This window comes from Trachurus japonicus, chromosome 7 (assembly GCF_045865225.1).
Source record: "Trachurus japonicus isolate A0001 chromosome 7, Traja_1.0".
Taxonomy (NCBI): domain Eukaryota; kingdom Metazoa; phylum Chordata; class Actinopteri; order Carangiformes; family Carangidae; genus Trachurus; species Trachurus japonicus.
Window position 1 is genome coordinate 2,569,128 of NC_140913.1, and position 144,179 is coordinate 2,713,306.

General features: G+C 42.1%; 2 protein-coding genes across 7 annotated transcripts; one reads left to right on the forward strand and one right to left on the reverse strand.

Annotated features, from left to right (window-relative positions):
- Window positions 1-3,208: 3,208 nt before the first annotated feature.
- On the reverse strand, window positions 3,209-28,576 carry ptpn18 (protein tyrosine phosphatase non-receptor type 18). The gene is made up of 16 exons (XM_085780790.1): window positions 28,376-28,576; window positions 18,899-19,007; window positions 16,984-17,060; window positions 16,706-16,801; window positions 16,438-16,476; window positions 16,094-16,162; window positions 15,947-16,009; window positions 14,754-14,896; window positions 14,283-14,349; window positions 13,070-13,144; window positions 9,603-9,695; window positions 8,055-8,101; window positions 5,035-5,151; window positions 4,697-4,899; window positions 4,393-4,485; window positions 3,209-3,518 (listed from the first exon to the last, which is right to left on the reverse strand). Exons 1-16 carry the CDS (start codon window positions 28,445-28,447, stop codon window positions 3,445-3,447), a joined length of 1,437 nt encoding a protein of 478 aa, XP_085636916.1. The 5' UTR covers window positions 28,448-28,576; the 3' UTR covers window positions 3,209-3,444.
- Window positions 28,577-29,500: 924 nt separating this feature from the next.
- Window positions 29,501-101,532, forward strand: gripap1 (GRIP1 associated protein 1). Of its 6 annotated transcripts, none has more exons than XM_085780792.1 (30): window positions 29,563-29,748; window positions 35,222-35,288; window positions 39,086-39,147; window positions 40,002-40,028; window positions 40,301-40,408; window positions 40,494-40,656; window positions 42,300-42,466; window positions 43,060-43,099; window positions 46,860-47,026; window positions 53,788-53,835; window positions 54,189-54,220; window positions 54,404-54,451; window positions 56,952-57,051; window positions 57,200-57,277; window positions 58,613-58,705; window positions 58,893-58,934; window positions 61,479-61,613; window positions 62,985-63,080; window positions 63,202-63,312; window positions 63,439-63,540; window positions 63,733-63,846; window positions 67,412-67,489; window positions 74,452-74,547; window positions 79,694-79,750; window positions 79,963-80,062; window positions 83,319-83,449; window positions 86,654-86,770; window positions 88,435-88,528; window positions 95,580-95,752; window positions 98,986-101,532. In XM_085780792.1, the coding sequence occupies exons 1-30, from the start codon at window positions 29,701-29,703 to the stop codon at window positions 99,064-99,066; spliced, it is 2,775 nt and encodes a 924-aa protein (XP_085636918.1). In that variant the 5' UTR covers window positions 29,563-29,700; the 3' UTR covers window positions 99,067-101,532. The 6 variants fall into 6 exon arrangements, with proteins under 6 accessions (XP_085636923.1, XP_085636918.1, XP_085636920.1 ...); XM_085780794.1 differs by having other exon boundaries at window positions 46,956-47,026; XM_085780793.1 differs by lacking the exon at window positions 58,893-58,934.
- Window positions 101,533-144,179: the final 42,647 nt, after the last annotated feature.

The window sequence follows — 144,179 nt, forward strand, 5'->3', positions numbered from 1 at the left end:
CTGTTAGAAGTCTCACATATGTATCATTCAACTCTCAGGACTGTAATACTGTCAGCATCCAGTTAGCTTAGCTTAGCATAAACACTGGGGACAGGGGGAAACAGTTAGCCTGGCTCTGTCCAAAGAAAACAGCATCCACCAGATCCAGCTGTGGAGTAAAAAACAATCCATCCATCCATCCATCCATCCATCCATCCATCCATCCAACCATCCATCCATAGTAGAAGTATACTAGTAGGCTAGTAGTAGTAGCAGCAGTAGCAGTAGTTATTACCTACCTATTATTATGTTACACACACAAACACATATTTAAACCTTAACTGTGCAGATGTTTTAACATTAGTCTGTTATTGACCAAGTTTAGAGTTTCCCCTGCAAATTCATTCATTTGTTAAATTAAACAAAATAACTGATCCACATCCTTTTCCTCAGCCTCCCTGATCAATGTTTGTGTTGTGAGTTTGTTATGTGAGGTAAACTCAACTATTGTTATGCTATGAGCGCACCGATTTACCGGCTGAAGCGCAAGAGTAGCCTACCCCTCCCTTTGGATATCGTTATGCTACATTCACTCTGCGTTTTTATATTATTGTTGCTCTGTTGTTATAATTTCTGGGTAGATGACCTGAGAACAAAGGCAGGAACCTCACACATGCAGACACACACACTGTCCAGTCAGAGATTTAATTGAAACCATTTCCGTTTCTTCCTGTTAAAGTGTGTTAACGTGTGCATTTGTAAAGTCCTACAGCCTATATGTACTTTTGCAGTGGAACTGCAGTTAGATTTGCACCATGAGATCAATAAGATTAATCTGATTGTAAGGAATATTCCATTATGTTGTTTCTGGATATTGTTCAGATTTGAATGGATTGATGGCTTGAGACTGTCAATAAATTATACTGCAACCGTCCTCTTTTAGAAATGTAAATAAAGCCAGAGCAGGTGAGGGAGCAGGTACGCCTGATAAACAGAGTCTAGATGCTGCACAAGTCTCTCCATTCATATTTCCACAGATGTTAAATGCTTCTTTATCACACGGAATCATGTGAAATATTATAAAACTTTCAACAAAATGAACTTAATTATGTTCCCTGGAGCTTCATTCTATTCACCGAGCCATTCAGCGGTTATTAAAGAGAAATGCCAGAATGAAGTACTGGTGATGAGGATAATTACAGCTTGACAGAGGCGGAACAACTCAACCTGTGAGTCAACTACTGGACACAGGAAAGAAAAGTCATTTTATAAAAGGCCACTTTGCAAAACAAATGGGCTAGATGTATGTGGCTCTTAAAACTAGACTTTGACACAAGACCAGGTCCACATCGTGAAAGACGGAGGGACGCGCTGTCACGTTGAATGAAGTCTTCACCTGTGCATCCTGCAGCAAGGTGACAAAGGGAAGTTGTTACTGAAATGAGCATCATATTCAAAGCTACTGATGGTCATCTGGGCTTTTATATGATGCAAACTGAAGCCTCATCTTCATCTGAACCTCAGAGCTCAGAGTCTGACTGTGGAGTCGTGATGACATCACCTCACTGCCAGATTGCACACACACACATACAGGCACACACATACACACAGACCAATTCCTCACATGAAAAAACATGAATCCGTCCTTTAATTTCCACTATCCCTCTCTCTCTCTCTCTCTCTCTCTCTCTCTCTCTGTGGATGCCTGTGGTCTCTCCTCCACTGACAGAGCCAACACCCATGACCTGTGTGCGCGTTGGTAACTCTTGGCAAGAAGTGGTGTGTGCTTTGTGCAAAGTAGCAAAACACACACACACACACACACACACATGTTCAGTTGGCAGTGCGAGAGTAGCACTTAGTGGTTTTTTGAGAATCAAAATTAGTGATGGACACGTGTGTGTGTGTGTGTGTGTGTGTGTGTGTGTGTGTGTGTGTGTGTGTGTGTGTGTGCTGAATCACCACTATCTTTCGTAACCTGATTCAGATCTGATGATGTCACATTCTCTCTCTCTCTGTCTCTCCCTTTCTCTCTCTTTCACACACACACACACACACACACACACACACACACACACACACACACACTGTCCAGTCATGCCAGAGATTTAATTGAAACCACCTTCTTCCTCTCTGACAGTATGTGTGTGTGGTTTTTTTTCTTCTCTTTTTACAGTTGGTTTGGGTCAGTGTGTGTGTGTGTGTGTGTGTGTGTGTGTGTGTGTGTGTGTGTGTGTGTATGTGTGTGTGTGTATTAGAGAGCTCTTGTCTTTCTGTCCTCTTGTCTGTGAAATGAAACTGTAACTTCATCATCTCACACACACTGTCACACCATGTCTCTAGCTGGTTTCCATGCTGCTCTGCTGCCCCCTGCTGCTCACATCTGACCCTGCCTTTTGTCATGCAGCTACTGTGGCTTCAAAGACGGGCTTCTGACAAACACAGGGAAGATTATCAAATGGAAAATAACTTCACTTGACCTGAGTACAGATGATCTAATCCGACAGAAAGCCAGAAAGCCAGAAAGTGATGCTGCTTTTAATCTGAATCACCACTGCAGAGAATTCACTGGAGACTCTGTGACCAGAGCTGGAAATAAAGAAGGAAGTCATTTGTTCTATATGTCTCTTTATCCTAGTCATGTGATCATATCCTTTACATTTAATCAAGCTAAATTTAACTTTATGATATGCTATGATAGGATGTATCTGCAGATATCAGTGTTTCTTCTCTTATCATATGAATACATTATTCACAGTTCTGATGATGTTTAACTAGTTGGCCTACTTCACATGAATGGCATTATAACTGGACAGTGAATCTTATGTGTCAAACTTATCCCACAACATTACACTGAAGTTGACCTTTTACATTGTGGATATAAGATTTTATCACATTTTACCCTCATACACAATTGATAATCATGATTAATTAGTGATTTTGTGAGCTATGGCCATGAACATGTTTAGTGATGTGACAGAAGTAGTAAAATTCTCTCTCAGTGTTCCTGATATGCCACATTCACAGAAATGTGAGATCACCATGACCCTAAATTTGACCTCTGGGCACTAAAATCTGTTCAGTTCATCATAAATTCCAGTGAATGTTTGTGCCAAATTTGAAAGTTTGCCAAAGCTAGATCAATGCATTACTGGGATATCATGAGACCAAGGTATATGGACAGACAACCTGAAAACAATACTAGTATGTAAATAAAACTTCACTCACCCATCTTTAAGGCCATTTATAAAGTACAAACAATTGCATGTGAAGGCTAGAATAAACAGGCAGGACTTTAGATCACAGTGACAGTCAGTTGTTTCCAAAATAAAATCACATCAAATCACACACAATAAGTCTCAGAGTCCAGGTCATTTCAGGTCAACTGAAATTCATTCCTCTCTTGTTCACATTAATGAACTGATGGAGTCTAATGTAAACCAATGGAAATGCAGTTGAACCGGTTCATCTCTCCAGTCGGCTCCACTCAGCAGGAGGATCTCTGGGTCCTCTGGGCTTCTGGACCCGACAGTTAAAGCCTGAAAAATACACACAAACCATTTAGTATGCAAATACCACAATGGATTAAACACAGAGTCACAGGAACAGCCTAGCTTAGCACAAAGACTGGAAGCAGAGGGAAACTGCTAGCCTAGCTCCATCATAGCAGTCCTTCCTGTAGTCAGGAAGACTGAGGGGACAGGTGAGGACAATCTGTACAGGTGAGGACTGAGGGGACATGAATTATTTATTAAATTAAGGGCCTTCAAATTTATGGACTTAGTGGACTATAAAATAGCATTGATAATGTACAAAGTGTATAACAACTTGTTACCTTGTAAAATTGTGAACATGTTTAAAAAAAGGGAATGTAGATATGAGCTCCGAGGGAAACGTATGATTGAAAAAACCAAGTCCACTAAAATACTAAAGGCTAAAATAAAAGATCAATGTATTTCTGTAAGGGGTGTAAATATATGGAATGCACTTGATGACGAATTGAAGATGTGCCAGTCAATTCATGAATTCAAACGTTTGTTTAAGAATAAGGTATTTGAAAAATATGAGAGATGCGGTTGATGTAGCTGACACTATTATGGAATTATGTTTGGGATTTTGTGCAAAACGATATGATTTTCTGTTTGATGTTTTGAATGATGTGATCTGAATAAGCTGATCATGTAAGAAGGGTAGGCGAAAATAAGCGATAGCTTCAGCCAATGCCTTTTCGGTTTGGCTCTTTTCTAGTTGAACTGATGTTTTCTGTTGGACTTTTAACATTGAATGACCTGACCGAAATTCATTCATTCATTCATTCATTCATTCATTCACAGGTGAGGACAGTCTGTACAGGTCAGGACTGAGGTAAGGACAGTATGGTGAAGGTGACAGCAGGTGTACAGGTGTACTGACCGATGCCTCCAGGTGAGCAGAAGTTGGACATGTCTGTGACTGAAGTGGAGAATTCCTCATAATCATCATCATCTATTTGTGAAGGTCCTTTAGCTGGAAGAGACAAAAGTCAGTTGACTCATCTACATCTCATTTCTTTTTTCATTCTTATGCACACACACACACACACACACACACACACACACACACACACACACACACACACACACACACACACACACACACCTCCAACCTCTATCCACCTGTCATACCCATCCACCTTCCCTTCCCTTATTTATGTGACAGTCTTTCCTCTCCTTGTTACCTTTCACTAGCTGATATTCCCCATTGTGTGGTGCCGATAGCCCCTCCCCCGGCTTCTGATTGGCTGATGTTGCTATATCATAGATGGCCGTGCTAGAGCCTAGCATGCTTTGTGGTTTAGCTCGGGGTTTGACGGAGCTGTAGACAGGAGCCGCTGATGCTCCTTCGGACTCGTTGTCATAGTGGTGGGAGGGGGGCAGGCTCCTAATGGCAGGGAGACAGTTCACTGTGAGACTGGCTTCAAATTCGTGCTCACACATTCAGAGGTAAAACAACAACAACAACAACAAAAAACACTAGATGACCTAAAATGGATGCAACTTAAAGGTGTGTCTTTACCTGCTGGTTCTGGGCGGGGCTACAATGGAATGGGTGGGGCTTGTTGCAGGTGGGTGGGGCTGTTTGGGCTTGTTGACCACAGCATAAGTGTCATTCATGTCAATCACCTTTGATGTTCTGTAAACAGTCAGAGAGACAGATAGGAATAAATGTTAGCTGTAACCATAATCTGATGGTCCTATCTTCACCTTCTGAAATTGCCAGTATAATTAGCCAATATGATTAACTAAGGATAAGTTTCAATGGGTAAGGTCAAATATCAGCAAGACATTTTCAAGGCATAAGAAAATGACAATCGCTCTGATGACTGTCGTACACCAGCACAACCTTACAAACTGCTAACCAGAGCTAACTAACTCCTTTATCAAATCCCAGCTCTTCATACTGCTGTTTCCAGAACAACCAGTTCATTCTTGCTAACACATACCGTTAGCATCTGAGATCAGATCAAACCCAGCTATTTCCTGATACTTCCAGGGTTTATGCTAACATAGGCTATCCACATCCTGACTCCAGCTCTATTTGTAAAAATCTTAAATTATTGCTTTAAAATATTAAACCTTAATTTAATTTTGATATCAAACACAAATATCAACATTATCAGTTCACTATACCTATAAAAGAAACTGTAGACCCTGCTATTGTAAAGTAGTTGTGGTCTGAAGACACAGTGTGTCAGTGTCTGTGGTCTAATAATATGAACTCTACAATAGGTGTTCCCCAGGGTTCTGTGTTGGGCCCCCCTCTCTTAAGTCTCTATCAATGACCTTTAACAGCATGGAGTCGTGTCATGAGTAAAGATACAAATGTATGCTGATGACACTGTTCTAAACACACAGCACAAATACTGCAGAACTAGCAGCAAATAGGCAATCCACTGCCATGGAGAGGATCATGGAGTGGCTTGACCAGTCATGTCTGAGCCTCAACATAAGTTAAATGAAAGTCATGTTTTTCTCCACAGTTACTAAACAGCCATAGCTGATACTAAGAAAAGATTGAAATTGTGAGTGAATTCAAATCAGTGTCATCTTATACTTAGCTACATAAATGTGGACTTTAATATATTATTATTATAATTATATAATAGGCCTATAATAATTATATAGTAATATTATAATTATAATAATATATATTAATTGTATAAGGCACATGTCAAAAAAGGACAAAAAATATCAAATACAAACTGCTGAATTTCAGAAATTGCCTTTCCGTGGATGCTGCCAAAACATACATGCACATCATGATCCTCTGCCACATATCATACCGTATTACACGCTGGAGGCAAACTGGGGAAATTCAACCTCCACAGTCTTTGTAAAAACAAACTCTAAGAGTTCTGGGGGGAAAAAAATCAATGCAACATCATCACTATCGGATACTGGAAAAACACCATCTTCTGAGTTTTGAAAACTTTAGGTTATTCTCAAAATTGTGCCTAGTCTAGGCTTATACGATTTTAAATGGTTTTGCCCCACCCCACGACAAGACTGTATTACTGTAATTTCCGCTCAGTAGAATCAATAAAATTCAAAAGAATATCATCAGCAAGAGACTGTTCCATACCCTGTTTTTTTAATGCGTTCTGCCAAGGGACTGCAGATGCAAATGAGCTCTGAGCTAAGTCTGGCACAACATATGCTCAATATTGTAAATTGACCCTCTACAAAAATAAAAATAAATAAATGAATCATGATGCACCATGCACAATCTTTACATAAAAAGTCTGACAGTAACCGTAACCAGTAACCAGTCAGTCAGAGTCTGTGGTGGAGCTTGTTTCTCTTTAACCTGCAGCTTCATTGGATTATAAGTGAAACACACAAGGCATTTAGACCATGTGCCAGAGACAACAGGACCCTAATGAAAACACATGTTTCTCTGCCGCCTGCCTGCGTGTGTGTGTGTGTGTGTCTTCTGACCAACACCTCAGAGATAACTTGGTCGAGCCAAAGACTAATGACTGAGAGAGACTCAAACTGTCCTCCAGACTGTTACATCTGACCAGATGTGACACAGCTCCTATTCACTGCCACACTGGTTGACATGGAAACCAATTGGGAGCAGGAGGAATTCAGTGAACACTACACAGCCAGTTGGTTTTACACTTAGCATTAGTTATTACCTCTAATGGACTGAGCAGCCGCGTTACATGGTGTACTGTGACACTGAGTCTGTGCCCACTGTGTACAGTCTTAGTATGGGGTTGAACTACAGCTACCATGATGCATTTCAACATACAGAGAGAGATGTGCTGAGGATAGTGTGAAACGTTCACACCCCACCGCCTTCACATATTTACATCTCAGCAGGAAGTCTCTTGACTTTCAGCTTCCTGTTTGGCTATTTGAGTTTAGTCGTCGTGGTTACACCGGCAGTAACCACATTTGGTCTAACCAAATAGGCGGATGATTATTGATTATCTGATTTGTTTTTCATTTTATTTTTTTGTTTATTTCTTCCCTTCCTATTTTCTCTTTTGTCATTTTTTTCATCCTTCCTCCTTCGTTTCTCACCTCCTCCTCCTTTCTCTCAATCTTTGTTATTTATACTATTCCTTTTACCCCCACGTCTTCTCACCTCAGCCTCTTTCTAAATTTTCTCTCTCTTGTTTCCTTTCTTCTCCTGCTTTACCACCTTCTTTCTCACTGTTCTATCACTTCTTTCTCAATTTTCTTAAATGTCTCTTCTCTCTTATTTATCCTCTTCTCCGAACCCTCTGTTCCTCTTCTCCTCCTCTGCCCTCAGTCTGCTCCTTTGCCATGGTAACATGGCAACATATGGGAATGGAGGGATGGAGGAATTGGTAGGGTGTTAGTTTAACACCTTGGGGTGAGACATGGGGGGAGGGACCGACGGACAGACGATAGATAGATAGATAGATAGATAGATAGATAGATAGATAGATAGATAGATAGATAGATAGATAGATAGATAGATAGATAGATAGATAGATAGATAGATAGATAGATAGATAGATAGATAGATAGATAGATATCTAGATAGATAGATAGATGTACCTCTTGGACCTGGAAACAGATGCTGTCGCAGTTTTGTTGTTTGGTTTCTGCAGCGGGAGAACAAACAGAGCAGCAAGTCTGTAATGTGGTTTCACAATGAATAAATATTTTAAATTAGTTCATCCATCTGTCTTATCCATAACATTTAGGCCTATATTATATATAGCCTATAGTCACTGTTGTATTGGGCAAGTCAACACAGAGACAGGTTAAGAAATAGTATGAGACAATGTTGGTTTTATGGATATAGATGCTTGTAGTCTGTCTCCTCTGTTGTTTAGATTTGTGAGGTAAGTAACCCATCACCTATTAGCTAGTTCATGTCAGATGTGGTTCCTGGTGGCTTAGTCTAAACCACAACTTCACTGAGACAATACCACTGTCACAGCCTGGTTTACATTTCAGTAGGCCTTTCCTCTCTCTGTCAATGGCTTCTTCCTTTTTTGGGTAAAGCCCTGTGTAATGGTGATTCAGCGAGAAAACAACATCAAGAATAAATGAAGTGTTTAACAGCTGTGACTACTAGAGGATTTATTTTTTGACATTGACTCATTCATAAAGTAATAAAGATAAAATCTTCTATAAAGTCATGGTAATAACCTGTTTAGTAATAGATCTGGCTTTTTATGTCCTGCAGAGGACAAGTGGCCAAACACAGCAACTGAAGTTAGCATGTTAACCGGTTAGCTCTGGTCCAGTCAGACCGCGTCTACTCACAGTTTGAAGACGTAGAACACATATTATGGAGACACAACAAAGACCTGGGCAGTGGTTAATGCCAACGCTGGCTATGTAACAACACCAAAACTTACAAATAGCTCCTTTAAAGTGATAAAAATGTCAGAGGGGGAGGTTTTTTCACAACCTGGCAACACAGCAATGGCTCTGATCTATGAGTGATCTATGAATTATAAGTGAATCATCATGTATGATTAATTCATTTAATAATCTATATCAATTCATCACAGCTGGTTTAACCCAAATAAAGTGTGTTGAATTACTTTCAACACATCTACAATTAAGTTAACGAAATAGTAAAAATGTAATTTCATTGTTTCCCTTTTTGATTGCGTAACCTGTGAATGAATCCTCTTGTTAAAGACATGTCTAAACAAAGATAGAGAAAAACAGCAGTTGTTCACGCTGGGTGTGGACGGATAGATACAAAAAGGATTCACCACAGTGACAATTAACATACTCTAAAGATCCCTGGCTGAGTGTCTGCAGGTGAATCTGATGTTTCTCATGGCGCTGCTCATTCCGTGGACCTACCTGTCAGTGGGTGTCCTCCATTAGTTTGGTTTGGTTTGGTAGATTTGTTCCTGTTAAACTCTCATCAGCAGACTGCTGTCTCTGTCTGTGTGAACACTGCTGACAAACTGCAGGCAGCAGTGGATTTACATACAGGAAGTCAGATTTACCCAACACTTCCTCTTACTGCAGCTGTGCTCTGTCTACTTCCTCTTCCACTGATCCATCCCGCATATGTTGTTTGTGTGAGCGCTCAGCTGCAGCGACGTTGAACGTCACTCTGTCGGTGGGATTTACCTGAGGCAGGTTACTGTAGAGCTGCCGACTCTTCGGCTGCAGGGCTCGTTCAAACATACAGGCGACGGCTGTGAAGATGAACTGATACTGTTCCTGTGGAGGAGACAACAAAGAGATCAATATCTGTGTGTTGTTCTCACGCTCTGCTCACCCAGTCTGTTCTGATGTTGATTTGACTTTGGACACAGATGTGTCATCATAGTTGAAAGTTCTGTATTACTCCACAACTCCTGATTCAGGGACTTGAGTATTTTATTATTGCGTATTGTGCCTCCTGCATTGAATCCGTTTATAAAAATGGTATCAACATCTACTCGGAGTGCAACTAGAGGAGACTGTGTTGTCCCGTTTAGAAAAAGTTCTTTTAGCCAGTCTGCATTTTCTATTAGGGCTGCTCGTGAATGGAACTCTATTCCAACTCACATTAGAAATATTTCAAATTATGCCTCCTTTAAACACTTTTTTTTTCTGTCAGTGTATTAATTGTCTAGTATTGTTGCTTTTTGTGCATGGCTTCTAATGTGTTTAATGTGTATGATGTTATTGTGTCTTGTGTACATTTTTTTTTTTTCTGTTGATGTTGGTGTTGCTATTAATGTTGCTTCTGTTTTGTCTGTAGCGGCTGCTGTTAGGTGGACAAGTTGTGACCTGCACATTCACCACACTATGAGATAATAATGGAACGTTACGAAACTGAGCCGTTTTCGAGGTAAATGCAGAGACTGCTGCTGAAAAACTGTCCCTGAAGGCAACACGCATCAGTGGTTTTACATGAATTTACCTCTAAAACAACTCTGTCTGGTAACCTTGTGTTATTATCTCATAGCGTGGTGAATGTGCAGGTCACAATTTGTCCACGACAGCTTTTTGGAGTTTTTGGATTGTGTATTTGATGAGTTTGGTGAGCGAAAGCCAGGAAATATCATGCACCATGCAGAGCTCACGTCAATGAGTTTGATGAGGGAAACCAAGAAATTCCATGAGCCTCCGTAGCGTAGCTCTGAGCAGCTCACGGCTCTGCTCCGCCGTTCTAAAAACAGCTTGCACCAACAATTAAAGGTAACAAACCTACTGCTATGACTATAGCGATTATGGCAATGGGACAATTTGCCAAAATGTTGAACTATCCCTTTAAACATAATATATGTGTGTTACATAGTAATTTAGGAAAAGAAGACAATCGAGGCAAAGTCAAATCTAATATCTGTGTGGATGCGGTGTTGTGTTGTATGTGGGGGAGGGGCACGGTGGTGCAGTGGTTAGCACTGTCCCCTCACAGCGAGGTGGATGTCCTCCCTGTTCTCTCGGGGTTCTCCAGCTTGGGTGGATGTTCTCCTCTCTGTGCTCACATATCGTCATGTGCTCTGTGTGCCTTCTCCTTTTGAGTGTAGTTTGGTTTTCCTCTAATCTCCTGCCCTGTTGTGTTTAGTGTTGCCTGTGTGTCTCACACCTGTGCTCTGTTTTGTAATTAACCCCCTGTCTATTTAGTCCGTGTGTTCCCTCCTGTGTTGTTAGTTCATCTTGTCGGTGTGTTTTTCTGTCGTGTTCCAATCCTTCTGAGTTCTTGATTTTGTTTTTCATCCTTTTTTTTGGGGGGGGGGGGGGGGGGGGTTTCTGTGTAGTTTCTGATTTATCTTGAACTTTTGACTGGAAACCCAGACAGCTGAGGTAAAGGAGCTGAGCCGAAAGGCAAAGCTCTTGATTTACCAGCCAATCTACGTTCCTACCCTCACCTATGGTCATGGACTTTGGGTCATGGCCAAAAGAACAAGCAGCTGAAATGGGTTTCCTCTGCAGGGTGGCAGGGTGCTCTCTTAGGGGTAGGGCGAGGAGCTCTGTCACCTAGGAAGACCACATATCGGATACCTCCTGGATGCCTCCCTGGGGAAGTGTTCCTGGCATGCCCCACCGGGAGGAGGCTCCCGTGAAGACCCAGGAGTGACTATGTCGTTCAGCTGGCCTGGGAACACCTTGGAATTCCCCCAGAAGAGCTGGAGAGAGTGTCCAAGGAGAGGGAATTCAGGGGATCTCTGCTGAGACTGAAGCGGAGGAAGAGGATGGATGGACCCTTTATGTTCCTTCATGTGACTTAAAGGGATAGTTCACCCAAAATTGAAATTTCACTCATTATCTACTCACCCTCATGTGGACTAAGGGCTGGGAGAAGTTTCAGAGTCCTCTGTGGCTTCTCTGAGTTACAGGGGGTCTCGGCGTAGCAGTGCATGTCCATATAACGGTTGCAAATGGATACCAACTGTATCCGTAACAAAAAGACACACCAAAAAACATCCAAATACCTCCATGCTGCTCGTATGTAATGTCCGTCTTGTATTGAAGCCCCAAAATGCGAAATTGTCCCGAAAAAAATTAAATAAGTTTATATTTCAAGCTTGTTTGTAGCGGAGGCTCCTCTTCCTGGTTCGTCAAATTTGGACGAACCAGGGTCTGTCCTCTTCCCAGTTCGTCCAAATTTGACAAACCGGGAAGAGGAGCTCCGAGAAGCTTCCACTACAAAACAAGCTTGAAATATAGACTTATTTAATTTTTTTCGGGACAATTCCGCATTTCGGGGCTTCAATACAAGACAAACATTACATACGAGCAGCATGGAGGTATTTGGATGTTTTTTGGTGTGTCTTTTTGTTACCAAGACAGTTGGTATCCATTTGCAACCGTTATATGGACATGCACTGCTACGCTGAGACCCCCTGTAACTCAGAGAAGCCACGGAGGACTCTGAAACTTCTCCCAGCCGTTAGTCCACATGAGGGTGAGTAGATAATGAGTGAAATTTCAATTTTGGGTGAACTATCCCTTTAATGTAGACTGTTGGAGACCTTTTTGCTTTTTGCCTTTTTTTTGCCAATAAATGTCTTTGTTCTCACCTGTGGTCGTGTCAGCAAGTAGGGCGTGTTCACAAAGGACAAGGTCTCATCGACAGGCTTATTCTGAGCTGCTGCTAAAATACTGATTTCATCACTACAGCGTCCCCAACACATGAGATGAAGACAAAGACTTCAGATGGGTTTACTGCAAAATGATCACTAATGGAAAACGTTAGAAGAGCACAGTGTCTGAAGCTGGTGACGTGAGGAAAGTGCTTAGTCTGCAACACTGCAGATGTAAACTGTTTGTACCAAATCATTTTGAAAGCGCTACCGCCATGGGGAAACTCCCTCAGCCAAGCAAAGCAAACCCGATGGTGTAACTCAATCACTCAGCTCTGGCTGGTCCCACTGTCGCTGTCCAGCCAAATACATTCACAGCAGCTGACGGCGTCTAAATCTAATTTAGTTTATTATGATTATGAGACGGTGAACTCCTGACCTCTATAAAAGAATCATGACCTCCAGACTGATGGACACACACACAAGGACCCAGTGTGCAGTGTGTTTTCGGGTGTGTTTGTGGTGCTTTTGATGCGTGATTTTGGGTCAGGACTGATCACAAAGGGAGAAACCACCTACTTTAGTTTGCACTGCAGAGGGTCTCTGCCTCCTCAGCTCCAGGACCACCTCCTTGATGCTGAAGTCTGTGAGTTTCTACAGACAGAACAACACAGACACACTGAGAACTGCCCAATGAACAAGAATTCAATTCAGTTCAAAGAGAGGATTTCATCTTTTAAACGCACAATCAATAACACTGAAACGCATGTGTGCAATATGATCATTAAGGGGAGACACTGCAGGTGAATAGGGTAAAAATTTTAAATATCACCATGAAATTTCCCAAGTTTATCACTTACATTAAGACAAATATTTTTTGTATTACAAGTTTTGTCAAATTTTATGTTTAAATGTGTAAATGAGGCAATATCTGATGAAATATGCGCTAATTTGCATACATTTCCAGAACCAAAATCTGAAAAATGAATAAAGTCACTTTCAAAATTCTTGTTTTATTTTATTGACATATTAGAGTCAGAAGTTTTTACAGAGGGAATTTTTTTTTTTTTTTAATTTCGCCATGTTTTTAGGAATAAAATGTTGTATAAATCAGGCTGTGAATGATATATCAACAATCCCCTCTGTAAAAACCTTCAGAATATAGACAGGAATAAAACTGGAAGGTTTGGTGTCTGTAAGTGCTGCTGAAGTGGAGATTTTGCACCCAGAGTCTGAGGAAAAACTCATTTTGAGAAAACGGCCTTTAAAGACTTGTACTGTAAAATTCCATAGATTGTTAATGTGAATCATACTTTTCCGATTGGTTGTGGATACGGAGGAAATGACAATTTTTGGAGCCTACATCATTGTTCAGGAGAGAGAGAGCTTTACAATGATACCTGACATGACATGGGTCACAATATGTCACGGTAGCTGTTAACTTTTGGTGAATTTAGGAGAAATTTACTGACAAAAGAGACAAAATGAAGTAAAATAACCACCTTAATGTGGATTTTCTACCATTTTGTTTGACTTTTCTGAGAGAATACATGTTAAGGAAGAAAAATAGCCAAAAATCTCAAAATTGATCAGTGCATGAAAAAACAGTGTTTTTGCCTGGGGTGTCTCGCCTAACAATCAGTAAAAATGAGGATTATTAGGATCAATACATGTGGATCCTGATGGGTGGTGCTGGTGGAGGACTACTGCTGGAACTTCCACTGTGAGTGTGGAAGAAGAACTGATTGAAGTGTTTCTCTACATGGTCACGTGTTGTGTTATCATTTGTTACCTCGGTAACCAGCAGGTCATGGATGTAGTCAATAGCACAGATGACTCCTGTCCTCCCACAGCCTGCACTGAAATACATGCACACACACACACACACACACACACATATGAACAGATGCAGCCTGCATGTTAACTGCGCCATCATTAGCAGGTGTTACCTGCTACATATTCACAGCCTCCTGCTTTCTGGCTGTGGGCGTGTGTGTGTGTGTGTGTGTGTGTGTGTGATAATCTGCCATATGTGTGATACAGCCTGTTGCATGTTAATGACCATCTGACCTGCGATCTGTACCACTGGCAAAAGCAAGTTTCAGTAATGATGTGGAATTAGCAGCCGTTTAGAGGCGGGTGGACTTTGTGTGTGTGTGTGTGTGTGTGTGTGTGTGTGTGTGTGTGTGTGTGTGTGTGTGTGTGTGTGTGTGTGTATTTTTCTGTGAGCATTTTTTGTGCATGTGCGTGTCTGTGTATGTACCTGCAGTGTATCAGCAGAGGCGAGGTGTGTGTTCTCTGGCTGTCCCTGACTTTCTCCAGCAGGTCCACGACTCCTGCAGCCTCGTAGGGAACATCATGATCCGGCCATGACAGGAACTGATAGTGAATCAGTGAACGGCTGTCCTGGAGGAGGAGGAGGAGGAGGAGGAAGAAGAGGAAGAGGAGGACGGGGTTTATTCTTTAAGTTCTGGGCTTGACACAGTAACTACAGAAACACCCCAACATGCTGTAGAAAGGCTTTAATTATCATTTTCATCTACCTGCTGACTAGTTTCTCTTTGCTAAAAAGTCTGTTTAAATGCTAATCTACAAGTGTAGTTTACAGTTCAGATGCACAAGAGCTTTTTCACTTTACAAGTAGAAAACTGATTCAACAATACCAGTTTGAAAGTTGCAAAAGTTTGGAAGATATTCACAAATGCTTTTCATGTATTTGTAGGCCTAGAATGAAGCAGAACTAACACTGAGATACATCTACCTCCATAGGACTTCCCTTCCTCACATCATGTTATCAGATAGTAGCCTACTCCCAAAGAACACACAGGGTCACCTGACTCTGATTCAGCTGAGCCCATGGCTTACAGCATGGCTAACTGACAGCTAGCAGCCACACCTGCAATTATCCATAACTTATCAAACTAAAATGTAAGGTGACTTATATAAGTATGGTGTTTTATATTAAGTTACATTTGGTGATCTGTCAAATGGAGAACCTCATAGCTTCTTCTTGAGAGTTTATGAATATGCTATAGGCTTAAATGTGGCCGTTGCAGAATGAGCCCCAGCCCGGCTTCACACCGCCCAGGGCTAATGTGCTGCAGCAGTGAGCGACAGTGAAGCAGCCACCTCACAGCTACTGGGAAACAGAGATCTTCCAGTGTTTTCAGGTTCGACATTCAGATCGCACCGTTGCAACATTTTTGCATTCAGAGCTAGCCTCTGATCACAACAACTTGTTGGGTTGGTGTTATCTTTCAGCCCCAAGGATTGATGCTTTGCTATAATCATCTGCTTTTTCATGTAAAATCTTACTCTGATAAGTAACTAGAAAAACACAAACGAATTAGTAGTCTATAAAGTAAAGTAGTGGCCTAAATCTATCATATCATATCATATCATATCATATCATATCATATCATATCATATCATATCATATCATATCATATCATATACCTGTTGGTGTGTGACAGTCAGAGTTCTGACCACTACGTCTTCATTGAGATTTGACTCCCCCTGCTGGAAACAAACAGCAACATCACATTTAAAAAAGTATTTTTTATAATTTATGATCATTTGCATATTTCTGCTGTTTGTCCTCACACAGTCAATGGTGAATGGTCCAAATGAAGCAGACTGATCAACTGGAGCCCAGTAACACTCACACTTCTTCTGCAGAGGACAAAATGTCACCACGTTTCATGTTAATAGGGAAAGGAAGACACACAACACACTGAGATGTATCAATGGAATACAAGCCTGAAATATTTCTATCTCCAATTTGAGCCATTTGAAATAGGAACTGTAGTCTGAGTATGGAAGCCCATTTATGCCAGGATTCTTTAAAGTTAACATTTCATAGCTTTTTCTTTTCGGGCAAAATAAATGAATCAACAGTAAAGAACAACATTTTTGTTTTCTCATGGTTTTGTTTTGTTTTGTTTTACCTTTCCCATCTCTATCTCTCTGCAGGCCATGACTATCACCTGAAACACACAAGCACACACACACAGAGGACAGGCATTAGTCAGAGCCCCATTGAGTGGAAATTGTAGATCTGATTTGATGATGATGAAGATGAACATTATTGATTTTATTTCAGTCCTACTAATTAAGCTAATTAGAGTCGCTGTATTGATTTGTGTATACGTAAGACTCAGACTAATTCCTGGACATGAACTGGACAATAGCGCCCCATCTTGTGTGTTGAGTGACCTTGACATCATGCTGCCAGATCATCCTCCAGAAGTCGATGACGGTGGAGCTCAGAGGACCCTGACAGGCGATGTACTTGTTGTCTGCTGCCACCCCCTGCAGGACAAACACCAGCATTACCCACCACATAGAACATACGCATGTGTATGTTGTAGTGTTGTTCTTCTATTATTTGCCCTGACATTATTTTTCTCAACATTGTCGAAGTTGTTGTTCATTTTCTTGTTGGTCCTCATTAGATGATGACATGGAGAAGAGGGAGAAGGAGCTGCTGTTACCTTGATGAAGCTGGCGTTGATGTAATCAGAGTCAGAGTCTGAGGTCAGTGGACACAGCACCACCCGAGACTGGTCATCTACACACACACACACACACACACACACACACACACACACACACACACAAAATCATTCCTCGCATTAGCAGCCACGGAAACATCCCTGATAACATGCTGTGAGAACATAATGTGTCATTAAATGTAATTAAATACACTGTACTTTCCCGGATATAGTTATGTTTTTCTGGAAAAGAGGTTCGAACAAGGCTGTAATTTCTATAGGACTATACATGGGGGGGGGGGCATCCCCCCCAATATTCAGATATGCTCAAAATATCCCCCCCAATATATAGCTGGCTGATTAAAAAAATTAAAATTTAAAAATTTAAAAGTATCCCATGTGTTGGCGAATTTACCGTACTTTCCGGACTATAGAGAATGTGAAGCTGACGTCACGCCTGGCGTTGTGGGACGTCGGTCGGCGCCATCTTTGGAGGAACGCAAACGTAAACAGAGTGGGGAAAACGGAGGAAAACGAGCAAGAAGTAAAAGAGAAAGAAAAAGAGATGAGGAAGATGGACAAAAATAAAAAAAAAGAAATGGAGAAGGGGAAGGGAAACAAAGGAGGAACGTATCGTGATAAACTCAAATTTAACGAGAAACAAAGGTACACAGAAAAACTACAACTTATTAACGGTGTCGATCCCTACGTTTTGCTGTTAAGGGACTGGATTCAAGACCCAGATTTACTCCCTCCACTGACTGATCCAGACATCGTGAACTATCTCGTTTTTGGTATTAGTGCATATACTACTGTGGTATTTTTTTACGCAGCAGTACTGTCCCACCATGATTACTTTTAAGCAACTTTGGGGAACTTTTTTTAGGGGGACGAGCAAGTGTTTACATCCGCGATCCTCCAAAGATGGCGCCCAACGTCCCACGGCGTGACGTAACTTCACATTCTCTATAGAGCACACCTGTAAGCCGCACCAGCTAAATTTTAAAAGTAAAGACATATATAGGGCACACTTGAATATAAGCAGCAGGTTTTCATGTTGTAACATGAGATATTTACACAGCAAGACAGTACACGGAAGATGTGTGGAACTGTGCAAGTCCGCTCGCTTTTCAGCTGTTTAGGTTAAGCTCCTCTCGCCCATGTGCATTTAAGCCAGCGAAAAATCAATAAATGGAGCGGTGGATAACGTTAGGCTACATAGGATGTTATGGCGTGTGTGTTTGTGCACTGCAAAAACTCAAATACCTTACCAAGAATATTTGTCTTATTTCTAAAAAATAAGACTCATCACATAAAAAGTAGCTTGTTTTTGACAGTTTTTACTTCTTTCAAGCATATTTTCACCTGAAATAAGTAGAAAAAAATGATAGTGGAGCAAGTTTTTCTTCCTTATTACAAGCACAAAAAACTGGCTTTCACTGGCCGATTTTTCTACTTATTTCAAGTGAAAATTTGTTTGAAACAAGTGAAAATGATCTGAAAACAAGTTAATTCTTAGGTGATGAGTCTTATTTTAAGTTGAAAGAGATTAGTTTGGACTAGAAATTAACATTTTGACAAGAAATAAGACAAATATTCTTGGAAAGATTTTGAGTTTTTGCAGTGTGTAGTCTTAACCGTCATAAACCAAAGATTGCGGGTTATGGAACGCGTTTGTGTCACGGTGCAGCAGAGACGAGAGCTGGGACACTGGGGCAGGTGAAAAAAGTAGCGGCTTATAGTCCGGAAAGTACGATACAGTGTATATGGAAAGAGAGAAATTTGGTCCTCCCCAATGTTGACTCCATGGTTATGGCCTTGGGTTTGAAAAAGTGCAGGTTGTTTTATGTCAGAAGAGACACACGGGGGACAGAGGGAGGGGAGTGAGGACACAGGGAAGGCAGCATGGTCCTACATGGCAGGATGTCTTTGTATCTGTTCTTCTTGATGTTTTCCTTCAGCGCTCCGGCCTCAGTGGACAAACCCAGGTCTTTCTTCATTGACAGAGTCTGTGAACGCACCACCTGTCATACACATAGAGAGGTTTTAGGACAGATTCAGGTCAGGACATATATCACATTCATTGAAGTAATGGGCATAGTGGGACCAACTAAAGACCCCGCCCGTGCACTACTAGCGAGGCCTCTCTTCCCTTCTTTTTCTTTTTATTGGTGAAGTGATAGACAAGGTGACTTGAGGGACAGAAACGTTATAAGCACATATAACCACATAGACAAACATAAAAACAATTGACATAAGTACAGACAACAACAGGAAAAGACATGCCACGTTGATACATGAATGTAGTGTTAGGTGTATGTGTGTGTGTGTGTGTGTGTGTGTGTGTGTGTGTGTGTGTGTGTGTGTGTGTGTGTGTGTGTGTGTGTGTGTGCGTGGATGAGAGGTAAGTGGAGTGCTATTACTTGTATACAATATGGTATAGAATATGGTAATAGTGACAGTAATAATAATAAAGAAAATAAAATAAACAAATAATGATAATATTAGGGATAATGAATAGATAATAAGAGAAAGGAGCAATACATGTAATAATGAAATAAGACTTTGAAAATAAAGGGACAAAAAAAAAAAAAAAAATTTGTAAAAGAGATGCATGTAATCATTTTCCTTTGTGTAGAATAATTTTCATGATAGTGATAAGTTGCAATGAGAGGTGAGGTCAGGCCTCTCTTCCCTTCTCGTGGCCAGGGCATCAGGTGGATGTTGATGGTGATGACTTCAAGCAACCGTGTCATTTAAAAACTATTTAAATGCCTGGTGACACATTAACCAGAACAGCCACCACAGGTACAGGTGTCAGCTTCACACAGGTGAGTTAATAGTGAAAGAGCTACTCAGTCTTCTAATGGCATCAGGGAGTGTGTAATCAAGATAACGATGGAGGAACTGATCAAAAGCAAACAGTGAAACCAGGTCATATTGTGTAAGTCCATAAAAGGTTTTGGAGATCAGGTTCAATGTTGAGGTTGTTAAGGTTCTTAACCAGATGGGATGGAGATGTTCTTTGCTGAAGTATTCCTACCCCTTGAACTTTTCCACATTTTGTCACATTACAGCCCCAAACTTAAATGTATTTTATTGGGATTGGGAAAGTAGCGCATAAGTCAAGTCAAGTCAGCGTTTATTTGTATAGCACATTTAAAATGACAGCAGTCAACCAAAGTGCTGCACATAGGAAGGGTAGACAGTTAAATAAAACAATAATAATAAATAATAAGTCCATGTACATGGAGCTGTCAGTAGCCAGAATGCACAACGCAAAGCAAGCCACTATTACCTCCTGGACTTCTTCAATAGGAAAAATTAAGAACCTTTTGTGCCCCCAAACTGATGTCTAGAGCCTTGTATGTTTGTGTGTTTTCCCTTGTACTGATGTGTCCTTGCTGCCTTGGGTGGGGTGGGGTCTTTTCCTTTTTCTTTTTTTTTCTCTTGTCTTGTGTTTGTTTTTGTATTTATTTATTTTTATTTATATACATATATAATTTCCTTTTTTTGCCTTGTTGTTGTTGAGCCCTCTCTGCTCTTGTCTTGTTTTTATGTTTTCTGATGGAAACCAATAAAAAGTTATTAAAAAAATAATAATAATAATAATAATAAATTAGTGCAGCAGCAGCAATAATAGGTTGGTACAACATCAATATAGTAAGTAATAAAATAGACGTAAAAACAAACAGTGCAGGTAATCATGGAACAATTAAAAAGTTAAAAAGTTAAAAGGGAGAGTTAATAGGCCAGGTGGAAGAGGTGGGTTTTTAGGGAGGATTTAAGTCTCCAGGGACTGGGAGGACCGAATGTGGAGGGGGAGACTATTCCAGAGCCTGGGGCCGGCCGCTGCAAAGGCTCAGTCACCACCAGACTTGAGTCTGGTTTTTGGCACCACCAGAAGTAGCTGGTCAGATGACCTTAAGGTTCTGGTTGGGGTGTGGCGCAGCAGGAGCTCAGAGAGATACAGTGGGGCCAGACCGGATAAGAATAATTGTGAAGTGAAAGGAAAATTATACATGGTGTTCAAGATGGGGTTTTTTTTTTTTTTTTTTTACAAATAAGAAACCGAAACATGGGGCACCAATTGGCGCAGGAGGTTAAGCAGGTGCCCCATGCGTTGAGGCTAAAGTCCTCGCTGCTGGTGACCCCAGTTCGAAACCTGCATCGGGCAGCCCTTTCCTGCATGTCATTCCCCCGCTCTGTCCCCCCATTTCCTGTCTCTCTCAACTGTACTATCTAATAAAGGCATGAAAAAGAAAAAAAAGCCTCATAGCCTTATAATTATTCTTTTATGTATATAACAAGGGTCATGCTTTAGAGAGTGTCACCATCTTGCGCCGCCATGTTTGGCCCATTGCCATAATCCCTATAGTCATAGCAGTAGGTTCGTTACCTTTAATTGTCGGTGCAAGCTATTTTTAGTATGGCGGAGCAGAGCCGTGAGCTGCTCAGAGCTACGCTACAGGGGCTAATGGGATTTCTTGGTTTCCCTCATCAAACTCATCAAATACACAATCCAACAACTCCAAAACGCTGTCGTGGACAAGTTGTGAGCTGCACATTCACCATGCTATGAGATAATAACGGAACGTTACCAGACAGAGTTGTTTTAGAGGGAAATTCATGCAAAACCGCTGATGCGCCTTGCGTTCAGGGACAGTTTTTCAGCAAGCAGACTCTGTATTTACCCTGTACAGTACCGGTTCACCCAATACGCACACTACGCAAGTTGCGTAGGGCCCCGCAAAATAGCAGAGGCCCCGTTAAAAAACAAACAAACAAACAAAAAAAACTGACGACGTGACTGCCCGTCGCGCACGTGTAGCCTACCGGATTCCTAGCAAGACAGCGTTTAGCACGCCACGATGAAGCGGAGTTATCCCTCGGGGAGTTAGGGGGAAGAAACAGCTGACAATGACCTGCAGGAACAGCAGTCAGGTAACTCTCCTCTCCGGGTGGGAGGGAGGGAGGGAGGGACTAGTCCGTGTTTGACCTGCATTAACAGGGCGGTGGGCCCTGGGTGAACCCCGGTCTCCGTGTGCGTCTTGCTGGCTTCTATAACTTTAGTTGTAGTGTAGTTACATCTACATACAAAATGGAAAGCAATGGATAAATATTGACTAAGATTGAATTTTGTTTGCTTGGATAGCCTACATGCAAATATAGATGCAGAATCAAACAAAACTTGTGAAATATTATGACAATGGTGCTAAAAATAATAATTATTATATAATAAATAATAATTACATAATTACCTACATTTGAAGTGAAAGTAAAACAAGTGCAGCCAATTTGATGGAGCTGAATTAATGGTCGCTTTATCTAGAGATTTATTTAATGGTGAGTTTTTTCAAACATTAACATGTTGATGATTGTTACATTTAGTTTGATTTGATTTGTTCCGAATTTATTCTTAGTTAGACCAACACTGCAATACGTTTAAAGGGGGGATGCGTGGAAACACTGGGTGTCAGGTGCGACTGTTGAAAATTTTTGGGGTTCAGTTAGGAGGGCCCCTTAGCAGAATTTTGCCTAGGGCCCCATGGAGGTCTGAACCGGCTCTGACCCTGTATTTACCTCAAAAACGGCTCCGTTTGGTAACGTTCCATTATTATCTCATAGCGTGGTGAATGTCACAACTTGTCCACAAAAGCGTTTTGGATTGATTTGATGAGTTTGATGAGGGAAACCGAGAAATCCCAGTAGCCTCCATAGCATAGCCCTGAGCAGCCTGCTGCTCCGCTCCGCCGTTCTAAAAATAGCTTACGCCGACAATTAAAGGTAACGAACCTACTGCTATGACTATAGCGATTATGGCAATGGGCCAATTTGCCAAAATGTTGAACTATCCCTTTAAAGAATTGTACTTTTACGATTGGTTGCGGATACGGAATAAATGACCAATTTTTAGATTGAACAGGCAGTGTGTCACAGTAGCATGTTAACTTTCGGTGAATTTAGGAGAAATCTACTGATGAAAGAGACAAAATGAAGTGAAATAACCACCGTAATGTGGATTTTCTACAATTTCTTCGGCGGAAACGCTGCTGTTTACTCAGTAGACCATAGGCCTTTCTAATGCCTTATGTGGGTCATCATGACGTTGATGATAGCACCCTGAAAATGATGTGATGTGCTGCTTCCTCTGACTCTTTATTTTTATCCAGCGCCGCAGCAGCGAGCAACGGCGGCTTCCTGTGGAGACGAACCTGCACCACAACCTGGTGTGACCGGGAACCAGGTTTCATTCTGGACAGCTGAACTCCAGAGCTCAGAAACAGCTAAATTCACATCCTCATTTTCACACAGTTCACACTGCTTTTGTCTTGTCTGTTTACACACACAAACGGTGGTTTTGACAGCATGTGTGTGTATGTCCTGCTTCCTGTTTTAGCTCGTTGCTGGCAGAAGCTTGTGGTCAGTGGCAGTCAAAATGCTCTGTTTGCTGTGTAGACGCTTTGTCTTCTTTATGCCTGACTTCATTTATTTATCAATATGTTTTTCTGCTGAACTCATGTCCACCTTAGTGCCACAGTCTTTGATGTCCTTTCCAGGTGCAGTCAGTTATTTTAAAGGTCCATAACTGTAAAAGGGTAGATGTCCTATGTATTATCACAGCTCTAGGTGTTATATTCATACTGTGAAAGTATCAAAGCCTCAGTCCACAGGCTTCCTCTAACTTTGTGATGTCATGTTACAATATGCTGCCTTCATGTGCTATGGTACAGATGGTATTTTCCACTTGTGACCTGGTATTTGTGTTCATGTGCTTTTGTTGTTGTACAGAGAAAATAAAGATGGTGGACACACAGATTCAGACTTGTTACATGGGTAAAACAATTTTTAAATATTAATATTCATGGAGATTTAACTGTTTTCTAAAGGCTTGCCTTGCTTACCATTAACAAATCTTGCGTTGCTCGCCGCCATGTTGAAAAGGTCAAGGGTTATTTTCATCTCTGCAGCTCGGGCATCAAAAAATTCTATGAGTTGCCCAGTGGAAAATACCACATGAGAGGGTGTTCATGTGCACTTTTCACGTCGTCTTTTGGTATTTACCATAATTACCATAGCACATATTTCCAGTGGTGATTAATCCATATTCAGTGCTGTAGTGTGTTTAGGGCAGCAGGATGACGTGTAACATGGAGTCTAAATAGATGACAGTGTGTGTTGATGGTGACGGAGGAGTGTAAACAGTGAGGAGTCGACTCTTTCGAAGGAGATAAAATCAACACTTTGACTGAAAGCTGAGGCGAGTCTGAGGCTCAGCAGCTCGGTCTCAGCTCCATGTTTCAGTCTCAATACTTTGACTGGATGAGTCATTTCAGGAACAACAACAACAACAAGGAAGCTGCTGAGCTCTGTTGAGTTAATAATGAACCAACCTGGGAGAGAATGAGGAAGCAGGATTATTGACTAACCTCCACTATACGACACAGGAACACAAAGGAGGCCTTCAGTTCAGACCCACCTTAAAACACACACTCACACACACTGTCTGATATAAAGCAGTCTCATACAGTATAGTCAGTATTTAATACTGCCATCACAGACGTACAAAAAACATGTATCTTTTGAACAAAGCACCTGTTGTGTTATTGACAGTAACTGGATCTATCAGGTTGTTACAGCACCTGAAATGTGACAGTTTGTAGGAAATAGGAAATGATAATTATGTAATGTGGGACAACGTGTGCACACTGACAGAGAACAGACTTCAGAACAGCAGCTGGGGAGAGGTGATGAACATGTGGTATAAAATAAAACAGGGGAGAAGAGTTACTGGTGAGAGGTAGAAAGACAGTGCGGGTTGTGCCGGAAGTTTTAAAAATGAATACAGATATCTGCGTCTGAACCTCGGCCAATCAGCTGGCCTGATCAACACCACTGAATGTAAACTGTTAAAATATACAAACCACGTTTAGCTCTGCATGTGTGCATTATTTATTCCTGTGGCTGTTGTATGACCCAATAACCCTTGCCTCCCTGCTCCAGTGTGCACAGATCACATCTCGGAAATCTGATTCCAGATCGGGTTAGCGTACCACTCATTAAAAAGCCTGATTGTGGGTCAGTTCTAGTTCTCAGGTTCTCAGGTTTTGAAAAGCCGTGTCTTAACAGCAGCGGTGTAGGTTTGAGAGTGGCCCGGGACGTTCGCTGGTGCATGTCATGAAAAGCTGAAATGTAATTTCAAAAAAAGGAAGCTGCTGTCCACTCACTGACTTTCAACCACTTTCAAACTCAGTCACACAGTTTACGGCCACAAACAACACGTAGACAGGGCTTCCTCTGTGTGTGTGTGTGTATGTGTAATGTGTTTGACCATGCAATTTATTTCTACCTGTTTCTATTAAGCCACAAATGTCTATTCAGAACCTCTAGTTATTTAAGTCTGAACCAACAGGACAAGAAAGCAGCCACTGTGTATGACAGTTTGCTGCACTTTCTTTTCTTTTCTTTTTTTTTTTTTTTTAGATCTGTTACAGTAAATTGCTTAAAAAAGAAACATAGACAGAACACACACCAGATTTAAACCCAGTGATGCTTCGTTCAGTCTAATTTAAAAAAAAAAAAAATAGCTCGCATGAACATGTACTGCTCTAACTCAGAGATCAGAGAAACTGTTCAGCTGAAAGACTCAACGGATCATTTATCCCCAGGGCAAAGGCTACACAATTTACTAGTGTAAGGTTGTTGTATGTATTTTATGCACTTTGTTTTTATACACTTCTTAGCACCTTTTTATCCATTAGTATTAGCAAGCATTTTTAGATATATTTTTTAAAGGTGCTGTTTGTCTGCTTGTTGGTTTATTCATTTATTCTGTCCATTTATTGTGTTGGCTGGCACAAAGAATTTCCTTCGGAAGTAATATGGTTTATTCAATTCAATTCAATTCAATTCAATTCAATTCAATTCAATTCAATTCAATTCAATTCAATTCAATTCAATTCAATTCAATTCAATTCAATTCAATTTTAATTAAATCATTCTGGAACAGACAGTGCAATATAAAACACATTTCATTCTCCACTTATGCTCGCGTAATGGTAGTGGATGGGTGTGAACAGTAATAACATTTTACTTTGCTTAAAATTTGCACTCCACCACAAGATGGAAAATCTATTATAATAATCCTGTTAAACAATCCAGGAAATAGTTGTATCAGGTCTCAGTGAGAGGAGCAGCAGTTCTAAATAACTGTATTTTATGTGGGTGTCCCACAAGGATTTGTCATCGGTCCTTTTCTGTTTACTGCTGTGTCTGGGGGTGAATCAGAGAGCAAATAGTGTCACAGTGTGAAACAGTGAGCATACAGTGAGCTTCACACATTTACACTGACGGTCACAGATAAAAACAAAAAGAAAGCGACAGCTATACAAAAGGGGACACCAGTGCTGAGAAGCTCAGTTTTACACTATGACAGTGTGAAATTTAATGTTTGCTGCAGCTCGCACCCACGCATAGTACACACACACACACACACACACACACACACACACACACACACACACACACACACACACACACACACACTGTGTTGCTGAAAAATGTGTCTAAAACAAGAATTCTTTCCTGTTTCATTCATTCAGTCATTTATTTTACCAGAGGTTCTCTCAATTTTTGCAAACATTAACTGAATAAATTTTTTTAGCTGTAGAAAAGCTCTGGAATATCCAGCATTTGATTTCAGACAGACAGAAAATGGTGTATGATCATGAAAGTTGCATCTCCTGTGCTCTGAAATGGGACATAGACTTGTGGATAACCAGAGTACTGGATATCAATACAGAAGAGGAGGGGTCCGAGGATGGAGTCTTGGGGAACACCACAGGGCTGCAAAGCTGGAGGAAACTGACACACATCTCCAGGCAGTTTAATAATAAAAAAAAAAAAGCATCAGCTGTGTCAAAAGCTGCTGAGTTAAAGTCTAAAGTCTTTTGTGCAATAAGCTGGAAGTAAAAATTTGTCGGTAAATATTATGGGTTTTAGTTCTGTGATATCAGTGTTCAAATCTATTCATCTAATAAGATTTTATGATTGTTTATAAAATAAGCAGGCTAAACAGACGTTCTCCAAACCTTTAAATAAAAATGGTAACTTTAAGTGAGTCAAATCAAGAGGATGCATTGTTGCACTCCTTTCCATCTACTCACCTCTGACAGCCAACTGAAACCCCAACAGTGCGACCTTTTACTTGAGTAGCACCTTATTACATTGTATGTTGTTGTTGTTTGTGTTTCTTATTCCATCTTAGCACAACTCCAACAAATAACCCTGCCCTGGTTCTTGCATTGCTGCACCCCCATTTCATCTATCCATCCCTAACAGTTTTTTATTGCGCACTAGCACTTCTTGCATTGTTGCATCTTCATCCATTTTATCCATCCATAAATAGTCTTTTTTTTGTTTTTTTTCTTTTTTATAGTAGCGTCATGTTAATTGTCTCTATTTGTAGTTTTTTTGTCAGTTGGTTTCTGTTGGATACATGTGTGTTTTTCCTGTTTTATGAATTATGTTGTTATGTCCTTGTGTTTATTTTAATGGCTTTTAACACCTTGCCAGGAGGACTATAGTCGGACACTAGCCGTTGCGCTAACACTGGCACTTTTACATTTTATTATGTCCATTAATGTGCATTGTCCTCCTTAAATAAAAAAAAAAAAAAAGGATGCACTGTGATGAAGGCTTGTCCGTGCAGAATAAGATTATTGGGGAGGCAGAGGGGCCAGGTGCTTAAGAAATGCTCACAGATAAAAGGACAGGCTTTAGTTTGTTGGGGACAAGGAAGATTCATTATAAAATTTGTGGATTGAAAAGGAAAAAGTATAAAGTATTACCATTCTGGGTGGCGTGGTGTCTCTCTTACAGACAAGTCTTGTTTCACTTTGCATGTTTTCACCCTGATGTCATTCATGTAGGTCACTTTATCAGATTAAAGCTGCGGCTCATGTAAATCGTTACACCGGTCAAACCACAGGCACAAACACCACCAGCGGTTCTCCAGGAAAATAAATGATATCTTCTCAACATGTGTGTTTGGCCGAAGATCCAAAAGAGAGAAGCTATACAACAGCACAGAAGTGTGTGTGAGTGTCCTTTAACCCTGACTTGTATAAACCAATTTTAAAACTAAGGTAGAACAGCTTAAATGATTTCTAATGAGATGTGTTTGCTTTGTTAAATGTTTCTTATCATGTTGGTGTCTCAGAATTGCTCTGCAACCTTGTGAACAAGTCACACTAAAAAAAACAACATTAACCACAACCTGCAAACTTATGTTAAGTGGGGCTAAATTTAAAACTCTGAGACATCCTCACCAGAACACTGTAGAACTCAGAGAGAGAGAGAGAGAGAGAGAGGTATGGAAATAGACACTCACACTGTACTCCTGGTTCAGAGTGGCAGGATCCAGTGACTTCAGGGTGGACAGCACCGAGGGCAGCAGCTCCATGTCGCCTCAGTTCTCGTCCAACAAGCAACACCTGAGCCAACCTCCTCTGACTCTGTCTGTCAGAGCTGTGGCTGCCGTCGGACCAGCCTAGAATGAAATTGAAATAAGTCTCTCTCTCTCTCTCTCTCTCTCAATTCAATTTTTTCAATTTCACAAGCTTTATTGGCATGACTGTCATTACAATATCTCTCTCTCTCTCTCTCTCGTAGTTCTCTCTTTACCTCTGCCTGTGTGTTTCAGTTCTGTCTCTATATTTAACTTGTGCTAGTTAATAATTGAACAGGAGGTAATTATGCTCCTCACTCTCTATTTCTCTTTCTGAATATGGGAGAACGAGGAAGACGTACTTTGAAAGGCATTATGAAAAAAGTTCAGTGATGGCAACTTGATGACGTCATTGATTTGTAATGTGCAAGTGAGAGCCAGAGTGGTACGTGTTTCCTTCCTGAGAGCACAACATGTGTGAATGATGAGTTTAATTTATGAAACAAATTTTGCTGAGGTGGCAATCTTTTCTAACTTTATGACATCTTTAAGCAACCAAGAAACAGATTTAGGAGATTGCCATGAAAGCAAATCAAAGATGTTAATGGTGCTTGTTCTGCGGAAAAGGATTACGGCCACTAATGATAAATAAAAAAGTGAGTTCTGACTTTTATCTCAAAATTCTGAGTTTAGAGTCAGAAGTCTGAGTATAAAGTCAGAATAACGAGATTAAAGTCAGAATTCTGAGTTTAAAGCCAGAATTATGAGGGAAAAAAAGTCTGAATTCTGACATTGATCTCAGAATTCTCACTTTAAATTCAGAATTCTGAGAAAAAGAAAAGTCAGAAATCAGTTTTTTCCCCCCACAGTGGCACTAATCGTCTTTCGCAGGATTCATACTCATATTTAGAGAAAAATCTAGGCTACCTGTCTCTGCTGCAATGATACAAATTATTTCTAGATGATGATGTTTTCACTGATTAATGTTCTACTTTATTGAAGCCAGGCTGGAAAATGATATTTAACTCTCTGCACTTCTTCCACCACCATTGTCTATGGAGTGGACCCACCCGGAGGTTGACAGTCCTCCCGGACTGCCTGCCACCACAACACTGTGTTAGTTCACCCCCTCCTCCCCGGTCCTCGGAAACAGCGTCAGAGTGAGAGCTCTGTCCCGTCTCCACCTCTATGCTGCTCTCCTCTCTGTTAGCTGCTCTGTCTCCCCCCGCTAGCTTAGCCTGCTAGCTAGCAAAGCATCCCAGGTAAACATGGCTCTGTCGCAGGCTCTGTCAGAGGAGGAGTTCCATCGGATGCAGGTGAGCAAAAATAAAACACGACGGCGACGGTTTGAGGTCGGTGGGCTCCCGCACAGGTAGCTGTCACAGCCGGGGAACACCTGTCAGGGGCGTTAGCTCGACGATGCTAACAGTTAGTCGTTAAAGGGGTGGAAGTAGTTGACAGCGTCCTGCATTAGCCCGGGGTGGGAGGGAGGGAGGGGGGGCTCACGGGTTTAATGTAATAATGTCAGGGAGGTGTTGGTTGGTTTGAGCTGGCATCTTTTCTGATGGACAATAAACGAGACAAGAGGCAGCGCTCTGTGGCTGTGCACTGCAGTTAGCTCGCTGTCTGCAGAGATAGCTTAGCTTAGCTTAGCTTAGCCTCCTCCTCCGGAAGGACCAAAAGAAACCAGAGAGAGGGAGCCTGGAGTTAGCTTCCTGCTGCTAACACTGCTCTCTCCGTCCGTCGGTTATAGCTGACATGTACTTCGCAGCCACGGGACACTCGCCCTGATGAGAGTCACGGGGTGTGAGGCGGTGTGTGTTTACCAGTGGGCTCAGTGCCGGTGTTGTGGCCCTACTGGTTCCTAATTTAACTGGTTACGGTGCTGAACAGCTGCAGATGTTTTGCGCTCCCTCAGCAGATTCGTCACAAATTCACAAACATACACAACATATTACCAGCGAGTTTCAAGCCACAATTCACATCTACCGCGGCGAATATGCTGCTGTGAGTGAGCACTAACAGTTACGTACCAGCCACATGGAAAAAAAAAATAAAGTGGAGAAAAAATAATCTTCACATATTTGCGTGGGTCGGGACTCGATCTCGCTTCAGCAAAACCAATTACACCACTAACCACCTGTCTACCTCTGTGAGCCACTCAAGCTCACAGGTGCCAGCCGCTTCACTGCATATCAGTCAATTACGTCACTACAGGTAACGTTTTGACTCGAGCTGATCTGAAACAACTGGTTACCATCGGTTTGCCTTTGAAATACACGGACAATGCCTCAGTGTTTATTGTTCTCTTTCCTCCAGTCTAATCGACATATTCAGCGCTACACTTCTCTCCGCCCAACACTACACACTATGACAAAGCCTGTCGTGTTGAGAAAGTGATGAACTAGCTCGGAAATACTGTCAAAATACGCTGAACAATATGTAAACAAACGCGAAACACTTGAGCCACTGCATGTGTACATGGTTGAAAAGTACGACTTGCATTTAATCACATTACTGTATTGCGAATGTTTTGTGTACTTACATTTCTTTACACTTCTCTACAGATCTTATTAAACGCAAAGCGTATTTATTGGCGTGTATTAAAAGAAATGTCCATTTAAAGTCGCCGTGGTTCGAGGAAGAGAGGTGAAGTTAGCTCTGAGTCTAGCTGTTTCTGGCTGCGGTGAATATGATGCGTTCAAGGGACCAGGGCAGCGTCGGACGTGAGTCGATTGTTTGAAATGTGTTTATAGAATGGTCTGATGCTTTAGATTTCGTGTGCCGACATATTTTATCATTGCCCTTTGTAAAGGTATACATTTTAATTAAAACTAGTTTGACATTCACAGAAAAAACTGACGAACTAAACAGTTTTGGGTCCATGGCGATCTAAATGGCCGACGTCCGACGCTGCCCTGTTCCCTTGAACGCATCATCAGGCAGATCGAAACAGGTAGACTCAGGTAACATCTCTTCCGCGAACCACGGCGACTTGAAGTGAACATTTCTTTTAATGCACGCCAATAAATACGTTGTGCGTTTTATAAGATCTGTAGAGAAGTGTAAAGAAATGTAAGTACACAAAACATTCGCAATACAGTAATGCGATTAAATGCAAGTCGTACTTTTCAACCATGTACACATGCAGTGGCTCAAGTGTTTCGCTTTTGTTTACATATTGTTCAGCGTATTTTGACAGTATTTCCGAGCTAGTTCATCATTTTCTCAACACGACAGGCTTTGTCATAGTGTGTAGTGTTGGGCGGAGAGAAGTGTAGCGCTGAATATGTCGATTAGACTGGAGGAAAGAGAACAATAAACACTGAGGCATTGTCCGTGTATTTCAAAGGCAAACCGATGGTAACAAGTTGTTTCAGATCAGCTCGAGTCAAAACGTTACCTGTAGTGACGTAATTGACTGATATCCAGTGAAGCGGCTGACACCTGTGAGCTTGAGTGGCTCACAGAGGTAGGCAGGTGATTAGTGGTGTAATTGGTTTTGCTGAAGCGAGATCGAGTCCCGCTCCACGCAAATATGTGAAGATTATTTTTTCTCCACTTTATTTTTTTTTTTCCATGTGGCTGGTACGTAACTGTTAGTGCTCACTCACAGCAGCATATTCGCCGCGGTAGATGTGAATTGTGGCTTGAAACTCGCTGGTAATATGTTGTGTATGTTTGTGAATTTGTGACGAATCTGCTGAGGGAGCGCAAAACATCTGCAGCTGTTCAGCACCGTAACCAGTTAAATTAGGAACCAGTAGGGCCACAACACCGTAACGTCACAGCAACAGTCACGTAAATAAACAAGTTGACATCCAGGGAGGGAGCAGAAGAGCAATAGGAGTCTGTTTACTGCTGTCGCACCGACACCTGTTAGCATGCTGACTGCAGACAGGGCTGCTGTTTGGGGGTCAGTCAGCACACCTGGATGCAACCACCAGTCCTGCAGCAGAGCCCATGCAGCCTCAGCAGCCAGGCTGTGGTGTCTGACAGCCAGGTGAGCCAGCTCTGTGGCCACCATGGAGGCTGCAGGCTGTGGTGTCTGACAGCCAGGTGAGCCAGCTCTGTGGCCACCATGGAGGCTGCAGGCTGTGCTGCACATCAACTTAGACTACTGCATATTTACTGAGTAATGCAGCGTCTGATTCCTTTATAGTTCAGGCCGTATCCTTCCATGCAGTGGTGGACAGTAACGGAGTAAATTTACTTGAGTATTTGTACTTTAAGCCTTAAGTATTAGATTTCTCTACTTATTACTCTTACTTGAATACATTTCCAAGACAAAAGATTTTTTACTTTTACTCGTGTTGATTTCTAGGAAGGCTGAAAAGTACTCGTTACTTCTTTCTTTTTTTTTTCTAAAATCCTATTGGACACAAGCTGTGTTTGTCAAAGAAGGAAACCCTAACCCCTAAAAGCAGCACATCAGTGCAGCTGCTTTCAAAGAGTTAATTCTCAGAAACAAGAGTTAAAAGGTCCTTATATTCATTAAAAAAAAAAAAAAAAGTAATTAATTGATGTGAAAAATAAGAAATTTACTCTTATTCTTACTTTTACTTAAAGTACATTTAAAATCATGTACTTTTGGATACTTAAGTACCTTTAAAAGCAAGTACTTTTTTACTCTTCCTCGAGTAACATGTCGACTGAGCTACTTTTACTTGTAACAGAGTAAATTTTGACCAGTAGTATTTGTACTCTTACTCAAGTACTGGGGTCGAATACTCTGTCCATCTCTGCTTCCGTGTATGATGTTATTAAACCAATGCCAATACGTGATTGTGCCACAGACACACACACATCTCAAGTTCTCCTTAGTGTTTGTGTGTTAGCGCTGCTCAATTAGCGTAGTAATAGAATCAAAATTGTTCTATCTAAATAGCAGGATGGTGTCACATTGTTGTGCACCATAAGCACCGTGGTGCTGCAGAGACATCCTGGTTTGCAAAAAAAAGAATTAACATCACTGTCAATTTTTTAGTAAAATCAAAATACAAAAATGACCATTCCAACTGAAATAACAAATATATGTTTTGTTTTTTTTAATAATCATGGTGTCTGCTCATTAGTTTCCCTGATGTTAGGCAGCTGTCACATCTCTAGGTTGATTCATTTGGTCCAGACTGAAGGACAGAAGACAGTCATGTCAGTCAGCGGGGTAACTCACTGCCTGGACTGTTTTTTTTTCATCTTGCATCTCCAGTGTCATAAGAACTAATTATTTCTTAGTATAATTAAGTTGCAAACGCTCTGCCTGTATGAATAGTGACTGAGAAACAAAGATGTCTGGTGCTCTAACATTCCACACTTGTCAGTCAGTGCTGTAGTGAACACAGCGTAACCCTGCACCATTGTGCTAACATGCACGTCTTGTTGTGACCACTGTTACCAAGTTATGTACATACATATGTTTACACCTTCTCTGTCAGATCACTTATCAGATGAAGGTCTGGTTTCACAATGACAGACTTTGACTGTGGCTTAGATAAAATGAAGACTGGACTGATTCTACCGACCAGCGTGAAATATCTTTGAGAAACCCTTTTGAGCTGACCCCATTCAGAGTGAACTAACCAGCCAGACACACACACAGGCCAGGTTTATTCTAACCAGAGGTTTGTAAAGAGACTCAAAATTCACTGAACAAAACAGTTGATGAGATTCACCATCAGCGTTCAGTAAAATCAGCATATTTCTCCAGTTTTTGAATTCTCACGTGACGCAAAATGTCGAGTATAGAGTCTGGTTGGAGTACAGTAACTGGATTTTGGCTTTTTTTTTTTTTTTTTTTTGAAAGAGACTAATAAAAGAAAACCTTGAATAGTGGCTCAAACAACTAGAGTGTAATCTGTCAGGTTTTATTGTAGCAGCCAGGTGTATTTTATTTAACTGGAGGAACCCACTTAGAGGCTTCTATCTGGCAGCATCTCACACGGAATATTTGGTGTTGTTTATTAGTAGGGCTGGGGCGATATGCTTTTCTCCCAATTCGATTCTTCTACGATTTTTTGGATGGCGATTCGATTTAAATTGCGATTCTACGATATTGCCGATTCTCTCGATTTTTAGTCTGCATTTTTAACATTTATCTGCACACAAATACTGTAGGAGCCTATAAATTAACATACTCCATTATAAAGTGAATTTAAACCCTTTTCAAAACCTGTACTCTCTGTATGTAAAAAAGGCTAACAAATGCACATTGCACAATATTTAAAAAAAATTCCCAAAACATTTTTTTCAAAAAAAAAAAAATCGATTTTTGAAAAAAAAAAAAATCGATTTAAAAATCGTCAAAAAAGATATCGCGATATTTATGTGAATCGATTTTTTCTCCCAGCCCTATTTATTTTTATTTTTTTAAATTTTGCTAGCACATTTATTTTATCATCTGTTATCATTTACAATGTCTTAATTATGAAACAAATAAAAAAAAAACAGGAAAAATTAAGGATCATATTTTGATAAGCTTTATTGTAGCTGACGCAGATTGATAAGAATATGTGGGATCAGCCCTGAGGCTCAGGATGGTACTGTCATCTCATCTCATCTCTTCTCATCTCTGTTGAACAGTTTGTATGTTTTCATCTATCCCCCTTTGAAGTGTGGTGAAACACACTGAGCTGTAATTTAAAGTTTAAATGCTTCAGCAGCTGAATGAGGAGTCTTCACTCCTCATCTGAAGTTAGTGGTTCAGGTTAAAGAGCAGAGGGAAATCAAGGTAATTACATGTGATAAATTTGATACAAGGTGATAATGTGAAGTGTGTGTGTGTGTGTGCAGGCTCAGCTGTTGGAGCTGCGGACTCAGAACTATCAGCTGTCTGATGATCTTAGGAAGAACACAGCAGGTAAAACATCTCTGTGCTTTACATGTTTACTTTTTTTTTAGCAGCTCCTCTGTTGTTTATTTTCTATTGAATCAATCAATCAATTATTTGGTTTATTTCAGTGAAAAGTAAAAAGAAACATCCCAGTTGCTCACTAGGTGGATCTCATGTCATTTGGGCTCAATCTTTGCTCCGTGTCATCCCTATTTTCTGACAGATTGTGTTTACTTTTTCATTTGTTTGGAGCCCTCTATCTTTTTGTGCAGCCGATCTGATCCGATTCAAGATTCAAGGTTGCCTTTATTGTCACTGTTTAATAACAGAAAATATACAATGAAATGATGTGTGCTCCTGCGAGGTGAGAGAGAGGAACGTCATCACAAAAGCCCAGATTCCAAAGTGAAACCCTCACAATGTTACAAATCAATTCAGATCAAAAAGATGAGACGGAGCTGAAGCAACAAGGAAACGTTTACTTTTATTTTTGTTTTTCCTCATTGACCGCAGCTTTACTGTAAAGATCACAATGTTAATATCTGTCATCTCTCAACTAACTTCTGTTACCCTGAACCACAAAGCACACTTTACACTACAGGAACAGAAAGTGAGGACATTACAACATTCCACTGTAAGAAGAGGAAAGAAACATGTTGCTGTGCAGCAGGTCCAGGCCATGACTAATTATGAGTCAAGATATGGAGAAATACTGTGAAACTACATGTTGAACTGATTCAGATCACAGGAGTTATATGGAGTTATGGGACATACAAACATTAATATATAAATGAAAGAAAAAGCATTAGGAAAGCATTTTTCTTATTTATATATCTCTCCTTATATTTTCACATTTTCACAGTTAATTGGTTCTTTATTTATGTTTTTTTTTTTTTTACTAACTATTATTTTTCATGGTTTTGCTGTGACTCCATAAGGCTGTGTGCATTCCGAGGTCATGAGTTTTATTCATGTGTGTAAGTCCCATGTGAAGAAACATTTGTAGGTTGAAGCTGTTGAGAAAGTTTCATCCAAGCAGTTGTAAAACTCTGTAACACACCGACTTGACCAAGGCTGCTGTTGTAATAACCTGTGACACTGTGGCAGCTGCGTCTGTGTTTAAAGCAGAAGTAAGCGGAATGTTTGTGTGAATATAAGTCTTAAATAGTTATATCTTTTGACAGCAATCACTTCTATAGAGTGTTTGGTCTGAAACACGGGTCTGTCAGTCACTCTGCTCTGCTGTAAGCCGAGGAGAAAACTTTCTTTGTATCCTACAACCTTTATCCAATGAGGAGAGAGAACGGCATAAAGGGGCGGTCCTCTCTGTGTGTGCAGCCAAGGGATGCGCGTGAATGTGGTGACGTAGGGACGAGGGCGGGGACTGCTAACTCCATCTACTGACAGGAAGTTAGCCAAAACGACCGGATCGCTTACTTCTGCTTTAACTGAGATAGATAGATAGATAGATAGATAGATAGATAGATAGATAGATAGATAGATATGAATTGAAGTCTAATCCATCAGAGCTGAAGGTAGGAAACAGATGGATACAGATCGGCCTGTCAGTGTCCTGTCTGGTCCTAACTGCAGTTTGTCCACTTGCTTTCATTCATCAGGAAATAAAAACTGGTTTCAGCACACAGACGAGTGTCAGGTAGAGTTCAGTCTTCACTTAAAGTAATGCAACACCCACGGAGGGTTTCATTTATTGTGCCAGTCCTGAGTTGTGTTAATTGCCACATGCAATTTCAGCCCGGTGTTATCATATTATGATGTTATCGTGTTTTGATTTAAAATCTCAGTTTCAATCCCAAATTGATGAATGTGATGTTTGCATAAACGTAACATACATAGGACTGGGAGTAAAAGGAGTAGAAGGGCCTTGGCTGCAGCTGACAGATGGTTTGGTTTTGGAAGGTTCTGACTTATTATTATTATTTTATTTATTTTTTTTAAATATATTTTTTGCCATTTTTTGCCTTTTTTATTAAAAAGTATTTAAAGTCACACATACCATTGTAATCTCACCTCTGTATACCCATGTAAATATAAAAACATCATCACCTGTTTGGTGTTTGTGACACAATCAGAACTTAGTGGTTTAAGATGATGATATGAACTTTTTGTCCTAATTAGCTGTGTTTACAGAGGGCCAAATATTCCAATTAGAATCGGTTTAGATGTCCAAACCAAATAAAAATGCTCCATAACAGCTCAATCAGAATAAACATGCGGAAACTGAATGTTTCATTTGGTTTCACAGCAGTAGGATATTCCTTCTCCCAAACCAATCAATAGTAAAATGATATCATGTAAAGGTGCGTTCACACCATGTCATAAATATTATGTCAATGTCATAAGCGTTTATGACTGCTGTCATTAAGTGTCATTCGGTTTTGTAATGACAACTTGACATTGTTTGGGATGTCTTTATTATGACAACTTGACATTAATCAAAGTGGCATGACCAGAAATGGTCTTTGTCATGACAACTTGACATTAAATTTGTTTGGGATGTCTTGATTATGACAACTTGACATTAATCAAAGTGACATTATCAGAAAAAGGGCTTTGTCATGACAACGACATTAATTAAATATTTTCTGTTTAGTTGACATAATGATTATTAATTAGATGTGCAAGGTTACAGAACAAATCTTTAATAATTAATAATCATTATGTCAACTAAACAGAAAATATTTCTTTAATGGCAAGTTGTCATGACAAAGCCCTTTTCTGGTCATGTCACTTTGATTAATGTCAAGTTGTCATAATCAAGACAACCCAAACAATGTCAAGTTGTCATTGCAAAACCGAATGGCACTTAATGACAGCAGTCATAAACGCTTATGACATTGACATAATATTTATGACATGGTCATAACAGTGTCATGACACTGTTATGAGAGTGTCATGACACTGTTATGACGATGCTTCAAGTAAAGTGTTTGTTCACATTAAGCGGTGAAACGGAATGCTGTCTGGTTACGTTCTCCGTATTGATGTAAATGCATAGTGACTTCAATTGCAAATATGGCGGCTTCCAAGTACAGCATGCAGATGTGGTCTCCTGTACTCCTTCTCTTTTTAAGTGCCTTGACGTGTCAAAACAATGACAACTGCTGTGCTGATCACACAATAGATCTCCATCTTTGATCAGTCATGTGATGTTTTGATTAATCCTGGCATGTCACAAGCCTGTAAAACATCTGTTCTGAGAAATTAGGTGATCAATTCCGCATTGGAAGCGATCACATCACATGTAAACAGTTTACATGAAATCTTCATTCAGAATTATGAGAATCAGAATGACATGTGAGCCTGGCTACTGTTGATACATTCTATTACAGTATGAGACTGAATAGAACAAATAGATCAATTTATTCCATTGTAATATTTAGTTTATCATGTTAAATAGTTTATATGGATGCCGGTATCTCATATTATTCAATCAAAGACAGACAGTGATTACTGGAACTAGAAGCATTAATCAATATGAAGGCATTATAAATAAAAGTATGGATAGTCTTTGTTATGAACTGAAACTTATATAATGCACTGGGTAAGAGGCAGAGGACATACTGACAGTAAGTCAATAACACTCCTGTTAACAGCCTCCAGTTCACAACGGCTGCATGTAATTATTAATGAAGGAAATAATTCATGTGTTGGTTTCAGGTACGATTCAAACACCTCGTCGGTTCAGGTCGAGCTGTTTGAAACCTTCATCCAGAGAAATGAGTTTTTACAAGCTGTTAATGGATACTGTTAAAAAAAAAGAGGTATTTGTCCAGTTCTGATCATGTTGGTTTGTTTTTCAGAGTTGAACGCCGTCCGTCAGAAGAATGTGGTTCTGGAAAGAGATTTTATCAAAGCACAGAAGGTAACGACCATTCAGTTATTATTAATTAAATTAATAGTTTGGGTTAGTTATATTAATAGTTATATGGTATTTAAATTAAAGGGATAGTTCAACATTTTGGCAAACTGGCCCATTGCCACAATCGCTATAGTCATAGCAGTAGGTTCGTTACCTTTAATTGTCGGTGTAAGCAATTTTTAGAACGGCGGAGCGGAGCAGCAGGCTGCTCAGAGCTATGCTATGGAGGCTAAGGGAATTTCTTGGTTTTCCTCATCAAACTCATCAAATACACAACCCAACAACTCCAAAAGGCTGTCGTGGACAAGTTGTGAGCTGCACAATCACCACGCTATGAGATAATAATGGAACGTTACGAGACGGAGCTGTTTTAGAGGTAAATTCATGCAAAACCGCTGATGCGCGTTGCGTTCAGGGACAGTTTTTCAGCAAGCAGACTCTGTATTTACCCTGTATTTACCTCGAAAACGGCTCCGTTTCATAACGTTCCATTATTATCTCATAGCGTGGTGATTGTGCAGGTCACAACTTGTCCATGAAAGCGTTTTGGAGTTTTGGGATTGTGTATTTGATGAGTTTGATGAGGGAAACCAAGAAATTCCTTTAGCCTCCATAGCGTAGCTCTGAGCAGCCTGATGCCCCGCTCCTCCGTTCTAAAAACAGCTTACACCGACAAATAAAGGTAACGAACCTACTGCTATGACTATATCGATTATGGCAATGGGCCAATTTGCCAAAATGTTGAACTATCCCTTTAATAACAGTGTGAAAAAAGCGAATTACCATTTAATTTTAATGAAATTTCATATCGATCATTTTCATCTGTTGTTTATTTTTCATTGTTTTTTCTCCCTTAGGCGCTGAATAAGAGCAAGAAAGCTCAGGTGAGTCTTCCTCATCTGGTTGCTATGGGTACCTCAGGTTTGCACTGATCAGTGGCTCCCTCTACTGTTCACATGTGTCTATTTCTGACATTTTACTTTAGTTTCTATTTAAATAGATTTTTATAATTCCTTGTTGTGAATCAGTATGAGAAAACTCTTATATTTGGTATGCTATAGAAATGTTATATCTCCCATGTTTATTGAGTTATACATGGAAAGCAAATGTAGAATAAATCTGACTTGATCCCCACTCACACGTCAATTTCCTGTAGGAGGTGGATGCGCTGCTGAGTGAGAATGAGATGCTTCAGGGGAAACTCCACAGTCAGGAGGAAGACTTCAGGCTACAGAACAGCACTTTGATGACTGAGCTCTCCAAGGTGTGTCTGTGTTTGCGTCTCATCCACCGCACTGTGTCAATAATGTGCCATGTCTTTGGTGTTTATACTGTCTTGGTTTTTCTAGCTGTGTACACAGATTGAACAGCTGGAGAAGGAGAACAAGGGCCTGAAGGAGGAGGGAGGAGCCTCTGCACCTGTTCCCCCGCCCAACCCCGCCTCCAGTCCTGTTGATGGAGAACTGCTCCGCCTCCAAGCTGAAAACACCGCCCTCCAGAAGAAATTGAAAGGTGTGTGTGTGTGTTTGTGTGTATTGATGTGACATTGGTAATTTACAGGATTTGTTTAACTCTTTCGCGACCACACTAATTGCTCAGCAGATCCGCTCCGGACCGCATGTTTTTGGCTATTTGTTTACCTTTTTTCTCACGTCGAAGCGAACTCTGTACATCACCTAGAAACAAACGGTTTTCACGTGGTTGAAGAGTGACTTTCCAACGTGCTCCTCACAAAACGACATGTTTTTCCGCCCTTTCGTCCGTGAGTAGGAAGGAGAAGAAGAGAGCTCGGTTTCTCCAAAAACACTGCACAGTGCCCGCTCCGCTGCACGGTGAAAACAGCTGTGATAACGTGCTTTCAGGTCCGAATCTCCAAACCAGAAATGTTTCTAACAGCACCGGAAAAAGTCGTTAGATTTGTCGCTAGTCGCCTTAGACAAAAAAAAAGTTGCCAAGAGGGTTTGGAAAGTCGCTAGATTCGCAAAGTTGGCAGCACAGTGTAGTGACAGACGTACAGCACGCTACACTTTGTCCCCAGAGCAGCATTCAAGGAGACCGATTACTCAAACAAAACCAAGATCACACAGTTTATAAAAACCATTATGTTTTGATTATAGTTTAAAACAGTTTTACATATCAGAGGACTACCATATTCACACACAGGGTACCTGAGAGTGTCTATTATCATAATCTGTAAAAAAAAAAAAAACGGTTTTGACGAGTTAACCCGTCAGTGGTCCTGAACGTTCGGCAGGCTGTGACGAGTTAACTCGTCAATGGTTGAGAAAAGTTAAAGCAGATATCAGTGGCAGGGCCGTTTCGGCTAATGCTGTGTTCAAGGCAGGCTTTTGAAACCGTAAATTACAGCTTCAAGTCACAACTACGACTTGGTAGCGTTCCAGGTAACCCGTAGCTCGTGTTTTTACCGTCCTGTTGTCTGTGAAAGTTCCCTATAACGGCCACTCGTAACTTCCGACCCGTGAACTCGTACCAGATCGAACTGGTATGACTTCACAGGAAGGAAAAACACAAAGTACGAGTTTCCTTGAACGCACCATGAGTTAGCAGCCCCCGCCCTTGTCAGGCATCAATTGGTCCTCGTGCTACGTCACCACATTCACGCGCATCCCTTGGCTGCACACACAGCCCTTCATGCCGTTCTCTCCCCTCATTGGATAACACTTGTATCCCACAAGGAAAATTTTCTCCTCGGGTTACAGCAGAGCAGAGTGACGGAGAGACTCGTGTTTAGGCTGAAATACTTCATGTAAGTGATTGCTGACGGAAAATAGGACTATTTAGGACTTATATTAACAAAAACATTCCACTGATATCTGCTTTAAGGGGCTCAATAATCTTTCTTTTTTTCTGTTCTTATTGAGGTTTTCATAATAATAACAGACATGTCAAATCATTTTAAAAGCACATTTTTAATGCACCAAATCTGCTTAATATCTAATCCAGTTTCCTTTATGAAAAATTATATAGTTTAATACTTACTCAAATACTTGCTTAAATCTGTCTAAAATGCAAACTCTATACGAAAACAAAATGGCAAACAAAAGAGGACCTACTGAAGAACCCTGAGGCACACCACCACACACAGCTGTGTTATGTCGACCTGTGTATCATACTGAGGTGTGATTCCCCTCCAGCTCTCCAGGAGCGCTTCGATAAAGAGCTTCAGAGGCAGGCAGTCACCCAGGGCAACCAGAGTGCTACCACAGAGACCGATGGGTCAGCCAGTGCCAATGGACTTTCTGATGTCACAGGGAGAGGGGAGGATCCATTGGCAGAGGGAACCAATGAGAGACTGGAACAGGTGATTAACATTGGTTTTCTTTTTGCAACACAGTCTTACTTTGTGTTGCTATGATAACACACTGGCACAGCAGCTGTAGTACTGTTGCAGAGAAAATTCAATTTACTTCGTTGTATTAAAGGGATAGTTCACCCAAAATTCAAATTTCACTCATTATCTACTCACCCTCATGTCGACTAAGAGCTGTGAGAATTTTCAGAGTCCTTCGTTCCTTCTCTGAGTTACGGGGGGGTCCGCGCAGCAGTATTTGTCCATATAATGGTTGTCAATGGATACCAACTTTCTTCGTCCAAAAAGACACACCAAAAAACATCCAAATGAGGGTGAGTAGATAATGAGTGAAATTTGAATTTTGGGTGAACTATCCCTTTAATACATTATTTTGTATCATTATTATGACTTACATTTACATTTCTTACAGTTACATTTCTCAAATTTCCACCATAGAGGTGTTTGGTAAATATGATCATAACTTACAGTCATTCTGGATCTATGGAGTGTGACAAATGCCAGATTCTTTCTTTTCATAATTTGTATCAATGAGTATATGTTAAATATGTCATTCCATTTTATCCCTTCTGTGTTGTTTACAGAGAGAGACGCAGCTGGAACAGACAGAGAAGCAGCTACATGGTGAGTTTCTACTTCTCACTGATTCTTACTCAGACAGAATTTCCCAAAAAGGAGATCTCCTGTTTTTTCATGTGATATTCACTAACTCTCTGGTCTAATGGAAGTTAAAAAAATGAACTGATAAATAATAAATACAGATAAGAATACATATAATGGTTCAGCACAATGTAAAATAACTATACTATAATAAATGGATATATTAATTTATGTTCTTTTCTGGTATTCTTATCTACTCAATGACTTTTGAAATGTAATTAATTTGCAGACCAGTAAACCATCTGAATGTCTCATGATAAGCAACAGGAGTTTTCACAATAAGCTTTGCTTCCTGCTGATCGGACTTTATTCTCTTCACTCTACACAAACTGTTCAGATTTTATTTTGAAGGAAAACTCGTCATGTTGTTGATTTCATGAGATTGTATTCATCATTGTTGAAATCATTCATCCAAATGAATGATTGAGCCATGAAGTCAGTTTTTATCGTTGTTGTTTGGCTCTGGGAAAAATCTAGATGATGTCACCCGTAAAGGATCAGTCTGGTGGTGTTCTATATTCTTCATGTTTAGACTCAACCAACAGTGTGTTAGTACGTCTCTCAACACTGCCCTCTGTCTGTGGCCCCCAGCTCCAGGCTCAGTGGTTCCTACTGAAGTAAACTGCAGTAATGAAGGAACAAGTGGCTCTCTATTGTTTATAGTAATGACAAAGCTCTATGGCTCACAAGAGACACACACACTCTCACACACTTAACACTGGGCTGTGGATCTGGGCATATGATTGGTTTATCTGAAGGAAAATATAAAACATCACCAGACTTTAGCTTTAACATTAACATGAACACTGCACTGGAGTGTTGTATCATGTCCCTCAGTGAACAGACTTTATTCACTTCATCTGCTCAATAACAACATCACCACATCCTTAAAGGACCAAACTGGTTTGTTAGAAAATCAACCTGCACAGTTGAAACCTGATGCTTAAAGATAACCTCATAAATGGAGGTTTAATCAATATTTCTTCTCCAAATGATTTTATTCAGCACAGGCACCTAGAAACCAACCAGTTCTAATGAGCTGAAATTATTTGTTGATACATTTATGAAATCATTAATCTTATTAGGATTAGGAATATTTACTATTGCCTCAGTTTTTACACTTCAGTTTTACACTGAACTCAGCATATTTGGGTATTTGACTGTTTATTAACTTAGCCATCAGACTTATGTTTTGTGTTTTAAACAGATAGTTAATTATTCATTACAAGAACATTAATGTTAGGCTGAATGTCAGAAAATAATAGAAGCAAACTGAGCCAATTCAAATTTACAAAAAACTTGCTAATTGTAAACAAAATCAATTCAGGAAAAAATCACAATAAAATCAGCAATTGAAGCGTTCACTCAGAAAATGAACCTGACACATTTTACTCCTGATTTGTCTGTTTACACAACAAATCACACCTAATAAAATCAACTTTTGCATAGCAATTTACAGATTTACATCCTTTATTTCAAAAACAACTTTTGTTATCGCAGTCAAATAACTTAAGTCTCACTTTAGAGAGCTGGTTAAACATTGACTGTGCTGGATTATCTCTCTGGCTTTTAAGTACCATGTCTATGCAGGTTGACTGTCACAGAGAGGATGTAACAGCAATGAATTGATCTAAAATCTGTTGAATGTTTGGGAGACTTTGTCCCTGATCACAGAGTGACGCATGTAAACACACCAGTTTGGCTCTTTATGGTGCCTCTTACCGTAAATTCTCAAATACTACCCCATCAACTTCCCCTTTAATCTGCTACAGTCCGGGTAATCCCACCTGTCCTAAATGTTTAATCGAACACCTTCTGGTCCTGTTGGCCCAAGTGTTGGGCCAACAGGACAACCAAGTGTGTTTTTTATTTGAGAATTTACGGTCAACCTGCAGCCTGTACTTTACTGAAGCGTAGAGCAGCTAGCTGGCTCAGGGCAGACACACACTACAAACTGACCGAGTGAACAACAGCAACTGATAACAACTATAAACAAAACAAAAAACAAAGACACATTTGAAGTTGTAAAGAAAAATCGGGACTTTCACCCCATGACATTTGAGTTTATAGGCCCTGAAGTCAGGATTATCTGGCAGAGCTGCAGAGACTAATGTACACCTGTTAACCTGACTCTGAGGATGAATCTTCATCCTAATCTTCATATTAATCCATGACTGATGGTGGAGTTAGCACAGCTTTCCTTCAGGTTTGTTATAACGTACTACCTCTGGACCTCTGACCTCTAATGCAATTACTGCCAGTGTCACTGATCAACATTCTGACATCTATCTTGTGTTAAAGGGATAGTTAAACATTTTGGAAAATTCACCTATTGCCATAATCCCTATAGTCATGAGTAGGTTTAAGTATCAGTGCATGTTGTTTTTAGATCTGCGGGGCAGAGACGTGAGCTGCTCAGCGAACACAATGGAGGTGAATGGTACAGGTCCCCTGTCCCTCAGAACTCATCAAATACACAATCCAACAACTCCAAAAAGCTCTGGTGGACAAGCTGTGACCTGCACATTCACCACACTGTGAAATAATCATGTATGATTATGTAACATTAGGACACACGCAAAATTATTCGCTCTGCAAGTCAGCCCGGAAACCATGGACCCAATTTTCCCTCAACGAGGGAGCCAATCACAGAACAGGGGAGGGGGCAGCAAGACGATGACGACACACCGAAGCGACTTTGTTAATAGCTTGTCGATCCAACATGGCGGCAGACGCTTTACCTTTCGATGCAGCGTTAGAAAGTGTTTTAAGTTTAGACCGACCGCAAGTTTATTTTGAAAAAAGAGCAACATTTAGCGTTTTTTTTCCTCATCGGATTTCTGTCGCTCTACACACGTCATCGGGTATGATTGATACGATTGGCTAAGCTACGGACAGACGCATTTGATAGACATTCATAGCGCCCAATAAACAGCTCTGGGCTTTCGTAAACCACGCCTCAAATACGAAAAAATTAACGGGTGGTTCCCAGACCGAATCTCAATCTACATTGAGATGAGGTCTGGTGTTAGCCAGGCTAAAGGGACAGAGGACCTGTACCGTTCGCCTCCAACCATTGTGTTTGTTGTTTTTGTTGTGTTTGTGTGACCATTGTGAGCAGCTTGCGTCTCTGCCCCGCTGATCTCAAAACAACATGCACTGATAATGAACCTACGGCTATGACTTTAGGGATTATGGCAATAGGCGAATTTGCCAAAATGTCGAACTATCCCTTTAAGCTGCAGGTAAATGACAGGCAGAGGTATCTACTGGATTTGTAGAATTGAATATTTATCACACTAACAGGCCCAGTGCCCGTCTCCCTCATAAACACTCAGACTTGAAGTGAAGTAAGTGGCTGAGTGGGGAACAGGACAGCACTTTGTTACATATCACCACCCTTTTATTGGCTCCCTTCACTTCCTGTTTGTAAACAAAACGGTGATTATGTATCAAATTTATCATCCTGTCATCATAGGAAGGCAAGAACGTATGAGAGCTCCCATAAACGTGTCAGTGAACACACCGTGATAAAGCAGTGCACGGTGATGTCTCGCAGGTGTGATTGACTTTGCAGCTCAGCCAGAAAAGCCCCGACTCAGATCAGACCCCTCCCCCCCTCCCCTGGAGATAAGCTTTCAGGCGTCGCGTTAGGAGTGAGGAGCTGGTGTAGTGTGTGTCTGGCCTAACAGACTGCCCCTGCTGTGTGCGGCGCCCCCTTTAGGCCTGTCAGAGAAGAGCGTAGAGAAGATTGTAGCTAAGCAGGCAGCGCTAGGCTGGTCGGCTGCTCTCTGTCCAATAACTCACTGCTTTGGACCAGAGCTGGAGATGGCACTGAACACCGAGCAGGAGGAGAAGAGGCTGCTGAGGGAGCAGGTCCACAACCTCGAGGTACAGCACACAAACACACACACACACAGACACAACCTGACACACACTGAGCAGGAGAACGTGTCCCTGCAAATGAGGACAGCTAGATAACTACATGCTGCAGCAGCGTGGCCTCCCCACACCGCTTCACACCATCATAACTCAGTCCCAGATCTTCCACAAACTGCTACATGGGCCGCTGTTATCCTGATTACCCCTGATGCTGTCAGAAGATCAGAGACTGAGTTCTTACACTTATTTAACACATAAAAAAAGAGGACTGGATTAACTTTGAGAGCACTTAAACAGACGTGAGGGTCCTCTCCGTGCTGACCTCCAGTGGTTTAACTTGTCACCTGGCTGCTCAGAGGTACAGGTGAACTGGTGAACAGTGATGTCACTGTTGGGTGTGGTTACAGGTACAACTACAAGGCATTGTTGTCACTTGCACATGATTTAAGAAACTTTTTTTGTTGATTATACAATTAAAGGTACAGTATGTAAGAAATCTAAAGCAAGTGGCTGTAAAATCCTCCTAATATGTCACAGAGACTCAGGAATAATGTTCATATAACATGATGAACTCACCAACAACAATAGTACAGCCAGAGTATTCGCATTAAAAATCTTTTTTTGCAGACTGCAAATCATGTTTATGTTTTGAATTTACGTGTTTACATGTTGCGCCACCTAGCGCTCTCTCCCAGTCACGGTGGCGTCAGTGGCATTTCAGCCTCCGGTCTGGTCCACTGAGCTGCCGCTACGACTGGGAGAAAAAACGAGATCACTGTGTTTTGAATTTGACTGCAGTAACCGTTTTTGGCCACATTCTTACATATTGTACCTTAAAAAAAAAAAATCATTTCCACATTTATGTTTAAAATGTCAATTTGAAGGGTTTCTGCATGATTATCATACAATTGACAGACATCGTTGATATTGGCAGTGGTATCGGTTAACAAAGTGTGTTTATTAATGGCAGTGGCAAGGCCACCCTCCTCACTGGACTTGTAAGTTTAAAATAAAAACATGAACATATGAACCTGTGTATTACTTGAATAGCTTAAAAGACAATTCCAGGCAAATTCAACTCGGAGGTGTATTTTCCTAACATTTTAGGTCTAAAAGAAGGAATCAGTTTTCAGTTTAATTGCTCCTGTTTTGCGGTAGTTGTGTCTGTCCCCGAATCGCCATGGCAGCGATGAATGGGAGCGGATGCAAGTTCCGCTGCTTAGGCTGTTTACATCCCTCAAAGCCGCAATTTTTTTCCACAGACAGCGTCAGATGGCGACTCAAACATGCACCCAGAAGTTTATTTACTTCAAGCAAGCCGACATGTTTGTAAAACTAGATCTAATTCAAGTTTGGTGTGTTCAGGTGCAGTGGGAAAGCTGCTGTTTGTGTCATAAACACAGGAATATCAACTCTTGACTTGCTTCAAGTAAAAATAACTTCTCGGTGCATGTTTGAGTAGCCACCTGACGCTGTCTGTGGAAAAAATGTACACTTCAAGCAAGTCAAGAGTTGATATTCCTGTGTTTATGACACAAACGGTAGCTCCCACTGCACCTGAACACACCGAGCACGGCAACTTGGGTCTCGCGCGAGACTCCGCAAGACTTTGAATTAGATCTAGTTTTACAAACATGTCGGCTTGCTTGAAGTAAATAAACTTCTCGGTGCATGTTTAAGTAGCCATCTGACGCTGTCTGTGGAAAAACATTGTGGCTTTGAGGGATGTAAACAGCCTAAGCAGCGGAACTTGCATCCGCTCCCATTCATTGCTGCCATGGCGATGCGGGAACAGACACAACTACCGCACAACAGGAGCAACTAAACTGAAAATCTTCAGATTCCTTCTTTTAGACCTAAAATGTTAGGAAAATACACCCCCAAGTTGAATTTGCCCGGAATTGTCCTTTAATATTCAATGCACAATAAAAAGGCAGGTTTAGACATGGCACTAGGCCCAGTTTAATATAAAACACAATTTTATACAATACACTATTTCCTCAAATAGTAACCCGGGCCTTTATTTACGCAACTGCCCAGGATACCCAGCCCCTTATTGGAGGCAAGCTTTTAGTTGAGAGAGGCCTTTATTTCGGCCCAATTCCAATCCGACCCCTCACGGACTCACTGACTTAGAGGCGCGTTCACGGGAAGTCCGTGAGTGTGTGAGGGCTGTTCCATTGTCAGATCATCAAGTCAGTGAGTCAGTGAATGAGCCCTTACTGCCCCCTTACCGTAAGTCAGCACCGATGCGTTGTGAAGTCAAACACATGAGATGCCGTCGGAACGCAAGTGTTAAAAAAAAAAAAAGTAAATTAACACATGTAGTCAGAGAGAGCTCCGCTGTCTCTTTATTGTTAATGGACAGGAGCCAAAAAAAAAGAAAGAAAGAAAAACAAAAAAGAAGTTTACTGTCAGTATTAACGTGCAGTTTGTGATTATTGATGATGACTTGATCAGATCTGATCTAGGAATATTTTGTTTTGAGTCCGTCCCCCACACACACCTTGTGTGTATTGAAAGTACAGTAAATTATCGGTCCAAGGGCGGAGTTAAAAACATTTGTTGTCAAGGTAACGTGTCGTGAGAGTGGGTAAGTGCTGTTCCATTCATGTTTACAGCATCTGGACCCTCACAGACTCTCACACTCTGTCACTTAGAGCTGACGTCACTTTAGTCAGTGAGGGTTCAGGGCCTGAGTCTTCAGGGGGCGGATTGGAATTGGGCCTTCTAATTCCCTTTTTCCCTTTTTTAATTTTCCCTTTTTCCTTTCCTGTGTTTGGGGCCAGCCTTTATTTGTGTGTGTTAACATTACAATGCCCCTGGCCATTAGATGAGATCCCACTGTTAATGGAATAATGGCTATTCATTGAGGAAAGACGATATATACAGTAGTTGGGATCGCTGCTCCATCTCTCCATCAGTGTGGGGGTCCTTGGCCTTAAACACGTTGAAGATCCCTGCTGTATTATATTGGTAGCTGTTTGAGTAATGTCAGAGGAGCATGTGACCCATGAAGATGAGGAAGCAGTAACAAAACAGTGAAACCATGTGACTGGAGTGTTGTGATGACTTTTATCAGTGCTCATCACTGTGCAACAGAAGTCATTTCCATTGTGTGAACTGTTCCATGGATGTTTAGGACAAGTGTGAACATTTTCACCCATTATTCCAGGGCCCAGTTGCTCAAAAGGTTTAATCTGGATCAAAATAATCCAGATTTTAAAATCCCATTTTTCTATCCAGGATCATTTAATCTGTCTTAATTTTATCCCAGTTGTTCAAAGCAAAGTTGGATTGGATCAGTCTGATCCAGATCCAAACTTTTCAAGATTACCAAATCAAATCCAGATAATGAGTGCTCTAGATGTGACTGTGTCACACTGAAGGCTGAGAACAGGTAGAACAGCAGCATGGACTCACTCAGAGTGAGTTTATTTTAAAATGGGGTGTATGTATTGATTTCTGTGCTCTTTGTTGTTTCCTCAATGTATTTTAAACAGCCAGACCCCATATACAGTATATAATAATTTTAAAAAAAGAAGCAAATATACAGTACAGATTAGTCAAATACATTGTGAATATAGAAGTCAGACTTCACATTTCAAAATTCTAATTTTATTTACTTATCCAGTAGTTGGGGAAAAGCTAACTTTAATTACTCATCACTGTTATGGTTTAAAAATCAGGTGCAAAATATAAATCAATATATGTATATACTACTTTATAAATATTGTTTGAATATAATTTAAATGACATTTTGTTCCTGAAATCCACCTTGAATCCACCAAACTGCTGGGATCAGAATAATCCAAATTTTTTGGATCAAAGTTTTGCTGATTCTACTAAAAAGTTTTTGAGTTTGATCCAGATTAAAACCAAGATTGGATTATGTGATCTAATCTGATCTCAGAATCTGTTTTCAACAAGATTCAAGATTTGATCCAATCCATTATCCAAAATCTGATCAGATTACCTTTTGAACAACTGGACCTGGTTCACACAGTAAAAATACCTTGCAGAACTCTAGGGGACGCTCAGTCTTTCTTTGAGCATGTTGCTCGACCCCCACACACACACCGAACACGCCTGAAACATGACAATGATTTATTGATGGGGCTCTTTGTGGCTGAAATTTTTATTGGAGCTAATGGATCAAGTTCTCCTGCCGGGAGGAGCGAGTGCCGAGTGTGTTTTCATTGTTTTATAGATGTGTCCTTTTGTTCAGCAGCTGTTTGTCCAGATAATAACAAACACAGAATAAGTCCGTCCAGCTCTCCAGATGGAACATTTGACTTGTATCTAAGGTTAAAAAAAAGAAAGAAGCACATCACTCGTCTCATCGCTCTTCTCACTTCCAGTTGTTAAACCGCAACATCTGTACATCAGCGCTGTTGTTACCGTCCCCACCGGCCTCAAAGTCCGGGAAGTCAAAATGGTGGCAGACGAAGTGGCCACATGTTGTGCGTGAGAGAGGGAACTAATTAATTCATGACAAGAACATGAAGGGCAGCTGGCGAGCAGCGGTGAAATGTCAGCATGTACCCGGCCGACAGGAGCCCGCCTCTCTCTAACTGTGTCATCTCGTCCACAGTGTTCCCTCAGTAGCAGCTGGCCACTGCAAACACACCACGCTGTTGTTTTATTATACAGTGCTTTTTAAATGCCCCCAAACACTTCACTGGAAACAAACAAGACTTGAAGATAATTACAGTTTCTCTGTCAGGCAACATTAAACACAGAGTAGAAAACAGTTTTTATTATTAATTCAGTTTTTGTGTGTGTGTTTTTTTTTTTTTTTTTACTTCAGTTTCTTTTAAAGCCACAACAGATCTGACTGAGCTCCAGTTTCCACTCTGACTGTGAACATGATGATGCACAGTGTTTTGTTACAACACTTTTCTGTCCCAGCTCAAGTCCTTGGGCAAGACAAGTGTCCCAGCATGCATTTCACATCAGCAATAACTGAGAAGATGGCAGATTTATAAATATTAAAGGAGACATATTCTGCCTCTTTTCCACAAATTAAAATAGTTCCCAGGTGTCTTAAAGACATGTCTGTGACATGCTTTGGTCAAAAAGGATCAAACATCACAGCTCTTTTCATCCTCTCTAAACAGCCCTGTTCAGAACGGCTGGTTTCAGTGTCTGTCCCTTTAAATGCAAATGAACCACTGCTTGCCCTGCCCCTTCTACTGGTACCAGGTAGGGGTGGTATTATGCAAATTTAAAAACTAGTTACATCATTGTCAGATAACCTAGGGAACAGCTCGTAAAACCACATGGATTTCAACCTAAGGAGCCTGAAAATTACAGATTTGTTTGTCAATTCTCACATTTTGGAGGCTGGAAGGCAAGACAAACACCTAAATATATGTTAAAGAGCCTTTAAAAAGTGATATTTCTGGACGCTGTTTAGCTCACTGGGTAGAGCTGTCGCCCCATGTTGAGGCTAGTCCTCACTGCAGGCGGCCCCGGTTCAAATCCTGCATCGGGCAGCCCTTTCCTGCATGTCATTCCCCCCTCTCTGCCTCCCCATTTCCTGTCTCTCTCTCAACTGTGCTATTGATTAAAGGCAATAAAAAGCCCCAAAAATATACTTAAAGATCCCATATTATACTCTTTTTAATCAATTTCACACAGCTGTCAGACGTCCAGCTACACTGTATTCAAATGTATTGCCCCAAACTGATCTGTGGTCCTGAATGTCCGCTGTCTAAAAGTCGCTCAAATGAGCTCTATTGAGAACAGGCTGTTCCAGTGCCTGCACCTTTAAATGCTAATGAGCTCCGTCTGTCAACGCCTGTCTTGCCTGTTACACGCCCCTCTCAGGGAGAGGATGTGGCTAACGGTAGCATGCGCTAATGTTTACGGGTGGATGTATCGCTATGGCCAGAGCGATTGACAGAGTGGCGACAGCTTTTGATGTCGCCACCAGCGTGGTCACGTGGTGACCACATGATATCAATCGCTCTGGGCCGGCCTACTCCCATCGTTACATCACCACAGGAGCCTGTATAAGTGCCGTTTTACCAGTGGGTGGGCTGCAGAGTCGATGCAGGACCTGTTTGCTTTCCTCATAGGCTCAAGGAGGACCAGCTATGTAGAGACCAGAAAAAACATGTTTTTCATAATATGGGACCTTTAAAAAAAAAAAGTGATATTTTCACAGTATGTCCCCTTTAATACTTTCCTTCTTCTCATTGGTTCACCACTTTTATTGTCTTGTCTTTATTATGTGGAGGTTTTTATGGTTCAACAATAGAGCAGCTCTCCTTATACATAGATGAATATTTCCAACATGTAAAGACTATCATCAGATGATAGTGAAGTGACCACACTGCTTCCTACTGTTCTGGGGAACGTGAACTGCTTCTCTTCTGTAGCTCCACATGAAATGTACAGTGAGGGACCCCATTAATCATTCAGCACAACAGCTCTGACATTCCTTCTACATACACAGAGCTCCCATTCATCTGCTTTAGTGACACTGTTGGAAATGTGTTAATTGTGTTAAATATTTATTCTTGTTAAATGTGGCGTTCGGGGGTCAGAATATTTCATTTCATATTTCATTTCATAACCTTTATTTAAACTCGGAGATATATTGAGGAGCAACCTCATTTAGAATATGAGGAACAACACAATCACCAACTATGACTGCAGCGCAATAACATGTAACCAAATGACTATCTGAGTGACATCACTACTGGAGAGTGAGTGTGTGTGTCTCTGTGTTGTTCACCTGACTCTCTCTTGTCTGCCTGCAGGCCTCCAAACAGGCTGAAATCACCAAATTGCAGGAAGAGATTACAAAGGTAAAGCCCAAAAAGGAGATGTCAGTGATTGATTGATTGATTAAAGGGATAGTTCAGCTTTTTTGAAGTGGGGTTGTATGAGCTACAAATGCCCATTAAGTACACTAGATGCAGGAGAAAGGTCAGCCAGCTGATGCATTGTAATTTTTTTTTTTACTTTAGATCGTACTCTTGAACTGGTGTATTATTTTGAGACAGGACTTCTTCAAAAACAGCTGAACTATCCCTTTAATCTGCTGATCCACTGAGATAGTTACATAAATGCATTTGTAGCTTCAAACATATTTAATGAGTTTATGGAATATGGACAGCAGCTTTGAATTGTGACTTGTGTCTGTCCGACTCTCCTCCAGCTGTCTGACAAGTTAAAGAAGAAGCAGGAGAGGTGAGAGCCTTCCATCTGATGCAGCTCAGCTCCTCCAGAGGCTGGAACAGTCTGAAGAACAGGGAGACTTTACTGTTTGACAGTGAACACCAGTCACAGTGTTTATTTAAAGCAGAACTGTTTGTATCTGAAGTTTAAACACAGACTGATGGATGATCAGTTTCTGTTTGTGTCTTGCTGCAGTTTTCAGCGTCTGCAGGGAGAGAAGGAGGCTCTGTACAACGACAGCAGGTCAGACATGCACCTTTTACTACTACTACTGCTGCTGCTGCTGCCGCTGCTGAAACAGTAGCAATTTAACATAGATACACAAGAGCGACCACATGTCCACATGTGTCTCTTAAGCCGCGAAAGTTCCAGGAACCTTTAGTTAGGTCCTAAGACAATACCCAGGGGGCAAAATCCCAGTTTTTTGGAAAACAGACACGGAGCGTTGTAAAAGGTTTGACAGCAGAAATGATATCTAGGAACTTCAAGGATTAAAACCTGGGTGGACAACCCGGTCAACTAGCTGCTGGAAAGCTACAGGGGCCAAAACCCCTTTCTTGGGTCATTTTGCTGGCGAAATGATGTAAATGCAAATATTTAGGTACTACAATGGCACAAATAGTCATACAACTATAAAATTTGGCAGAGAGTATCTTGACACATAGGGGGAGGCATGAAAAAAAGATTCTGGGGTTTGTTGCAACTCGATCTTAAGATATCACCCTCAACATCCCAAAAAAGACCAAAAAAAGTACTGTTCGCCTGACAAATTCTCATGAAAATTATTATTTTTCAGTACTTTATGGAGAATATCTATGCTTAACATGTATATAGAAATGTTCCTTAATTCATAAGCTTCCATTTGAGTCCAAGATAGCCTTTCTATCTCAAAAGTCTTCTCTATCTATCTGTTCACTTTGGGGAGATCAGAAATAGAATGTTTTCTGATCATGCCAGTTAACATGTAACTTTTCACAATAGGTGTTGCATTGTTTGGAGACAGCCTGCGGCTTTCCAGTAGCTAGTAGAAAGGCTATCTTGGACTCAAATGGAAGCTTATGAATTAAGGAGAAATTTTCTATATACATGTTAAGCATAGATATTCTCCATAAAGTGCTGATAAATAATAATTTTGATGAGAATTTGTCAGGCGAACAGTACTTTTTTTGGTCTTTTTTGGGATGTTGAGGGTGACATCTTAAAATCGAGTTGCAACAAACCCCAGAATCTTTTTTTCATGCTTCCCCCTATGTGTCAAGATACTCTCTGCCAAATTTTATAGTTGTATGACTATTTATGCCATTGTAGTACCTAAATATTTGCATTTACATCATTTCGCCAGCAAAATGACCCAAGAAAGGGGTTTTGGGCCCTGTAGCTTTCCAGCAGCTAGTTGACCGGGTTGTCCACCCAGGTTTTAATCCTTGAAGTTCCTAGATATCATTTCTGCTGTCAAACCTTTTACAACGCTCCGTGTCCGTTTTGCCCCCTGGGTACAACTTGATATTTGCTTTGGATACATGTTAATGTCAAATCAGGAGTTTCTGTGACTTCAGCACCATGGACAGCGCAGTGTCAATACACAGCATAGTTAGCTAGTTATTCATAGACCAGTGTACGAGTAAAGTTTTTATTTTTTGAAAAAAAAATGTATTTGAAACATTTACACACAAACACCAACCCAACAAATACTGAGGAGATGTATAATATACTATACAGTTACACTTGCTTCACGTTATTTTAAAGTTCTGATTTTGTTCTGGACTAGATCTTTGTAAATAACAATCAGTATTCTTATACTTGTACAACATATTTCCCATAGTCCATTTCTCACCTTCTCTCCATTTACCTTGACCTGCGTTCAACATTAGCAAAATTACTTCACAAGTGAGTAAAACAAAAACAAATACAATGTTGTAATAATAATAATAATTAAAAGAAAGAAAGAAAGAAAACAGAAAAAAGGGGGGGGTGACTAGAGTTCTGGCATTGCCTGCATTAATAATGAGCATCTTTTAACAAACAAGACCTTTTTCAGCTGTAGTCTTGCTGTGATTTTCTCCATGATGAACACATGTTTTACCCTGTTTCTCCACTGCGTTATGCTGGGGGGCTGTGCCTTTAACCAGGAAGCTGTTATAGTCTTTTTTGCTATCAGAAGGATTCTCAGCAAAGATTTTGAAGTTTTATCGATCATACTGTCAGGAATTCTACCCAGAATGTAAAGTGCTGGTTCCAAAGAGAAATGAATACCCAGAATCTGTTTAATCTCCTTTTAAACATTATTCCAGAAACCCTGTATTTTTTGGGTAACGTCTTCGAGTAAAGTTTATTTTAAAATGAAGTACATTTGAAAGTCATCTAAATTAGCAGTTGTTTTCAATCTTGTATCCCTTAGGAGACATTTGTTTTGGACATAAGAGAATGTCACATGTTCACATATACTATACTATATAAAATAATTATTTTATTTTATTTTATATTGAACCAACAATCTCAAAGTGCTACAGAAATAGAAATAAGAAATTAAAAGAGAGCATAAAAAAACAGCACTACTCATTAATACTCCTTCTACTGTAGCTATTCCTGTTATTATGTTCCAACAGCTTGTATAGCTAACACTCTGTTGATGTTGTTTCACTCTACTGTAGGTCACAATGTGTGTTGACAGTACAGTGTTTTTGTTCGTATGCTACAGCAGGTGTGAGACTGTTGTTGTTTGTTTGTGTGTGTGTGTCTGTAGGACAAAGATTGATGAGATCAACCAGAGGAAAGAGGAGGAGCTGAAGGCCATGAACCTCCGCAACCAGAAACTACAGTCAGACCTAATGACAGCCAATCAGGTCAGACCTCAGGAACACACATCTTTACTTACCTAGCGTGCCAACTTAAAAGAAAAAGATCTTTTTTTTTCTGTACCAGGGTGTTTCGGCCCTGATCTGAATCTGTTGTTAACTGCTGTGAGACTGAGTGACCTGTGTTTGTGTTCAGCTGACAGCAGAGCTGAGAGAGCAGCTGCAGAGCAAGGAGAAAGAGCACGAACTGGCTCTGCACACTCTGAAAGACCAGGTACAACACACACTCTTAACTGACCAATGCTCACTTACACTGGCGTTTTGCTGCAAGAGCCTGTGAGCCTCGACTCGGAGCAGGGAGGAGGTTTTTGTGATCTCAGGTTCAGCACGAGTGTAGTGTAGCTCCATACTGATCAGGATGTTGTTGTATTTTTTTCGGTATTTGATTTCTGATTTTTTCAGGAACAAGAACAAAATTCCATTTACATACTGACTAGACAAAATCAAAACAAGGAGAAACTCAATATCCACAAGGTGGCAAAGTAAAATAGAAAAATAAATAAATAATAATAAAAAATAAATAAATAAACAAACAAATAAATTAAAACAAGAATAATAATAGTAATAAATGAATAAATAAAAATCCATTATGCAATAATCAAAGATACAAAGAGAGACAAAGGGTAACATCACTACTCATAGGCTATGCCTAGCCAAACTCGAATACATTAGTCAAAATTAGTCAATCTGGTGTGCTGGCAGATTTCCCATATAAATTAAAAATGTTTGCCATATTTTGTGAAAAGTCTTACTTCTTTTCTGCATCCAATAAGTTACTTTCTCTAGAGGACATTTTAATTGGAAGAGGGGCGTCTGATTTCCACTTTATTGCAATACATTTCTTAGCAATTGTCAAAAGGATTTCTGTTAGTTTCTTTGCATAATTTGTCTCAAGATTGGAATCAGTAAAGTTCTCTGATCAGGATGTTTGAACAAGCGCAAAGTAAAAGGGCAGGAAATAAAAGGAGATGAGGAGACAAGGGAAAAGCGGGAGGGAGCGAAGACTGTTGGGAGGAATGAGGAACTAACACCGACGACCGGAGGAACTCCTACTTTGTTTTGCCTCTTTACTGTGACGGCGTTTCGCTGCCAGAGTGAATTGATCTTGAAAAATTGATTCCTATTCACCGAGAACTGTTTTCGGGAGGTAAAACTAATGACTCGTGTGGAGAGAGGGAGGCAGAGCTCAATGATACACATTGATTTTTCTTACCCAGCCCTTTCATATGACAGAAAAAACAAATATGTTTTCCAATATCACTCTGGCAGCGGGCTAGCCTGCTGTTTGTTTCTCTGGATACCGGCCGAGCTGTATGTCTGATCTGCTCTGTTCTCTTATCCTCCTCTTTGTCTTCTTATTCCTACCTTTATGTTTGTGTTGTTTCGGGTGTCTCTCTGTTTATGTTTATGTCCTGCTTCTCTTGTTTTGGTCGTTTCTTTTTCATTCTTTGCCATTCTTGCTTACCTTTTGTTTTTGTTTTTCCTTGTTTGCGGTCCTTTCTCTTGGTTCTGTCTGCTGCGCCCTGCCTGTGGCTCGCTGGCACCGCAGGTAGCCAATCAGAGCGCGGTCAGTCAGGAGCAGGTCGACAACATCCTGCAAGAGAACGATGCACTGAGGACAAACCTAGCAGCTCTAGAACAGGTAACAAACCTGGACATCATCATCAACAAGGTCACCTTCCAAATGGACTAACCTAGCTGCTAGCTGGAGAAGCTAACATAGACCCAACACAGTCTCTGAGGGACTAACCTAGGGCCTTTAGAACAGGTAACATGTGTAGTAACAAGTGAACACCTTACTGAGTATGGAACTATAACCCATCTCACAGGAGAACAGTGCTCTGAGGACTAATCTGTGCGCTCTTGAACAGGTAATTATATCTCGGGTTAAAGTAGAACACCTAGGTAGAGCCTCACCTTTAGATCGATGGTCTGAACCTATAAAACGTCCATTGTTAGGACCCTTTACCAAGTACTTGCTGTTGATTGTTTCTGAAGATAACCTTCTAGAGAACACCATACTCTGATCAGGTCCTTAAAGGAAGCTTGGGTCATTAGAGATTGAGTTTATATAGAAGTAGACCCAACTAGAGCCCAGTTTATGTTCTAAGTAAACCAAGACATCTGCTGACTTAAAGGGGCAACGAGGAGTTTCTCTGCCGGTCAAAGAATTTCACAGTGCGCGCAGAGGCTCATAAATGTAGTGTGAAAAGGCTTCGCTTTTCCAAAACTCCTGGTTGTCCCTTTAACTGTCTGACTCAAACACATCCACTGTCATCTGCTCTCACCTACTGTCACCTACTGTCACTGTCAGTCATCTACTGTCATCTACTGTCACCTACTGTCACTGTCGGTCATCTACTGTCATCTACTGTCACTATTTATCATCCACTGTCATCTACTGTCACCTACTGTCACTATTTATCATCTACTGTCACTATTTATCATCTACTGTCACTATTTATCATCTACTGTCACTATTTATCATCTACTGTCACCTACTGTCACTATTTATCATCTACTGTCACTATTTATCATCTACTGTCATCTACTGTCACTATTTATCATCTACTGTCACCTACTGTCACTATTTATCATCTACTGTCACTATTTATCATCTACTGTCACTATTTATCATCTACTGTCACTATTTATCACCTACTGTCACTATTTATCATCTACTGTCATCTACTGTCACTATTTATCATCTACTGTCACTATTTATCATCTACTGTCACTATTTATCATCCACTGTCATCTACTGTCACTATTTATCATCTACTATTTATCATCTACTGTCACTATTTATCATCCATTGTCATCTACTGTCACTATTTATCATCTACTGTCATCTACTGTCACTATTTATCATCTACTGTCATCTACTGTCACCTACTGTCACTGTCGGTCATCTACTGTCATCTACTGTCACTATTTATCATCCACTGTCATCTACTGTCACCTACTGTCACTATTTATCATCTACTGTCACTATTTATCATCTACTGTCACTATTTATCATCTACTGTCACTATTTATCATCTACTGTCACTATTTATCATCTACTGTCACCTACTGTCACTATTTATCATCTACTGTCACTATTTATCATCTACTGTCATCTACTGTCACTATTTATCATCTACTGTCACTATTTATCATCTACTGTCACTATTTATCATCTACTGTCACTATTTATCACCTACTGTCACTATTTATCATCTACTGTCACTATTTATCATCTACTGTCACTATTTATCATCCACTGTCATCTACTGTCACTATTTATCATCTACTATTTATCATCTACTGTCACTATTTATCATCTACTGTCATCTACTGTCACTATTTATCATCTACTGTCACTATTTATCATCTACTGTCATCTACTGTCACCTACTGTCACTGTCGGTCATCTACTGTCACTATTTATCACCTACTGTCACTATTTATCATCTACTGTCACTATTTATCACCTACTGTCACTATTTATCATCTACTGTCATCTACTGTCACTATTTATCATCTACTGTCATCTACTGTCACTATTTGTCATCTACTGTCACTATTTATCATCTACTGTCACCTACTGTCACTATTTATCATCTACTGTCACTATTTGTCATCTACTGTCATCTACTGTCACTATTCGTCACCTACTTTCACTGTCGGTCATCTACTGTCACCTACTGTCACTATCCATCATCTACGGTCACCTAACTGTCATCTAGGGGTTGCACAGACTAGCCGACTAGTCGATTAGTCGACTTTACTGCTGCACAATGACGTTTTGAGCATGACGTTGGCTAGTTGCTGATCATGTGATTTTGGCAGTACAAGAGGGGAGCCGCTTGAAACAACAGCTGAGTGCACTGAATTAAAAAAAACTCATATTGGCAGCTTTACGTCACGCACAATAACAACAACCAACCAACCAGGATCGAAAAACAAAAACTGAGTGAAACTGTGACTGAGCAGGACTGTGTGTCATTTTCCTCCCTAATTGTTTAATGAACAGTAGCACTTCTAGGAGTGTATTTTACCAAGAACAAGTGGTTTACAGCTTGTTGTTTATACCTGCTGCTCTGCGCATGAGCTGTCTGTCAGTGAATACAGATTACTGCAAAGCATTTCCTTCCTCCTGTGACTTTATTTATGACAGGAAAAATATGAATGACGTCATCAGTGACTAGTCGACGTCGACTCAACTTCCGTAACTTTAGAGTCGACTTTAAAAAATCTGAAGTCATGCAACGCCTACCCACTGTCACCGACTTTCACTTACTGTCACTATCCGTCATCTACCGTCACCTACTGTCATCTACTGCTGCTTCTGTCACCATCCCTCACTTTCTGTCCCCTACAGTCATCCTCTGTCACTTGATGTAAATAAAGTTGTTGAATCTGCTGTTCAGATCCAGACGGTGAAGACGCAGGAGATGAATCTGTTGAGAGAGCAGCAGGAAGCGCTGACGGCTGAGCTGCAGCAGAGACGAGCCGAACAGGAGAGTCTGTTAGCTCAGAGGGACGACCTGGACTCTCAGCTGCAGGTAACACACTCGCAGGAAATCTGACTGAGCTGCTTTGAAACCAACAACGGATCACATTTATTCCTATATTTTAAAGGGATAGTTCAACATTTTGGCAAATTGGCCCATTGCCATAATGGCTATAGTCATAGCAGTAGGTTCGTTACCTTTATTTGTCGGTGTAAGCTATTTTTAGAACGGCAGAGCGGAGCAGCAAGCTGCTCAGAGCTACGCTATGGAGGCTAAAGGAATTTCTTGGTTTCCCTCATCAAACTCATCAAATACACAATCCAACAACTCCAAAACGCTTTCGTGGACAAGTTGTGACCTGCACATTCACCACGCTATGAGATAATAATGGAACGTTACGAAACGGAGCCGTTTTCGAGGTAAATACAGGGCAAATACAGAGTCTGCTTGCTGAAAAACTGTCCCTGAACGCAACGCGCATCAGCGGTTTTACATGAATTTACCTCTAAAACAGCTCCGTCTCGTAAGGTTCCATTATTATCTCATAGCGTGGTGAATGTGCAGCTCACAACTTGTCCACGGCAGCCATTAGGAGTTGTTGGGTTGTGTATTTGATGAGTTTGATGAGGAAAACCAAGAAACTCCCTTAGCCTCCATAGCATAGCCCTGAGCAGCCTGCTGCTCCGCTCCACCGTTCTAAAAAGAGCTTACACCGACAATTAAAGGTAACGAACCTACTGCTAGGACTATAGCGATTATGGCAATGGGCCAATTTGCCAAAATGTTGAACTATCCCTTTAACTTTACAACCAGTGGATCTGTATGGACTGTAATAACTTAGAACCCTAACCCCCCTTCATTAACACCATGAGCCTTAAAAATGCATGGTACTCAACAGTAAGATACTCACACAACAGCAGAAGATACAAACATGATCAAAACTGCAACCCTGACACTTTTACAAATAACAACACGAGTAGAATAAAATAATTCTAGACCCCAGACTGATCCCTCCCTTGTTGTATTTTGAGTTTCAAATGCTCCAGGTCCTGATCCAGTTTAAGATCCACATGATCCTGACCAGAGAGATCTATCTGTCCTCATGAGGATTCACTGTAGGGCCCTTACTACAGGAGCTTCTGTGGAGCCTGGTTACTGAAGCTTTTGTGAATGAATTTTGTAACGCCACATTTAATCAAAAGGTTCAAAACTTGACATATTAGATTTTTTTTTTTTTTTTTAAACTTGGCTGTGTTTAGCAACTTTCTGTCAGGAATTTAAATTCCTCCATTATTCTTCATCAGAAGAGGAGCAGCTGTTTGTGCAGAAGTACATAAACAGTTTAAATGAGTCTAAATGTTTAAACGAGTCATGTGACATTCAAATGTAATCTCTTCACTCTGTCTGCTCCCTCTCTGTCAGGAGTCGAGTTTTGCAAACAGGAAGCTGTTGGAGCAGTTAACAGAGGAAGGACAAGAGAAAGAGAGAGTGCTGAGAGAGCTGGACGAGGCTAAGAAGGTACACACACAAACACACGGAGGAGAAAACACTATACAAATTCTTGTTTGTGTGACACATGCCATCACAGATACACAAACACATCCAGACATTCTGTGCCTGTGTGTGAATGAATGAGCAGACTGCAGAGAAGAGGAAGGCCATGCTGGACGACATGGCCATGCAGCTGAACCAGGAGAAGTCCGACCACAAGGAGGCGCTGTCGGACCTCAAACTGCAGCACGAGAAGGAGGTGAGCCTTGAACTTCACTCTGACCGCCGGGGCTCATGTTTTTACATAGAATGCAAAGCAACCACACCATGTTTTGTGAATGAAATCTGAACGACTCAGCTGCTGTTTCTCCTCTTCTCCCTTCAGGTTCTCGGGGTGAGGGCTCGGTACGAGAAGGAGCTCAGAGGACTCCATGAAGACAAGAACCGCTCTGAGGAGGAGATCCGACAGCAGCTAAGAGATGAGAAGGTAAAGAGGGAGCTGGAGGAAAAAAGAAAAAAGATGGAGGAAATAGGAAATGGGAGAGGAGGCTGAGGTGATCAGTAAAGGAGAGGAACAAAAAGAGGAGAAGGAGAATAAGGGAGGAAGGTAGAAATCCTGATCCTCATATCTTATCCCATCCCTAATCTGGAGTGTGATTATCTTCTGTGTGTGTTTCAGGCCCGAGCTAAAGAGCTGGAGGGTCTCCAGCCGAAGGTGGAGGAGCTGCAGGCTCAGGTCCAGTCCATGGAGGGAACCAAAGGCTGGTTCGAGAGACGACTCAAGGAGGCTGAGGTGAGTCTGACATTGAACTGGTTGCCTAGTTACCTGCTTCCAGCTGCAGGTTGGACGTTTTCTGATGTCTTTTAGTGGGAACATCCCCCCAGAACGCGTCTTAATTTGGAGACTTGCAGCCAGAACAGGGATTTAACCCTCTGATGTTCTAACCAATCAGAGGAGACCACGCTCCTAGTCTACTACTCCTCTCACCGGTGTTAGTCACAGGAAGACTTGAGTCTGACTGACTGCATGGCTCCTGAGCCCCTTATCAGCTGAGGCAGTGAACACAGGGGATGCAGCTGAGGGGCTGGGCGGAGCATCTCATGCTAATGCTGATGATTCACACTACAGTATTTGAATATTTCACCTGTAACGAGGTTGGTTTAGATCCTTTACTCAAAAGTTTTCACACATCCCAACTTCTCCAGTTTATATGGGAATTTCAGCAGCTCAGCTTAGCTGGTAAAGTGAGCACAAAGAGGTAAACTGGCTGAGGTAAAAAGAAACAGGTGAACTGATTTGACGTTCTGTTTTGATACAGAACGTTTAGTCAGACAGCAGGTTCGAATCCCGCGTCGGGCAGCCCTTTCCTGCATGTCATACCCCCTCTCTCTGCCTCCCCCTTTCCTGTCCATCTCTACTGTGTACTATCAAATAAAGGCAAAAAGCTCAAAAATATATATATATATAAAAAAAAGTACTCACATTCTGTAACCTAAGTAGAAGTACAGATACTTGTGTAAAAAATACTACTGATACTGATACTACTGAATAGTACTGATTCAACTCCTTTATTCAATTGATTATTGCCATCAATGGTACACGGAGATGTCCGGGCAAGTGAGAACGGAGGCTCTCTGCTTTCCACCTGGCGTCTCATGGCTGAAAACCTGCTGCTCCGCAACACAAATGCGCTCCATAACTCGCAGTCTTTTTTTTTTATATATATATTTTTTTTTTTTTTTTGTGGCTTTTTTGCCTTTATTTGATAGCACACAGTGAGATAGACAGGAAAGGGGGAGGCAGAGAGAGGGGGAATGACATGCAGGAAAGGTCTGCGTTGAGGACTGTAGCCTCCACATGGGGCGGCCGCCTTAACCACTGCACCACGCACTGCCCCAACTCGCAGTCTTTTGTTTATGACAGTTAAGACTACACAGATACACGTTTTAACATCGTATATGTTAGGGGTGTCACGATTCTCCAAATCCTCGATTCGATTTGATTTTCGATTTTAGGGTCACGATTCGATTCGATTCTCGATTTTTTTTCTTTTTCTTACAGCACAGACGCCTATGCTATTTTCAGACTAGTCTAGTCTACGATCATTGGTTTTATTCATCAAATTTTGTACAGTAAATCTTATTTCAAAAGATGGGATACATATAAGTGATGCAATTTCCATAATGTATCACATTAGGCACTAATGGTCACATTTAAATAATTTCTTTACAATATAAAGGTAACATGCCCCCAAAAATCATGATCCAGGGGCCAAAATTGCCCCCAAGGTTTTGAAACAAATATATTTATATCTGTACATTATCATAATTTTATTTTCATTAATTTACCGTCGTGTCTCATTATTCTCCTGATGTCGGCTTAATGTAATGTAAACGAGATTGCGCTGATACGCGAGAGTCATGTGACAGCGGGGCAGAGCTGCAGCTGCTGTGCTGCCATGGACCTGATGATCAGGTCCTGATCAGACTGGCGGTGGCCCACAGTCAATCAGTCCCAGATCCTCCACCGTCACCAGATCCCCCCAAAGCCCCCGCAAATAATACATCGACAAAAAGTGGCAAGTTGCACCTTTTCGTCGGCTTATTATTTGCGGGTTGTTTTTTTTTAATCGTATAACGTCACTGCAACATGGGCTCTCAGTGCTTGTGGGTGTTGTGTAGTTAGAGCTCGATTTAACCTCCTTTGATTTAACCTCCTTTGAAAAAAAAAAAAAAAAAAAAAAGTAGTTAGAGCTGTGTCTCCCTCCTGTTTCCCAGGTAGGAGGGACAATAGCCCACCAGGGCTGGGTGATAAAACGCTATAAATTGTGAAATAACATTTCTTCGATAGAAATATGAGACGTGGTCGATAGTTTTCATTCATCCATGTTTTGGCAAATAGCCAATGATATTGAGAGTTGCGCCGTGCCGAACCAATCATGTGGCTGGAATAGAGCCAGGCAACATGTGCATTTGTTTGGGTTGCTGCAGACGTGCACATCAGCTGACACCGCCGGTAAAAAATAGGAGAGAGAGAGAGAGAGAGAATGAGTGAGTTTGACTTCGATGCTCGAGATCGTGACGTAATTTCGATCGATTTCGATAAAAAATCGAAATCGTGACACCCCTAGTATATGTTATATAACGTCATCCACCGCTCCATGTATTGATTTCTCGCCGGCTTCGTTGTAAACAAATGCACATGGCCAGGAGGAGGGTTACCAAAACAGAGAAAACGCGACCGGACTTGCATAGTTCTTTTTTAATAAACAAAGTGTTTTCACACAGGCAGCATTCTTTTACTCAAATGAAGTACAGATACCTGAAAAATCTGGTTAAAAGTTATAGCTACAACTTTTTCATCAAAAGGATTAATTTTTCAAAAATAATGCATCCACAGAATGTCTAGAGGGGTGCAGAATAAAAGTATTAATTTTACTGAATTTAAAAAAAAAATAGTATAGAAATAATTGTTTAATCAATTTTGGCGGGTCCGAAATATGTCAATATTTACATCTGGTTACATTGGCAATGTCGGCATGGAATGATCTCTGTGGCAACAGCATTAGAACGTTGATGTCATGTGTCTACTGCTGTAACTGGCAACCAGTAAAACAGAAGGTTGGAGCGAGAGCAGGCAGTGTGAGTTATACACCTACTGGCCAGGAGGAATTAAACTTGTAGCTATCACCTTTAAGTACAGTACCTCTGCCTTCAAGTCATCAAAAACGATTCTATGTGAAAACTCCGGCTGAAATGGAGATTCCCTGTTTGTGTGTCGACAGGAGGAAACAGAGTTTCAGGCTTCACAGCATGTATGCCACCTGTGGCCGTCTTGGCCAGGTCACTCTTGGAAAAGAGGTTTTTAAACCTCAATGAGTTTTTTACCTGGTTAAATAAAGGATATTGATTACTAACAAACAGGAATCTCTTGTGTCATTCATTTTTTGTTGTGTTTTTTCCAGGATTCTGATTGGCTACCATGGCTTTATACTTCTCCTTACACTGCCACCGTTAGCTTTGCCTGGCTCGTAGTTGCTCTTAACACCGTATTCACACGGGTTTGTGTAAATGAAGAATTTTTTGAAAACAATTGGTGTGAACAATGTTATTTTTGAAAACAAAGAGGGGGAAATATCTGTTTTTGTAAATACCTGGCTCTGTGTAAACGTGGCCTAGGTGTGATATTTCATAGATTTTTCTAAATCTTGTGTCTACTCTGTGGGAGACGTGCAGTTTTCTGCATCCTCATGTTTCTTGTGTATGTTTTACCAGCAGCTTTGTTTGATCACTTGTGTTCAACACTGTCGTTGTCTGACTGAACACCTGTGTGTCCGTGTGTCTTTGTGTGTGAACAGGAGAACATAGAGAAGAACTCTCTGGAACATCAGGAGGAGATCAAGCAGCTGCAGAAAGAACACACAGTCCAGCTGGAGGTACGCACACACACACACACAATGCACACACCCTCACACAAAACACATGGCTTTTCAGAACAAGATGTTTCAGGAAGCGTCTTTGTAAAAAATGAATATTTGTGTGTGTGTAGGTGTTTGTTTATACACGCAGTCTGTGTAGGTGCGTTTGTGTGTGTGTGTGTGTGTTGATTCTGGTCCAACTCTAATTGAATGTGTGTTTCTAATTAAAGCCTGGTTGTCTCCATGGTAACACAGAGAGGTTAAATCGTGTTAACAGCAGATCAGAGTGGAGGAGGCTCATGTTAAACTGACAGTCTGTTACAGAGACTCTGAACAAACACAATCTGTCAGGACGGAGCTCCGCTCACTCTCACAGCCGTCACTCCTTTGTGTCGGCGTTTGAGGAGGCTCGCTGTAACAACCAGCTGACACTCACTTTATGAGGCTCAAACAATTACTGTAATTTTTAGAAATTGGGTCACATTTCCACCAGATTGGCTTCTCGCCGCGACGGGTGAAGACACCTCTTCAATCACACAAACCATCAACAGCGAGATTGTCGGATGATTGGATGGAATCGCGCGGCCACATTTTGACCTCCGTCCAGAACAAGTGTGAATCCGAACCAATCAGACGCCTCCTTCAGTGCATGGGAATGAAAATTAAATGGGCTGTCGAGGAAAAAAAGTTCAAACTGAAGAGAATTTTAAGGAGTTCAGTCTGGAGTCCTTATCCTATCGCTTATCACAGAGTATTCTAACCGGCGAATGAGGCACGACCTGCAGTGCATCATGGGATGTATCTGTGCTGATGTCATAAATCCTTCCAGCCAATCAGATTAGCAGACTGACTGGCCCTCCTGCGGCTCCTCTGAAACCCTTAAGGGAGAAACAGTTTTCTCAGAGACTGACTTCACTGATTACTCTGTTTCTCTCTCTGTGTGTGTGTGTGTGTGTGTGTGTGTGTGTTATCTGTTGGATAACAGCCTTGTACTAAGAGCAGGTTGAGGAAACTTAATAGGAAAAGTTAATTAATGATGAAGGAAGTCTAATTAGCAGCAGGTCTGGTGCGCGGCAGGTGCTCCGCGTGGCACAGGTTTGGATTTCCGCCGTCACGTATCGTTTCATGTCTGGCTGGCTGAACACTGACGCCGTGTTAAATCTCAAACAGCAAACTGTTAGAAAGCATCCAGGCGAACACAGGTACACAGGCGCCCAGATAAATAATCCGCTGGTTTAATGGGCGACAAACACAGAACATGTTCCACCTTGGAGGGTTTAGAGCTACTCAGGGGTTTGGAGTCGTGAAACAACTGCCACTGTTAGAACTGAATCACATGCATCTTCAGAAACGCAGTTTGTCACTTATATTTCTGTAAAAACCCTGATTTCTTCAGTTGCATTTCAGATGGTTAATTATATAATTTTTTGGGCTTTTATTTTGCCTTTATTTTGGTAGGACAGTGTGAGAGACAGGAAAAAAAAGGGAGAGAAACGGTGAGGACATGCAGCAAAGAGAGAGAGTTGGGTTTGGACCCAGGCTTCTGTGATTAGGACATTCTCTACTTGGGCTACCAGAGTACCCAATCATTGATTATTATTATTATTATTATTATTATTATTATTATTATTATTATTATTATTATTATTATTATTATTATTATGATCAGAAAATTAGTTAGGCCGTATGGAGAGTTTTGATTTAAAAGAAAAAAAACATGTTCTTGCACGAAAATAGAAAATATAATTTATATAATTAAAAACATGATATCAGATCTGATTGCAGCTCAGTTAATTTACACATTATCTAGATCTCAATTCGTCCACGTGCAGGATTTTATTTCCAGGAACTGAAATTCTTTTCAAAGCCAAAATATGTCACAACCTAAATAACCATAAATGTAACTTGTGATGCAACAGAGACTCAAGACACTTAATTCTAATTTCTTTCAAATGTGCATACATAGGCTGAGACGAAAGTACCATTTCTCAACCAGCTTCTTGCAGTGCAATAGCAATAATAATAAATAGATAAAGCCAAGTTAAAAACTGGTAAATAAAAAGGCAATAATTCAGACAAAAGTCATAACAAACATCAGCAGCAGTTTGGTTTGGGTGGGAATGACACCTGAACCTACAGATCCTATTCTCCTGTGTCTTTGGTGTGAACAAACAAAAATCACATCATCTTCATATGTCAATATACTAGTGCTGTCAGTCGATTAAAATATTTAATCGCGATTAATCTCATGAATGTCATAGTTAACTCGTGATTAATCGCAAATTAATCGCACATTTTTATCTATTCAAAATGCCCCTTGAATTATCATTTTAATACTCTTATCAACATGGAAAAGTGGATAGGCTTGCTTTGTTCAAATGTTTTTTAATGAAAACAGCAATGTGTAGTGTTATATTTCTCACTAACATTCTCACTTTGAGCAGCCATTCACATTTGAAACAAAATCTATCAATAGTGTGTGTGTGTGTGTTCATTTCTCTCGCTCTCTGTTTAGATAAATAAACACAAATACTGTAAGCTACAAACGTACACACATTGGCCTCTCGTATTTGCCAATCTCTGTGTTTTATTTTGAAAATTGACGCCGTTAAAATTGATTTGCGTTAACGCGTTCATAACGCAATATTTTTGACAGCACTACAATATGCATATAAATTTAGAAATAACTCATTCCTCTGTAGTCGTGAATCACACTGCTATCACAATATGATCGGCTGATAACACGTGAAGTCACAGACGTGTGTTGCGTGATCGTAGCAGAGCAGCTACAGCTTCCTTTAAAGAGAGCGACCATGTGAAGTTCAGACAGTTTTTTTCTGTTTTAAATACTGTTTGATTTTCTTACATCAGCATGTCTCTAAAAGAGATGATTTGAGAAATGACTGGGTCATAAAGAAAACCATATCTGACTCCACAGAAACAAAGCAGGTCCAGCTGAAAGATGAAAATGGACCATAAAATATTCAAGTTGTTAAAAGAGGTGCAGTGACACTGTAACCTCAGACTGTGCTGTTTAAATGATGAGCAGTTACAGTCACGTTGTCTCCACAGACCTGCTCATCACACCCAGGCCGCCATTAGTCTAATGCAGAGTGATGCTGCATCAATCAGCTGCCGATGGGAGAAAATAGACAAACAGGTGGATGGTGTGTGCACATCCATCCTACAGGTGGAAGACAGAAACCAGACTCAACACAGGGGGAGACATCTCCACAAAATTAAAAAAGTTGCTAAAAGTTTAAAGGACCAGTGTGTAATAATTAACAAGGTTAATTGGCAAAATCTGAATATACTAGACCATGAATATTTTAGTATGTATGTATACTCGCTATAAAATAAAATTGGTTTGGTTTTTGTAGCCTTATAATTCTTCTTTTATATGTAGTACATATAACAAGGGTCTTGCTTTAGAGAGTGTCGCCATCTTGCGGCGCCATGTTTGTACGGCAGCCCGAATGGAAAATCCAGCCAGTCAGAGCCAGCGCATTTCACAACGGGAGGCGTGAGTGCAAGCGGGCGAGTGAGCGCTGCAATGTAGAATCTGAACGCTGGATGTCACGGTTTTCCCCCCATTTTACACACTGGTCCTTTAAAGGGGGAACTATGCAAGATTTTTTTTTTTACCTTGATTAAACAGCTTTGGAGTAATTGTGATGGTTAAATAAATGACTTGTAACTTGTTCCAGGGAGAATGGAGGCTCTCTGCCAACCTTGTAAGATCAGAGCCTCCGACCCGGTGTCCCAGCTCTCCTCTGGTCAGAAACATGGGCCAAACACGCCCCATAATCCAGTGGTTCTCAACCTTTTTGAGTCGCGATCCCCAGTTTAACATGCACTGCTGTCCGCGACCGCGACCCCCCCCCCCCCAACACACAAACACACACACACGCCAGTGTGAACGCATGATGGATAAAGCGCAGCGCTGTCCGTGGTGTTTTAGTTTTTTTCTGCCTTTTTAGTTCTTGATCCCTGCGCTGAAAACATCAATTGGCTTATCAATTGAGCTGCTGTAGTTTTGTCTCCATGGCCAATGTTTCGGCCTGGATGTTTTCATCAGGGCAAAAGAACAAAACAAAGTGACAGAATTTAAATAGATGCAGGTGGCGAGTTATGCGGTGTCCACACACCCGGGCTGGTTTATGTGACATGCGGGGACCTGTCGGCGCAGGAGGGAGTGGAGCGCGGATGCAAGCCAATCTCCTTCAACCATGCACGGAAAAGGGGAATGATAAGAAAAGTTTTTCTAATTTATTAAGAAACAATGCCCAGGTCAGCAATGCATGCCAAGAAACATGTCGTTCATTTGTCCCCTCCAGTCACATTACCAACACAGCTGGACACACACAACTCAACTGACATGTAAATGCAAATTAAGTGTTTCAATAGCACTTTTATGATACACGTTTATATCGATAACGTCTGAAAAACCACCTCATGAGAGCGTAAAAATGTTTTGAGACTTTTTTTCAAAGTTAAGGTGTCTCCATTACCTGTTTTTACCAGAATCTCACGTGCACAGACCAGAACCATACCGCTTGATACAATGAATTTTGGACAAACAATGAAGCGAAAAAACAACTAAAACAACTCTCTGTAACGACCTTTACTGTAATAATGTTTAAGTAGCCTAATGATTAAGTTTAAGTTCTGCGATTTCAGACTGTCTCAGAGATATACACACGGTAAAACTTATACGATATATAACGTTATCCATCGCTCCACTGATTGCCTTCTTGCCGGCTTTGTTGAAAACAAATGCACAAGGCCGGGAGGGGGGGGGCTAGCTGTGAGTTGTAATATGCACTCTGAAACTGTAGGGGGAGCTCCTTAGAGAAAATAGCGACTAAAACAGCGAAAAAGCGACCGGACTTTCATAGTTCCTGACGGTTCTTAGTTACAGATCAAACATTCCAGGTTCTGTTGATGGAGATGTGAATAGAAAATAACCTGTGAGGTTATAATGACAATAACCAGTGCAAATAAATGACGGAGCTAAAAACTTTGAACAACGAACAAAGTCAGGACTTCAGCGGGGGAAAAAAAAAAAAATCATTTTTAATTGATTGGCCATCCATCTCTTTTCTGCTGCTCATCAACATCCAGCTCACATTCATTTAATGACTTTTATCATCAGGGCTTATTCTTCTGTGCTGCTCAAAAGCACTGACATAATGTGATATATTGATCAGAGATAATTCGTCTGAACTGCTTTTCCATTACACTTTCACACTTTGACCGTTAAGGTGACAGATCACATGATAAATCTCCCTCTATCAGCTGTAAAAGAAAAACACTAAATGAATGTGGTGAGTCTGCAGAAACCCTGCCACATTATCTGGTTAATCCTCCACTATTCACCTGAACACATCTGTGTGTGTGTGTGTGTGTGTGTGTGTGTGTGTGTGTGTGTGTGTGTGTGTGTGTGTGTGTGTGTGTGTGTGTGTGTGTGTGTGTGTGTGTGTGTGTGTGTGTGTGTGTGTGTGTGTGTGTGTGTGTGTGTGTGTGTGTGTGTGTGTGTGTGTGTTACAGTTTTTCTCCATTGGTTTGGCTCATTTTTCGAAACAGAAATTACATTCTGAAAACAACATGGACAAACCTCCAAACCACTTGGCAAATGTTCACAACAGAATTGTATTTCTCATTCATTTCATCAAATTGCAAATGTCTTTGTACATCTTTGCATATGATTAAGTACAGGTAGCTGCAGTTGGCACAGTTTCCAAGTGAATAGATCTTGTTGATCTAAACGGATTGTTGATTCTCAGTCTCATGGTTGTTCTCTCTAAAACATGTCAGCCTCATTTCATTCTATAAGTCATCACATGCACAATAGTCTGTTAATTAGCCAAGAACAAAATAATATGAATAACATATATTTATTTACAGCACTGTAGGCTACTTATAATTTTCCTTGTTTTTGTTTATGTGTTTATATTACAGGATATTATTCTGTATACATTTTATTTTTACTGTGATGAATGGAAGTTATGAATAAAAATGGCTACCTTTCCTTGACAGTATGAATGCAATGTGTGATGTCAAACCTTATAGGCTACTCTTACCCTAAAATCCAGATTTTTTTTTTTTATTTACTTATTTATTATATATTATTTATATAGAGGAGGACATGAGGGATAATTCAATGCTCCTCTGCCATAGTAACAAAACATCTAAACAGTTTCACTTGCAGTGCTCACACAACGCCAAAGGGACGATGCATTTTGGGGGCACTGACCATTTGTATGAGAAGGAAATTTAGTTTTGACACATGAGTGAACTGTTTTGAGAGAGAGATGCGCTTTTGCAAGTGATCTATGGTGTTGTGCTGAACTGTAACACTGTTTTGCCAAATGATCTTAGAGTTTTGAGAACATAATTTCTGTTTCGAAAAAAGAGCCAAACCAATGGAGAAAAATCTTCACTCGGCTTCTCTTTTACTGTTTCTGTTTCTCCTCGTTTCGCAGTGTAATAAAATCTGAATGGCTCAGAAATGAACACAAAAGCTAATTTCTGCTTGATGAGGTGTGTGTGTGTGTGTGTGTGTGTGTGTTGGTTGGTGATTAAGATGTGTGACATTACAGGGAATTAAGAGACACGGTTGTTTTCCGTCAGAATGACATGTTTTCCGTGTGTGTCAGGTGGGCGGCGGCCGCAGCCTGCGGGTGCCTTAATGTAGATTTTAGTCAAATTAATTAGCAGCAGAGGATTAGAGGAGAATTAAAAGCAGTTTTTTTGTGACTTAATCCCCAGTCAAAAGGATTAAAAACTGCGGGGGCATCGCTGGAGGTGGAGATGTCGCTCCTTTTAAATCTTTGTTTTACTTTGTTTGACCAGGAGAGCGGAGCGACTGATGGAGGAGGAGATGGCTCCCTCTACTCCGTCACGTCTTTACAGCTGTTAGAATTTGGGCTCCAGATGTGTGAACACATGTGTCATTGTGCCGTGTCCCTGTCCTGCAGGAGAAGCAGTCGGAGATGGAGGGGTTGAAACAGCAGCTGGTGGAGGTGGAGAAACAGAGGGAAGAGCACGGCAACACCATCGGAAAACTCCAACAGGTAACAGCTGATTGGTCGTCTCAGCATCACATGAGAGGTGGTGAATGGACGTGCACTGGGCTTGGAGGAGGGGATGGTCTTCAAGCTTCTTCTGTCTGAAGAGTCAAACCAACACTGTTTAAAGGGATACGCCAACATTTTTTTTTAATGTCTTGCCTCACTCCCGAGTCCATGACAAGCAGATAGACACCATCCTTTCCACTGTGCGTGCAGTAACAAGGGAGATAGAGCCGTATCGCCCGTAATTAGCTTAGCTCAAACACTGGAAGTGTATAGGTAGTGTTAGCCTGCCTTCTACCCCAGCCGAAATCAGCAGTCAGAAGCTGATTTCATTTTAGTTCTAAACTCTGTAAATATAAAAACAACATTTTTAAAAAAAACATGTTTAGGTGAGAAAGTAGCCGTTTAGATCAGCAGTGTGTCGTTAATTTGTCTAAATACCAGCTGTTTACAATTTTGTTCGGACGAATTCGGTGCTACTCAAGTTAGCCGTTGTGACCAACGCACTTCCGGTTACTTTCACAAAATAAAACACCCATTGCCCTTTACATACAGAAAACCATGACGATAGAATTTGTGCTTTTATTTTGAAATAGGAAGCTAGAGTGTGGAAACTGATGTTCGAACTTGTGCGCAACGACACAAATCAAAGTCCAAAACAGACGTCTGCCGCGGCGCCGCCGCTACAGCCTGTTGTCCTGGTCTACCGTGACTGGACCACTGTCCTCCACTGGTCTCTGCCTCCTCCTGCACTATATTGTTTACGTTGTGTGTGAAATTTGGTGCGCGCATTTGTAAAAAAAAAAAAAAAAAACAATAAGAGAAAAAAAAATAGAAGCGCAGCCACTGTGGTCTATAGCAGCTGCAATATGACCACTATGGCAGTCTGAGAAATAAATGATCAGAAATCAACTGTGTTTCATTTTAAAGCTTCAGAAACCATCAAACACACATAACACATTTGATTGACAGAGGAGGTCCTGGATCCAATCGGTGAGGTGCATCTGTGTATATAATGATGTAATAAAAAAAAAAAAAAAACATTAGAAAATTTGAATAAAATTTGAATATTTAACATAAGAAGCATTAGAAATTTGAATATGATTTGAGGGGAGGATTGACAGCCCTAGTGCGCACCACAACTGTTTCCCCCCAGAAAACAACAACCTGTGGCACAGCTCTGTAGGGTTGTCAAAAGTATTGATGCAAATGATTTTCATTTCATAATCAGTTGTGTTACATTTTATATGACTTTTTTTTTTAAGTATATTTTTGGGCTTTTTTACCTTTAATAGATCATGTAGATAGTATAGAGAGAGAGAGACAGGAGGCAGAGAGTGGGGGATCGACGTGCAGCAAAGAGCCACCTTAGTCGGGATTTGATACAGGGCAGCGAGGACTATAGCCTCTGCATTTGGGGTACCTGCTCCACCAACTGAGCTTAACCACGCCCCTTTATGACCACTTTTGGAGAACCATCAACACGTATGAGTGAGGGGGGACTCATGATCTGACAAAAAGGCTCAGGGGGTACACGAGACCAAAAAGGTTGGAAACCACTACACTAACCACTAAAACAAAACAACAAAAACCTACATTAAAGGGACAACGAGGAGTTTTGGTAAAGCGAAGCGTTTTCACACTACATTTATGAGCCTCCGCGCACTGTGAAATTCTTTGACCGGCGCAAGACAGACTCATGTTTTCATTCATCAAGAATTAAAGTCAGAGGTTGGAAGACGATCACATACCGTCGTAGTTCCGACCATAAACGGCGATTCGGCGGCGTTATTCTCATGACTCGCCACGAAACCGAAAGTAAGGAAACGCTGGTCGGCTCGCCCAGCATTTCCACCACCACTAATAATAACAAAATAACGATAGAGACAAAACGATATATTTATCGAAAATTGGCCCATTAACAAGTGTGGGTAGCGGAGATTCATCCACATTAACATGAGACTTTTTTATAACCAAATAGAAACTCCTCGTTGTCCCTTTAAACTTTATAGTACATATAAATCACCATCCTAAAACAGAAACATGACACATTCCAGTGTACAGTCAGTAACAAGATCTTCATGGCCACTGATCATCAACTGGCCGAATCCGGTCCACCAAACCTCAAAAAGAAAATATCTTGTGGTCCCTGCTATTAAAGTATCTGAATGAACAACAGAGATTGAAATTACTTTATCAGAAACAGCTCATCATGAGTAGCTTGAGATTCCACAAAAAAATCTCTGATGAAGTTGATTATTTCCACTGTTTTGTCCACAACCTCATGTTGAAGCCAGTGATTAGCACGACACCCAGTCAGACTATCTCTATCACTCCTGGTGGCGGACTGTGGTGTAGGTGATAGGAACCTGACTGACAAAGGCTACAGAAATCAGTTTTATTTCATTTTATTTGAAAAATTCCAACCCTTGGACTAATATAGTTGGTGACCCCTGTTCCAGACCATGAAGATCAGATGAAAATCCTTCTTACCCTGTCCAGTGTGTGTGTGTGTGTGTGTGTGTGTGTGTGTGACTGCTGCGTGCATGGTATCTTAGAAATATGATATTCCAAAGTGTTTCTTTATTTGCTTTTTAAATATTGATTTGTGTGTCAATGTTGTCACTGGCAGTGGTAAATGTTCCATGCTGTCACTGATCTGTATTCTCCTGTCTCTTCAGAGAGTAGGTGTTTGGCTTAGGAGGTGGAAAGCGTCCCTCTGCTGCCGCTCTAGTGCCATATGTATATGAGTCATGATGGCTTTTAACTGATTGTACTGATATGATGAGTTTTGGATTGTAAAACCTTCCACACTGAAGACAAGTGCAGCATTAATAGAGCAGGGTGCCTGCTGTTGGTGATGGTATGGTGCTGTATGGTATGGTACTGTGTGGCCTTGTTCTCAACCAGCTGGAGTTTGCTTCAGTCTTTTTTAGTGGCAGTCGCCCATACCATTTGGCAGTAGTCCAGCTGTGAGAGAACAATATTGTTTCGTAGTCTACTATTTTAGTCAATTTTGATGCAAGGTATTTTCTGCATCGCCTTACCACTGCCAATGCCTTACCCATGTGGATTAATCCACTGCTAAAAATAGTTCCCAGAAGAATCACCATACCCTCCTCATTTTTCGATAGAATCTACAGTGATCAGCTTTTTGAAGAAGTCACTGAGACGACAGATTCGCAGGAAGCAGTGAAACCACTCATTTCCTGATTCCTACTGAAATACACAACACCAGACGTATAGTGTTAACATGCATCTTCAGTGATCCAATCACAAGCACTCAGCTCCAAGTACATCACTTCACACCTGCTTTAAAATGCATCTCTACATGTGTCTGTAGTGAGCACTTGTGATCCGATCTCAGCTGTTGTCAATGTGTGTGTGTGTGTGTGTGTGTGTGAGAGGGAGGGGGAGAGAGGGAGAGCAGGGCTTGGATGGGTTGAGTGAATCATCTCTTATAATGAAGTAAGCTAAGGTTTTATCCATGTGAATTATATGGGTTCATGATGATGCTGGGACAAATCACACTGTCACAGAGGACGTGAGGTTCAGGACATACTGTGTTTATGGAGGACCAGAGGTGTCCCAAGACATGTAATAAAACCATAGACTGTAAAAAGAATGGACGTAGCATCCGTGACGTCACCCATTGGTTTTGGAGAGTCGTTTTTGTGACTCAAATATGGCGGCCTGAACAGCGCCATGTTGGATTGGCCGGCCGAGAGCCCGCCCACTGGCCTCGAAGCAGCCTGTCTCCGGACCGCTCCGGACTTGTCACTCAACGTTTCCGCGCCCTAATTGGCCAGAATTTTAACCTAATAACAGTAAAATGGTAGAGTTAAAAAAAAAATTCCCCCCCCTCAGAGTGTGTGCGGGGGTAGAAACTATCAATTGAGACCAAAAAACGTTCTGACACCAGGCTTTGATCATGTTTATTGAGGATGTAAAGTCGGTGATTTTAACATGGGGGTCTATGGAGAATGCTGCTTTCTGACACCAGCCCCCAGAGGAAGCCGAGGGGATTGCAGTTTTTGAACGTGGAAGTGAGCTTCACTTCTCAGACCGACAACTGCCCCCCTTGAATAAAACATTTCCTTAATTTCACCTTTTAATTTTAATAGGCATTAAAGATGGACATGTAAAAATAAATAATGAACTATCTATCCATCTATAAATACAATAAGTAAGAAATGAGATTTAAACATGAATAGCAAAAATGGTATACATTTTTTAATAAATGAAACGATACATACCGGTATATTCATTAATTTATAATAATTTTAAATAAAAAAATATCTGAAGAGGCATTAAAAAGCAGTTTTTTTTTGTTTTTTTTATTTGCTAATCAATTAGCTTAATGATTTAGCTTCTACTTTAGCCTTCCTTCGATACTACTGGTAAAACCAGGCTAACCCATCCCAACTGGCCACAGTATGTAACCAGCTGTCTATCCATAGACCATATAATGGCCAGTATATGCCATATTTATGTATTGTATGTAATTAAAATGTAGGATAATATATTAAAACATGACAAAGCAAAAACAAAAAAACAACAACAAACAACACAAAAACACTTAAAAAATAAAAGATAAAGACATTTAACCCTAAAAATAAGGTGAACACCGGCCAACAGTGTCAGAGTGCTAACATGATAAAGCCTGCTGCTGTCTGCACGTGTGTTCTCAGAAAATACTTGAACGCTGACACTGAGCTGGCAATTGTTAAGGTCCTATGGCACGGTCCAGTGTCATGTGAGTGGACAGCAAATTTCAACCTGCTCAGTTTCAGAGAGCTGTGTAACTGGTGAGGTACTGAGACTTAAAATAAGGTTCCTCACCACAGCAAAAGAACCAACTGTAGTTTTATATTACCACTCTAATGTATTTTATTTATCATCAAGCACACTGCACCGTCTGCTTTAAAAAGAAGCTTAATAAATAAACGTATTTGTATTTAAAGATATGGACCTCCACAGCAACAGGATCTGTAAAGTACACAGCTAAAATATGCAAAACCACTGGTCCTTGGTGATCCTTTAGAAAGCTGCATCAGCATCAAGGCAAAAATCATTTTTACAGTTGTGGAGTTGTTGTTGTTTTATTTGACTGTCTCTGACCTCCATCAATCTGCTCTGGGTGCAGGAGATAAAGGACACTGTGGACGGACAGAGGATCCTGGAGAAGAAGGGAAGCGCGGCGGTGAGTTCACTGTCAACGCGTTCACTGTATGTGTGACTGATGTCTGCAGCGATGGACAGACAGATGAGCAGGATGCACAGAGAGAGGAATTTAAATAGAGATGAGAGGGAGGGAATATATTTTCCAGAGTAATTTAAGAGCAGCAGTGCATGGAAAATAATAATTAGAAAGTAAATCCCTGACCGTGTGTGTGTGTGTGTGTGTGTGTGCAGCTAAAGGACTTGAAGCGGCAGCTGCAGCTGGAGAGGAAGAGAGCGGACAAACTGCAGGAGAGACTCCAGGAGATCCTGACCAACAGCAAGACCAGGACAGGTACACACACACACACACACACACCTGAGACCACACCATGAGTTTAATAAATGAGTTTAAAGGACCAGTGTGTTGGATTGAGGAGGCCTGTTGGCAGAAATGGACTCAAATATTCATAAGTATGATCTTAATAGTCTTTTCATTAAAGTGGAATGAGCACTTCATATCTACACTGGGGGTACGTCCTCTTCCACTGAGCTGCCATGTTTCTGCGGAAGTCTAGAGCGGACAAACCAAACACTGGCTCTAGAAAGGACACTTGAGTTTTAACGCCACCAGAAGGCCCCTCCCCTCTCCCACTGGGACAGGGGGAGGGGAGGGGAGGAGTATTAAAGGGATAGTTCACCCAAAATTGAAATTTCACTCATTATCTACTCACCCTCATGTCGACTAAGGGCTGGGAGAAGTTTCAGAGTCCTCCGTGGCTTCTCTGAGTTACAGGGGGTCTCGGTGTAGCAGTGCATGTCCATATAACAGTTGCAAATGAATACCAACTGTCTTCATAACAAAAAGACACACCAAAAAACATCCAAATACCTCCATGCTGCTCAATGTCCGTCTTGTATTGAAGCCCCGAAATGCGAAATTGCCCTGAAAAAAATGAAATAAGTCTATATTTCAAGCTTGTTTTGTAGCGGAAGCTTCTTGAAGCTCCTCTTCCCGGTTCGTCCAATTTGGACGAACCGGCTTCAATACAAGACGGACATTACATACGAGCAGCATGGAGGTATTTGGATTTTTCTTTCTTTCTTTCTTTCTTTCTTTCTTTCTTTCTTTCTTTCTTTCTTTCTTTCTTTCTTTCTTTCTTTCTTTCTTTCTTTTCTTTTCTTTTCTTACTTAAAATACTGTATGTATGTTACACGTAGACTCATGACACCATTCATTTACAATATCGTAATTGCAGTCTCAAATTGCAATATTGTCCACTATAGTCGCCATGGCACATTTTTATCAAATTGTGCAGCACTAGTTTGGAGGCAGCTGTTATTACATAAACACATGTAGATCAGTGATTATTTTAGGAGGGAAATATTTGGATTTTGTTTGACTTCTCAAAATGATGGCTCAGGACATGAGAGGCTGCTGATCGGGTGAGAGCTTTCAGTCCTTCTGGTCATCCTTCTACCACCTCTGACGTCTCTCTAGAGTTTGACAGAGAGGATAAACTGGATGGAAACACAAACTCCAAACCCCAACCCCCTGATCCCATCAGAGACAAAACAGTCATGTTGTTCTCAGTTCTGAAACAGAACCTGTTACACTGGCGTCTTTTAAATGGACGATGCTGTTCTTTAAATGCTCCAGTAAGCAGAGGTGTGTGTGTGTGTGTGTTTGTTTGTGTGTGTCCCCTAAGTGGCTGCGATGTGATTGGAACGCGGCCGATGGGGGCGGATGATCTGCGGTGCGCTAACCCTGCGTCAGGGGGTTCTGGCTCAGTCCGGAACCTTCTGCTCAATATTTAATGCCGTGCTCCGATTCCCAGAGCTGAGGTGGACACACTGGCGTCTGCTCGCACACACACACACACACTCACACACACACACACACTTACAAAAACACATAAATGCAACACTCACACACAAATGCACAGTCAGTCACTTTCTGTTTGTCTCCATCACATTGAGCTTTTTCCCCATTTACGTTTCCCACATGTTTATTTTTCTGTGTTTCTATCATGGACACACACACACACACACACACACTGGTGCAGGGCAGTCCTCTGCATCATGTATTATTTATGAGTAGTAATGAATGTTTAAAAGGCTCTTCCGCACAAACCTGAGAATCAGACATTTTAAAGTAGCCTACTTATCTCTCTGCCCACTCCCACCACCTGCCTTAAAGGGACGGTCCACTGCATAACAGGGACGGCCTCAGTCAGTCGTAAAGGGGCACTCCACTCAAAGACATTCCCACACAGTCCTTTAAAACCAGTGAATTTTACAGACTGAGCCTTTAGCTGCTGAACACAGTCCCTTAAAACCAGGAGACAATCCTGGTGGATAAACCCAAATGTTAAGACTTCCCTGTGCTGGTGGACTCATGGGTGGAAGTGACAGGTGCACAGAATACCTACAGTACTGCAGTTTATCAACACCAGTATGAGGTCTGACAGACGACCAGTGAAGCAGACACAGGGCAGTCCCCTCGCCAGTGACCTGTGGTGCACTGTCACTTTAAATGATCATTTAAAAGACTGTCCACAGCTTTAAAGGGGACATATTATGGAAATATCACTTTTTGAAGGCTCTTTAACATATATTTAGGTGAGAATGTGAGAATTGACAAAAAAATCTGTAATTTCCAGACTCCTTAGGTTGAAATCCATGTGGCTTTATGAGCTGTTCCCTCAGTTGTTTTCCAGTGATGTAACTAGGTGTTGAATTTACATTATACCACCCCTACCTGGTACCAGTAGAAGGGGCGGGGCAAGCAGTGGTTCATTTGCATTTAAAGGGACAGACACTGAAAGCAGCCGTTCTGAACAGGGCTGTTTAGAGAGGATGAAAAGAGCTGTGATGTTTGATCCTTGGGGGATTTTGACCAAAGCATGTCACAGACATGTCTTTAAGACACCTGGGAACTATTTTAATTTGTGGAAAAGGAGCAGAATATGTCTCCTTTAAAGCCCCACTGTTCAACTTCTCTTGTTGTCTTTTCACAAAAATCAGTTATTTTGTTCAAAAGTCTGTGTTTCATTAATTAGTAATTACCTCCATCTACAAACTGTCTTCTGGTAATCTTTGGTCTTCCATTCATATATAGCCTACATAGCTGGTAAGCTCAGTGCTGGCCGCCATGTTGTGCCGCCATCTTTTACATTCAGTGACCTGACTGTAGGTAACCACGGAAACACGGACTCACAGTCGGCAAACAAACAGGATGTCATTTTAGTCGACGGGAGAGGGCTGGTAAAACGTGGGTGAGGTAAACAATATGACATCGCCATGACAACATATTGTCACGACGGACCACTTGTTTATCCCATTAACGTGCAGCAGCTGTCGTCCGTCTGCCCGATTCCACCCGAATGCAGCATAAATAAAACGACTGAATTGATTGTGATATACAACCTCACCGCTAGATGGGAGTATTTCCTACACATTGTCCCTTTACCTGTCTTAAAGGGACAGTGTGTTTCAAATGGATGCTTCACTGGCCTCAGTGATTTTGACCACTGAAGGGAGAGTTGAATAGAGATGCTGTTGGTGTTTATTTCCCCGTGGCTCACCACATCCATCCTCTCATGTCTTAGGTCTGGAGGAGCTGGTTCTGTCGGAGATCAACAGTCCCAGCCGTACTCAGCAAACTGGGGACTCGTCGTCTGTCTCCTCCTTCTCCTACAGGGACATGATGAAGGAGGCCCAGCCAGCCAATCAAAACAAGGTGGGTGGAGCCGCCGTGAGACCGGAGCCTCTGCAGCTCAGAAACACTGACGGGGAGAGAGAGCGTCACCGTATGTGATTCTGCCGTGAGCTGCAAGGGAGAGGAGAAGCAGGAGCAGAGTCAGTCAGCGACCACATGGCGTCACATGGTAGTGAAGTTTTAGATAATTGCAGAGCCATGGCAATATACGTGGAAAAAATTACAGTTTTAAATAGTCTTAAATATCAAAAAATGTCTGAAGTGTTTTTAAGTGCTGGATTTAACATAACTGATCCTAAAATTCCTCTTGCTTGACTCGAGAACATGGTTTTGCTCTCTAGGCTGTCTATTTTTAAACCAGTATCAGACCAGTTTAAAGGGATTGTTCAGTGAGCTTATGAGGTACAAATGGCCCCTAAGTGTAATATCTGCAGTAAACAGCTCTCTGCTCTCCCTCAGTTAGCCACAGCAGCTCATAGTGCTGGAAAGAGACACAGGAGATAAACAGCTGTGAACAGACCCAAACTAAGAGATAGATAATAAGATAATACACCAGTTTAAGTGTATGCTATACACACTTTTTTTTTTTTTTTTTTTTTACAGTGCATCAACTGGTCAGAAAAAAAGCAGTTTATCTGGAACTAACCAAATCAGCGTGTCAAGCAGGCTGCATGCGCGGAGGAATACCAAATGAGTTGGTTAGTTCCAGATAAACTGCTTTTTTCCGACTATGGGAAAACCTATAATGCTATAACAGATACAGAACAGATGAAAACCTTATTTTATTGTACTATTTTACTTAATTGTATAGAACTTTGAGCTCTAGGAAAGGGCACCAATAGCAAAGTGTATTTATTTCTTTTGATTATTATCATTTGTACTATTATGAAGCAAAACTTTGCTGTCATGCTGAACCGGTTCTATACAGCTCCTAGCAGAGGTTGTGGCAGTGGTCATGACTCATGAAGAAATGGCTTCAAGCTGCAGACAGTTGAACATTAGTGTCCAACAATTAGGTCGTTGATCATCCAGTCTGTTAATTAGCTGTTGATTGTCAGTCTCCTCCTGAACACTGAAAGTCAGTAGCTATGTTTTCATGCGCAAAATTTCTTAATCAGATAAAAAATTTGAGGGATCGGAAAATCTGAATCCACTGTTTACATGCGCGCAAAATCAAATAATCCAATCATGACGTGCGTACACATGCACCAAGCTTTATTCAGAATAACAGCATTTTGACATGCGCAGAGCTGTCTAATGGCTCAATTTATCCCATTCAGTAGGACTCAAAATGGACAGCGCCATATTTTAAGAGCTGTTGCTATTCTCCTATTGTACATCGTTATTAAGCAGACTCAGCAACGTGTAGCCTACTACTGTTCCTGCCATTGAGAAATCACACCGGACCCAAGAAAAGTGCAGATGTCAACACGCCATGTCCCGCCCTCTATACACCCAAATACAACCATATGGTCAATGCAAAACAGCACGGGCATATTAATTAGCCATGTGCGCTCTGGAAATTTGTGGAGTGACATCAGTGGAAGACGGTGAAGACACCGGACAGAGAGTGGGGAAAGAAGGGAATATCGGGTCGGTACTCGATCTCTTTTCGTCAGTTCCAAACTCACTCATCTATACCTCGTTAACTCAGGTGACAGAACAAGTCTCAGTAGATCCGTGTGCGTTGCTGCCAGTGTGTTCATAAACTTAGCGGGTTTGATTCCTGTCGGACGTCACACTAGAGTGTGTAAAAGCAAAAAATAATGAATAAATAAAAACCGAGCGCTAGTGGGACAGCCAGGACCATAATAACCCCAATAACCCCCAAACAGGAAGTAACAATCGGAATAAGTGTTTACATGGACGTCGTTCGGAATAACGATCGGCATAAACCACCCCTCTCAATCCGAACCGAATTTCTTTCGGATTGAGCCGAATCCAATCAGAATCTTCCAATTGACGTATCTACATGACACATTTTTATTCGGATCAGCCCTTTATTCCGAATATTTGTGTCCATGTAAACGCACCTAGTGAGTGGTGCAGCAGACAGCATGTGGCCCACGGTAAACTACACAGCTCCTGGTCTTTCTGTTAGCTCTGTGACAGGTCAGGGTCATGACCTAACCTCTCCACCCGTCTGTTGTCATGACGTCTGTCACCATGACAGTGAGCTGACGTAATGATGACAGGCCCGACTGTTACATGGCGTCATCTTCCTCAGTAGCTGTCGGCGGATCGGACAGTAGATTTAAATATTTCTACTGTTTTTCTTTGATTATGTTTTACATTCACTTTATCTGAAGTGTCTTTGAAGTTCATCTGCTGCTATTTTTACCGTGTTACCACTGACTGTGTGTGTGTGTGTGTGTGTGAGTATGTGTGTGAGTATGTGTGTACTCCTATTGATAGAAACACTGTAAATAGAGCTGACACGTTCGGTTTATGTAACCGAGTGTTTCTGTCAAAACATGAAAGTAAGCAGAGTCCACCGGCGGGTCAGTTTACTGCAGCAGCTCGGTCATCATTAGCAACAGCATCACATGACAGAGAGAGACAGAGCTGTGAAACTCTCCTCTCACCTGCTGATGTAACTGTCCTGGATCCATCCATCCATCCATCCATCCATCCATCCATCCATCCATCCATCCATCCATCCATCCATCCATCCATCCATCCTCATCCGAGGTCCTGGATTTATTTTGTCCGTAATAACTACTTGTTATGATGATGAATGATAACATCCAACATACATGTGAGGTGAACGAGAGTCTTAACTTAGCACCTTGTTCATCTTTAAAGGGATAGTTCAACATTTTGGTAAATTCACCTATTGCCATAATCCCTGTAGTCATAGCAGTAGGTTCATTATCTTTAATTATCGGTGCAAGCTGTTTTGAGATCCGCGGGGCAGAGACGCAAGCTGCTCAGTGAACACAATGGTACAGGTCCCCTGTCCCTTAAAACTCATCAAATACACAATCCAACAACTCCAAAACGCTTGTTTTGGTTGTGACCTGCACATTCACCACGCTATGGGAGCGACTTTGTTTTCAGGTGTCAGAGCTTTAAAGAAAACTATCATGATGTTACTTTTTTGTTCTGTGGTTCTCTTTGGAGAGGTTGTGGGTTTGAACCCCTTTCTGCCTCAGAGCCCTGGAGCAGGACGGACCCGTGACCTCTGTGTAGTGTAACCATGTCTCCTGTCTCCATGTGTCTCAGTCTGGTGGGGGCAGTCCTCAGTCCCAGCGTCCGGCCGAACTGTCCGATGACGAGGTCGGGGAGCTGTTCCAGCGTCTCGCCGAGGTTCAGCAGGAGAAGTGGATGCTGGAGGAGAAGGTGAGGAGCTTTCTGTTACCATGACAACAATATAGACACATCTCAGTCTTCTCCATGATGGTGTAGCCACTGAACCAGACTAAGAGACCATTCAAAGGCTCAGGAAACCTTTGCAGGTGTGACATCATTAGGTTAATCAGATTGTTCAAGATACTAAATCTTGGGGTTTTTATTAAATGTAAGCCATTATCAGTAAATTAAAAAGAAATAAAGATGTAAAATATTCCAGTGTGTGTAATGAATCTATATAATATGAGTTTCACTATTTGAATTAAACTACTGAAATAAATAAACTACCATAATTGAACTAATTTATTGAGATGCACCTGTATGTTATGTCCACACCGGTGAAGAAATGGAACGAAAGCAAACGTTCAGCATGTCCTGTTCGAGCAGCTCAGTTCTACGGAAGCGTATTGCATTCACTTGAATAATAATTTTAAAAATCCTGTTTTTCTGAGTAATTTATTTTTTGGTTTGTCTTTTTGAATATTTTTTTCTGTTTTTCTGGGTAATTTTTTTTCTGACTTTCTGGCTTCGGGATTTCAAAATTGAATTGTGTTCGAGCCGTCTGGAAAATAAAGCAATGGTGGAACCTGTACCAAAGTGGAGTTTGAATAAAAATCCTTAACAATGTATCTCATGGATCTAAGATGTAATAGATCCGTGATGAAGGGGAGGCTTGTCTGCAGCGGTTAAACGCTACTTGCAGGTGGGAGCTTCTAGTGGGTTTTCTAAATCTCGTTAAGTCCGAAAAAAACTACCTCAAAAAACAGGAGGAAAAAAATTACCACGAAAAACATAAATAATTACCCTGAAAAACAACCCAAAAAATAAATTACTCAAGTGAATGCAATGCGCTTCCGTACAGTTCAACTTCAGCCTGTTTGAGAAGCAGGTTTACGTTGATGATGAATTATTGATGTTGAGTCTATGAGCTCAGGGCTGAACCACTCTCTGCTGTTACAGTAATTCATCTGTTAAAGTTAATGACTTTGATACTGGACAAGTTCTTTAAATTTTCAATTCATTACTCCAACTCCCATACTTGCTAGTTACAGCTTTAGAAGTTTCCCTCAGTCTTTGAACGCGACACACTCCTCCAGCTCAGGACCATTTAAAACTGCCATGATAACCTTTAACGTACTCCACTTGTCTTCCTAAACAGTCGTCGGGTTTTCTGTAGATCATCACAGGACTCAGTCGAGCAACGTTTGTGTGAAACTCTCCATTAAACCTTATTTAGTTTTTGAGATATTGACCATGCAACTTCACAAAATGATCCATAACTCATTAATGCTTTGTCCAGTCATCATAAATCTGGACACATGTCTTCAGGCTGTGTTGGAGAACAGCTCTACCAAAAGCAGTTTGAGCCCCACGAATACCACAACAGTGCTGCCCTGAGGATATTAACCAAAATCTGAAGTGGCCTTATTAGAATGACTGAAGTAACTTTGCTCGACTCAATGAAGCCTGAGACAATCAATCTTTAATCCTGACAGATTGACCTGCAGATTGAACCACAGCTTGCTGCTAGATTTGATTTGAGCTTTTAATCAAATGAAGTCTTTGAGCTGCCGGTGGAGCTTTTAAATTCCTCATCAGCCATTCCCATCATTTACATCATTTTGTTTTTCTTATATATTTAATTCCATCTCTAGGTGAAACATCTGGAGGTGAGCTGCTCATCAATGGCCGAGGACATCTGCAGGAAGAGCGCCATCATAGAGACATATGTGATGGACAGCCGCATAGGTAGCACACACACACACACACACACACACACACACACACACACACACACACACACACAGATAGTAAACATTACTTCTTGTGCAGTTATGGTGCATTCCAGTTTTACCCGGATGTCGGAATTTCCGAGCTCTGAGTTGGAATACTAAATCAATCTCCAGCTCAGAAAAGTCCCAACAGCCTCGACGTAACAAGTCCTGATGGCTGCTACTCATCTAAACAGTGGTGAACACTCTGCAAACTTTACATACACATAGTACTGTTCAATTCTTCTCCTGGGACTTTTTCCTCCACTGTTTGTGTGTGTTAAAACAGAATAAAATAGTATTGCTAACAGCGGCTAACATGGCAAGATCAGTGCATTACATGTTTGAAGGCTTCTTAAAACTGTTATACATTGTTAGCATTGGAATCTAACATCTAAAGGTATATTAACGTTGTGTTTTTGTTTTGTTTTATTAATTGTCCATTTTTCCCACATCCGTGTTACTGGAAAGCACTCGACTTGGAGGTGACGATGTTCAGAGCTCTGACTTTCAATGTAAATGAAACATATGGACAGAGAGTTGGCAGCTATCTTACAGCTTAACTGTTTAACTGCATAAGAACATGAGAAGGCTGTGTGTATGTCCTTGTCATTTAACAATTAAGTTGGACCCTGATGCAGCTGGTTGATCAGACCAACACCAACACCTGACTGGCTGTTTCCTGTGTAAGGGGTGGAGTTACTGACCGTATCTGCCCAGTCATGTTCAGTAGCTATGTTACCATCCACATGTGTTTATGCGCTTTAAGATTACGTTTACACGTGCCCGGCTATTTTCATAAACGGACATTTCACCCTCTCCGTTTACAAAAAAAACTGCGTGCACACCAGTCCATTTTCAGAAAACGTTTCGTTTACACTAACCTGTGTATATATGCCGTCAAGAGCATGCCAAACCTGTAGGTGGCAGTGTAGCGAGAAGCTCAAGCCCACGTTAGCCAATCAGAATCCCGCACATGATCCCACATAGCAACCTGATAGCAACAACAACAACGTCACTTGCCCTCCTTGTGTGTAAAGTTTTAATATTTTTTCATGCGAGAAAGTAACTGTTTAGATGCCAAATATACGGCCAGTTTATCCAGATGACGGCTGTTTAGAAGTTTGCTCCGATGTTTCTCGGAGAGGTGAAGCTTTTTTTTTTATTTCGGAGAAGTTGCTGTGGAGCAACGACCGGGACATCACAAAGACAGTGTCCGCTCTGCAATGCTGCTCGGTCGGCCAGCCTCTGTCGTCCTCCCGGGGGACAAAACGATCGCTAATTAACTTACCCGCAGGTTTTTAGAGGTTTACCACCGGCTGGTTAAATTCTTTTTAGGAGATAAATGTTGGTCTCATTGATGAAATCTAACAATTGTGGCAGTAGCATTAGTTTGTTTGAATCAAAAGTGAAGCTTCATGTGTGTAGACAGAAAAGCAGCGCAGCCTCGGGACTCTGTGCAGATTTCACCCCATTTAACGTTACATCAATAAATAAATGTTTTACAATGAACACATCAGTCTGCATTAAATTTTATCATTATTATTTATTTATTTATGTAATATGGTTGCGGTTAGACGTCAGGGTCTGATGTCGATCGGCTACCCAAATCTCAGTTTTTCTCTGTTTACATGCAAACAGAGTTTTCCAAAATCTCCACTCTTGAGTTTTTAAAAAGCATCGTTTTCAGGGGCGTTTTCTCCGTTTGCGTCTAAACGAAGGGTGAAACGATGGTTAATGTCTCCGTTTTTAAAAATAACCGGGTACATATAAACAGGGCCCAAGTTATATGGAATTAAAAATGCCTCATGGAAACAGTAAAATTAGATTAAATGTCACAAATACCCACAAAAAGTCTGTCCTGTGGATCTCATCGGATATTCTCTTGATGGATAAAAGTCGTATGAGATAAATGCCGATGGAAATCAATGTGAATGCGATCACGTTTTGCGACCACAGGTCTCCTCTGTCGTCGTGAAGCATTTAACTCTAGGTGTCATCTGCACCTTTAGCAAAACAGTGTTTTCATGCTGCCGTCTTCTGATCATAGTTTGGTCTGTCGCAATTAGTTGGCACTTAAGCCCTGTTATAACTTGTGCAATAGTCACCATTTGTTGGCAGATGCCATCCAGATTTGCTAAAAAGCTAACTTAACTTGACTGCCGTTTGTATGGCTCAGTGGTTTCCAGGCAACGACGCCAGCAGCTCGTCACACATTTAGCATGTCGGCATTAGTTTTTGCGATTCAGTGCTAAAATGAATGGAAACAGCTTAAAATAAAGAAGAACTGTACTTGAAACAGTAGTTTGATCACAAAACAGCGTCATTATGCACAGGTTTTTATTTAAATTAAAGCTCTGACATGGAAACTCAAGCTAAAAAGCTAAAGCTAAAAACGAATGTTTTTAAGCGATCCTCAGATAATTCAATGGACAAGTGGATGGAAACAGCAACAACAGAGGTTGTTAGCAGCAGATAACTTGTCTCCATCTCCCTGATTGGTTAACGTGCTCAGCATCCAGATGGTTTAACCGGTGAACAAACGAGGGCCCATATTGACAGGTCTGGATCCAGCGGCGTGCTGAGCCTGCAGTCAGCTGATCGCTGGAGGACCATTCAGGAAGTATTGGATTATTGGTCTCATCCTCAGCGCCAATGAAAAGAGAAAACGATCCAATTTGATTCCAACCTGCCGCAATTTATCTGTTCATTAACTTTGTTAAATGGCTGTGGTGAAAGACTCTGTCCAGTTGCAGTATGGGAACTGTAGGATTTAGTGGGTTTTTTTTGAGTTTGAAGTCTGCTGCTCAGGTTTGGTCTTCATGATGAGCTCAGACGGTCTGTCAGTCTGTCCTCTCTGCTGCTTCTGCTGCTAGTTTAGAGGTAAAATCATCTTCTTAAATGAAAAGTAATGATGAGATCCATGAGAGCAGTGTGAGCCGTACAAAGTGTTCTGTGCAGTGTGAGGTAATATAAAGTCAGCCAGCGGTGGCTCAGCTGGCTCAGCATGTCGTTTATCTGACAGTGACACTTCATTACAACCACCTTAATCTCCTGCTGCACTTACCTGCACACACATGGACCTGTGTGTGTGTGTGTGTGTGTGTGTGTGTGTGTGTGTGTGTGTGTGTGTGTGTGTGTGTGTGTGTGTGTGTGTGTGTGTGTGTGTGTGTGTGTGTGTGTGTGTGTGTGTGTGTGTGTGTGTGTGGATGGAAGAGGAGACAGCTCATCTGTTTATCAGGATCAAACAAAGTCTCACTGATCAGTTGTGTGGACTCTTCACTCTGTGAATTGTGATATTTCAGATGTATTCTCTCTCTCTCTCTCTCTCTGTTAATCCATTTGAACTCACAGTCTCTCTCTCATGTTCCACTGCTGCTATATTTAGCTGCCTTACTGTTTTAGCACAGTGATGCTGAGTGTGTGTGCGCGCGCGTGTATGTGTGTGTTTTTAATAACTCCACAAACTATCAGCAGATTCATTTTCCTCCTCCTCCTCCTTCTTCTCCTCCTCCTCCTCCTCTTCCTCCTCCTCCTCCTCTTCCTCCTCCTCCTCTCTTTAATCTCTGCTCCTCCTGCAGAAAAAACACACTGTATATAACTGAACATTATTAACAGCATCAGAGCTACAACAAAACATTTTGTTATTTATCAGTAATAAATAAACCATAATAGAATGTTAATTAAACACAGCTACAAAACAAAGAGCTGTTTTCTCTGAATCTCTAAACTCTGTCCAGGATCATTTTGAACTTTGAATTCAGATTCAACAAAGTTTAGAATTGAGGCGTTTACACCTAGTTTATTATATTTATTTAGTCCAACAGAGATTCAGATTATTCTAACTTCAGATCACTGATCAGTAATCAGATACATTTTATTTAACTGTTTTTATATTCATGAAGAGATGAGTGGGAGAGGCCTCAGGGTTATGACATGATGAAGAAACAGAACAGAAGAGGTGTAGTAGTGTCATTGTTGCAGCTTTGGCCTCTGCAGGTCCAGGTCAGACCTGATCCATCAGTTTGATGGATCAGGTTTTAAACCAGACCTGTGCAGGACTCTGACTCTGCTCTAAACAAACACGTGACTCAGTGTCTGAGTCAAACGTGATGTACTAATAGACCCCCCCGGCTCCTGTTTCCTCCTCCCTCCTCCTGTCTCCTGTTTCCTCCTCCTTTTCCCTTTCCCCCTCCTGTCTCCTCTTTCCTCACCTCCTCCTCCTCTAATATTTCCTCCTTTTTCCCTTCTTTCCTCTCCTGTCTTCTCTTCTCTACCCTTCCTGCGGCTTCCTCGTTTTTTCTCCTGTTTCCTCTTTCCTCCCTTCCTCCTCTCCTTTCTCCTTGTGTCTCATTTTTCTCCACTCCAGTCCTCCTGTACTGCTCTGTCACTCCTTTCTTCCCTTCTCCTCTCTCTTGTTTCCTCCCTCCTCTTCTGTCCTGTTTCCTTCTCCCTCCCTCCTTTCCTCCTCCCTCCTCATTCTCTCTGTTCTCTCTCTCCTGCTGTTTTCAATTTCATGTTTCACTGCTTTAACTCTCATTCTCTCCCATTAACTGGAATGATGTGAAATCTAATGGGCAGTAAAACCAGGCTGAGCTACTTCTGCTGTGTGTATGTGCCTGTGTGTGTGTCTATATAAATATACATCAGGTTCTCATTTGTATTAAGTTAACACTTCGTAGTTATTGTAACCTGCTGCTTGGTTACTAGGCAACAGCATCGATGGTGTGGATTAGCAGGAAGGTCGGTGCCTTGCTCCACGGCTCCTCAGCACCTGAGCCTTCAGCGGTGTCATGTGTTTTATTGAAATGGTTTGATGCCTATAGTTTTCTCTTCACCTGCACCGCCACATCCTCTGATATGTGTTTATTTCTGCTCAGGTGCTTCTGCTTCTATATCGTGGATTTATTTAATTTTTTTTAAAGGGATAGTACAACATTTTGGCAAATTGGCCCATTGCCATAATCCCTATAGTCATAGCAGTATGTTCGTTACCTATAATTGTCGGTGCAAGCTGTTTTTAGACCGGCGGAGCAGAGCCGTGAGCTGCTCAGAGCTACGCTACGGGGGTTAATGGGATTTCTTGGTCTCCCTCATCAAACTCATCAAATACACAATCTAGCAACTCCAAAACGCTTTGGTGGACAAGTTGTGACCTGCACATTCACCACGCTATGAGATAATAACGGAACGTTACGAGATGGAGTTGTTTTTGAGGTAAATACAGAGACTGCTGCTGAAAAACTGTCCCTGAAGGCAACGCGCATCAGTGGTTTTGCATGAATTTACCTCTAAAACAACTCTGTCTGGTAACGTTCCGTTATTATCTCATAGGGTGGTGAATGTGCAGGTTATTAAAGGTAACGAACCTACTCCTAAAACTATAGGGATTATGGCAATGGGCCAATTTGTCAAAATGTTGAACTATACCTTTAATTTTTTTAAAGGCATTTTGTTGAGAAACGTTTTATAGAAATGAATCTATTATTATCATAATTATTGAGCAGATTGTATTAATGAGATGTTAATTAAACTGGATATTAATTGCATATAACACCAAATGTTGAATTTTCCAGCTGGGAAGGAGGGAGAGAGAAGGGGGAGGGGGAGGGGGAGGGAGGTGGAGGGGGAAGGGGGTGGGGGGAGCTACAACTACAGAAAGCTGCAGTCTGTTTTACTTTGTCAGGCCACAGTGACAACGACAACGTTTCAGACAGCTCAGTGCAGCATCTTCAGTTAATGAGTGTGATGTCACACCATGAGAGGAGGACGGGCGGGTGGGGGAGGGGCTCTCCAGCAGTGAGAAACCAACGTGCAGGTAAACACAGTTACAGGTGTTCAGCTGTTAAATATTTACAGCACAGAGCGGCGCGCACACTGCACCGTCAGCATCTCTATAGGAGCTGTGCGTGTGTGTGTGTGTGACAAACTGCACCATAAAACCTGCTCTCCTCTGCTGCCACATGATCTTCTTTTAATTAGAATCCCCTTTATTTGTTTCTTCATTTGTTTTTTTTTCTTTCATGTCCATCCATTTTTTCCTCTTTAATCATTGTGTGTGTGTGTGTGTGTGTGTGTGTGTGTGTGTGTGTGTGTGTGTGTGTGTGTGTGTGTGTGTGTACACTGCAGTCTTTTTTATGTCTTGGTTTTATGTAGCTGACACACACACACAGTGTTTGTGTCCAGTTTTATGACAACATCAGAGGTGATGTACACGCTGCTCTTCTCTGTTCTGTGTGTGTGTAACATGTATTTGATAATAAAACTGTCTCATTTACTACTGAGCTCCATAAAACACACACAGCCTCTCTCCTCCTCCTCTCCTCCTCACTTGTTTCCTTCTCTTCTCCTCTCCTCCTCCTCTCCTCCTCACTTGTTTCCTTCTCTCCTCCTCACTTGTTTCCTTCTCTTCTCCTCTCCTCCTCCTCTCCTCCTCACTTGTTTCCTTCTCTCCTCCTCCTCCTCCTCTCCTCCTCACTTGTTTCCTTCTCTCCTCCTCCTCCTCTCCTCCTCACTTGTTTCCTTCTCTCCTCCTCTCCTCCTCACTTGTTTCCTTCTCTTCTCCTCTCCTCCTCACTTGTTTCCTTCTCTCCTCCTCCTCCTCTCTTGTTTCCTTCTCTTCTCCTCTCCTCCTCCTCCTCTCCTCCTCACTTGTTTCCTTCTCTCCTCCTCCTCCTCTCCTCCTCACTTGTTTCCTTCTCTTCTCCTCTCCTCCTCCTCACTTGTTTCCTTCTCTTCTCTCATCTTCTTTCTTGTTTCTTGTTTCCTCCTCTCATTTTCTTTTCATTATATTGTCTCCTCTCTCTGTCCCTCAAACACCTCTGAGACCTGTCCTGGAGAACTGTGGTCTGTCCTGGTAGACATGACTGTGTCCTGGCAGACATGAATCTGTCCTGGAGGACTGAGTGTTTCCTTGGAGACAGCAGCTTGTGGATGTGGTCCAGTCACAGAGAAGCTTTCAGCTCAAACCTGAGGAGTTTACTTGACTGTCACTAACTCCTCGTCTCCTTGTCTCCTCGTCTCCTCAGATGTGTCGGGCAGTGCGGTCGGAGGACACGGAGGCTCTCAGGGAGACAGAGGTGGTCTGGGCTCTGTCCTCAGAGATCTGGTCAAACCAGGAGACGAGAACCTGAGAGAGATGAACAAGAAGCTGCAGAACATGTTGGAGGAGCAGCTGACCAAGAACATGCACCTGCAGAAGGTAACACACACACACACACACACACACACACACCCCTACTGATTGTCTTTCAATGAAGTGATTCATCGTTGTGAGAAAATAATCAAGGATTGACACTGAGGTTAACGGAACACAGGAAGTGACATCACCACACAGGGTTTCTGGGTAATGTAGTTCACACAGTGATTACTGATACACACAAATTACCTCATGTCTGAACATGGGCAGTTCTGTGTGTGTGTGTGTGTGTGTGTGTGTGTGTGTGTGTGTGTGTGGCCTAGCTGAGTGGTTGGTGGTGGTAACTGTTCCCATGGCGATGAACAGCGCCGAGTGTGTGTTTGTGTGTAAAAAGGTTAATTCGTTGTGGGGGGCGGAGTTGTGCTTTGAGGAGTGTGTAGGAGGACAGATCGCCCTGCGAGAGGCGCGCACACACACACACACACACACACACACGCACACACACACACACACAGTGAGTGTGCAGTGACCTTGTTGCTCCTCTGTGCTGGTGAAGGACCCCCCCCCCACAGACACCACTACAATTCACAACCTGACTAGGCATGTCACCATTACTTGTTTTCACAATTTATCGCGGTATTAAACGCCGCGATTATTTAATTGTAAGGTTCCTAAATCCCGTCACTTTCCAAAAAAGATGATGTCATAACACTGAATTGGAAGGAATTTAAATGTTAACGCTTCATTTGAGAAAAAAAAACTTCAATCATTTCCTCTGAAGGATTGATAATTGGTCCCATATTAATAGATACTTAAAACATTTTGTTTAAAGGGAGGAGGAGTTTTGGAAAAGCGAAGCGTTTTCACACTACATTTATGAGCCTCCGCGCACACCGTAGAATTCTTTGACCGGCGCCAGACAGACTCATGTTTTCATTCATCAAGAATTAAAGTCAGAGGTTCAAAGACGATCACATACCGTCGTAGTCCCGACCATAAACGGCAATACGGCGGCGTTATTCTCATGAGCATCCGCGAAACCGAAAGTAAAGAAACGCTGGTCGGCTCGCCCAGCATTTCCACCATTAATTAAAATAACAAAATAACGATAGAGACAAAACAATATATTTATCGAAAATGGAGCCATTAACAAGTGTGGGTAACGTAGATTCATCCACATTAACGTGAGACTTTTTTATAACCAAAAAGAAACTCCTTGTTGCCCCTTTAAATAATTAGTAATGTAATTATATTTCGACTATATTTGATTTTACACATTCATAGTGTTGTAAAATTATTTAATAAAATAATCATGATTATTTCTCCATCAATAATCGTACCAAGAAAAACTATAATCGTGACATCCCTAAACCTAATAACCAATCAGAGAGCTGAAACAGGACTCATCAGTCCACAGAAGATGAATCAATAAGTGTTTGATCATTGATGTCAGCAGTGAGGATCCCTACAGTCAGTGGTGACATGGACATGGACGTATCCCGGTTCTGATCATATTCAGGATACTACGTTTACATGAACATAGAGAAACCTGCTTATTCATATCCCTGTTTACATGATGAATACTAGTATCTGTTTCTGACAGTGACATCCTATTTGCACAGGCGCTTGTGGTGTTTACTTTTGATGTCAAAGTGAGACCACTGGGGCTTCTTGCGGGGCCACTGCCACTTTTAAATGTTAAAATCACGTTGCAAATCATTCAATTCAGTATTTAAAGTCAAAGCTCCGTTTCCTCGTCACTCCACAAGTATGAACGGTTTGCCGCCGCCATGTTTGTTTTGCTGATACGTCACTTGTCGCAGCTGTCAGAAACCAGGATAAAGCGTTTCCATGCCACAGGATCCCGTTCTCTTTTCTTTCAGAGTTCTCCGGGTAGCAAAACCTGGTTTCTGAAATGGGGACGTGATGTTTACATTCACAAACACAAAAACAGGATACTCAGAAATCTGATCATATCCGGTATAACTCAAGTCCATGTAAATGCACTGATGGAGGTCAAAGGTCACTGTAACCTCACAGAATAGATCTTTGGCCATAACTCCAGAACTTAAAGGACAATTCCAGGCGAATTCAATTCGGGGCTGTATTTTCCTAACATTTTAGGTCTAAAAGAAGGAATTTGAAGATTTTCAGTTTAATTGCTCCTGTTTTGTGGTAGTTGTGTCTGTCCCCGCATCGCCACGGCAGCAATGAATGGGAGCGGATGCAAGTTCTGCTGCTTAGGCTGTTTACATCCCTCAAAGCCACAATTTTTTCCACAGACAGCGTCAGATGGAGACTCAAACATGTACCGAGAAGTTTATTTACTTCAAGCAAGCCGACATGTTTGTAAAACTAGATCTAATTCAAAGTCTCCCGGAGTCTCGCGCGAGACCCAGTTGCCGTGCTCGGTGTGTTCAGGTGCAGTGGGAGCATAAACACAGGAATATCAACTCTTGACTTGCTTGAAGTGTACATTTTTTTCCACAGACAGCGTCAGGTGGTGACTCAAACATGCGCCGAGAAGTTGTTTTTACTTGAAGCAAGTCAAGAGTTGATATTCATGTGTTTATGACACAAACGGGAGCTTTCCCACTGCACCTGAACACACCGAGCACGGCAACTTGGGTCTCGCACGAGACTCTGGGAGACTTTGAATTAGATCTAGTTTTACAAACATGTTGGCTTGCTTGAAGTAAATAAACTTCTCGGTGCATGTTTGAGTCGCCATCTGACGCTGTCTGTGGAAAAAAAATGCAGCTTTGAGGGATGTAAACAGCCTAAGCAGCGGAACTTGCATCCGCTCCCATTCATCGCTGCCGTGGCGATGCAGGGACGGACACAACTACCGCAAAACAGGAGCAATTAAACTGGAAATCTTCAGATTCCTTCTTTTAGACCTAAAATGTTAGGAAAATACAGCCCCCAGTTGAATTTGCCTGGAATTGTCCTTTAACACAGGTATTGAACAGGATACAATGGAGTCATAACATTTAGTATAAACAAGTGTCTGTAGAGAGGCTTCGATGTGTTACTGACACAAAACAGTTTGTCTGAGAAACAGTGAAGGACTCAGGAGGTCAGTTCTTCTGGATTTCTCTGTTTGGTTATAAAACCAGTCTGCAGCCTGATGGACACTGAGACCAGCCCATAATGACGTTGTGTCCAAACTGTCCACAACTCACACACTCACCTGTTTCCTGTCTGAAATCTGAGACACAGCTTTCAACGTGCTCACAGTCACAGTCTTCCAACGTCACCCATCAACTCCTCTCTGTTTCTCTCCTCCTCTGCAGGACCTGGAGGTTTTGTCCCAGGAATTAGTCCGTCTCAGTAAAGAGAGCAGTCCTGGTGGTGGTGCAGCCGGGTCGGGATGAGACCATCACCTGGATCCGTCCATCCGTCCCCCTCCCCCTTCCCCTCACCACTGTAGTTCCTCTCAGCTGGCCGGTGTGGGCTGGGCTCAGACTAACACCTAGAACCAGCATTTCCTGCTCTCCCATTCATGATGTAAGACTTGCGGTGGGCTCTGACTACTGTCTGGAGCTGTTACGGTTTCACCACTTCAGTCTGCCTGCTGAGCTATGACTAACTGCTGGAATATGTGTCCATCAATTGTTTCTCAACGACCAGAGGAAACAGTATGTCCTGAACACCGGGGGGGGACGGAAACGTCAAACGCCGGGGTCGGCTCATTTATGTTGCTTTTGAATGTACTGTCCAGTCCTGACTACAACCTGGAAAACACACAACGTAACAGACTTTTATGGTTTCTATTGTAACTGACTGCAAATCTCTGCTTATGCTGGTTCTGAAGTCTGTTGGGGTCTGGCTATGTCCTGGAACACACAAGCCTGGCATCTAAACTGACTAATTAGTTCCTCTATTGGTTTCTATGTGCAGTAACTGTGTTATGATTGGGCTATTTCCTGGGCTTCCTGTAACAAAATCATAATAATTCCATAACTGAAATCCTGGAATCTGTCTATGTCCTGGATTGTGTGATTGTAACTATAGTTGAGTTGAGCTTGAAGTAAAAAAAAAAAAAACATACATCGTTTTGTTTTGTTTTGCTATTTTTCCCAGAGCCTTCAGCCACAATCATGACCTTCAGCAGCAGCAGCTAGTCCAGTCCAGTCTAGTCCAGTCTGGTCACGTTACCAACAGTCATATGTTCAGATCAGGTGATGGTGGTTAAACCTGTGACTCTGAGATATGAGCAGTGTGCTGCTTCTGTCTCCACATATAGGATCTTTGTGACAGACACACGTGAGTTGATCACGTGCGAGCAGGTGAGACACTTTAGACGCCGTCAGTCACACAGGTCATCTTCTCTGTTATGTGTCAGGCTACGGCTGTTTCCTGGACTGAACTCGACTCTGTCACATCTGTCTTACATGTCAAACCTTTCTGTGTCTTGGGCATCACAGCTACAGCATGAAGTTATTTTGCATCCCTCCTTTTATTTATTACTCCTCCTCAGACACTCTGGGAGGCAGAATGGCTCCGGTCACTTGCATGATGAGGGATGGTGAACAGGATCAGGACGTGTCATTTCAAGATTTTATTTATGAAGATTATAAACATGAATTGAGAATATCTATGTAGTATAATAAATTATACAATTTGGTTTCAAAGTTTCTTCTGCTTTTAAAGATTTTGATATCAGTTAACGGTCTGATGATAACCTACAGTGTTTGGTATTTTCTCTGGATTAATGACTAATGAGACAGCTCTGATCCAGCACCACTGGGCATCCATCCTCTCTGACATGTGATTTAACCTGGGATGCAAAATAGTTCAACAAAAACTGGATACTTTGTCTTTTCTTTTGTTTGTTTTCTTTTTTGATTATTAAGCTTTTTATCTCCAGGGCCATGTCTATGTACTGCATTACATGGCTGTAATTTCTGCACTGTCATTCTTTTCTCTTTCCATCTTTCTGGGACACCAAATGGTGCAGGAAAAAAAAAGTGGAATTACTGTCTCTTGTTGCTTTACTGTGACTGAGTTCTTTTATTTTCTGTCGGGCTGGGCCTACATCCTGCTTGAAAGAACATAATATTATTTTGTCTTTGTCTTAAAATTTGCTTCTGCGATTTTGTAAAAAAAAAAAAGAAGAAAAAAGAAAATTGAACTTGAACTTCAAAGTGAACGACGAACACTTCCTCTTTGTTCCGCTCGTCTCTCTTCTCTTGGACTCTGGATTTATTTTTTGTTTGCAACGTGGCCCCTGACTACGTCCTGGATTTGGACTCAGCGCTAGGAGGGCTCCTGCTGACCGGGCCGTGACTATATCCTGGATGCTGTGTTTTGCTGTAACATAATGCCTGTACATCTCAGTTTTATTTTCGTTGTTCTGTTGTACACTGCAGGAAATGTCCCTTCAGTTAAAGTGTAAAATCTGAACCAGTGAGAGGAACTCAAGTGGTTAACAGAGCAGCTTCACCTCTTCAGACACAGGGATCTGATGTAGATCATTTCAACCAAACTTAAAATATACTATTACGCATTTAACATGAATGAACAACCGAAAGTTAATATAAGTCTGAGCATATACCCATAGACAGATTTTAATATTTGGTATCAGTCAACGTTGAGAAGAAAGCTGCACTGAAGCTCTCTCTGTTTCTGAGTCTACACTGCTCTGAGTGAGATCGGTCTATGTGCTGGGTGCTGACTCAGCCTGTTGCTTTGTTTTTGTTTGTATCTGTATATACACGCTGTGATATGACTTCTAACTGTACGAAGAATCAACTGATCTATTTATGAGACTGATGATGATCATGACGCTAATTAATTATTCTAACTACAAGAAAATATAAAATATTGTCTGAAGACGTCGCCGTGTCCATGTTGGTTTTTTTCCCAAAGTTTTTTGAAACTTAAAGGGACAACGAGGAGTTTCTATTTGGTTATAAAAAAGTCTCACGTTAATGTGGATGAATCTACGTTACCCACACCTGTTAATGGGCCCATTTTAGATAAATATATCGTTTTGTCTCTATCGTTATTTTGTTATTATTAGTGGTGGCGGAAATGCTGCCGACCAGCGTTTCTTTACTTTAGGTTTCGTGGCGAGTCATGAGAATAACGCCGCCGAATCGCCGTTTATGGTCGGAACTACGACGGTATGTGATGAGAGTCTGTCTTGCGCCGGTCAAAGAATTTCACAGTGCGCGTGGAGGCTCATAAATGTAGAGTGAAAACGCTTCGCTTTTCCAAAACTCCTCGTTGTCCCTTTAATTTGGGGTTAAACAACTGAGTCATGTAAATGCTGTTTTGTTCACTGCAGTCAGATTCAGATTCAGATTAGTGATTTATTGTCCCCGAGGGGAAATTCATTTTCACAGTTCTGCTCCAGAAGAAGACACCAACACACATACAGCACCAGAAAAAATATACATACATATACAAATAAACAAAAACCACCTACCGTACCGCCTGCTGTTCAGAGCTGTAATGGCAGAGGGGACGAAGCTTTTGCAGAAGCGGGTTGTTCTGTAGGACAGTTGTCTGAACCTTTGACCAGATGGGAGGGCAGTCTTCTAATTCCAAAGCCTCTGTGAAAATCTCAAATATTTTGAGATAAACCTGGAATTAACTGGAAGTATTGAGTATTCAAAACCTTTAAAGAGAGGAAGTTGTGTCTTAAAACAAAGAAATGTTGAAGATGTTGAACTGATTCCAAATTGAAACTCCTCTCCATGAGCTCAGATTGCTTTGTGCTGTATTTCTGAGTTCAGGTGACTCTCGGTGGATCTGATCTCATCAGCGGCTCGTTCAGGTAACTCAACCTGCAGCGAGCGCTCGCCTGGTATAAATAAAGTTTAGCCTCAAGTTTCCAGCAGGACAAAAGGTTTCTAAGGGGCAGTGATGGAGCTCTAAACCGCTTTGCACAACCAGGATCAGCATTATCCAAGATCAGTTTACTAAGAGAGAAAGAAGAAGCTTTATCGCTCAGACGGTCTCAGGAGTGGAGAGGAGTTCAGGTCTGGTGTAGGCTCCGCCCTCGGCGCTGTAGCTCTCTGATGGAGGAATCACTCCAAGACAGACACCTCAGAGCCAAAGACCAAAGTTGTGACTGTCATAGACTCTCCTCCTGACCTGAACATCAATGGGAGCGCCCCACTGTGGACCCACAACAGGTCATGATGGAGAACATGGGTCATCAGGTTCTGTTTTCACAGTTTGAGTTAGCTACACCGACAGACAAACCAGCTACATTCACTGATCAAAGTTGCATTAAATAAATTGATTATTTTTACTGTTTATGTTTAAGGGATCAACATTTTGGCAAATTGGCCCATTGCCATAATCCCTACAGTCTAAGGTGTAGGTTTGTTACCTTTAATTGTCAGCGCAAGCTGTTTTTAGAACGGTGGAACAGTTGTTTTTGAGGCAAATGCAGAGACTGCTTGCCGAAAAAATGCCCCGACGGGAGGAATGTTGAAGATGTTGAACTGATTCATAAACAACGCCATCTCGTAATGTTCCGTTATTATCTCATAGTGTGGTGAATGTGCAGGTCACAACTTGTCCACCAGGGCGTTTTGGAGTTGTTGGATTGTGTAATTGATGAGTTTGGAAACCAAGAAATCCCATTAGCCTCCGTAGCGTAGCTCTGAGCAGCTCACGGCTCTGCTCCGCCGTTCTAAAAATTGCTTGCACCGACAATAAAAGGTAAAGAACCTACTGCTATGACTATAGGGATTATGGCAATGGGGCAATTTTCCAAAATGTTGAACTATCCCTTTAACATTCACAGTAAAATAATCAATAAATTAGCCAATTATTTTATTTCTGTATCGTGATTTTAGAGAAACTGCAAATAATTCCCATCGATTTTGATGGGTTCTCTTTCTATTCACTATTCTTGAGATTGTCTATCCATCGAATGAACTCCCGGTGAGCCACAAACACAGAGAAAAATCAGGATTGTTTTTTCTGTGGAGCTCAAAGGGAAGATGAAGAGACGTAGTAAAAAAAGAAGAGAAACAGTTGTGTTATGAAAAATTAACAGAGGTGAACACTGCTGAATCTTTTATACTGTGTGTGTGTGTAGGTGACACACTGGGTTACAGTCTGAACTGTCTGTAGGGAGGACAATGAAGAGGACAGAGACCACTTTTGATTTCTGGCTGTGCAGGTGAAAACATGTCATTAACATGAGGCTCTGTCTACTTCATGGTTCATTAGTTCGGTTTCAGTCAATGCAGGTGAAAACATTCATTGGTTCTGTCTACTTCCTGTTTCTTATTTTTAAGTTTTCTACACGAAAATTTATAAAGGCCATGTCTACCTCCTGGTTCATTTGTTCTGCAGGTGAGAACAATTTAAAGGCTCCGTCTACTTCCTGGTTCTTCTATTTTGTCTCAGCCTCTGTGGGTGAAAAACTTGACAGACTTTGCCCAGTTTTCCATCCCACAATCCTCTCTGTTATTGTCAGGTTTTGTTCAAACTCTTGTCAGAAAAGTTTTTGTGATGGAGGTCGAGTCTGGGGCTCTCAGCGGGGGGACGCTGCCTCGCTCAGCACTAATTAGCTGTCCGGTACTTCCTGTCCCACAGAGGAAGACAGATTAGAGAGGTGACCGCGCGCCGCTGACGGGGTCCGCCTTAACCAGATAGCATCTGATTGGCTGGGCCGAGGGTTAATTGAAGGAAAAGAAGTGATGAGTTTTTACAAATGTGATTTTAATTAGAAGGAGGGCTCAGAGGGGGGAGGTCTGCGTCTGTCTCTGTCTGTCTGTCTGTGTCTGTGTCTCTAACTTTATTGTTCCTATGTTTCTGTCAGCCACATGTTCACCTTCTTTTTGTTCCAACTTTTAAACTGCTTTCGTGTTTTGGTCTGTGGGACGTTTGAGGTCCAGAGGAGCTCTGACAGTCCACGAGACCAGCTCACAGGACCCACCTGATCCAACCAGTGATGACACCTGAAGTCATAGGGCGTCGTTTAGCCCACGTGGTAAAGCAGAGGCCTCGCTGCACCAGCTCCAGGTTCCATTTCACCCATTGGCCCTTTGCCCAGCCCTCCCCCATTTCCTGTGTCTCCTTTGCTGTCCTGTCAAAATAAAAGGCATTAAAGGGATAGTTCACCCCAAATTGAAATTATCTCATCATCTACTCACCCTCATGTCGACTAAGGGCTGGGAGAAGTTTTCAGAGTCCTCCGTGGCTTCTCTGAGTTCCAGGGGGTCTCGGCGTAGCAGTGCATGTCCATATAACCGAAAAAATTTAAATAAGTCTATATTTCAAGCTTGTTTGTAGCGGAAGCTTCTCTTCCTGGTTCGTCAAATTTGGACAAACCAGGGTCTGTCCTCTTCCCAGTTCGTTCAAATTTGACGAACCAGAAAGAGGAGCTTCGAGAAGCTTCCACTACAAAACAAGCTTGAAATATAGACTTTTTTTTTCTTTCTGGACAATTTCACATTTCGGGGCTTCAATACAAGACGGACATTACATACGAGCAGCATGGAGGTATTTGGATGTTTTTTGGTGTGTCTTTTTGTTACGAAGACAGTTGGTATCCATTTGCAACCGTTATATGGACATGCACTGCTACGCCGAGACCCCCTGTAACTCAGAGAAGCCACGGAGGACTCTGAAACTTCTCCCAGCCCTTAGTCAACATGAGGGTGAGTAGATAATGAGTAAAATTTCAATTTTGGGTGAACTATCCCTTTACTGTAATACAAAAACAGATGACACCTGAAGTCATATTGCTGTACTGAAGACAAAGAGGGAGCAAAGGAGCAAATAAAATGTGAGAGGAGGAGGAGGAGAAAGGAAAGAAGAAAGAGAGGGGAGGAGAGAAATGAAATAAGGGGTCAAAAAGAGGGAACAGAAAGAGGAGATGAGAGAAAAGGGTGAGATGAGAAGAGGAAGGAGGTGAAAGGACAAAGGGGAGGGAAAGAGAAGGATGCCCAAAACGACCGGATCGCTTACTTCTGCTTTAAGAAGGACATTGATGTGAACTGTACCCACTGTGTCTCTGTCAATGAAACCTTGGTTCATTTATTTTGATCTTGCCCACACACCAGACAACTCTGGAGCAGACTGGCACGCTTTATCAGTGATCATACTATATCCCCAATTTAATTTATGCTGGAAAAATGTTTTGTTTGGCTACACTGAATATGATAAAAAACTAAATTCTCAGTTTTATATGATTAATTTGTTAATTATTTTATCCAAATTTTATATAGGCCTACATGAGTCTAAATTTTCTGGTAAGAAGCCAAACTTCTTGGAACTGTCTGCATTATGTTGGTCAATATATCTCCTCCCTCTGTGATTGTGAGAATAAAAAAGCTGTTAAAACGTATACGATCTTTGTAAGCTTTACAAAATATTTATTTAAGTTTATGTTTTTTCTGTCTTGCTGTTATCCCCTGGCGTATTTATGATGGTTTGGTTGTGTATTAATATTGTACACTTATTTCATCTAACTGTATAAGGTCCTGTGTATACTTTTGTGGTCAATAAAGTTGTTTTAAAAAAAAAAGCAAAGAATAAATAAATAAAAAAAGCAAAGATGATGTCCCAACAGTAATACTACTGTGTTTCTCACATGAGCTCCTGTTTTATGTTTGTGACACTACCCAAAAACTCATAGGAAATAGACATAGGCCTAGAAACTCATAGAGAAGTCAGTTCCTGCTTGGGCCCAGAAGGTGCAGAAGGTTCAGGGCCACATGACCAAGAGCCATAGTAGCTACAGGAGCTGGAGCTGATGACTGACAGCAAAGCTCCGTCTGGACAGGACGCTTTAATACACGAAACAAACTGGAATATTAAAACACTTGGAGCCGCTGTGACCGGCCGCACAGCCTCGTGGACTGAAGAAGAACCCACAATGGAGGAAGAGGCGGGATAACTTCAGACTTCAAAGGTAAGGATCCGCCATGTTTGTCTGTTGGGCGAAATCCTACTTTAGTCTCATGGGTTGTGTCAAATCAAGTTTATAAGTCAGACTGAGCTCGTGGTGTGTAGACTAGTTTGTCCTAATCGACCAACGAGCTCAGACCCGTGACATGGATCCGTCTAAATGTCGGCTCGGTGCACGTGAGACGCTTCGGCCGGTGCCTGTGTGTTGTAAGCTGTTAGGAAGGTGTTGCTGCGGAGCCTCTGCGTTAATAACACCGAGCCGGACAGGTGTCAGGTCCGTGTTAACTGTGTTTACTGGGGTGTCATGTTTACATGGCTGCTGCTCGGAGCTGGGTCCGACTAATACCTGGAACCACTGCAGAACCATTTGACCTGGGAATGCTAGAACGTCTCTGTTTTTTGTTGTTTTTAAAAAAAATAACTATTAGGCTGATACACAGATTATTAGCCTACAAAATAACTAAAAAAATCTTATTAACTTGCTTTTTAATATGAATCACGTGACAGCAGGTGAGCTGGAGCACCTGTTTCCGGCCAGCTGAAATGCATCTGAATATCTTGCTCAGGTAGGCTATAGGCCTACTTCTGTAGGTTCATCATTACAGCTTCATCTAGCATGGCTGTAAACCATTGTAGGGGAGAGCCGGGTCGATTGATACACTTTTCATTTAAATGTCTTTTTCAAAGATGACGTTATGTACACAAACATTTTTATCATGTGATCAACAACTCACATGTGTATTCTCTTAGTTACAAGTGTAATTTAACACATATGTTGGATGATCGCGCTGTTTTATAACTTTGAACATAAGTTGACATTTGTCTCAAACGCCCCACCTATGCGGGTCGTTGGGACGGTTGAAACAACATGCTTTAAACAGAAACTACTGACATTACTCTCGTTTTTATGCAGCATATCGGACAACATACTAGTGTACTCGTTATTGCCAAAATGTCACATAATTTCTCACAATATAAATAGGTCAAATAAATATTTTTGTCCCGTGCGCAATTGTCAAGATCCGCATTTCGATTAAACTCGCCTTTCTTCTTTTGTAGGAGTTGTTGGATGACTGCATTTTCATTTTATTTACTTATTTCCCTGTCCTAAGTCATGTTTATGGAGACACAGTTGAACATATTGTCATTTTACCCTCGGCATTTTCCCCTCACTTTGCTGAATATCTGTTGATTCATGTCATAAACACGTTTTGTTCATTAAAAATATCTGGTGTTTATTAAAAATATGTTGTTCATTCAAATCGGTTGTTGTTCATTGCAGAACAATAGGGTATTAATACGGTGATTTATATACAGATATTGATCGCGCAATGACCACAATCACTACGCACGGTGGCGTGAGGGACATTTGAAACAGCTGTATCAATCGTCCCTGCAGCGACTACTGACGCTTCAACCTGCTTTGCCTCTAAACTTCAAAACTATGACATTGCATAGTTTAGGACCTGTTTATGTACAAATTCATCTGTTGTTAGGTCATATTATTATTGCATGAAACACACAATACAACTTTTGATCACAAAAAAACTACCGCACGTAACATTTTACTTTCCGTAGTAAAAAACAGGTTCGCGCCATAGACTGTAAAAAGAATGGAAACTATCGGTTGAGACCAAAAAAATGAAATGTACCAGGCTGTAAATATGTTTTTTTAAGCTGTAAAATCGGCTATTTTAACATGGGGCTCAATTGGAGTTGCTCCCTTCTGGAGCCAGCCCCCAGCGACAGCCGAGGGGATTGCAGTTTTTTGAACGCGGAAGTGAGCTTCACTTCTCAGACCGACAACTGCCCCCTTGGTTCGCGCTAATAACTTTTGAATGGCGTGACGTAATTTCACAAGCTTTCCCAGGATTGGTCGGTGTTGAGTGCTGAACATAGTGACAAAATCTGACGGCTCAAGCTTGTGTGGTTTTCGAGGAAATCGCTGTGTATCAATCGTCCCGTGTATCAATCGACCCGGCGCTCCCCTAAATACATTTAGTGAAGTTAATCCGTTGAGTTATATAACGTTTTCGTGATAAATCACTGTTTATAGTTTTGCTGGGGTCATTAATCACACTGAGGATGAATAAATAAAACAGGGGCGGATGTAAAACTGTAGAAGAACAGGGTTTATCTGAGTGTAAGTCAGCTGAGATCATTTATTATTCATCATCTGTCAGATTTGAACATGATGCTGAGCCTGACAGTTGAGTTCATGACCCTGGGTCTGAGTGTATGAACTGTAGCTATAGGTCTAGAATATTTACCAGCGTACAACTCAGTTTTTCTTCAGAGCTGGTTGCACTCTCACACTCTGGGTTATTCAAGGTTACACATTTACTTATTTAAGGCTAAAGCATGACCATAAATAATCTACAGTTCTTCTAAAGAAGGTTTTCAAATGAGAAATGAACTATCTTTAAGATCTATTTGCCTCGGAATTTATTTGATTTCTCTCAGTTTTTTATGTCAACCAGCAGCAGCAGTGCCAGAGGAGAAACTTCATTCGCTTTCTGTATCATCAGGTTTACTTTTAGATATTTCAAGTGAGAATTTAAACATTTCAGGTTTCATCTGCTCTGAATTAGTTATAATAGCCTGTTCAAGCTCTTTTTCACCATCACAGGTACAGTCTGTGTTGTGTCGAAGGTGATGCTGAAGTAACATCTGGCAGTTGACAAGTTGACTTGTCTCACTGACACTGACTTTTTTAAAGAGCCTACAAGCATTAAAGGATGTGGATGTAGGCTACAAGCCTGTCCTCAACAAAAATATTCAATGCAGGCTATATGAAATTTATAAGTGAAAGTAAGTTGTAAAACTAACTGTAGGCTAGATAAATAAAGCCAATGGTCTAATGGGGATCAAAAAATATATTATAAATGAAGTCATGACTGATGAAGATGAATGAATATATTTAGAGAATAAGTGAACATAATGACTTTCTCAGACAAGACATTAACATATAGGCTAAATGCAGTTTAAAAAAAAAATTAAAGTCACTCAACCCACTGACCTGGGGGATAGAAGCTTGGTTTGACTTGTTTTTGAGGTAATGTACTTTGTATAGGTGTATCGTTACCATGGTAGCACTAAATATTTAGGGTGAATATGGGTAAAGTGGGACAGTTAAGCTTAATCATGTTTATCTTTACATGTGTATACTTCTATTACTAAAAATCATCATTGAGCTAATCATAGGTATGTATGAGATTAAAAAAAGAGTGGTTCTGTGTCCATGACATCACTTCCAGGGGCGTGGCTCACCATATTCAACTACCTCCACAGTGAAACAGGGTGGTAGCTAAAATGACATAGCGTTCTTAGCTGAAAGATGTTAGTGTTCTAGAAATAAGCAAACTGGTGGATAGTTTGTAATTGTGATATATTTTGTTAGGGGGTGTAATGGTGATTCATAATTTTTAAAAATCACATCCATGTGAGTCTTACATTTTTTTTAAAGTGGCATTTTGCTACTGTCCCAGTCTACCTGTGCTATTGGTAAAGTGGGACAGAGTGTTATTGGCAAACTGGGACAATCATTTAAGTCATTCTAAAGGTAGAAATAAGTTCCACTTTTATTCATCCCCCATAAATTTAGCTATGGCTAGCTAGATATATAAACAAATTTACTTAAATTGCATAAATCAAGGTAGCTACAATGAAAATTATGCTTGTGATGCTTAGCTAGCCTATAAAAAATAAAGATTTTAAAATAAAATTGTATTTTTAATAAAAACGTTAATATTTCTATTCATTAGAAATTAATTGTTGTTGTTTATATTATTGTGTTTAAATAGAAATGGAGGTGTCCCAGTTTGCCAATATATGGTGTCCCACTTTACCAATAGTGCCTCAAAATTTTGGTTTTGGGTCAATTTTTTTTGGGTGAAGGGTCATTCATCCAGTGTTTAATGTTTCTTTGTTTTTTCTTCTACAGGAGAGATCTTAAGCTATTTAGAATGGTATCATATGATGGGCTAAGACATTTGGTTCATAATCAAAAAGGATGTTGAAGGTAGATTTTCAGAAAGTGTCCCAGTTTACCCATATTCACCCTAGTTGTATTATTATTTTTTTTAATCAGTACTATTAGCCTATTATATAAAAATACAAAAAGGACACACATATACAATATACATACCTGCAAACTAGTCGCCTTTCGGCTATAATCGCCGTTTTTCTGGTCAACTGGGTCGTTTACGTGAATCGTGCAGAACCGGGGAGTTTTTCAAAGGGGGGGGGGGAGTGATAGAGTCTTGATAAACATATCGGACAGCTTTTATTTTGAAACGACACGCGGGAAGTTATCTGATGTATCGGTGGAACGCAGAAAACTATGATGACAGGCGCCTTGGATAAGCGTGTGTGTGTGCATCGGGGCCATTCAGCTGTAGCGTCTTTTGCTCACATACTTTCAATGTAGGCGCGAGTTATGCACGCGGCGCGCCGCACATTCGCCGTGCTTGTTTTTTCATGCACGTTCGCGGCACACAGCTGCTTCTACCGCTGGTGTTCTGTCAGACCGGTTCTGCTCCGTTTGAAAGGCGAAGGAAGAACGTATGTGGAAAGACGTGATACACACTCATTTTATGTGCTGTGATTTTCAACCCCCAGGCTACATACAATGCTGTGAAAAAGTATTTTCCCCTTCCTGATTTCTTACTCAAACTTGTTATTTGTCATCAAACAACTTTTAATAGCCTAGACAAAGATGACCGAAGTACGGTAAATATAAAATGCACTTTTTAAATTATGATTTCATTTATTAAGGGGAAAAAAGCTATGCAAACCTACCTGATCCTATGTGAAAAAGTAATTGCCCCCTCTTGTTAAATCATGAACTAACTTTGATAAACCTTTTTATTTTTTTTGGAAAGCTGGTTCAATTTCACTCTTCACATCCAGGCTCCAGTGATCCATGTTTAGTTAGTTTAGTTATCCACTAATGGAGAAAGCTTGGAACAGTGGTGAAAACCTTCCCAAGATGGCTGCCCCATCAAAATATTATACAAATAAATAAAAACATTGTGTGACAAATCTGCAAAAAAGTAAGAAATCAGGAAGGGGGCAAATACTTTTTCACAGCACTGTATTTAATGGAGGGGGGACAATACCTGATATTCTCAGCTGTAAACAGTAGGCTAAATATAATCATAGAAAGCTGAAAGCCACAGGTCATGTGGTCATCCAAACTGATGCAGAATTTTTAGTCAAATAATGTGAACATTTTCTGCAGCTGACCCCACCTGATTGAGGTGTACTTATTCTCTCAAAGCTGTCTTTTTAATGAGAGATTTGCTCTCTGTTTAACTGGGAACGCTCCAAAAAGCATAACTTGCATATTAAAATCACAAACATTTTCTCCCGGGTGGGGGGGGGGGGGGTTGGTTTGGTTTTTCGGACCTTGTCACCTTTTTTACTCTCTGGAGTTTGCAGGTCTGAATATAGATTTTGCAATGATCATGTGGACTGACAAAAATGTAACTGTACATTACAATTACTATTTAAAGCTCAGACTAGGTTTTTAATGTAACATGTTAGTGAGAAGAGGTTGTGTTGTCTGAGAGGTGACGATGACTGAAATGTCTTTATTTATTTGGATAAACCCCTTGATGAGTCATCTCGTTTTTAAAGGGGTCCAACATATGACAAACATGACTCATTGTACAAACATGTTCTCAACAATACAAAAAACAACAATAACACAGAACAGTCAACAACAATACAACAAGCGGCGGCGGCGAGACGATGGCCGCGATGGCTGCGATGAGGGGGGGTGACGGTGGCAACATCACAGCAGAACAATCCTGCCTAGGAGCTATCCATGGTTAGGCTACTTACCCAAAGTCTCTTGAAATATCAAACACAGAAAAGGACTATGGAAGCTTGAATGGCCAAAATACAGAAGTTATCATGACGTGAACTAGAGTGCTCTAACGTGAACCATATGTTGCGGTGTAATAAAAAATGAAATAAAAAAAGACGGTTCGGTAGAAACCCGGCTTAACGGGCGGGGGCGGGGCCCCCACGGCATGCGGGGGTTGCGGGGGGGGGGGGGGACCGGGGCAGAGCGATAGATATAACAGAGTGGCGACACTCCCATAGGACTCCGTTGTAAAAAATGGCGGGCCGACTTCCGGGTTATGGAGCCCTCAATAGTTCCAAACATTCCTCCCGCGGCGCTGGACCACGTCTGTTTCTATGGCTGCACAGCAAGAAACTACTGAGCTACGTTGACGAAATACCGACCAATTTTAAGTTATAAAGTGGTAATAATCTTTCCCAAGTACAGTAACCATGTTGACTTAACAAAATAAAAGTTATTAGACTGATCGGTTCATTGAAAAACATTTATTTATTTACGTAACTGTGGTGATTTCAGTCCGTAGCCCAGAAGCAGCCCTGCTCACTTTTCATTCAAACAAACTAATGCCACTGCCACAGTTGTTAAATTTCATCAATGAGACCAACATTAATCTCTTCAAAATAATTTAACAAGCCAGCGGTAAACCTCTAAAAGCATGCGGATACGTTACTTGGCTCGTTTTCTCCGACGGGAGGACGGACGGTCGGCCCCGGCAGATCAGCTCAGTAGAGCGGCTGCTGCTGCTGTGACAGCCGCCTCCCCTGGTCCCCGGTCGGGGCTCACACAGACTCTGCACTTCTCCCAGAAAAAACATCGGTGCAAGTTCCTAACAAACGTTATGAACTGACCACAGACTCCGGATTAAACGGTGACTTTCTTGCATGAAAAAAATATTAAAACTCTGACGTGTTGACAGCGCTAAACCAGGTTTTGGCAGCTTTACTGCTGTGGCTCGGTTGCCGCAAAATGGCGATATCGATGCTAATTTCTGTTAGCCCGTCTATGAGGTTTTGCATTATACGTTAGCATTAAGCTAGCGGGCTTTATATTTAGTTGTGATACTGGCTGTGTGTGTGTTTTGAACGTTGTTTCAAACTGTGTGGGTTTGATTGAACATCTTTTATGCTTAAATATATATATTCCCGCTTAATATATTGCTTTACTCCTCTTCTTATGCCATTTTTACTGTAGGGCAGGCTAATCTTCACTTTAGAGTGACAAATAAAACCTTGAAGCAAGAAGATTTTGCCTTTTGTTTGAAAACTGACATTGATGTACATACAGTAATTCAGTAACAGTTGTAAATATACCTTTGTACGGTTTATTTTTTAATATTTACCGTCCAAAAGCAAGCTCAGTGCTGTCTGTCCCATAGCAGAACATGACAGCGGCAGCCTCGTTTGGAACTATTGGGAGCTACATGAACCACGTGACCGCGCTGGCGGCGACATCAAAGGCTGTCGCCACTCTGTTATATCTATCGCTCTGGACCGGGGAAGAGAGGAGGAGGAGGAGGAAGCGGACGTACCTGGGACGTACGGGTGTTTGACTGAGGGAGCTGGAAAATGGCAGAGGCGAGGAGAAATAGCAATGATGAAACAGAAGGAAAAAGGCGATATAAAAAGACAGAAAATGTCGAAAGTGTAGGAGCATTTCCGACTGAACAGAAAGGAGAACACTGTGACGTGTATTCGTTGTAACACGGCCCTTGCATACCACAACAGCACGTCTTCCATATTGCAGCATCTCCGCAGAAAACATTTTTGATATCTTGAAAGTTATTTTATTTTATTTATTTTTATTTGTGTTTTATTTATTCTTATTTATGTTAGCAGTCGCCTCTTTGGTAATGTTTCAAGACCAGAAAATACTTGCTTGTGAATTTAAGAAATAAAAACAGTTGATTCTACAAAAGGAAACCAATTGGTCATTCATTATTAAAGCAGAAGTAAGTGATATATTTGTGTTAATATAAGTCTTAAATAGTTATATCTTCCGACAGCAATCACTTCTATAGAGTGTTTGGACTGAAACACGGGTCTGTCAGTCACTCTGCTCTGCTCTGAGCCGAGGAGAAAACATTTATCGTATCCTACAGTTTTTATCCAATGAGGAGAGAGAACGGCATGCAGGGCTGTGTGTGCAGCCAAGGGACGCCGTGAATGTGGTGACGTAGCGACGAGGACTGTTATGGTGCGTTCAAGGAAACTCGTATTTTTCCGACCGTGAAGTCGTACCGGTTCGATCTGGTACGAGTTCACGGGTCAGAAGTTACGAGTGGCCGTTATAGTGACTTTCACCGGTAAAACAGGTCGGAGAAACACGAGTGGGTTGCCTGGAACGCTACAAAGTCGTAAGTTGTGACTTGAAGCTGTAATTTACGATTTCAAAAGCCTGCCTGGAACGCAGCATTAGCCAAAACGACCGGACCACTTACTTCTGCTTTAAGTGAAATATGTTATTTTCTCTTGTGTATTCATAATTGCTCTTTAACCAAGCAAAAATACGTTTTATCCGATTACTCGATTAATCGATGTAATTTTCAGTAGAGTACTCGATTACTAAAATATTCGATAGCTGCAGCCCTAATACGGTATAAGATACTGCTGTAGATAGGATGGGCAATTAAAGTAAATGCATAAGTTGCGTCTTCTCACATTCAATGATGGCCACTTGAGTCTAGTATACATTGTGCAGTGATAGGTGAGAAGAGGGCAAACAAGGACAAATCTCCAGAGTCTACTGTAGGCTGTGTTAAGTGAAGCAAGGTCAGATTTATGAGCATTTTGATATAACATCACATCGATGATGAGATCTCAGTCAGTCTGTTTTTCCTGATCACCACCAGCTCTGCTGCAGTCGGCTCACGTTCAGGCGCCGGCTGCTCCCTCTCCTTCCAGTGTGGTTTGTTTTTTGTTCACACAGCTCCTTCATGTGGAGCCATGTTGGACGAGTCACAGCCCAGGACCTACATGAAGAGGTTCAGGTCTTCACAGGATCTTTCACATCCTTGTTCAATGTTGGGTCCTGTGTTTTTCTGTTTTCATCAAGTGGCCTGCACTGTTGTCAGGGTGCAGTCTGAGTCAAAGGGAATTTGAATAAATCAAACAACAGTAGTTGGGTTTCCATCCACCTTTTCTTATGCGCATTTTGTGAAAATGCGCATAAATACTTGAATGGAAACGCCAGAAATTCAAATAAAGGCAGTAAATGCGCATAAAAGTTTATACGCTTGGAGGGGGTGGATTTGTCAGCGTATCGAATAAAGGAAATGCGAGTTTTTGTGATGGAAACAGATTATGCGAATTGAGCCAGAGTTTGTGGGTGAAGCTGCTGGACTTCACCCAGCGACGCCCTGGTGTCCCAGCTCTCGTCTCTGCACCGCAACACAAACGCGCTCCGTAACCCATAATCTTTTGTTTATGACGGTTAAGACTACACAAACACACGCCGTAACATCGTTATGTAACTTATTGATTTTTCACCGGCTTCCTATGTAAACAGATGCACATGGAGGAGAGGAGCATAACCAAAACAGCGGAAAAGCGAGCAGACTGTCACAGTTCCCTACTGTCTTTCTGTGTAAATATCTCATGTTACAACATGAAAACCTGAAGTTTATATTCAAGTGCGGCCTATAGGCTATATGTATTTTCTTTTAAAATGTAGCTGGTGCGGCTTATACAGGTGCGTCTATAGTCCGGAAAGTACGTAAATTGTCCATGATGTTGAGTGTCAGCTGAGTGTCAACTGTTGGATACATTCACACTCTCTTATGACGTAATCTCACGGCGCACTCCTCCTAATCGCAAAACACTAATGAATGGAAACGGGCATAAATTCGCTTTGCTTTTTGCGCATTTTCACAAAATCCGCTTTTAAATTCTATACGACTTGGATGGAAACCCAGCCATGTAGCTTCTTAGAGATGAACATCGTTAGTAGGGAACAGTGCACCTGGAGCTGTGTGGTGTTTATTGGTGGATTGGAATGGAAAGCCCTTATTTTGAATATCTTGGCAGGAAGTCAGAGAGAGACAGAAAGGGAGCATCATCATTAACCAGAAGAGAAGTAGATATTGAATATAGGGCTGATGAGTTAATCTTCTTTTCACCACCATGCATAAAAACCATTTAGCCAATCAGATGACCCCCAGCTCCCCTCACCCTCTGCAGGTTAATCAGTGTTGATTTGGTAGCAAGAGGAGCTAAGAGGATGGTGGAGGCAGGAGAGGGTTAAATCAACATTCTATTTAAAGGGATAGTAGCATTTTTTTTTAAAGTGGGGTTGTATGATCTACAAATAGCCCCTAAGTACTTTAATTGCAGTAGAAGACTCTCTGCACTCCTCCCGTTGGCAACGCCAGCCCATAATCCTGCCCAGAGATTTACAACATACAGTGTTGTGAATGGACCCAAAGAAATGGCCTATTTTCACGGCCTAAAAGAGGTTTTACCTGAAAAAAAAATACACAGTTCCATTGTTGCTATAATATAATTTTTTCCAGCCCCTCAAAGTGCAGGAAAAGGTTTTATTTGGACCTAACCAACTGCTGATCGGCGGGCGTTAACCCTGGGCGGAGGGATACGTGAGTTGGTTAGGTCCAAATAAAAACTGTGTTTTTCCTGCACTTTGAAGGGCAGGAAAAAAATATATTATCGCAAACAATGGAATTGTGTATTTTTTTTCAGGTAAAACCTCTTTTAGGCCGCGAAAATAGGCCGTTTCTTTGGGTCCATTCACAACACTGTATGTTGTAAATCTCTGGGCAGGGCTATGGGCTGGCGTTGCTAACGGGAGGAGTGTAGAGAGTCTTCTACTGCAATTAAAATACTTAGGGGCTATTTGTAGATCATACAACCCCACTTGCTTCTATCCCTTTAATGGATTGGTTATTCATGTGCAATTTGTTCAATAAAAGCATGCTCCAAATTAGGGATGCGCATTTTGATTTTTTTTCCCTGACCGATAACCGACAAGATTACAACGCTTGCGGGGGCGATCACTTTTTTCTTTTCTTTTTTGCCGTTAAACACACACGTGCGCTGCAACAGCTGATCAGCACCACATCCATTGTGCTCTGTCTCAGCTGATCATGCTCATGGAGGTTAGATCATCTAATGTTTAAAGTGCTTCTTATACCAGGATTTGTCTTCAGTTGGAACAAGTTTGTTGTGTAGTGTAGTGTAGTGTTGTCAGCTCCTTTGTTGTGTCCAGACAGAGGTACACTGACCTGACTAGAAGGTCACATAACCTGGCTCTCCGTCTGCCTCTCTCACCCCTCCCCCTCTATCTGCTATGTGATCTGATTGTTTTTAATGAGGGTTCATTAGTGCAGCAGGCTCAGGTTCCCGTGATGGAGCTGGCTCCCCTGCCGCTGGCACACGCTCAAAAACTTTGCACTTGACCTTTTTATCGCGATGTTGGACAAATATGTTGAGACCTGAATCAGCAAAATATGAAGCGCAGCTCCTTCCTCTCTGTGGTTCATCACATTGATTGAAAAACATCACCTGGACGCCGCGTTGTAATCCAATTAAATGCTGCAAAGAATCCTGGGTCGGTTTTCAGCAGGTCACAGTTTGAGGTTGAAAGTTTCCACCACAGGAAACGGAGCGTGGTACCATCAGGTCCACTGACCTCTGAGACAGGTGTGTGTGTGTGTGTGTGTGTGTCCACAACATTCAGTGTTGTACTGCTGTAGTTTTCTGTGTTCAGGACCAATGTTGGGCACATTTCTTTTAAAAAGTAATTGGTTATAGTTACTCATTATTTTCCCCTCAAATTAACTGAGTTACTACATTATTAAAGTAACTGATTACCAGGAAAAGTAACTATTGTATTTCTTCATATAAAATGCTCAAGTATGTCAAATGACTAAAGGGGTGTTCACACCAAACGCGATGCTGCGTTGTCGCGTGTCGAGATTACATGTAAAGTCAATGCACAGACGCGATTAGACGCGAAATCGCGCCGGGCGACGCGATGGACGCGATGCCGCGAAAATCGCGTCAACGTGCGAGTTGAAAATATTGAACTTTTGCGGCGACATCGCGTGACGCCGTGACGCGACAGCCTATCAGCATTGAGATTCTGACACAACAATACACTGCTACTCACCGGAGACAGATGGACAGGCACTCCGCAGCTGAAATGAAGCGCCTGTAAAACTTTAACCTCTTAGTTGGTGTCCTGCCTGGAGATCCTGGCACCAACCCTAGCAAGCAAGTCCTCAAACTGAGCAACAGTCTGAAGTAGACGGCTGCGACGCGATACGTAAACGGGGCTGAGCGGAGTTTTTTTTACCTGCTACACCAGGACCAGGACGTCAAGGATCAGCTTCACCTCGTCCATTGTCAAGCCTACGGTAAAATGAGTGCACTTCATGTCTCAACACATTTTTACATCCGTCCTGTTAGCTGGATTGACAGTAGAAGGGAGGGGAGGGGGGACGCGATGACGCGAATTTACACAAAACGGTCACGCGTCAAAACACGAGCGATAGCGTGACGGATTCTCATTTGTCGCGCGAAAAAATCGCGTTCATCGCGTTTGGACACTCCCACCAATGGAACTTTTAAATTCAGCTGTAATAAAACTCAACACTGAATATGTTGGATGAATGAAATTGACACTTGATAGAATAAATTACTATTATTAAAGGGACAACGAGGAGTTTCTATTTGGTTATAAAAAAGTCTCACATTAATGTGGATGAATCTACGTTACCCACACTTGTTAATGGCTCCATTTTTGATGAATATATCGTTTTGTCTGTATCGTTATTTTGTTATTTTAATTAGTGGCGGAAATGCTGGGCGAGCCGACCATTGTTTCCTTACTTTCGGTTTCGTGGACGCTGCCCGGCGGGTCATGGGAATAACGCTGCCGAATCGCCGTTTATGGTTGGAAGTAACGGCGGTATGTGATCGTCTTCGAATCTCCAACTTTCAGTGTTGATGAATGAAAACATTCTCGGCAAGACGTCCGTCTTGCGCCGGTTCAAGAATTTCACCGTGCACGTGGAGGCTCATGGTAAATGTAGTATGAGAACACTTCGCTTTCCAAAACTCCTCGTTGTCCCTTTAACACTGTAAACTTATCTAAACTACACTGCAGTGTTGTGTGGGACAATGCAACAGACACCTATTAAATTCAGTATAGATATGATACTACAGTGGAACACAACACAATAGATGGTTTGGATATAGTGACATTGAACAAACATCCGCCCTACTCTGCCTCTAATTGGTTTATTATGATGAAATTGCCAATCATAATCACTTCTAATGCAGTTGTCTCGCCCTCCCTTCTGCCTCACCTGCCCTCACCAAATAAAATAAATCTGAAGAGCTCCTATCATCCATCGCCTGCCTGCAGAAAGCTACTCCAGTGAGTCAAGTACAGCCGAGTAACTACGCATTTTATTGTCAGTAACGGTAACGGTGTTATAATAGGGGAAACTGTAACCTTTATGATTACTTGTTACTGAAAATAGTAGTAGCGTTACAGTAACACTGTTTATTTATAACGCCGTTCTCCCATCACTGTTCAGGACATGAAGCAATGGGAGCAAAACATTAAGCTCACGTTTTAACTGTAGGACTGTAGTACAGTTAACTGTAGTTTAACTGCAAGTCAAACTCAGTGTTTTACAGCAAAGGCCTGCTCAGAGAAATATGACTCGGTGTGTTGGATTGAAAACACAGTGAGCAGCTTTGTGAGGAAAGCACTGAATCTCCTCTACATGAACCTGTAGATGTGTGAGGAGGTTTTTAAAGCCAGGAACACACCGCCACGACGCTTCCCGACGCCGACGGCTTTGGCCGACGAGTCTGTCGCCTCTCGTCGGGAGAAAGGCATATTTTTTAGCATTTTTTAGCATATAGGATTGATATGGGATGTGTAATGTAACCTAGGAAATTTAGACCTGTTTTGTTTTTGAGTTGTGAAGGTTTGTGGATATAGGATGGTCGGTGGGGGACGTACTGTGTAGGTGTATGTATGTGTGTGACGTGTATGTATATGCGCCATTCCGATCAGACTGCTTATGGTTTTTAATAATGAAATGAGAAATGAGGGTGCGGCAGCTATAAGCTTTGCTTCAGCCGCAACCCTTTTCGACCAGCTGTATAGTATTTGTTACTACCTTGAATTTGTTCTGTTGAAATTTTGATGCTGTGATCGAAATAAACACTCATTCAAAGGAAAAAGTGAAACACACTGCCCCGACTGCCGACCAGAGCGATTGAGTGGCGAGGACTCCCCCATAGAAATACAGACCCATACAGACCAGGGGCAGCCCTGCTCACTTTTCATTCAAACAAACTAATGCCACTGCCACAGTTAATTTCATCAATGAGACCAACATTAATCTCCCAAAAACAATTTAACCAGCCACGTGTTAACGGCGCTAAAGCCGAAATTAAAACAGTTTTTAGCAGCTTACTGCTGTGGCTCGGTTGCCGCGAATTGGCGATAGCTGATGCTAATTTCTGTTAGCCCGTCTATGGTGTTTTACATTACACATCAGCATTAAGCTAGCGGGCTTTATATGCTTACTGAGCTGTGTGTGTTTTGAACGTTGTTTCAAACTATGTGGGTTTGATTGAACATCTTTGATGTTTAAATATATATCGCCGCTTAATATATTGCTTTACTCCTCTTTTTATCTTGTATACCATTTTTACTGTAGGACAGGCTAGGACACCGTTTGTTTACTGTGGTCACTTCCGTCCCTCCCACACACCGCGCTGATTCGCTTAGGGCACCGCCAATCAGAATCGCCATAGCTAGCACACAGCCAATCAGAGTACCCGACGAGTCTACTCTCCCGACGGCCGACGAGTCCCGACTGAGCATGTTCAATCGGCCCCGACGAGACCCGACGCTCCCCGACGGAGAGGAACACACCAAACGGACGAACTCCCGACGCCGTCCGACGAGGCCCGACGCCCGACGGTCGGGGCGGTGTGTCCCTGGCTTAAGAGGAACTATGCAAGCCTGGTCTCTTCTCCTCTGTTCAACTTCAACTTGCTAACCCTCCTCTGCTCCATGTGGCAAGGCAAGGCAAGGCATCTTTATTTATATAGGGCATTTCATACCAAGGCAACTCAATGTGCATTAGTTTTCAACAAAGAAGTGTGAGAAATCAATCCATGGAGCGGTGGATAACGTTATTTATCATCTACCATGTTACCATGTGTATATTTGTGTAGTCTTATCTGTCATAAACAAGAGATTACGGGTTACGGGGTGTATTTGTGTGGCGGTGCCGCAGAGACAAGAGCTGGGACACCGTGTCGGAGGCAAGGGGGCAGTTGTCGGTCTGAGAAGTGAAGCTCACTTCCGCGTTCAAAAAACTGCAATCCCCTCGGATTCCTCTGGGGGCTGGTGTCAGAAGGGAGCATTCCCCATAGACCCCCATGTTAAAATCGCCGACTTTACATCCTCAGTAAACATGTTAAAAGCCTGGTGTCAGAACGTTTTTTCGTCTCAATCGATAGTTTCTACCCCCGCACACACTCTGAGGGGGGTGAATTTTTTTTTAACTCTATAGTTTTACTGTTATTAGGTTAAAATTCTGGCCAATCAGGGCGCGGAAACGTTGAGCGACAGGTCCGAGCAGCTCCGTGGACAGGCTGCTTCGAGGCCAGTGGGCGGGTTCTCGGCCGGCCAATCCAACATGGCGCTGTTCAGGCCGCCATATTTGAGTCACAAAAACGACTCCCCAAAACCAATGGGTGATGTCACGGACGCTACGTCCATTCTTTTTACAGTCTATGGTCGGAGGCTCTGATCTTACAAGGTTGGTTTTCAGCCAAGAGACGCTAGATGGAAGGCAGAGAGCCTCCATTCTCCCTGGAACTAGTTACAAGTCATTGATTTAACCAGCACTAGGACTCTGGAGCTGGTTCATTAAGGTACAAATGTAGCAGAGTTAAGGTGAAAATCTTGCATAGTTCCTATCACACAGTAGTGTATGATTCTTTTCTACCAGCAAGTAACACCATTGAGAAAGACACAAGACAAGCGAATAGTAGTGTAGTCTTCTTTTACTTTCTGATTCTCTTTTAAAAAAGTAGTAACACAGTTGTTAAAAGGTGAATAAAATAGTTCAGTCTTTTAAAAAGGGAGGAGGGGGGCTACTTAAGTTCAAGGCCTGGGGTAGGGTGAGGATGGGGGTCTTGGCCGTCAACTCCTCTGTTCCAATCTTGTTGTGGTGTTCTGAATCCGTCCTCTGTTCCTGTTTTACTTATCAAGTTGTTTGCGTTGAATCCAGCCTCTTGTCTTCCATTCCTTACACCGCTCTCCCGTCGCCTCACTTGTCTTTCTCCACTGCAGCTTGTTCTCCCTCTGCCTCCTCTCACACCATTTTCCTTTGTCTGTGTGTCCTCTCCTCTGCTACTCACACCTGTGTTAATCAGTGCAGCTCTCTGCTGTGAGCTCCTCCCAATCCCAAGAGTAGTCTGTCACAGGTGTACCTGATAGTCTGATTGACTTGATCCAGCTATGAATTAGAAAAAAGCAAAAAAGCAAACACAAACCAGGCACCAACACATCATAAGCAATAAATATATGAAGAGTTCTTTTCCAAAACGCTATAAATCCATTTTAATAGTTTTCCAGAAAATGACATTTTTTACCTAGACCCACCCATTTTGTTAATATTCAATTTATCCTGTTAAAATGATTGTTGGCTCAGTCTGGACATGTTGAACAATGATTATTAAATCAAACAACAATATTGTTGATTAAAAACTCAAAGTTTATTTTATTTTTTCTCAAAACGCTATAAATCCACATTTAAAAAAACAAAAATTGATGGTTTCTGTCTTGAAAAACCAACCAACATGACATGAGAACATCACTGAGGTGCTGCGTGTCTCTCTCTCTCTGTGTGTGTGTGTGCGTGTGCGTGTGCGTGTGCGTGTGCGTGTGCGTGTGCGTGTGTGTGTGTGTGTGTGTGTGTGCGCGCACGTCGGGGGGAGGGAGGGGGGCGGTAATGATGTCTGTCTCTTTACATGTTAAACAAAGAGAACTATGGAAGTTTTAATAGTCAAAATACAGACGCTATCATGATGTGAGCACATGTTGCTGTAAAAAAAACTACGTCTTTGCTGTAAAAAAAAAAAAAAAAAAAAATCGATCGTTGATACGGAGGACACCCGGCGTTACAGGCGGGGGGGGGGGGGCTACGGTATGCGGGGGCTGTGGGGGTATAGCTACTTAACGGCACAGTGTCCACCACATAAACAGATACAGTAATTAACACAGAAACCAGAAACTACTGAATGAATGACTGAAAACAGACCTGGGTTCAGAGCACCGCCATGTTGGACTGCATGGAGCGCTCATAGAATTCTGAAGAGAGGGAGGAGATGTCGCGTTTTGGCTAAAAATAGATTTGGCGCTTATCGCGGTTTGGAGGGAAACTGCATCTTGCGGTGCCTTTTAAACAGGGAAATGTAGCGATTTGACGTGATACGTTGATGGAGCAGTGAATAGGCTCAGTACACAGCAAAATGGCGTGACAAACTCATTTTTTTTAAATTTGGCGTTTATCGCGTTTTGGAAAAGAGCTCTTCATATGTACTGTAAAGTAAGGGCACATCAAACTCATAAACAAATAATGGATCAAGCTTAAAAAAAACTACTTATTCCCACCTGTGACATTTCCCCCCTTCTTTAATAATGGTCGTCTCGACCAATTACTCAGTTTGATACCTTGTTGGAGGCAATCCAAAATTAGCTCGTTGTGAGCGGCGTACAGCTAAGTGTTCTGATTCGCTGCAAGGGGCTGTTGACCCCAGGTCAGGTGGATTGGCCTGAGCTGGGTCGATTGTCTCTGTGGCCGATGGTTGGGCTGGATTCAAATGTAAAGCAGGAAGCCACCAAGTAGGAGGGGGCAACTGGTTTGGCTGTTCCACTACTGGAGGTTCAAGGGTTCCTGCTGGTTCCTCACTGTCCTGTAACACATTTAGAGGACATGGTCGAAGGTTATTACGATGTACTGTGCGTGTGGGTGCTTCCTTACCCTCCGGCCGGAGGATGTAGACTGGGTGGCCTTCTTGCAGCTGAGCCACTATTACAAATGGCTCTGGGGCCCATCTTGGAGTCAACTTCCCCTTGGCTCTCCTGCGGAAGTTACGGATAAGCACCCTTTCACCTGGAAGCAGTGTGGCTGGCTTAGCCCTTTTGTTGTAGTGTGCCTGATCTCGCTCTTGTCTGTGTTGAGTCTGTTTCTTAACAGTCTGGTATGCAGAACTGAGGGTTTTGTGGTGTTGCCTTACCCAGCCTTGTAGAGTGTGGTGTTTCACCGTGGGGCCCAGGTCGGTTATCCAGTCCACTGGTAGCCTAGCGTGTCTCCCAAAAACCACAAAATGTGGGGTCATCCCTGTTGTGCTGTGAGTGGTGTTATTATAGGCCTGGATGAGGGCTGGCAGTTGGTTGGGCCACTGTGTCTGGTCAGTCTCTGTCAGGGAACTTAATAGTCTCAGAAGGGTCTGATTGAACCTTTCGCAGGCACCGTTCCCCTGTGGGTGATATGCCGTGGTGCGGCTCTTTTGACACCCATAAAGCTGACAGAGCTCCTGGACTAATGTCGATTCAAAGGCAGCTCCCCGGTCAGTCAAGATACGTTCTGGGCAGCCAAAAGTCCGAATAAGGTTATGGTATAGTGCTTGGACTGTAGTGACTGCAGACTGGTCCTTGGTAGGCACTGCAAGGGCATACTTGGAGAACAAGTCAGTCATTACTAGGATATAGGGATACCTGTCATCGGGGTGTCCCAGGGAGAGGAAATCTACTCCCACAACTTCAAATGGATATGAAGTTAAGATAGGTGTTAAAGGGGCTCTCACCTCTGGTCCAGCCTTAGCACACACACACACTGTAGACAGGCTTCGGTCCATTCTTTTACATCTTGTGTCATCCTGGGCCAGTAGCAACGCTGCTGTAGTGTTGACAAAGTCCTTGCCGTGCCAGGATGACCCATCCCATCATGGTATGTCCTCCACATGTCCTTGGTTTCCTGCTTTGGAACAATTACTCTGAAAGTTTCATCATCAGAACCAATGTCACATAGTCTCCCTAATACACCCTTCTGCAATACAACTTTGTTCCATTGTCCAAGCAGTTGTTTCATGTATCGTGAGGGGGAGCCACATACCTCAGGCCACGACAGTTGCTGCTCTTTCCACTGTCGCATCTGGGCGAGGTCCGGGTCCCTCGCCTGTCTCTCCTCCCAGGTTTTATCTTCAGCCATAACCTGGTCTACACAGACCGGCCTCCTCTCTTCTTGGTTTGGCAGTCTAGACAAAGCATCAGCATTTCGATTTTGAGTACCTGGTCGATATTTGATGGTGTACTTGAAGTTTGCCAGTTGAGCCGCCCATCGCTGTTCCACTGCTCCGAGCCTGGCCGTCTCAAGGTGTACCAGGGGATTGTTGTCAGTGAAGATGGTGAACTCTGCACCATAGAGATAGTCTTTGAACTTCTCTGTGACGGCCCATTTAAGGCCCAAAAGCTCCAGCTTAAAGGAGCTATAGTTCTGGTCGTTACGCTCTGCCGGGTGAAGGCTACGACTAGCATAAGCGATTACCCGCTCTTTCCCTCCTTGAACCTGGGCAAGTACTGCTCCCAGACCCTCAAAGCTGGCATCTGTGTACAGTCTGAAAGGGAGAGAGAAGTCAGCATAAGCCAGAACAGGTGCATTTATCAAGGCTTGTTTTAGGTTGTCAAAAGCTCGTTGACACTCTGGGGACCAGCTTATGGGAACGTTCCTCTTATCCTGAGCAGTGGTGCCATGTGTCAAAGTATTTAAAGGAGCTGCAATCTTAGAAAAGGCAGGGATAAAACGGCGATAATACCCAGCAAAGCCAAGGAAAGATTTCACCTGTTTTGCTGTCTGAGGTATTGGCCAATCTCTCACCACTGCTGTTTTAGCTGGATCTGTCGCAACCCCATCCTCACTGATGACATGTCCCAGGTAGTTAACCTTGCGTTGGAACAGGTGGCATTTTCTGGGTTGCAGCTTTAACCCATGCTGGTGGAGCCGCTGGAACACTTCCTCCAGGTGGCGCAGGTGACTGTCAAAATCAGGGGAAAACACAACAACATCATCTAAATAGATCAGTAATGAGTCATTTACCAGGTTTCCCAAGCAGCGTTGCATCAGCCTTTGAAATGTGGCCGGAGCGTTGCACAGGCCAAATGGCATCCGCTCAAATTCATACAGGCCGAAAGGGGTGGTAAATGCAGTCTTCTCTCTGTCAGCAGGGTCCATTTCTACCTGCCAGTAGCCACTCGCTAGGTCCAGCGTAGAATACCATCGGGCTGCTTTGAGTCCTGTCAATGATTCTTCGATGCGGGGTAGAGGGTAGGCGTCTTTATGCGTGACTGCATTCAGCCTCCTATAGTCCACACAGAATCTCCAGCTTCCATCCTTTTTCTTTACTAGGACAATAGGGGCTGCCCAAGGGCTATTACTCTCTCTTACCACACCGCTGTCCAGCATGTTCTGCAGTAGGGTCCGCAGTTCAGTGTACAAGCTTGGAGGAACAGGTCTATACCTCTCTCGACTTGGTGGCGCAGTTCCAGTTGGTATCTGGTGTTTCACAACACCAGTGCAGCCAAAATCCTCATCATGACTTGAAAACACTTTTTTCCACTTCTGTAGCAGATTACTCATCTCCCCCTGCTGGTCGGGGGTCAGGCCATCTCCCTGTAAGGACAGCACAGGATAAGACTCATCATTGGTTACTTCTGAAACCCCCACCCGCCTTACCGCCACTTCTACAACATCTGGTGCTACACTATTGAGGACCAGCTCTTGGTCCCCTTGTATGTCTGCTGTGGCCACTTCTGTCACCTGGGCCAGAGGTTGACGCTGAGGGACCTCCACTGGGTAAGGGTTGGGGTTGCAGATCCGACAAGGTACTTGACCTCTGTTCAATGTGGCCAGGGTCCGGCCCACACACCACTCTGTGTCGCTGTTGGGGAGGGCCTCTATCAGTACACTACAGGAGGGATTAGCTGCACCTTCAGATACTTGTGTCCACAAGATCATCTCCGAGTGAGGTGGGATGATGGCCGGCTGTTGACGGGACAACTTTGCCACACCCTGGTAGGGTGGAAGAGGAGCCCTGGTGGTAACTCGCTGACACACTGTAAATGCTTGGTCCCATACCTGACCTGCTGCAGGAGACATGGTGGTTTTGAAAGCTGCCAGCCCGGGATGGTTTCCTTTGGTGAGAGCAGACCATACAGGTTGAATAATGTTCATGCCAAGTATGCCTTTATTTGGTCCTAGACATTCATCATTGACAATTATCACTCCTTTTTCAGGGACATGGATGCTTCCTACCATACAGTCAACCAGCGCATAGCCCACATAAGGAATCTCCAAGCCGTTAGCAGCACGCAAGACCAGCCAGGGAGTCTCAGCAGCCTCGGTCACACTAGTTCCTCCTAGGTGTTTCCTAAATAGACTTTGGCTCAGCAGTGTAACTTGCGATCCTGTATCAAGCACAAAAGGTACATGGCATTTATTAATTTGAATGATCACATCAGGACACTCACCGACTAAGTTGGACTTAGGCCGTGATGTGGGCTCTTCATCTCTGGTGACTGCCCCTACTGCTTGGCCCTCAGCTGTAGGGGGGGCTAAAAACCCTGGGATCCTGATGAATTGCGGGGGCACCGGCGTTGGACATGTCCAGCTATACCACAATTCCGGCAGATGGGTCTGCCTTGAGGGTCCCACTGGTATGCTGTAACTCGAGCACCTGATGGCCGCTTTATCTGTGGGGCTGGTGGTATGGCCATGTGACGGTCCAGAGGATGGGTGGTAGGGGCTATAGACACTTCTCTGGTTGACAGTTGTACCTTTACCTCTTCCATTAGATTGGCAGACAGGGTGTTCATCTGTTCTCTAATCTCTTTTCTCAGTTCTCCCAGCAACCCCAGTTGAAGTTCAGCTTTTATCTGGTCCTTTAACTGTTCCATATTCACCACACTTGGAGTCGGGGCCGTTATTCTTTGGGAGAGGATGGCGTTGTCTCCTTCTTGTAGCTCTTGCTCTAGGGCTCGGGCTTCTTTGCAGGCAGCCAAAAAAGTTAATCGTTCGTGGCGTCTTAGCTGTCGGTTCAATTCTTGTTTTATGGGCCCAGCTTGCAAACCCACCATCAGCTGATCGAGCAATAAATCTTCACTGTCGTCGGTTTCATCTTGGGCCTGCTCTTGCCATCTAGAAAGGAGTTCTCGCAATCTTAATATAAAAGCATTCACATTTTCATAGCAATTAAAGAAGTTAGCCCGTGATTGTGCTTTTGTGGTTGGTTTGTCATATAATTTTTCTAAAATGGCCAATACTTTTTGTCCATTGTCTTTGTCTCTCGAATTAATTAATTGGAGCTCACGCTTTGCTTCACCCTCTAGAGCACCCAATACAAAATCAGCTTGTTGCTGATGACTCAGTCCTTGTGCCCTCAACATGGCCTCCACTTGAACCCTCCATTCTGAAAATTTTCCTTTTTCACCACCAAACTTTGCGATCAAAGCAGCCCCCATAAACCATGGCATAACAAACTGTGCATTTATGGATGCATTAGCATTACTTGACTGATCTGTCATTTCTCAACAGTGAAGCTGGTATCCTGCCGACAACGCCAAAATTTGAGATGTCACACAGTAGTGTATGATTCTTTTCTACCAGCAAGTAACACCATTGAGAAAGACACAAGACAAGCGAGTAGTAGTGTAGTGTTCTTTTACTTTCTGATTCTCTTTTAAAAAAGTAGTAACACAGTTGTTAAAAGGTGAATAAAATAGTTCAGTCTTTTAAAAAGGGAGGAGGGGGGCTACTTAAGTTCAAGGCCTGGGGTAGGGTGAGGATGGGGGTCTTGGCCGTCAACTCCTCTGTTCCAATCTTGTTGTGGTGTTCTGAATCCGTCCTCTGTTCCTGTTTTACTTATCAAGTTGTTTGCGTAGAATCCAGCCTCTTGTCTTCCATTCCTTACACCGCTCTCCCGTCGCCTCACTTGTCTTTCTCCACTGCAGCTTGTTCTCCCTCTGCCTCCTCTCACACCATTTTCCTTTGTCTGTGTGTCCTCTCCTCTGCTACTCACACCTGTGTTAATCAGTGCAGCTCTCTGCTGTGAGCTCCTCCCAATCCCAAGAGTAGTCTGTCACAGGTGTACCTGATAGTAGGGCCCGACCGATATGGATTTTTTGGGGCCGATGCCGATGCCGATTATTAGGGGGAAAAAAATCCGATAACCGATTAATCGGCCGATTATTTTTTTTTTATATAAAGTTTTACAATTTTATTAATTTAAGTAATATATCTACATATATTATATAATATATAAATTAGAGCTGCCAAATTTTCATTGGTCAATTGGTTGCAGGAAAAAACAACAACATTTGGAGTACTGTCTTGTCAAAATTAAGTCAAAATCAATGACTGAACTGTGAAAGGCTATAGGGCTTTTATTTTGAAGGGCCAGATACAGGAAGTCATGACACGTGACACTTTTTTGTTGTTGTTGTTGTTTTTACACGGCACGGCGGTCTCTCTCTCTCTCTCTCTCTCGTGCTCTCTTTTTTTTTTTTTTGAAAAGCGACTTTTTCCAGTGTTGTTCCAGACGTTTCTGGTTTGTTGAACTCGAAGTGGAAGCACGTATCACAGCTGTTTTCAATGTTTAGCGGGTGCTGCCGCGAGCCCCGGTCCCACAGCGCTCAGTGTGTCACGGAGCAGAGACATGATTGTCCCGCTGCAGTCAGAGACCCGCACCGCTGCCGCCCCCCAGTCTACACAGCCTGAGCTCAGTCACTCACCCTCCTCATCCACTGTGTTTATTGATAAACGGGCGTAGTTACTGCCGGTATTAACTGTAAAACCCGACCGGCTTGTTGAATCTCGGACCCAACACGGCCGGAGTCACAAGCATTAATTAATTAATTCACAACCCGACCGCGGTGTAAAAAAAAAAAAGTAAAAAGAAAGCCAGCAGCAACACTGGTTTTGAGACAGTTAACAGTTAATCAAGTTGTTAATAAGCTGTGTGATGTGTGTGAGTGACTGGCTATGGCGGAGCGTGTCCTGCTGCAGATCAGTCACTCTGCTGTGCTGTGAGGTGGTTAGTGGATGCAGTTGGATGCGTCCTCTACAGGATAAATAACCTAATGTCGGGGGATCTTTTCAAATGGGGGAACATTTTCAAAGTAAAACCAAGTCTTATTCCCTGCATTTTATTTCTGAAAATATCGGCGACAATCGGCGAGTTTTGGCCGATTACCGATTATTCTCAAACGGGCTATAATCGGCCGATTTAATCGGCTCGCCGATAAATCGGTCGGGCCCTACCTGATAGTCTGATTGACTTGATCCAGCTATGAATTAGAAAAAAGCAAAAAAGCAAACACAAACCAGGCACCAACACATCATAAGCAATAAATATATGTACTGTAAATATAAAGTAAGTAGTGCTGGGCGGTATACCGGTTCATACCGAATACCGGTGATTTTTTTTTTGTGATATGAATTTTTCATATACCCCAATACCGGTGAGTGTGTAGCTACAAAACGTTGGGAACACAGAGCGGCGAGACGTCGCGCCGCGGGACATTGTTTGAGACGGGGATTGTTTTGCAGTTGTACCAAACAAGCTGCCTGCCTGGGTTGAGCTGGTGAATAACATGCACGGAGAAAATGTCACAGCCATCGGCTTTAAAAAAAATCTCACGCTGATCAAACAACCATAATCTGTAGCCTAAATTTTTATTTTTATTTTTTTACTTCACCGAGTTCCCCCCCACCAGATGGTTTAACCCAACCTGGCATTTGCCGGCATCGCCTGTCAATCAAACAACGGAGTCGGGGTTGACGTGAAGCAGCAGCAGCGCTGCTAAACCACGGAGGGATAAGTGATAAAAAAAAAAAAAAAAAAAAAAGGCGAAACCAGCGCCGGTAAAATCCCGACATTTACGTCCACGAGTTGCAGCCCACTCGAGCCATCGTGTTTTTGTTTTTTTTTGCTTCTGTGGGGAGAAGTTAGCAAACAGTGGCATGAAGCTGCTCATCTCCAGACGCATCTCAACACAAAACATGCACGTCATGTCGGTGAGCCTCCTGACTGCTTCATGAGGAAACTTTATGAATACAGGTTGGTGTTACATGAGATTTTAAACGACAGCATCAAAGTGATCAACTTCATAAAGTCAAGGCCACTAATGCAGGTGTGTTTCACTGCCTCAGTTAACACAGACAGAGAGAAGTCCTCTGGCTCTCAACCTGTTGTTATGATCTGAAGCCACACCTCTGATTGAGCACAGTCCCCCCATGCCACCATGTTGCAGGACAACTGACTTGCAAAGCAGTAGCCCTACTGTCTGGGCTTTTTTTTTGTGTGAAGAAATGTTTATTTGATGTCATGAATTAATTTTGAGAACAGATATTTATTAGATAGCATTTTAGATTGATGATCATTCTCACGTGCAAACATCTTTATATATAATCAAGTTGATTATTTTTTTAGTCTGTATTATATTAATAAAGGCTTCTGTATTTTGACTGCAACAGTCATGCATTCTGATTCCTTCACCTCAATACAGTTATGAGTGTCACTGCCACCTCTTTGTGAACAGCAGCATTTTGTGGGACCATTCAAACCCGTGTTAATACTAGTCTGGATACTAATGTTCTTCGACAATATTCACTCCTCGTGACAGTAAAATAGGTCATTCTAAGCCAATTTACTGTAGTAATTATTCTCTAAATTATTAGAAAATGGGGTTAACACCCAGTCATGCATGAAAAAAAAAAAAACCGTCAAATACCGTGAAACCGATATAATTATGAAAAATACCGTGATATAAATTTTTGGTCATACCGCCCAGCTCTAGGATCAAGCTTAAAAAAAACTACTTATTCCCACCTGTGACATCCTCTTTAAAGATGTACATCATCAGGAGGAACCAATGAGCTCAGAGATGAGACAGAGTTTGCACAAGTAAGTAAATACCGGCGTCATCATTACAGACATACTGACTTAGTTCGTGTTCTTGATCTGATGCTGACATTGATTAAATATTTATCTGACAGCTGTGGACATGAAATCTGCTGTTAGATCCCAATATTGAAAACTCTAAAGTTGAGCAGCTTTAATTATTGATCCGATGTAAAGGAAAGTGAAGAGTGGACTCTACGAAGCCGTCCTCTGGAGGGACGACGTCTCACTCTGTTCATTTGTTGTTGGAACTAGAGAACAATTGTTGTAATGCCTGAAAATACTACCCATCATTTTTACTGTTGATCCGGCGTCAATAGTTAAGATTATAGAATGATGAAAATATGAAAACCTGATCCCAGTTTCCCACAGCTTGAGGAGATGTTACAAACTTCTTCTTGTGTTAGAAGTCCAAAGATGTTCAGCTTACTCTCATGTCAGAAGTGTCTGGAACCAAAGAGTGTTTGAAGGTTTTAACAATCAATCAAGTATCAAAATAATCTAGTGAGAGGCACGTCTTTCCCCCCGTCAACAATCTTTGATAACCAACCCCACAACTCATGAGCTTTATTTAGTCTTCTCTATCCTGTTCCTGACGGAGCTCCCAGCAGCACAGCTCCTCCTCCGTGTCCTTCTCTCAGCTCCTGCAGCAGCACAGCAGACGGCCTGAGTGCTACACGCCGGAGCCAAATCAGCGTTTAGGAAAACAAAACAGTACAGGGCTCCAGCTGGCAGACAGGATGTGCCCTCGTCAGGTCTGACAGCCCCGACACAAACTGAATCTGGGGACGAAGCCAAAGCCAGGGCAGCGCGGTGGCAGACTGTCAGCTCAGCCAGTCACTGACTGATCCACAGGTAGAGGAGGACGACAGGTAGACTGATAGACACGCTGCAACATAATGAAAATGCTGCAGCTGATAGAAAGCTGGCCGGGAAAGCCTCGCCGACAGACGCACGGCTGGCTGACGACTGATCGGACAGGAAGAGAGTGAGAGCTCATCTAATGACAAGTCAATCAGAGCTGAAGATCAAATGTTATCCCAGAGAAATCTGTCATTTACATTCAGAATTGCTGAGACTACAAAACACTCCAGATCACAGTGTCTGTACATGTGTGTGCTCATTACTAATTCAGTGAACTTCACTACAAGTGAAAGTGAACTTGAATTCAAAATAATAATGGAGAGTAGTATTATCAGTAACATGAACTTAAAGGGATAGTTCACCCAAAATTCAAATTGCACTCATTATCTATTCACCCTCATGTCAACTAAGGGGTGGGCGATTTGGACGGACCAGGAAGAAGAGCTTCCGCTACAAACAAGCTTAAAATATAGACTTATTTAATTTTTTTCCGAACAATTTCGCATTTCGCGGCTTCAATACAAGATGGACATTACATACGAGCAGCATGGAGGTATTTGGATATTTTTGGTTTGTCTTTTTGTTACGAATACAGTTGGTATCCATTTGCAACCGTTATGTGGACACCGCTGAGACTCTGAAACTTCTCCCAGCCCTTAGTCGACATGAGAGTGAGTAGATAATGAGTGCAATTTGAATTTTGGGTGAACTATCCCTTTAAAGAGGAACTATGCAATATTTATACCTTAACTCTTTGAGTGCCAGCCCTTTTATAAAATGGTCAGTGCCATGTGCCAGCGTTTCCGGGCATTTTGAGTAATATTTTAAGACCAAGAGAATATTTTGTATTATGACTCTGAAAACACAAAATAGCTCAAAGGAAAGAGGAGACTCTCTATTTAACTAGGGAAAAAACATTTGTTTGTACCTTGTTCCATTCTTAATTTATCTTAAAGGGATAGTTCACCCTAGAATGATATTTCGCTCATTATCTACTCACCCTCATGTTGACTAAGGGCTGGAAGAAGTTTCAGATTCCTCCGTGGCTTCTCTGAGTTACAGGGGGTCTCGGCATAGCAGTGCATGTCCATATAACGGTTGCAAAGGGACACCGGAGCTCTTCGTAAAAAAACACACACAAAAAAACATCCAAATACCTCCATGATGCTCGTATGTAATGTCCGTCTTGTGCTGAAGCCCCAAATTGCGTAATTGTCCTGAAAAAAATAAAGTCTATATCTAAAGTCTATATTTTAAGCTTGTTTGTAGCGGAAGCTTCTCGAAGCTCCTCTTCCTGGTCCGTCCAAAATCTTGCGTGATTCGCAGTAACCGCACTGACGCCGGCGCAAATCACGCGAGATTTGGACGGAGGGACGGTGGACTCTGAAAATTCTTCCAGCCCTTAGTCAACATGAGGGTGAGTAGATAATGAGCGAAATATCATTCTAGGGTGAACTATCCCTTTAAGTTGAATAGAGCCTGGTTGCACCAAAAAGACCACTTTTTTTCTAGAAAGCTGAGAAAAATGCATTTTTGTGAAAGAGAGTCTCTCAAGAAAAACAGTGATTTATCCGTTTTAATTTTGGCTTCAAAAACATGTAAGACATCTGAAAATTTCATTTCACATGTTTTTTCATTGTACAAAAAAAAAAAAAAACTAAAATACAACAAGTAGGAGTCTTAGGGGCCGTGTCCACCGGACGCGCTTTCAGCTCTGACAGCGCTCTCAGCGCTGCTTTCCCAGCGCTTAGCGCGCTCTCTCTCCCTCGTCAGAATGCCGCTGTTGCTAGGTTACAAAACGAGTCCTCTGACACTTCCGTGTTCCGGCCTTGTTTAATGTAAACACTACAACGAGTGTCAGAAATACACAACAGCATTAGCAGCAGCTTTTGACATGGACCCTGAGGTCGGCCTACCTTCAATACAAGTGGGGGTCATGATATAAACCGAGCCACGTCTCCGGTTGTGTTGCTGTCGGTAACGTAAGTCCCGCCCCTTCTTGATTCTGATTGGTCAGTGCGGGGAAAAGTGACATTGACGAGCGTAGCGCTGTTCTAAAAGTTGAACAGATTTCAACTCGAAGCGCTCTGAGCGCCGCGACAAAAAGAAGCAAGCGCCGAGGGCGTTTTACCGCCGAGGGCGCTGAGCGATGTGAGCGCCCAACTCAATAGGGTTTGAATGTAAAATAGACGCCCAGAGCGCTGAAAACGCGTCTGGTGGACACAGCCCCTTACTCTGCAGAGTGATGCCTGCTCTCCTACTCCTCCTGCAGTTGCTGCCCCCTCACCCTCTCCTAACCCGCCCCCCCCCCTCCTCTCCTACTTCTCCTCCTGCTGCTTCCCCTCGTCTCTGCAGTAGGGAGGGAGACGTCTTGGCGTCTTCAGCCTCTCTGCTGGACGCGGCCGCGGCAGCGACTCACCACGCTGATCTCTCGGTTCGTCGTCACGACGTCGGTTTACAGCAACCGGTGAAACTGACTCCGCGATCCGCTTTCGCTTCGGCATTTCGGTGCTGATCATCTAGATGAGTTTACCTTTCCTGCCTCCTCCGATCACTTCATGCTGGAGCTATGCTAATAGCATCCGTGGCTAAGCTTTCCTCCAGCTCCACGTTACACTTGTTCCAGGCTCTGCTCGTCATTTTCCTCTAGAAATTGAAACTTTTCCCAACTTTTTTATCTCTGTACCGATCGCGCTCGTCTTCTCCTTCCTCTTCACTTCTTGCTCTGATCTACAGTCTTCGTCGTTCTACACATCCCAGAAGCCCCAAAATTACTCACAGTGTGCGCAACAGCGTCCCCATTTACCAGCCGCAGAAAAGTGCATTTGACGTCTATATACGTCAATGGCACTCAAGCGTTGGATTTTGATTGACGTATATCTACGTCAATGGCACTCAATGAGTTAAATGCTACATTTTAACCAGCTCCAGAGTCCTAGTTCTGGTTAAATCAATGACTTGTAACTAGTTCCAGGGAGAATGGAGGCTCTCTGCCTTCCACCTGGCGTCTCTTGGCTGAAAACCAACCTTGTAAGATCAGAGCCTCCGACCCGGTGTCCCAGCTCTCGTCTCCATGGCAACACCGCCACACAAACGTAACGCGCCCCGTAACCCGTATTCTCTTGTTGATGACAGATAAGCATAGTGCGAAATACGGGGGGGTTTGGGGGGGTCGGACCCCCCCGATTAACCCCTTGAGACCCCCTGAAAGACTCAAAAGCAAAATCTGAGGGGGGTCTCAATCTTGTCAAAAAAATAAATAATATAATATAATACAATAATTTTATTGTGGTCAATTAAATGTGTTTAAGATCACCATGTCCAGTATTCATAATTCAAAACATTTATTCGTTTAACATTAAGCTGAACCATGTCACCTGCACATTATGCAAATTAGCCATGTGCGCCAGCCCAGCGCAGGAGTCGAGCCCACTCGCTATCAGAACAGAGGATCCCGTTCCTCTCCCACCCTCTGCCGAAGAAAGTGAAGTTGAGGCCGAGTGCTCTGAAGACGTAGCCGCAGCCCCTGCTGCTAGCACTGGTGATTGGCCGCTTTTCTTTTTCTTTCTTTCTTTCTTTTTTTTTTTTTTTTACACCTAAGCAGGTGGGGTAATGGAAATAGGCTACCGCAACCCTTGGCTTGACATTAAGGCAGGAAAATAACTTGAGGTAAGAGGCTAGCCTGCTTCAGCATACTATGGCCTGAACCCCCAGTGGTGTTGTTTGGCCAGGCGCCTGTTGTGAGCTATTTGTCTGTGCTTTTTCAATTTTTATGATGGCCCGTTATACGAATGTGATTTGTGGATGTGTTCAATGCTGTGTTTAAACGTATTTGCTAGATGGATGGTTAGATAAGGCTACATGATCGGTCATAGTTGCAGGCTGAGGATCTCGTCGTGCACATAATTGCACGTCAGTCTCCGATCTCCAGATTTATACAGTTGGTTGTTATTCGAGTGCACGAGTTTGGTGTCTTTCATTCATTTTAATTGTTGTATTTTATTTATCGTCAATTACTTTCTGCATTGTAACAACTTTGCCTCTCCTTTTTAGGCTATAGGCTAATTTTCTTGGCTTATTGTAATGTTATAGTCCTACTTTATAAAAAGAAAAAAAAATAACGGTATTGCGCAACAATCGCGAGTTAGGGACCCCCCCGAATATTGATGGGTATTTCGCACACTGCAGATAAGACTACACAAATATACACATGGTAACATGGTAGATGATAAATAACGTTATCCACCGCTCTATTGATTGATTTCTCACCGGCTTTGTTGAAAACTAAAGCACATGGAGGAGAGGAGGGTTAGAGACACAGAGGAGGAGAGACTGGACTTGCATATTTCCTATCAAAATGAAATATGCAAGTCCAGTCTCTCCTCCTACGTTACAATTTAATGTTGTTTTTACCGTTAAAATCATACGTCTTTAAGCGGCTGTGCCGAGCGGACTATTTAATAACACTCGTCGGCGATAAAAGAAAAAAAAAGAGGGACCCGCTGTGACCGCAGCGTAACGTTACAGCCAGTGACTCTGCCACAGCCTGATAGTTGATCAGTGAAGGGAGGTGAGGTGACGGCTTAAATGTTACGTGACACAAAGTTTTTCAGAGGTCCAGTGCTTCTTACCGCTGGTGTGTTTACAGACTCCAGTGCGGTGATGCGCTGAAAAAAAGTTGTTTTGGTCCGAGTGTCCGTTGCCGTGGTTACCAACAAGCGTTTGAGCCAGCGCAGTAATATTTAGAACGTAATCAGGCAATTTTACCGGAACATCTTTATGGGTGTCCATTATCACTTTTTAATGGACACCCCGCAGCCAATCAGAATCGAGGATTCACCCAGACCATGGTATAATTACAGATACACTTAGTGTCTGATCTAGTTGAGTCCATTGGTTTCCAGGACGTAGCTTGGGCTGAGGCTCTTTACACCAAATAAATATGAGGGATCATCACATGATTCTGTATCTGGATTCAGCTTGTGTTTTGATTGATCACTGGATGCAGGATTGGACAGTGGATGTAGGATTAATCAATGGGTATAGGTTTGATAAGATATCAGTGGATATGGAATTGATCGGTGGATATAGGACTGATCAGTTGAAGGGTGACAGCCAGGAGAGGGGTGTGTGTGCTTCATTCCATCATCATGGTTTTGCTCCACTGTCCTCCCAGTTTGTCCCTCAGGTGGACGGCAGCCAGTGTGATGCTCACAGACAGGATCGTGTTTCATCTGAACAAACCGACTGACAGTGGTCTGAACAGGTGGATGTGCAGAGAGACGGCGCGGGGAGGAGAGACGGACAGGTGAAGCGGCAGGTAAGACCCAACGTGCGCACACATGTGATCATGTTGCTGTGGTGTGTGACAGTACAGTCGGACACAAAGAGAGGATCAGCGGGGCAGACAGGCAGAACCAGAGGTTTCAGGTTTCAACAGGCCCCCAAAGTTTCCACAAACAGAGACCGAGGGAGAGGACGCCGGGAACAACAGACAGACAGACAGACAGACAGATGACCCCCCCCCCCACCTGTTTGTACACAATTGGGAGAGAAGTGAGGAGGCTGCCTACGTCTGATATCTACATTTCTGGCGTTTGTAGCTGCAGTTGGATGGGCAGCTCATGGGCTGTCAAAATAGCTCCAAATTGACATTCAAATATTCCCTAAAAAAAAACCCCACATAGGTTCAAACCATTCAATTGTTAAAGGGATAGTTCACCCAAAATTGAAATTTCACCCTAGAATGATATTTCGCTCATTATCTACTCACCCTCATGTTGACTAAGGGCTGGGAGAAGTTTCAGAGTCCTTCGTGGCTTCTCTGAGTTACAGGGGGTCTCGGCGTAGCAGTGCATGTCCATATAACGGTTGCAAATGGATACCAACTGTCTTCGTAACAAAAAGACACACCAAAAAACATCCAAATACCTCCATGCTGCTCGTATGTAATGTCCGTCTTGTATTGAAGCCCGGAACATGCAAAATTGTCCCGAAAAAAATTAAATAAGTCTATATTTCAAGCTTGTTTGTCCGCTACATACAAGCTTGCACCGTGGACGTGCACGAAAAAAACTGTAAAAAAACTATAGACCAATCGGTTCATTGTAAAACTTTTATTTATTGATCTATAGGTGGTGATTTCTCCAGGCAGCGCTGTTTTTCTGTCCAGTTCACACATGAAGTTTCACTTTTCATTCAAACAAACTCATCAACAACTAAACGTGAGAGAGAGAGTCGCGGCCGCCACAGAGTCGTTAATTAATGGTAAACACTGGATGCGCTGGTTGATAAGTTTCGTTTTTCGTTTCGAGGAACTATGAAGAACTCAGCTGTGATTGAAAAGCACCTAACCCAGTCGAGTAGAGTTATAACTGTGTAGTGGAAAGAGCAAAGTAATGGTAACTGGTAGTGGAAACCCTGCTTTACATTGTTTTAACATAAAAAAAAAAAAAAGCTTGCGAGACAGATTTTTAACGCAACGAGAAATATCGTCGAGTTTAATCTCGCGAGATCTCGTGGCACGAGATCTCGTCACACCCCTAGCGTTAAATGTTTAAAATGAATGGACAAAATGAATGCGTTAACTTTGACAGCACTAATTTGAATATATATTTGAATGTAGAATATTGGTTGCCAGCCCTACAGACCACACTCTGACAGAGGCTGATACATGACTGTTGTCAGACTGATGGCAGACAGCTGGTGGAACAGTAAAACTTCTGACCGCATCATGTGACCTTGACTTCCCCTCCAGGACTGAGAGCTGTGAAGCCGTCTGCGCTGTCAGACTGTGAAGATAATGTTAGCTGTCAACAGTCTCACTGGGGGGTCATCACTCAACCATGACTCGGTCAGACGTGCTCTGGAGTATCAGATATAGAAAACTAAGTTTAAACCCCAGTCCCAATAACATGAAGGCTGTTCAGTGTGTTGTTGTGTTCCACTGATGGAGCTGCTACAACAACAACAGAGGGAAACCTCCCGCTAAAGGTCACCGACCTCATGTTATTTACATCCTCTAATAAACCAAGAAAGGCAACATCTGCATGAAACAGCAGAAACTGTCACATCTCATCATCTAATTGGATGTCCCCGATGATGTCATCGCATATGTTACATTCATCTTTTTATCCTTTCCTTTTTTTAAATTTTAATTCAAACCTTTCCTTCTCTTCGTCATCCCTCCATCTTCTCTGCCTGTGTGTGTGTGTCTCCACCTCTGTGTCTCCTCCATCCAACCTCTCCTCCATTCTCTCTTTTCACCTCCTCGGTCTGCTCCCTCCTCCTCCTCCTCCTCCTCCTCTTCCTCCTCCTCCTTGGTCTGCTCCCTCCTCCTCCTCCTCCTCCTCCTCCTCGGACTGCTCCCTCCTTCACCTCCTCCTCCTCCTCCTCGGTCTGCTCCCTCCTCCTCCTCCTCCTCCTCTTCCTCCTCCTCCTCGGTCTGCTCCCTCCTCCTCCTCCTCCTCCTCCTCCTCCTCCTCCTCCTCCTCCTCCTCCCCTCCTCCTCCTCTTCCTCCTCCTCCTCCTCCTCCTCGGTCTGCTCCCTCCTCCTCCTCCTCCTCCTCCTCCTCCTCCTCCTCCTCCTCCTCCTCCTCCTCCTCCTCCTCCCCCTCCTCCTCCTCTTCCTCCTCCTCCTCGGTCTGCTCCCTCCTCCTCCTCGGTCTGCTCCCTCCTCCTCCTCGGTCTGCTCCCTCCTCCTCCTCCTCCTCCTCCTCCCTATCAGTTGATAGATCATTAACCTGACAGGCCAATAATTACTTCTTTTTTCTTCTCCTACCGTCCACTTCAGTGAAACACATTGCCTGTCTGGATCTCGTCTCTCTGTCGATTCCTTTGTCTAATTATTTTGTACCTCAGCTCGAACCTCCATCCACCTCTGTGTCTTTGTCTGAGTTCACTCAGACTCAACTGTCTTTATTGACCATCCCCTTTATCCTTCACTGTTTCTATTCTATAGCTACATCTTCATATGTTTGATTAGTCAATACTAGGGCTGTCAATCTTCCCCCCAAATCAGAATCGAATTTCTAATGCTTCTTATGTTAAATATTCAAATTATATTCAAATTTTTTATGTGTTTTTTTTTTAATTTTTTTAGCTCATTATGTAGGCTACACCTATACCAGCTTATTATTACGTCCTGCGTCCACTAAAGGGCATTCCAACCAAATCTGTTATGTAACATTTGCAATACACTTAAGTTTTACCAACTCAATATAAAATTTCAAAGAGGGAAATTGAAATATTATAAGTAGAGGTGCAACGGATCACAGTTGATCCTGTGATTGTGACTCAATTGGTCCGCGGATCGTTCGGTAAAAAGAAAAAAAGAATGTGTGTGTAGTGTGGGAACACGTAGGCACCGCCCCAGCCTAATAAATAGGCAATTAAAAAGCTCTACGTCGTGCAAAACAGCAACAAAATTGTCTGTTTTATCAACATGTTTACTATTAATTTGCGTCGTTGTGGAAGGCACATGTTCAAACGTCACTTTTCACCTTTGAATGTTCTCACTTTGAAAATAATTTGAATTCTGTTCAAATAGCAAAGTTCGATCTGACAGCCCTGGTCAATACCATAGACTGGTTGGGTTAAAGGGATAGTTCACTCAAAATTGAAATTTCACTCATTATCTACTCACCCTCATGTGGACTAAGGGCTGGGAGAAGTTTCAGAGTCCTCCGTGGCTTCTCTGAGTTACAGGGGGTCGCGGCGTAGCAGTGCATGTCCATATAACGGTTGCAAATGGACACCAACTGTCTTTGTAACAAAAAGACACACCAAAAAACATCCAAATACCTCCATTCTGCTCGTATGTAATGTCCGTCTTGTATTGAAGCCCCGAAATGCGAAATTGTTCCCGGAAAAAATTAAATAAGTCTATATTTCAAGCTTGTTTGTAGCAGAAGCTCCTCGACGGACCAGGGTCCGTCCTCTTCCTGGTCCGTCCAATTTGGACGAACCAGGAAGAGGAGCTTCCGCTGCAAACAAGCTTGAAATATAGACTTATTACATTTTTTTCCGAACAATTTCGCATTTCGGGGCTTCAATACAAGACGGACATTACATACGAGCAGCATGGAGATATTTGGATGTTTTTTGGCGTGTCTTTTTGTTTTACGAACCTTGAACCTGGTTTTCAGCTGTTTCAGTAGGCTTACCGTGTTCTTAAAGTTGCTATTACATCCGACTCTTCAACGTTCAACACCCCATTCACCAGATTGAGGATTACGGGGTAGATAAATGAGAGCCCAACGTGCGTTTCCCCACACATGATCGCTTTTGCCAGAGGTCTCAGCACAAGCAGTAGCTGCTGGATTAGCTCCCTCTCATTGACAGGGCTTTTCTGGCGGTGGATTTAGTGACAGTCTCATCTTCGAGTACGGCTTGGACAGGGATGCGCTGCTCGTGAAGTCGCTCCTGCATTGTAAAGGCGGAATTCCAACGCGTGGGACAGTCGGTCTGGAGCCTCTTCTCTTTCATATTTAGCTGGGCCTGTCGCTGCGTCAGAGCACTCGTTGCCACAGTGGTGAAAGTGGCTGACCACACGCCTCGCCGCATCTGTGCTTTTTGCCACTTCAACTGAATCCAGCCCCACCTTTATCGCCAATTGTAATGTGTGTCCAGTGCAGCCGAGGTCGTGGTTGAAATCTTCACACAAACTCATCGGCAGTGTCATGCCTCTAGCATTGTCATGTATAACGCAGAACACCATCAGGCCCCACTCACTGATGGTGTCCATCAGTCTCTGAGCAAACAGCGGTGTGCTGCTCTGGCATTGCGCAGATGCGGAGGACTTTTGCCTTCACCTCCCAGATGTCGGTGAGATGTCACGGTGATGTATGCCTCCATTGTGGGAGAGGTCCATAGGTCCGTGGTGAGTGAAACACTCTGATCTTTCATTTCAGTTGCTAATTGCATTCGCAATTGACCTATGGCTAAGCCCCGCCCCCTCCACTCACTCGGACAAACAGTCACCATTCGGTGACAGTTGCTATGGCAACAGCTGTCACAGTAGGAGACATTTCACAGGAGGCAACTGATGATTTTTGGAGACAGAAAGATTAAATATCATCTTGAAGTCACCAAAACTTCACTTAGCTTTACTGCTATGGCTGTCAATACGAAACGCCGATAGCGACGGGCTAATTTCTGTTAGCCTGTCTATGGAGTTTTACATTATACGTTAGCATTTTTGCACTTTATGCTTAGTTGTGATACTGGCTAACATCTAAACATCTCTGACAATATGTTGCCTCAAATACGTTGTTGACTTAACTTAGAACAGATGTAGACATCCTTTTTAATTTTATCCACGTTTAGTTGGTGTTGTGGTCTACTGCATAACTTTATCCAGAGCAGACACTTCTCTCGGTTGAGATGTGGCTTGGGAAAAGGTAAAAAAAATCCATCCCGTCGCCCAGCCTCTCGGGATACATAGAGTTGTATGTACCCCATGCACACCGTTTGACCATTTTAAACTTAAAATGTCAAGAAAAAACGAATGAACTAACTGCAATGCATTTCAATGGGAGTGGAAGCAGAGAATGTCCGAGTGTATGGGCTAGCTATGCGCACTGTGATTGGCTCATCGTATTTGGGGGTGTGGCTTAGCCATAGGTCAATTCATCATACTGGTGTGTGATGTTGTTCCACCGTGTCCTATGGGACGGGATAACGTAACCCGGCTCGAAAAAATGGATAATGTCCATAAAGCCATTTCCAGACACTGCAGCAAGCGGTTGCATATCCTTCACGATGAAATTCACCTATCATACCTTATCTTCTGACGGCAATCACTTCTATAGAGTGTTTGGTCTGAAACACGGGTCTGTCAGTCACTCTGCTCTGC

Coding starts and splice junctions, on each gene's coding strand:
- gripap1 (XM_085780792.1), top strand. CDS start 29,701: ATGGCTCTGTCGCAGGCTCTGTCAGAGGAGGAGTTCCATCGGATGCAG. Junction 54,452..56,951: donor GCTCTGTACAACGACAGCAG/GTCAGACATGCA, acceptor GTGTGTCTGTAG/GACAAAGATTGATGAGATCA. Junction 63,081..63,201: donor AGCTGGACGAGGCTAAGAAG/GTACACACACAA, acceptor ATGAATGAGCAG/ACTGCAGAGAAGAGGAAGGC.
- ptpn18 (XM_085780790.1), bottom strand. CDS start 28,447: ATGGAGCTGCTGCCCTCGGTGCTGTCCACCCTGAAGTCACTGGATCCT. Junction 16,010..16,093: donor GACCATTCACCATTGACTGT/GTGAGGACAAAC, acceptor GTTTGTTTCCAG/CAGGGGGAGTCAAATCTCAA. Junction 3,519..4,392: donor CTGCTCACCTGGAGGCATCG/GTCAGTACACCT, acceptor TGTATTTTTCAG/GCTTTAACTGTCGGGTCCAG.